This window comes from Myiozetetes cayanensis, unplaced genomic scaffold (genome assembly GCF_022539395.1).
Source record: "Myiozetetes cayanensis isolate MyiCay16 unplaced genomic scaffold, myiCay2020 scf4, whole genome shotgun sequence".
In the NCBI taxonomy this organism is placed as follows: Eukaryota; Metazoa; Chordata; class Aves; order Passeriformes; family Tyrannidae; genus Myiozetetes; species Myiozetetes cayanensis.
The window spans coordinates 33,847,884-33,985,997 of NW_026087631.1; the positions used below are offsets into that span (position 1 = coordinate 33,847,884).

At 39.0% G+C, this 138,114-nt stretch overlaps 1 protein-coding gene across 6 annotated transcripts; it reads left to right on the plus strand.

The window, feature by feature from the left end:
• Window positions 1–4,640: 4,640 nt before the first annotated feature.
• Window positions 4,641–119,375, plus strand: HAPLN1 (hyaluronan and proteoglycan link protein 1). Of its 6 annotated transcripts, XM_050329118.1 has the most exons (7): window positions 4,641–10,703; window positions 14,058–14,223; window positions 16,578–16,663; window positions 89,660–89,785; window positions 100,525–100,899; window positions 108,313–108,615; window positions 116,519–119,375. In XM_050329118.1, exons 4-7 carry the CDS (start codon window positions 89,686–89,688, stop codon window positions 116,806–116,808), a joined length of 1,068 nt encoding a protein of 355 aa, XP_050185075.1. In that variant the 5' UTR covers window positions 4,641–10,703; window positions 14,058–14,223; window positions 16,578–16,663; window positions 89,660–89,685; the 3' UTR covers window positions 116,809–119,375. The 6 variants fall into 6 exon arrangements, with proteins under 6 accessions (XP_050185075.1, XP_050185073.1, XP_050185078.1 ...); XM_050329116.1 differs by having other exon boundaries at window positions 4,641–14,223; XM_050329121.1 differs by having other exon boundaries at window positions 4,641–14,223; window positions 100,528–100,899.
• Window positions 119,376–138,114: the final 18,739 nt, after the last annotated feature.

Below are 138,114 nucleotides of genomic sequence, written 5' to 3' on the forward strand. Positions count from 1 at the left end.
ATCATCCTCTGAGTGCTTCTGCTGGTTCCAGTGGGTGGGTTGTTTTTCTTTTCCTCACTGTTCTCAACAGATAAAATTAAACTGTCTCAGTCTGAGAAAAATTATAAAATCTGCAGTAATGAATAATCAATCCTTTCAGACAGAAGCAGCTGCAGGGACATTCTAAAAACTTTCAAAAAATTGTCACTTGCCAACTGTGGTGACTTCTTGCTTTACACACAGAGGAACCAGCAAAGTATACCTGCTCTATTTTCACATGTAATCCCATGAGATGGGTTTTGTCAGAAGTAGATGATTATTTTTAGCTTTATTGTCAGAGCCAAAGACAAGGTTTCAATATTAGAAAGGAGAGGGTAGTTTTCACTGATGGCACTGTGCTAATTGCTGTCAAAATCGTGTTTTTGACAGACAGAAGTAGCTTCAGAAGGAAAATGAAACCATTTACCTATTGATTAATTGCTGCTAAGCCAGAAGGTTTACCTACTTTGGACAGCACCCTCCAGCCACTGTGAGGGCTTTGCAATGCAATATCGCAGAAATATTTGCTGTATACACATAAAGGAGAAAAAAATGCATAGAAGCTTCTATGAGAACACAGTGCATATTTTTGTGTTTGACAATAGCTTTTAATCTTTTTGATATCCCAGTAGCAATCTTCCAACACCCCAGAACATTGCTGTTTATCATGGCACTTTTAATGATCCTGTGCTAATTTTGTCTTCATGCTTTTCCCAAGTGACCTGAATTATATTTTTCAGGGCAAATCTTTAGAGCTATTGTATGAAATGCTTCCCTAAAGTCTTTATATACAATCATATGATATACTTCTTTACATTAATGAATTCTGTGCTTGTTAATGCACACGTTTCCTGGAGTTTTTTCATGCCAATTGTCCATCTGTGACTAATCATCCACTACAAACTAGAGATTAAAAAAACCCCCTGTCCTGATAAATTTCAAAAATAGCTGCAAAAGGACAAAATAAGTCAAGTGAAAGTAGGTAATTTCCTTTTCCTAAAGACTGAACACATGAAATAATTTGCATTTAATGTCATGTAGCTATCTTCCTATGCAATCACCTGGTTATACACTCCACCTCAGGCTCACACATTCTGTGACCACAGACAAGGTTACATTATAAAGGAAAAGAGGGTAGGGTTAGATGGGATATTGAGAAGGAATTCTTGGATGTGAGGGTGGTGAGGCCCTGGCACAGGTTGTCCAGAGAAACTGTGACTGTCCCATCCCTGGAAGTGTTCAAGGCCAGGTTGGATAGAGCTTAGAGGTTGCAGAGGTAGTGGAAGGTGTTCCTGGCCATCACAAGGGGGTGAAATTGGATGATCTTTAAGGTTATTTCCAACCCAAACCTGATTAGACAGCTACCTCTGGAAAAGGACTCCTTCTCTGCTGCGGGTTTTTCATTGGATCTGGCGTTAATAACCACCATTAGATTTTATAAACAAATCAGAAATATTCATACAAGTATTGATGACTTCCTGCATACTGAGTAAGATGATGTATAACCTTTCAAAGGAAATAATAATTGGCATTTCAAGACTTGATATCTTATACCTGGGCTGGTCAGGGCATAGCAGGGAACAGATCCGACAAAAGAGATAAATGGCCTGAAGGTCACAACAGAAATGCCTTGTATTTTAAGCCTATAAGTCTTTGGGTTTCTTCTCATTATCCAAGTGATTTTTTTATCCATATCTCTGAATAGAAACAAAGAAGAAATCCTTATGATTGTTTTACTGATTTGTTTCTCCAGGCATTTCCAAAGAGCATTTCACTGACTGTATTGAGCATCAACACAACAGAAAGTGACCAATGTTTTCTGGATTGCCATGTTCATTTTTGAGCTCCTTGGCTCCCTGGAGGTAATCAATCACTAACAGTGTCTCACTGCGATGTGCCTGAAATTCATGAGGATTCATCACCAAGGTGATATTGCTGCTGTGAAAACACCCTGGGAGATACCACATAAATGCATATTTTAAATTCCAAAGGGAATAAATGTGTGTGACACGCAGCTCAGGTGGCTAGAAGTTTAAAAGCTATTACTTTCCATCATTAGTAATCCCCAGGGCTAGAGCATTCAGCTATGAAGACTCTTTTGTACTTGCAGTGACACAAGGTCATCATAAAGAGATTATTTCCTGTGGTGCTTAGCTGGAGTATCTTTCACCAGATGAGTTCCATGGCTACAGTTACCCGTGTCTTTATCACCAGGAAAACAAACACAAAACAAACTAAATAATCCAGGCCCAAACTCCCAGGTCCATGCAGAACACTGAATGTCAAGAGGCTAAATTTCTCCAGAAGTTTCTGAATTTGCATTCTCCAAAAACCACTTGCAGATATTTGGTATAATGTATTTATCAGTCCATGTGAAATACTTCAGCAGATATAAAGAAATTGCCTATTATGTACCAACTTACTAGTTCATTTCACATTAGTCTGTGATTTATACCATGTAGCTTCAATGGGATGGCAGAACAAAAGGAATAAAATTATGAGATTCAAAAATTTAAATACATTTAAAATGTATTATGAGAGAGACTAAATTAATAGTAATTAAAAGATTACTTTAAAAATATCTTTGAGTCCCTACACAAAGAAAATTAAGAGATAAAGAAGTATAATTGTAGTCTCTCATTTTAAACTTGATTTCCATTTGTTTACGTTCTCTTCCAAAACCCAACATATGCACTCTTTATTCTCATGACAGCTAACAGCAAAAGGATTGGAAAGTTGATATTATTGTTGCTCATTGTTCAGGTAACTGCACTGTCTTGACAATTCAGAGTTTTCAGAATTTCAGCTTTTGTTTCCTGTAATAATATAGTAATAGTGAAAAGCAATGCTTTTGTTATCCTAGTGAAATCTGAAAATGTACAGCTGTAAAGCATAAAGAGAATACTGTTAATAACACCAATTATTAACTTGCCCATGTCAATGTGACCAACAGTGCTGTTTTTTTGAAATCTCACTTTTCCAGTATATTTGTCCTTTACAAACTTGTTTACCACAGAAAGTTGCCATGAACACAATAATTTCACCCCTAGTTTATTCCAGATTTTGGCATTTTTGTACACTTTTTTTTTAGCTCCTATACAGGCAGCATCATGTTAAATCCTACATCTACATCCTTACACTACATCATGTTAAATCCTGCTAAACTGTTAACATCAACTGTGGCCAAAAAAAAAAAAAAGCATTAGCAGAGGCCACTGATAAAATCTTAGGGGCTGTAAAATATGTGTGTATTCATATATGAAAATGTAAATTTATTGTGGAATATTTCCCTAAGGAATCTTTCTAATGGAATATTTCACTAAGGAAAAACCATTTGTCTTGCTATATTTGCGATCTGATGGAACACTAGAAAAAAAACCCTATCTCTGTTAGCAAAGAGTTTTAAACATTAGTGGATATTTTCTGTTTCTACCTTCGTTCTGCCCTGAGCTCCCATGTTATCTGTTTCTCTTTGGACAGAAAGGTAAAGTTTTCAGGCTAAAGGGATATAATATATCATTTCAAATGTCTATGGCCAAACCAGTGGATATGGATTGCAGTCTGTTTCCCACTGCAACACAAAAAGAAACACAAGATGCCATTATTTATAAGCACTTCAAATAGGCAATGCTGTATTCACAACATACATCCCCTGCAAGCAAATTTCAGGGTTGATGAATACCTTAGTCTTTTGGTCAGCAACAACACAGGAATAAATTCCACTCAACTCTTGTGCACAGGAGAATATCCTTAATTTTCGGATGCTCATTGGAGCACTCAAGATCCTTAGGAAGCAAACCTGCCCCTTATAAATATATTTAACTTTTTTTTCTCAAGGAAAAATATAGAGGAAAAGATCCCTTTCACTTATGTGGTGTCATTAAATAAAAACATACATGACTTATCTTCTACAAATTACTATATGCAAAACTTGCAATAGTAATTTTGAGTTATTAACTAAGATTATTACTAGGACTTGATAACAAAGCAAGAAGTATGACTCTAAAAAGTTGCTTGCAGGCATTAGTATTTTCCATTTTCCAGCCAATTATAACAAAAAAAAATTAATTACATTTTATTTTTTTTTCCTTTTTAATAAACAAACACCAGAAAGAACAGCAGGGAGGTTGGAATGACATGTTCTTTAAGGTCCCTTCCAATCCAAACCATTCTGTGATTCTATGATACTGTAAGAAACAAAGTTGCTGGGACTTCACCAGGCAATTAATTTCATTCTTCTACAGAAATAGAAGGAATAATTTTGCATTATGGGGCATTTCCCCTAGGTTTAGGAATCACCCTATTACTGCTGCTTGGGATCTAGTGTGGTTTCAAGCACAGTTACCTCAGTAGATCCAAATGTTAAGAGTCTTCACAGGATGTGAATCTTACACTGAGGTGCACCCTAGAGAAGCTGAGCAGAAAATTCTGTAAATCCATCTTGGAGGGGTAAAGTTTGAATTAAACATAATTATGCCCCTCTAGGCACAGAAGTATCACCTACAACTTCCTGAGGCAATAATTAATATTAAATTAATGTATAATGAAAATTAATTTGTATTAAGGAATAGCACATTAAGCAGGCATTAATATTACATTAATTTTAGATTTTAAAAATCAGATAATACAAAACTTAAGAATGTGACCTGTCCTTTATTTCTTTGCAGAGGTCTGTGCAACTTTAAACAAACAAAAAAGCACTTGAGGAAGAGGAATTATTATGCTCCAAAGAGGTCATAATTGACAATTCCAAGACAAAAGCCAAGAATCATGGATAGACACTGAAAGAATAGTAGTGTAGTTAATGATAAAAAGGATTTTTTCTAATTATTTTTTTGTAAAACTGTTTTCTGAAAATCATGGAAAATCAAGGTGATTTGAGGTACCTATTTTGACTTAATATCCTCCAACACCACTAAGGAATTTGCTGTATGGCAATGGGCAAAAGTATGATAAAAATCCAGCCCAGTATTATGGTAGTTTAATGGATTAATGATAGAGCTCAGCAATCACTTTTAGGAAAAAATTGTGGATTTATCCTCTGGAAGAATAAAATGTGGCTTAATGGAGTCGTGTGCGTCAGCTCATCAATAGCAGTGTAACGGAGCAGAGGATCCAGGATCCAACAACTGACCAATAAGGACCATGTAAAGAAGGATCAAGGAAACTGTAAATGCACTTAGCATCCTCAGTAATGCTTATGAAAGAAAAAAAAAAAAAAGGAAAAAGGAAAAAAAATAGAAAAGTAAAAAGGTAGCAAAAATATCTAAACAAGCAACAGCAGTTGTGAAGCAGCAAATAATACATCAATGAATTTGGATCACCTGGTGGTTCACACAATGTGCATTATGCCTCATCAAAGGCAGGAATTGCTCTCCCCAACAAAGCGACCTCGTAGCAGACCTGTGGGTTCTGTTACTTGTAGAGCACAGCCATTATTTTGGGAGCCAAGAGGGGCAAACAGTGCCCAGCCTGATGAATAAGCAAGGAGAACAAAAATTGTGTGAGAAGGGAGAAATTTTTTTAGCTCTGTGTGTGACTGTGTGTTGGGATCAGCCTTGCTACAAAAACATATGATTGGGAAAAATGATTGAATAGTCTGGAAAAGATTCAGATAATTGCAACATGGAAAGGACAGTTTTAATGGGCTTACTGTTAAATGATGTTTAAAAGAAGGCTTAAAAGAGCCTTGATGATGGTTTGTATACAAAACAAGTGAAAAATATATTTTTGAAAGAGAAGGACCCAGAAGCCTATTGTAGAAGGATATTCCATTGGTAAAAAAGGACAACAAACAAACACAAGAAAGGGACAGTGATTAATTTATAGTATTTAACTACTAGGAAGTATAAAAATGTTGAAAATATAGAAATGTTACCATTCTTTCACAAATACACGTATTCAGAATATTTCTGCAGACTTCTGAAATGCTGATTGGAGTGTAAATAATAAATGTGTGTCATTAAGAATGTCCAACCTGCTCTTAGCTCTGCAAAGACACACATGAGCCGTTTGGCAAGGTGATACCACAATATGAACTGGAGTAAGGGTTTCAAATGTGGGGTTTGTTACGTAGTTTTTGAAAAAAGGAAGCCAGAATTGTAAGCCCTTGTAAACAGCTGTTGGAAGTCTTTCATAGCCCTAAAATGAGTTAGAAGTTCCTCTGACCTTCCTGAGATTTGATCTTTGAAATATACATCATTTTAAAACCAGGGCATGGGACTTCTACTCACTCATAAATTATTCCAAAGTACTCTACTTAGGCTCTGTTTTACAGTTCCAAAATACCAAATCTATTTGAGTCAGACATAATTTGCCCTGTATGACTTCTGTTCTGAAGTTGAGGAGATTCTTACAGAAAGGTTTTTAGTGCAGTCAACCAAAAAGAAACATAATTGGCTTGTAAATAACCACTTTTTTTACGAACTATAGTGTGACGTGACCAGGTTGCCCCCCCATCACATGCAGCAGAATTTGAAGTACACGATGCACATGTCAGGTTTTAGCTGTAGCATCTCGCAGTTCACCTCATTTACTAGATTTTCAAGTGCAATTTTGTGTTCCTCTATTACAGCTGATAACTATAGTTCTTAATAAGAAAAAAAAAAAAACAAACAGAAGAAACTAAGAAATATAGAATTGAAAAATAAGAATATATGAGCTATATGAATGCTAGCATCGCTCAGCATCCACTGAAGTCAATAACACTTTCAGTGGGAGCAATCTGAGGCCAGCACTTAGTGCTTTCAAAAGCTTTCTTCTCAACTATATGTCTATTCCTGTCTTTCCTTTTTTTTTTTTTTTTTTTTTAATTAACCATATTTAACCATGTCCTACGCAGGTTGCTTTTTTTTTTTTTTTCCCTCTGAAAAGTCAATACAGTAAAGGTACAGAGAAAATTGCACTGCATACTAAAATGTATTTCATAGTGTTTACCTTAGCATGACAGCTAGGATTTTTAGGCTTAGCCAAAAAAAGAAAAGGCATGAGAGCAGTAGCCCTGTTTTTTACAACTATCAATAGTATGGAATAAACTCCATAAAAATACTTTTTAAGCTACTAGAAAATAACCTTAATATGTAACTTCTCCTACAAGAGACCATTCATTTAACTGAGATGTTTTGACATATTTTATGCAAATGGTGGGGTATTTTTCTCTATTTGTAATCAAATCTCATGTTCACAACAGACACGTAAGTAATCACAAAAAAATTGCAGGCTATTTTTTGAGGGGTATGAATGCAATAGTGTGTTCCTTTATTACGTGGGAATATCCTTCTTACCACTACCAGTTCCCAAACCCAAAAAACCACTCCAAAGCTCCCAACACATAAACAAAGCAGCTAAAATAATGTTAATTGAACTAACAGTCATAAAATTAACTACTTGGGGAAACAGATTGTGTGGATTCCACTCCCATACTCTAGTATGTCCAGTACATTTAAAAGCAGGACTCATCTGAGTATTTAAGAAGTTAAAAAATAAGAATGAATAAATCAACACTTTTTATTTAGTTTAAGTACCAGGACAAGACAAAGAAGCAATTTCCACTGCTGGTTGTTTCACTAAAAATTCTTTTCCTAGAAACTAAAACAATAACTTAATCAAACCAACATTTAAATAATTTTGAGGGGTTTCTCTTGGTGAATGAGAGAAAGAATACACAGCAAAAAAAAAAAAAAAAAATTACTGTGGGACATGCACGAAACCCCAACAAGGGTTTCTAGAAATTTAGAGTTTTCCTTGAAGTTAAGTCATAAAATGTGAAATCAATGAAGAATTGTTATGTACTGGTCATGTACTGAATTCACCAACTTGACAAAAGCTTCATTGCATCACAGAATACACGTGGGACCTCAGCTAAGACCAGGTACTCTACAATGTTTCCATTACCTTAGGAATATTTGGTTACAGGAAAAGACCATAGCACAACACACCTGAGATTGGCCTCCATCTAATTGGATCTGATTGGAGAGAGTAGAAAGTGAAAAGCAGCAAAACAACTGCACCAGTGAAAGCGATGTTGGCTGCCCATAGGGACAACTACAGCAGGATCCCATTAATGGAAATACTTTCAGAAATTACTTACTTTAAAAAAATTAGGTTTTCAGTTACCTTTCTGATAACACCTTTCTAATTCTGTAAAAAAAAAAAAAAAAACCAAACAAAAAAAAAAAAACCACAAAAAACAACACCAAACAAAAAACCCACAAAAACAAAAACAAACAAACAAAACCACCCCCACATTATTATCAAAATATGTATATATTTATTTATATGTATTTATTTATTCACCCTGCTTTTTCCAGGCACCAAACAGTAACATAATTCAAGGTACTTTGAGCTATTTCATAGCTTTAAATGGCTGAAATATGCTGAGTTTAGACGAACAGCGAACCGATTTTTCTGATGGTTGCAGCTCATGTGTTACTAAAACCACAGTTAATTCTGTTTTTTTATTTAGAAGGCTGTGTTTTGAGGCATTCTCTCACCATCTCCAGGGAGTTGGCCAGTCACACTATGGGAATACGAAGACATTCAGGTGCTAATTTATCACTCCTTCATGCTTCCAGAGAATGTTCCAGTTCTGAGCTACTTGACATCAAACCATTTATTCCATACCAGTCCTACCTCTGCCCCCTCTCTACTGCTGATTTCCAGCAGAAGAATCCCAATTGTTCCCCTAACACAGATAACTTCGTAACAGGTGAGCATCTCCTTGCAGTTCTACCCTTCATAGTTAAGAAAATGTTATGACTTGAATCAAAATACACTTTGGTGGATGTGGTGCAGTCTCTGGAGGCTGATGAGTTGGAAAGATCCATGGAAACGCTCATGGAAATGTCATTTATAGTTGTTCATATGCATGTAGTCCATGCACAGGGGTCCATGTGCAGCACCTCTCACCTGGAGGACTCCAGAAGCCAGGAGACATTTTAAGAGACAACTTTATTGCAGAATTTCATTGTTATACTGTAGCAGGAACTATGGGAGCCTATTAAACCTAAGGTGACTGAAGGCCCACACTAAGACCTTAAATCATCTTGTCCGGGAGCTGCTTTACGCTGATGATGCCACCCTCATTGCCCACACAGAAGGAGCTCTGCAGCATTTAATATCCTGCTTTGCAGAGGCTGCTGAGCTTTTTGGACTGGAAGTCAGCTTGAAGAAGACAGAAGTTTTATATCAGCCTACACCTCAGGAATTCTTCCATCATCCCCATATCACCATTGGTGAAACAGCTTAAATCAGTTCAGCCATTTAATTACCTGGGAAGCATCATCTCCTCAGACGGTAAGATTGATGCAGAAATAGACAACAGGTTAGCAAAGGCATACAGAGCTTTTGGTAAACTCCATAAAACAGTGTGGCAAAACAAACACCTGAAGAAAAGTACTAAGATCAGTGTTTAAAGAGCCATTGTACTGTCTACTCTTTTATATGGATCTGAATGATGGGTCATTTACTGGCACCACTTGTGTCTCTTAAAACGCTTTCATCAGCGCTGCCTCCGTACAATCCTAAACATCCACTGGACTGACTATGTGACCAACACGTCTGTCCTTGAACAGGCAGCAGTCACGAGCATTGAGGCCATGCTGCTGAGAACACAGCTGCGCTGGGCAGGGCACGTCTCCAGGATGCAGGACTACCGCCTCCCTAAGATCGTGCTCTATGGGGAACTTGCCACTGGCTGCCGCAAGAGAGGAGCCCCGAAGAGGAGATCCAAGGACTGCCTGAAACAATCCCTCAGCCTTGGCCATATTGATCACCACCATTGGTCTACCCTGGCCTCCAATCGGGAGGCCTGGAGACACACCATCTATAACGCTGCTGCTGCTTTTGAGAACACACGCAGGATCACTCTCGAGGAGAAAAGACAACACAGAAAGAATCGCGTCTCGTCTGTATCACCTGGGGAGTCTTTCTGCTGTGCCTTCTGCAACCGGACTTGTCTATCTCGCATTGACCTTTTTAGCCATCAGTGCGCTTGTAGCAAGTGTGGGAAGAGCCATTCTCAAATCTTCGTTCGCGGAGCCTAGCCATGACTGTAGCAGGAACACCTAGCCAGGATGTACTTTCCCCCAAAGCTCTCTTATGTGCCAAAATCCTCAGCTGTCAAAATCTAAAGTTTTTAATCTTAAACCTGGCACAATTTTATTATTTATGTGTTATTGACACAAACTTCTGCACCATCTCACACTTGGGAGCCTTAAGCGAAGTGGACTCAGTTTAGTCTAAAAATAAATTTATAAAATGAGTTAATAACAAAAAATATCTACAAAACAAAATCACATCATAAGTGATGGGGTAATACTATAGTAGTCAAAAAAAAGTAATCCATTTTCCAACTGCAACTGATCCTATGGAATCCAGATATCTGAATACCTTTTATGCCTAAACCTCAGTGCATTTTCTGTGGTCTTAATCATGAGTTCCAGAACATTTTTACTCTCAGGTAGCCACAATTCAACCTCAAACTCAAATCACATAATAGTGCCATGTAGTGGCACCCACTGGCCACTACATTAGAAACCAATTTCAAGTTTGCCACAGTCTGATAACACACATTTTCTCCTATTGTTTAGGCTCTTCCTCTTCTCTCTGTGTACTCCTTCACTCCCCCCCCACACCTTGTTCTCTCTTCTGCCAAAAAGTGAAAGAGGAAGGGGGGAGAATAGAAGGTAGGACTGTTTCATTTAATCATCACATGTCAGGAAAAGAAGCAACATCTTCTTCTTATGAAAAATATAGTTATTCTTTGATTACAGACTGAAATCTCATAACTTTTGTGCCATGAGGCATGAAACTCATCCTGTCAAAAGAATAGAACCTTTAGTGCAGTTACTAAATATTTATTTCAGTGGCAATGTTCTGTGAAGCTTCGGCAGCTCAGATTGAGTGCTACTCCCAGGCCTTTTCCTCTTTATTGATCACATTAACACTTTTAACACTCTGCCTCTGTAAATGGTCACCAGGGACCATCCATTCAATGCCTTTGCATTGAGCAGCATTATGTTTGCATGTGTATAAATCAGATAAACTGTCTTTATCCAGCTGGGGTCACAGAGTGTTCAGCTCCTTGAATGAACTCTCCAGGCAAAAGAAGGATTTTTTTTTTTCCTTTCCCAGATCAACTTTAAAATCTTCCTAGGGCCTGCTGAATCTCTTATTCCAGGCTCATCAAGAAATTAAAGAAAGGATGTAGATCACATCTCCTGGGGAAAGAAGTTGTGCTCAATACAGCTGCTTGCCAGGAAATACATCCTTCTTTTAAAGGAGGTAGATGAAATGCTTTCAACACAAAGAAATTTTATGAAGCAATGTCATTTCACAGGCACATGAGTAAGGACGAAAAAGTTTAAGGAAGATTGGAAAGATAGATTTCCTTAGTCTGCCTTAAAGTGTAAGTTTCTCATGGTCAGATTTAGTATGAGCTGTGCTGCACGAACCACAGCAAAGCCTCAACCCTGGTTCTCCCATGTGTATGACCTGTGTCCTGACCACCAGTGTGTAAACACTCAGAATAATTTTGAACAAATGCCACCAGTAATGTACTTGTCTGTCAAAAATGGACTTTTGAGACAAGTTGGACCTGATTGGATTTTTTTAACAAGAAAATTGGCAAGAGTCTGCACTGTGACATCCACATGGTTGCCTTGGATCACCTCAGGGCCCATGGGATTACACTGTGCCACAGATGATGCAATCACCCTAAAGATGCTAAAATGTGTGAAAAATTGAGGAACTGATTTTATTCCAAGCAAATTAAAATGAACAGAGGGTACTAACAAAAGAACTATTTCTGTATATTTACTAACTTATAGGCGTACCGTGGAGACTGTAAGGTGAAGGGTCCTATCTGGACCTCTCACCAGGGAATCTTTTGCGGCCAGGGAACAAATTATGAATAAAAATGTATTCCTCTGTGCCATGTGGATACACAGAGAGACTCTCCATGCCTGGCAATGTGAGGATGATGCAAGAGCCCCCTGTACGAGCCCAAGGGAGGTATGTTACAACCAGCCAAAAGATAACACCCACTTCCAAAGCAGAGAAATTACCTTTTAAGGCAACAAGCGGACAGTAAAATGAATATTCAACAACTGATATCAAAGGGTACAAAAAGCGCGGTTTTCAAACAGCAGTGTGCTCTTTGTTTGATTCAAAGGTGCACCCAGTGCTGGAAATGGGTACCCAGCACTGCAATAAAAATCTCTTACTATATTTCTTTGTCCTGCAGGTATTTTTGCCATCTTCAAAATTCCAGAGAAAAAGTAACTTATAACAAAATGAATGTTGGATAGTACAGTTTATTCTCACCACAGCATTACAACTTCTCTTTATGAAGGGAATAATTGCCACTTTAGGGACCAAAGAAGAGAGAATTGTTTTCTTGGGTGATAATCTTTTGCCTTTATTTTAGTGCTCATATATTGGGTTGAATGTAATAATTTTTGACACCTTATGTGATAAAATATGTTGTTGAGTATGATAGACCACTTTTTATTCATTCCTCTTGGCAAGCAATATTTAAATCTAAACAACAGGGACTTAAAGTTGTGAGAGAAATATGCATACAAAATAAATTTTAAAAGGTGTCACAAAGATAAGCAATAGTTTGAAACTCTGTAAAACATTAAATTAAGTGGTTTGTTTAGAAATCAGAATAGGATTTTGTGCTCAAAAGGCTGGCCTACAGATTGTAACAGGTTAAAGGCATGTTATAAAAACACATATTCCTATAACAGCCAACAACCAACTCAAACCATTTCTTTATTTCCCTATAAATGTAATTTCCCTATAAATGTAATATCAACTCTGCACAAATGTGCTGTTGCTTTCATGAAGACTAAATACTTCAGGAAATGCTTGGGATACTGCTCTCCAATATGTATGATCATGCCTGTCCCCTATCAAGATTGTTCTCCTTGAAACTTTCGAATCAGCTTCTTAATCATTTTAAAGACCATTCATATGGACTTATTTGGAACATTAAATGCCATTCAAATCACTTTCAGTCAGAAAAAAGGCCAGCTGCAGTTGGGCCTGTACAGAAGAGGACTACTAGAAGGATAATGGGAACGTGTAATTATTCTTGTGGGAATAACAAAAGTACACTTGAAGCCCAAAAACTAAAGGGAACACGATTAATCACTTGCAGAAAGTACATATAAACTGAGAACGGGATAAGGCTTTTGCTTTCCTTTTTAATCTGTCTTTATCTCAACCCAAAAGTTTTCTCACTTTTAACCCTGTAATTCTCTCCCCCATATGGGAGTGAGGGAGTGATTGAGTGTTAAATCACAACAATCTGGTGTTAAATCACAACAAACAGAAAAGTAAAGTAGAAATTTAGGTACAGATTTTTAAAAGCGCATTTGGGAGCAAGAAACCTACACTTCAGAAACATGGTTTGAAAAATTCATGTGCAGAAGTGACAGCAGTAAATACATTTTGCACCTTTAAATATAAACATAATACTGCTTGTAAGGTATTCACCATTAAATGTTGACATTTTAAGTTCCTGATAACTGTCTTTAGGATCATGAAGCAATTTTCTCTTTTCAATGACAAATTTTAGGGATTTTTCACTACCAAGACCATACGTAGGCTTTGGTTGTATCTTTGGATGTGCTGCTCTAATTCCTCAGTTTGAGAAGCTTTTCTCCCATTTCAGCCTTGTGCCTCATTTATGCACTCGGAATTATTCTGTTCAACAACTTTTGGAATCGGGAATATCCCAATATTAGATTGGGATTCTAATATTGGGAATTCTCTTCTTGCTCTGCTGTTTGTTTCCTCTCTCTCTCCTAGTGTTGCCTTGAAATTTTTAAGGCCTTCAGACTTTATCACTTCCTAGTTTTACATAGTGTGTGGTTTGAGGGTGTTTGTGGCAGAAAGTTCTTTGAAAGCATTGCAATTTTATTTTTTACTTTATTACCAATGAATTAATGAATGAAGTAATGAGGAATGTGACTTGGTGCCTTTATGTTATGCCTTGGAAAAGGCCATATCTTAATTTAACTTTTCTGTAGCACTAGCATACTGGTCTTTTGGAGATGAGCTGGAAGATGAGGAGGAGTTTGACCGGTGGATGGAGTCAGCATCTGACATCATGGACCAGACAGCCACGAATGTCCCTGCACCAGATGGATTGCTTGAGAGACTTTGATATGTCATTGTAACAAGGTCAAACCTATGGTTAGTTTGGGACCTCCATTTTATGTTCATGTTCTTATTCCGTTAGGTTGTAGGTTTTCTTCCATGGGAGAAAGGAGACAGCTTCTGATTGGGCAGCATACCGAGAGGGTAGCTGCCCTCACCAATCATATTGCCCTCGTTACTTAAAAGTTATATGACAAGCTATGTGCCTTCCCCTTTTTCTGTCAATCCCTGATACCCATCCAATCCCTTATCCAAGTTTTACATACTCCACCCCTTTTTCACCCCTATTCCTGAACTTTCCATATTTGCTCTATAAAAGCCCTCCATTTTGTGAAATAAAGTAGATCAGCTCATGCTGTGAACAGCTTCGGCTGGGATCAGCTTCGGCTGTTGTTCTGTTCCCCTAGTCTCTTGTCTTGTGTTTTGGGTGCAGTTGGCATTTACCCTCAGGGTGAGACTAATCGCTTTCCTACCAGGTATAGCAAGGAGGACTGCAACTCAGCCACAAGGACCCGCTGGTCTCGGCTTTCCCTGACTCCCTGCAAACTGTGTCACTGGTCCTCACAAGACCTGTATCAAGATTCCTCACATACAACCTCTGTGGGCTAAGCACGCCAGTTTACTTACATAGATGCTTTTCATTCCTTCCTTTAAATCCAATCAGGTATTTCTCTCACCCAGTTTTAGGTGTGTTTCCCAGCTGCTTCCTCTTGTTATTAATGCCAGGGAAGAGTCCCAGCCATGAACCATCACTATAGTGCTCAGAGCTAATCAAACACCAAACAAAAAAGGTATCGTGCAAAGGAGGAATTACTGTAACTTTCTATCTAGAGTTTTATCACAAACTTCTGTTCATCTGTGAACATCAGCAAAAATTTGAGAAGAAAGCAAGTGTTCATTTGCTACCACTTGCCATAAATCTCTGGCACCTGTAGGAGAGCATTCCTCTTCAAAGTTCATAAGACTCAACAAATTCACCTTCAAAAGCCAACTCTGCATTCCACTTTGGTGTAGAGTTTTCCAAAAATCCTGGGGAAAGGAAGTTTCCATAGACAGAAATGCAAAAGTGCAGGCCATGTCTATGTGGTGAGTCCTCAGGTCATTTTCAGGCACCTCATATCTTTGATAAAGAGCTTTCTTCATGCGGCAGGAACAATGATCTCTCTCCCATTAACTTGAAACCCAAAGCTGGTGGTGCCTAATGAGGCCATAATTAAGTAATTTAGTGAATACTTATGAACAAGGAGGCTAAATAGGAAAGTTACAAGCAAAAAGCAAACTGCTGCAAAACAATAAGCAGCTGAATTTCCTAATTTTTTAACTACTGGGGAGCTGTTCAACTTTTTCCACCTCCATCTGTTATCCTTCTTTCACCACCTCCAAGAGATCTTCTCTTTTTTTCTCCTTTTCTCTCATTCTATTAAGCAAAAATTGTTAATAAGATCCTATGCCATGCAATACACATCTTTTTTGTTGGGGTTTTTGTTGTGGGGTTTTTTGGTGGTTTTTGGGTTTTTGTTTTTGGTGGAGGTTTTTTATGTGGGTTTTTTTTTTTTTTTTTGCTAATGAATCTGAAGACTGGGTTCCTCTATTTTTTTCCCGTGGTATTTCAATCTTCATTTCCCACCTTCTTTGTTCTCAACTTTTCTCTCCATTGAGCTTGTTGCTTGTTCCCCCAAATTTTAAAGCTGTGAGCATCTGATTATAGTTTAGTGGGTTTGTCATGGGGAAATCCAAGAAAAATGGATCCATTAACTTCTTTCCCAAAAACAATTTGCATCTGCAGGGCTTTGGTTTTGGCACAGTAGGACCTATACCCTTGTTTTACATGCTGTAACTATGCACTCCCGATCTCCCATCCACAGTAGCCAGGGATGAACAGAAGCTGCCACTCTTTGTGCTGCTGATTAACTGGGATGGGCAAGAAAACAGAGATCTATCCATTTGCATAAAATGGAGGTGATAAATACAAACCAATGTAATTTAGGTTATTCTCAGAACTCCATTACATGGGGTAGGATTTATTTCCCTTTTCATTTAAAACAGCCTAATTTCTCTGTGAGAATCTTATCAGGATTATATTCCTGATTACAGATCTAGCTAAATTACACTCAAAATTTTGTAATGGCAAAAAAAAAAGGAATTCAATTAAGAAACCACGAGTAAAATCAAGAGTTTGTTATCAGGATCATAACAGCCTAATCAAAGAGCTGTTATTAGTCCAGATCTAATTATTATAGAAAATGAATGGGATAAAAAAATAAAATAAAATAAATAGTCATAAAAAAATAAATAACACTCAATAAAAACAATGCAGTTAAAATTTTATACACATTTCAAGATTCCACCTCTTTTCTCAGCTATTTGCTCATATTTTCACCGCTTCCCAGGATCCTGAAATGAGAGCTTTGGTCTGGCAAGGAGCACAGCAAATTGTCAAGCATCCCAGTCCTTCACTTGGAGCAGCTTGACAATGGTAAGAGTTTCTTCTTCCTTACTCTAGCATCTGGTTGGGGTTTTGTTTATGTGCTTTACACTTTGGTCTTTCTTCATTATTGTGTAAGCTGCACTACGTCCAAATTTACAATACACATGGGGACTTTCTCAAAATAAATAATTGCTCTTTGTTCACTTTTTAACCCAAAAAAAGCTGATTTTACCTGGTCTGCATTTATTTAACTGAGGAGTGAAGAGTTGTTTAAAGCCATAAGCTCTCCAGTGCTGCCTGTACCCATGAGTGCTCCTCTACTTCACATCCCCATTTCTTGAGAGATCTACAGTCATACCAGGGCTGTATTCCTCTATACCACATCACCATCTCAGTCAAAAATATTTCATTCTACAGAGAATAATGGCCTGTTATAGTTAGCTACATAAGCACTCTAGTTGTATTACACAAAGACTTTACAAAAGTAGAATAAATTAGGTATAGCCATCTGCTCTTTAAAAAAATTAGTGATGCAGCCACACCATGAAAAAACAAAGCTCTAGGCAGTTCAGGAAAGGTTCAGGGAAGATTAGCCTGAGAAGCCTCAGTCTTGAGGCCTTGCAGTGGATAGATCACTTCATTTTTCAAGGCTGCCAGTCTTGCACTGCCTCCAGTACTACATCATTTCCTCTGCAAAATGCATATACCATTCTGAAGCTGGTGAGTGTGTAGATAATGACAGCTTATCTCATAAATTCTACTATTTGTAATATATATCCTGAGAAATCTAACCTTTATTTTGAATAAGTCTAGTTCATTGCACTGCAAAGAATCACCTCTGCATTTTGACTGGAAGTGTAGAACAAGGGGTAAGACAAGGTCACAACCAGGAATTAATGAACTAGTCTGCCAGAGGTCAAGGAGAATTCAGACAATACTCTCAGGCACGTGATGGGATAGTTGGCATGTCCTGTGCAGGGTCAGGAGTTGGACTCAATGATCCTTGTGCATCCCCCTTCCAACTGTGGATGTTCTGTGATTCTATGGGACACAAATATACTGCAATCAGGAGTCTTTGTGAATTTGAGATTCCCTAGCAAAGCAAGAATCTTTCAGCAAATATGGCTGCAGGGCTTGCTTTTGGGTTTGGTTTGGTTTGGTTTGGTTTGGTTTGGTTTGGTTTGGTTTGGTTTGGTTTGGTTTGGTTTTACAGCAGCAGGTACTTTTGCACTAATGGGAAAAGAAAATCTGCTTATTCCAAGAATGAAGGATTAAACACAGTTTAAAGTGTGTTTAATGAAAGATTTCCTGTTGCTTTGAGCAAGATTAAACAAATTACCTAAAGCGAATTTTTTTTTCAGAATTTAAGATCTAAAACTAAAATCCTGAAGACACAGCTCATCTCTAATTATCTCAAAGAAACCTAATGTTGGCCAGATTGGATATCATTAAGATGCAACAAACACACACTCTTAATTAGACTACAGATCTTGATCATCTTCTTCAGTCTCACCTGTCATGAGGGGCAATGTGTCCTTCCAGGTGATGCAGGAGAAAACCCTCCTAATGAAGAGGACTTTCCCAGTAAACAAATGCTATCAGATTTGTCTGGAAGAGAGCATCATAATGATGAAATAAAATAGTGGATTTTGACCTTTCCAAAATTTTGCAGTCAATATTTTTATAAGTTCCACCATTTATGACTTTTCCTTTTGAAACCCCTTTTACTGCAAGCTGAACAAAAGGGTGAATAAAATATTATATAACCCAAAAAGAAAATGATATACCTTTTTCTATTCAGGAAAATATTAATATTTCAGGCTGAACTAATTTATTAATTTCTGTTACTTAATTCACCAAAAAGCTGGAAAAACACTGTTTTATTTTTCCAGTATTAAAATTGTATCAAGTTTTAAATACATTCATAAAACCTAAAAAACTTATTATTGCTTTTTGATGTTTTCTCAAGTAACAAACCACAAGTTCTACTAGTTCTATTCCACAAGTTCCTCTTGTTCCCATGTTTCACCTATATTTTTTGTTATCTCTGAAGTGATGTGATTATAAATAAATCTGATGTGCTAGTGAAGTTAAAGTCTTACCTAAAGTCTTACAAGCTCAGATGATTCCATTTATATTCATGAACCTGTGCATTAAGAGCAGCATTTACATGGTATTAATGCATCATCTACTGATGAAAAGAATGATAACACAGTATGGGCAACACAGTATTTTGGAAACATGCCTCCGTATCAGCAGTTAATGTTAGATCAGACAGATTTACATTAGCAGAAAGCTAGTATTCAAACAGTAACTAAGTTAACTATCAAGACCGTGGGTTATTGGCAATCCCCTTGTTGTGTGTTTACACTCAGTAGAGGCCTTCATGAGTAAAGTAGTTCATTAAAGATAGACTCCATCCTAAGTGGGAGGCTCCAGCATGGAGAGATGATGCCAGATGGATGTGGCTCATTACAGGAACTTGGTCCTGTGTCTAACAAGCTTGAATACATCCTGTCAGCTCTTGGGCACGCAAGCAGAGTGGAAGCAGGAATCCTAGCCAAGCACAGCAGGCTAATAAGGTATGTAATTGCCTTGTTTCTTTTCATTTGCTTTCCAAAATCTAGCAACTATGCTGTTGACTTTGCCCTTTAGTAGTTTAAAATTAATTTTGCTTTTCATTGGAACCTTGTGTTGTGTTCAGAGTGATCTCACTGAAGGCAAAGCATAGACCCTTGGCCAGTGGTGCCTCTCCCATGTTCTGGTACCCAGTGTCAAGGCATCGCTCTATCGAGCTGCAAGGGCCTGATACAAGGTGCTGCCCATGAGTCTTCAACAGTAGAGAGGAGAGGAAACCCCCTTTATGAAATGCTGTGGCCTGCAACAGACAAGGAAGCTAAGTTTTCGTGTTCAAATATCAGTTTATGGCAATCACCCAGTCATATTCCTGTGTTCTGAGAGCCACCTGTTCCACAGAATCACAGAATGGTTTGGATTGGAAGAGACCTCCAAGATCATCTAGACAGTGCTGGTTTTGGCTGGGATAGAGTTAACTTTCATCACAGTAGCTGGTGTGGGGCTGTGCTTTGGTTTTGTGCTGGAAACAGTGTTGATGGCACAAGGGATGTTTTCAGTTCTGCTCACACAGAGTCAGGGGCTGCTCTGCTCTTCACACTACCCCACCTGCAAGGAGGCTGTGGGTACACAGGGATTTGGGAAGGGGGACAGCTGACCACAGGGATACTCCATATGACTCCATGCTCAGCACACAGAGCTGGGGAGGAAGGAGGAAAGAGTGCTTGTCTTCCCAAGTCACCATTACACGTGACGGAGACCAACTTTCCTGGGATGGCTGAACACCTACCTCACTGTGGAAAGTGGGGAAGGGATTCCTTGCTTTGCTTGCTTGTACAAACAGCTTTTGCTTTATGTATCAAGATGTCCTTATCTCAACCCATAAGTTTTATCACTTTTACCTCTTTCTCTTCCATCCCACTGTGGGCAGCAAGCAAGAGGCTGCAGGGAGCTTGGCAGCCTTCTAGGGTTAAACCACGACATAGTTTCAACCTCGCTCCCATGGGCAGGGATGTTTCTTCTGAAGAACATCTGGTTAAGGAGAGAATGTGGTGGTGCATTCCCTCCCCCACTCTTGAGCTGCACTATGATCTCAGAACTGGAACTGCTCGTTAGGCTCAGCTTTGCTAAACAGCATCTGGGCTGAGCTCCTCTCCAACATATTAGAAACACTGTTCCCAGGAATTGGTGCTGCCTAATGAGCTCCTGTTTTTTAACAAACATCCTTGCAAAGTTATTTTTATTGCCTGAATAACAACCCAAGTGGAATAATATTTTTTGTTATTGAACTTTCAAAGACAGCCACTGACCTGAATGGGGGCCTGGATGGAAAATTATTATGATTAAAGCCCACTCTATTGTGACCCTGTAAACAGTGGTCAGAAATGAGACCTTTGAGCTCTCCTGTAAGCAGTGGCCTTTGATTAGCACCTCACTCTCTGAAAGTGGGGCCTCTCAGAGCCAGGGAACTCTCAAATTTGCTATACTTGGAGGACCTGCAAACAACAGTGACAGATCCTGGGCTGATACCCTAACTCCTAAAGGCTTAACCCTTCACCTGCTGAGAAGGTGCAGGGGCACCAGTGTGAGACCTTTACTGAATTCAAGGACAGTTTTTCACAGGTATATAGCTTGTATATACCTTTAGGTCTGTGATTATGCCATAGCAAATGTACAATGAATGTCACTCTGCTGGATCCTTAAGTACTTTAGATTTGCAAGTCAGGCCTGTAAGGAAGTTACTGTTGTGCTGTAGTAAATTCTGTATGAATCCTTTGTTAAATTCTTTAACTTAAGCTATAGATTAAATGCTCTTAAGTACTGTCAAACCTTAAGGCTAAACTGTTGTACAAGTCCTAGGCTCAGTTTAGCAAGAGGGGTCTCCTCTGAACCTTGTGATTCAACAGGAGTGTCTTATTCCTTTTTATCCTTGCTCTTTCTGCCCTTATCCTTTTCTCCCTCCCAACCTGTCCCCGACCCAGCCTCCACACAGATAATTTTTCAGTTGCTTTGGGGTTTAGATTGATTGATTTTAGGTTTCTGTTTGCTGTTTCTCTGTGTGTTTTAACTGCGTAGTAAGTAGTAGAATGAACCTTGCCAGTGAACTTTGTCGTGCTCTTGCTTTTATATTAAACCCACTTTTGCCAATATATTTGATTCTTTCAGAGACTTTATTTGGAACAACTGCTCTGCTCAGCACTGAAGGAGAGAACTGAGTCACTTGGGATTTCCCTCCAGGCAGAATAATAGACCTGTAGAATAGTTTGGGTTGGAAGGGACCTCAAAGATCATGTAATTCCCATGACATGTTGGAAGAACCCACGTGGTAACACTCAACAACTGAACCCTTTTTTGAAACATTTTTTTCTAATTCAATGTGCAATATCTAGCCTTCTCAGAAGCAGAGAGGTAAAGGGTGGGCGCTGCTAGGAATTAAATTTTAATGTTTTCTCTGGGAAGTAAAAGGACACCAAGCAAAACTACTTTGCCAGAAGATGGAAGGGTAGCAGAGCACACATGCACATCCAACATGGTTAGATCTTTTTCTTAACTATCAATAATAACTGTTTAAGTGCCAGTTATGTATCAGACTACATAGCTGCAACAAAAAACTAAGAGAAATTCTTCTGCATTCAAGCTTTACTCTAACCCCACAGCAATTGTTCTTCTTTGCACTTTTCATTGTACCAGCTACCATTTGCTAAACACACTCCAGCCCCTCCACTAAAACCAGGACCTTGTTAACACAGTCAGGACAGCAGATTCACCCTAATGTTGAAGTGGTTAATATGACAAGAAAAAAAAAAAATCTAATTTGGCTGACAGCCATTGAGCAAAGGAAGTAGAATTATTGCCATTTAAATTTCATATCCCACTGAAACAACTATTTAGGGCAGAAGCTGCTTCAGACATAGGGATTCTTAGAGTCTAGTTAAAGATAATTACGGGAAGAACTGAGAGCAAAACTAATTTCTGGAGACAGAGTGTATATTATTGTAGCCACTGCACTGATAAATATGAATCTGATAATCTTGTGATTAAAATGTGCTCAAGTGGACCCTGGTAAAATAGGCTACAATAGATTTAAAGGAAATTTAGATGTAGAAAAATGTAAAATGAAAAAGGCTTTTCACAAATAAATGCCCCATTAGAAGACAAAATGAATACATTGGCACCAGGAGCTTACATGAAATCACTTTGGCTGCTGTGTCCTGATTTCTACAAGTCTATTCTCCACATTTTTTCCTTATTCTCTTTATACTTTTTTTTTTCTTTTTTTCTTTTTTTCCCTGAGAGGAAAAAGAGAAACTCTGACACAACTTCAGCTAAGCTGTTTCAGAGTAATATTAAAGCTCTGACTTAGGCTGACAAATGACCTCCCCATAGGGATCTCTTTCTCTGCACAAAACTGGCCATTGAAAAATATTGTAATCAGACATGGTGGTGATTCTATTGGAATAAGCTTATTCATTCCTGTTGGCTGTCAAGCAAGTTTCTGCATGAACCATTCATCAAAAAATCAATGGGAGGCTTTTGAACATCATTTTTCTTGAAAATGTACAGAAATACCTAAGCTTCATAAATGTATTGATGTGTGTCCCTGTGTGTGGGGGTGAGTGAAATGAAACTGTGTCTGGACAATGAAAAATGATAAGAAGCTCCAAAGTTCCCTTAGATGAGATCCCAGTGCAGCAAGGAAATCCTCGGAAAAACTTTCCATCAAGGAGGGACAGGTCTGAGGAGATTTCCCAGAGCAATGAAATAAATGAGCAAAATTACTTCCTGAAGTGTGAAATGTAAGATAACTGTGGTGACAAAAAATGAATAAAAAATACTCTATGAGTTTCTAAAACTCAAATTCATCCAGAGAAAAGAGGAATGCTCATCATGTCCTAGTCTTACTGGATTCCCTGTTTGAGCAGCTGCTAAAGACCAGGGTCAAGAAAAGGGATATGTGATAGACTTCTGTTCTAATGTATTAGACTTATTAAATGTTTTATGTGTAAGATAATAAAGGGGAATTTGTGTAATTTAATTACATGTTAGCAAAGTCTAATTGTGCAGACAGCAATAAGCAAAAAAAAAAATGCATTCATAGTATGTATATATAGATACATCTACTCCATGAGACTCTCAGATATTCAAAAAGGCACCTGGAATCAAAAATTCCCATCATTTTCTTTAAGCTGTCGTCACTCTTCAGCTGCCCAGAGCTGACATTTCAAAGATCACAGGAATCTGCTCTGATTCCTACAGCTTGGTCCTGCAACTATGACAGGTTTTTAACCCCAGCCCACATAAGGACTTTGGCCACTGGGTTATTTTGACAATACTGATTGTTAATTATTGTTCAGGCTTACCAAAAAATCTCTTTGATAAAAGCAGATGGAAGTACATCAAACAAATACACTGAAATGGGCAGTGGTGCCATTTTAATGCCTATGCATTAAAAAATTGGTGATTTAACACAATCATGCACACTAGGTGTGCAAAGAAAGAAAGGAGATCTCATCACATTCCTTTCTAATGCTGTGTAGCAAAAGGCTCCCCATTTCCAGGCACTTGGCAGGGGGACAAAGTTTCACAGAAGACCTCACCTTGGGCCAGTTATGCATTTTGCCTGAATTTGAGGTTCTGACAGAGTTTCAAAGAGAGCAGTGGAGAGATATGCATCCCAGTATTCTCACCTTGCATGCTGAGTTCTTTTCCATCCGTGGATGATAAATGATCACAGACATTTCATTTGTTTTGCTGGCTGAGAACTGCGAAATGTGGTGTGTCAATAAGAGAGAGAACATTTCTGAAGTGACACAGATTCAGATCTGCTTAAGTCTTTGGAGAACTTAAAAAGTACTCTGATATCAGCAACTTTTTTATTTTCTAAGTTCTGACCGTAACATATGAATGTGGATTGGATGGACAGATGGAGAAAAAGACAGTTGTGATCCCTATACAAAATTATAAAAGGTCAAAATATCATAAAGATATGATGTTTGGAAGAAGGAGTGGCGAAACAATAAAACGAGTAGCATGGTCTATTTATAGTATGGGATGTCACAATAAAGCCATTTGTTTCAGCATGACTCTAATAAAAAGACAAGGAATCACACACATGAAAACTAAAAACAAAGTTAATGGAGGTTCAGGAAACATTTTTCAGGTGAGGAATCTTAATACTCCAGCCTGCATTCAGGAGCAAATTGTGAGACAAAAAGATAGGTGATAATTCAAGAAAGAGATGTCATGCTGTTATGTTGATTACTGGCTAGATTTATAATATAAACTTCACAAATTACAGTATATAGAGTGCAGAGGAGGAATAAATACTCTTTCTAAAAGTTAATCACCTTCTAACGTGGAAAAGCAACAAGGTGATTCTGCAGAGACCAAAAATGTAACCTACTAAAGTCTTTATTTATTTACTTATTTATTTATTTATTATTTTTAATTTTACTTTGTTTTTGGTGGAAGCATAAGCCTAATAAGAGGAAATTGCAGTATTCAAATCCATCTGAGACCACAAAAACACAGTATTAGCAGAGTAAATTACTCTCATGTTCAAGCTGCCAAAAGCAATTTGGTCTGTATATAGAAACAAAATCACAAGATTAAATCAATATGTTTTCCTCATGTCTGTGAAGAAAAGATAATTGATTAGAATAGCAGGTCACATCTATACTAATGTACCATTCAGTATCTGAAATCATCTCTTCATCTCTGAAATGAACACCAGCTCATAATATTCACTTACATACCTTTTAATTAGTTCGCTTTGTGGGTAGAGAATGGAAGGCTAACTCATTAACCTTCTTTGTCTTTCAAGGTGTTTTTTTTCTCTTAATGTTTATACCTATTTGTAGTTATTCACACAGGCTGCAGAGGTATCTATTAGCAAACCTGGTCAGCAGCAAGTTCTCATTCATTGCTTAATATATTCAGCAATCTATTCATCCTGATTCAAACCCATACTCCAGTTTTATCAGTAAATAGAAACTCCACAGATTATTTTTTCCTGTTTCTACATGTGAAGCAGTTTTTGCAAATGCTAAAACTGTTTTATAAGTTACCTTGTTGATGGCAGAAGATTAAGAACCTGATAAACAATAATACAAAACAATGATTTAAAACTGAGACATTCCACTTGTATCAAGCATTTCTCTTGACTTATGAGCAATGACTCCTTTTTAATGCTTTGTTAATGCCTTCCTAAAGCAGAAGCATCAATGTGCCAGGAAGAAAGGAGGAATAGATTTCCTGAATTATTGTGCAATTTTTCAAAGTCAGCATTACAGGACAAGATAAAGACAAAGAAACCTGAATTAGAGAAGATCAACAGAAAGCAATAATTCTATTATGCTCAGGAAGTTTAGTTTATTTTCCTTTAAGAAGACATAGAAAAATAAGACAACCTTATAGTATAAATTTCTCCAGAAATTTAAGACATCTTTGCAGATTGAAGATGACTAAAATTAGTTGTATCACGGGTGGGGGTGGGGGGAAAGAGAATCAGATTTTGTGTCATACTCTCCCCAGCCCCAGAAAGAAAACTGCACAGTCATCGAGAGGCAGCCACAGAGGACTGTGACTGCCTCCAGTTTTGGCAAGAAGCCAGGATAAGCAGAAGAGAACAATTCAGCATTTCAAAGGAAGCTTTAAGTGATAACAGGTTAAAACCTTTTCTGTCTAATCAGTTATTTAAATACTACTAATTACTGGTTTATTGCCTAGCTCAACACCTATAATTTGAGGGTCCTAAATCTTATAAAGTACAAAGGGTCATTTCATACTCAGATCAGTGACTTTTATGTGCTTGCAAGTTGCACAAATGGACTCCAAGGAAAGCTCACAAGTTTACAACTTCTATACCTTAAAAAGAGGCTAAACACTGAATATCTAAATTGCATGTTTATCAAATCACAGTTTCATACTTTAAGAAAGCTACAAGCAGGGGGAAACAGCCTGAAGGCAGGAATGCAGCAATTAAAGTATGTTGTAGAAATGTTAATTGGAAGTTCTTATGCAGGAGAGCAGAAGGAAACTACCTAAGTGAACTGCCATAAGGCCAAGGCAGTAATTCTGCATTAGTCTTTCTGCCTGCCTCTTTGACACCCATCTACACCTTGTGAATGATCCCATCTGCTGTACCTGTACATCTGCTCATGCACCTGAGCAAGTCTAGAATATGGGATCTCTTTGTTCTGAAAAAATAGCCCTTTTCTATTTATCCCAAAATAACCTTTGCTGACTGCTCATTCCATTGTCTAGCTTGCCACATGATGGTACAAGAAGTTGGACAAGTGCAGAAATTAAAGTCCTGGGGAAAAAAAAAAAAAAAAAGAGAAGAAATTCTTTATGTTGATTCTAATATTACCTCTGCAAAATAGAGCCTAAGAAATGAGGAAGCTGAACTGTCTTTAGGAGAGAATAAATACTTTTGTAATTTCATTCCAGTGTGGAGTAACAGCTAGAGACTGATAGTACCAGCACTAGAACCAATAACCACCTTTAATAAAGCAGCAGGAAGATTTGGATTGGGAACTGGGGGTGTATAAGAGCCCAGGGGCTGTTTGCAGGAACTCATCAGCCACCCTTACAAGACAGGTGAGGTTGTGGACCAAGGGAGACAGAAAGGTAAGACTAATAGTGATCTCTGTTGTTTTAATATCAACAACATTCTTCTATTTTTTGTCAAAGACTTTTCACAGAAAATTCAGAGATGCAAAGACTGGCATTTTCTGGAAGTAGCAAACATTTAAGGTATAATCCGTGATGACAAAGACCCGAGAACAAAAAGGTATCAAGAGCTTCCAGGATAAGATTCAAAGACAAACTCCTAAACATCTGGAGATCTTAATGCTCTCAGTGACTGTGTTATCATCACACAGGCTTAGGGTGGTGTAACCCCAAGGACTCTTGGAAGGATGCAAGAGTGAATCAGCCTTAAAGCCTGAGCCTCTCAAAAGGATGGGCCTAATACCCTGCAGTTTAGGCTCTGTATTTTATTGTTGCTGTGAGGAAATGTACCATTTTCCATCATCCCAGCGATATATGCAATCAAATATTAATGATTAAAATTGGTGTTCTGCACTATTCGTAGCAGGCAGCAATACCTACCACAATGCCAGTGGCAGTAAAAACAAACCACAAGGAAAACTAAATGTCTTATAATATTTTCAGGGCAAAAGTAAAATTCAGCCCATGTTAGATAGCAGAAAGTCCAGGAAAATCCAATGGGGTGTTACCCAGCAAGAGAGAGCTCAAATAAGAGCTGACAAGGATGCAACTCTTTAACTTGATGCTCTTCAAGAACCAGGAAAGAAATTCTATTCCACAACCAGTTCAGAAATAAAAAAAATTAATGCTAAGGCCAATGGAGAGAAAACCAAGCAGGATAGCACAGTGGCTCCAGGAGATGGGGATGTTAACAAATACAGCAGGACTTACTCCAAGTTGTTTTTACTAGACCGTCAGACTCTTATTCCAGCTGTGGATATGTAGTATGTGAAGATCACAGAGCCTTATGATGTAACTCATTTCCCACCTTTGGCTGATGAACTTTGATTTAATTGGCTGTATGTGAGTTATACCAAAGGACCTCTCTGTAGTAGCCTGTAGTGACTTTCCACTCTGCAATCACTGATGTGACCTTATCCTTAGTCACAAAGGAAATTCACATTCTGTAATGCCTCTTTGAACCAAAGTGTTAGGATTTAAAACTTTTGTCTCCTATAGGGAGAGTTAAAAAGGTAGAACTAAGTAATAACACTCCACTAGTACTTATTTATAAAGGTTATACTGTGTATCATTCCCTTGATTACTTCTAGATTCAAAAGCCTTGCTCAAAACCCTTGACAGAGGGTCTCTTTTCCTTGGGGGTAACACAGTGGCTCCTCTACTTGTGTTTTAGCTTTTTTTCTTTTTTCCCTATATCCATGTGGGAATCTCCACTCTCCTCTCACAGGTGCACATGCTTCCACTTGCGCTCTGGCTCTGCTTTCCACTTTATCATTCACCAACCTAATAAGCCAGAAAAACAGCTAAAAACTTTCCTCTTGAATATGAGCATGATTTCTTCATCAGTCTGATTATAGTGGGTAATTTTCCCTGCTCCCCCCATTTTTTTTTTCATTAATTAATTAATTAGTTTATTTATTTATTACTTATTAGCTCTGTGGAGCCCCTGGTGGTCTAGTGGTAAAGGCGCGACGCTATCACCGCGGAGACCCGGGTTCGATTCCCGGTCAGGGCCACTCCCGGGCAGGTGGGGCTCGTTAGCCCTTAAAAGCAACCTAAGGTCCTAAGGACCTCGCTGCCACCATCCAAGCTCGCTTGGCCCCGGCAGATGAACCTTAGGATTAAAGGGTGGGCTCAGTTCCGCGCACACTGTGTCTCACCTAAAAAATCCAATGCACAGGCTGGAAGGTGTAAAGACCTTCCCTGGATCTTCGCTCGCGAAGACTGGCCATTATATATTATTATTATTATTAGCTCTGAAGCTAAAGCATGTTAATAGGTGAAAGTACTTTCAAAGACAGAGTCAGAATTCAAAATTATATCCATAAAGAAGTTTTTCAAAATCTAGGAAGGAATTCAGCCTGGCAGAGGACCCTGAATTCACAAGTACTAAATGGGGGTTAAATAACCACCATGAGTCAAAGTGGCAGAAAAGGTCCTGGAGGTTGGCAGATCACCAATTTAAAATTATGTCATATGTTAACTCCGCATTGTTTTACAGAAGACACAGAAAACAGTTACTCTGCTCTACAGTCATTAACAAGCTCTCAGAGGGAATACTGGCTGTTGTATCATGCATTAAAGGAGAGGAAGACACATCTCAAAGCAGGAACCTGGCAGGGAAATACCTGTCTGGGGAGGCTTAAATAACTTCAGCTAATCTCAGTGCATAGGAATAGATTGTATGCCTCCTTGAACTCCTTCTCAGCCCTTTATAGACTTGAAATTACACACTGTAAATTTAGAAAAACTAAAGGTGGAGTGAAATGTCCTTACAAAACAGTGTTTTAGCCATGGCTCCACTGCTTCAGGATCAAGCCCTGGCAGCTGCATCTTGTGGTGTTGGGTTTTAATCTTTAAATCCTACATGGTTCCAGAGGTGGCAAACCAAGGGACTGCCTCCTTCTCCCTCACGCTTCACAGCTATAATTCATATCAGTGGAGATGCTTCAAAGTAAATTAAAAGTATCTACAGACTGTCTTCTACTCTAGTCAGAGAGCCCTGATGCCTTAATGCTTTATGTAAGATGCCAGTTTCCTCTGTTTTGCCATTCACTGGAGTGGGGTAGGTGCATGGTTCAAGTGAATTTGTTTTTCTTCCCTTCAGTGGGGACTGTGTGAGTTATTTGACTGCTATGAAGAGGCCTTCTATGACTACAGTGGCTGAAGTATGTATTTATTTGGTGTTGGGAGAATTCCGTTTGCCAGGTATGTATAGCTAAGTTCTTGAGGAGCACAGTTTATCACATAAAATCTGAATAAACACACATTAAAAGTGTGTTGGTGTTCTGCACTAATTGAATTTTGCTGCATATTCTTTAAGGAGACCCCTGAAATTGAAGTAGGTTTGGTCAGCCTTGGACAGTATGAGAACAAATTCATTACTGTTTAAGAGCTATAGATACAGTCTTTGATAACGAAGGCCATACAGGTTTTTCAAAAAAAGAAAAAGCCCAAACCACAAAGGAAAATTGACCTCACCTTAGAAAAATAATAAAAAAAGGCCAAAATCAGATTCAAACGGTTATTCCAGAAACATCATTGTTGCCAATTTATTTCCTTTTTACTTAAGCTGAAATAAGAGCCTGGCTATTCAGGTATCAACAAGAATGAGTGTTATTCCAGGCCATTATTGTCATCTTGATGCAGAAGACTCAATCATTCAGTCATAATGATAAATGCCCATTAGCTGTTGCAAAAATCACACCACATGTTATTCGGAAAAGTGTGTGACCTCCATATGCAGTTCAAATGAATTTATTCTGATCAGCTTTAATCAACTATCAAATTAATTCATAATGTTTAGAGTAGTATTACTGAGCTCCTGGAAACCAAGTTCACTGAACAATGTCACACAGTCATTGCCTTCTGAAGCATAACAAAAACTAAAGTGCTAGGAAATAATCTACAGTTATAACAGGGATGGAAGTTAACAACTTCCTCACCAAAAAAAAAAAAAAAAACCAAAAAAAAAACAACAAAAAAAAAACAAAACAAAACAAAACAACACCACAACAAATATGAAATTCAACGCCAGAGACCGTCTTGAAACAGTCTCTGTTTCAAGACTTGAAATTCAGTGCCAGAGACTGTCTGTTTTCTGCTTTATGTTCCTCCCAGCCTGCAGGGTGGACCATGGGAGAAACTTCATGTTTACATTCCCAGAGCAGGTAACACAGCCGAGCTAATCTGGCAGCAGAGGTTAGTGAAGGAGGATGCTTAGTCCTGACACAGTTCATTACAACCAGGGCAAGAAATGTCTAAGAAAGGCATGAACTTATGTAACAGATGATGCAAAACTTCTTTTCCATGTAAATTGGTCTGCTGAACTATAATTTCATTTAAATATTCAAGCTTAATTGTTCCATGTAGGAAGAGGAGCAAGTGGTGACACATTAGGAAACCATCCATAAATAATGTGCCAAAAGACATCCTTGGAGTAGTGTTACCTTTTTATATTTTCTGAATGTTACTATTCAAGAAACTGCTTAAGTATCTTGCCTATTTGTTCCAGGAAAGCAAAAATGAATTCTGTTTCATTGGATCTGGTGATCACACTCATTTTCTGGGTTTAGCCAGATTTTTTTTTTTTTTTTCCTTAGTGCAGCACAGTATTTTAGCCCTAATCCAGCCCATCACCTCACGGAGCTGACTCTTCCAAGGTTACATTTGAGGTTCCTCAGTGGCTGAGTAGTTTGTTAAAGTAGGACTGCCACATTGTGAATCACAGAGTAGGAAGTTTTATCTATAGCACGACATGGCCAGCAAGCCTCAGCTTTCCCCATAGACTGGAAACTCAGGAACACTGTCAAGATAAGACATTTTTTGTCACATTTACCCTTGCAGTATCAGTTCACGCTCAGATTTGAGCACAGGCAAAGGATGGGATTTTGCTAGAGTTTTTCCTCATTCTTCCTCTGCTTGATATTAAATTAAAATTAATGCACACAGTTACATGCCATTTGGAGATGAAATATTTTTCATCAACCCAAAAGGCAGGAAGTTTCTGGAAAGTGTCATAATTTTCCAAACCTGTCAATAGAGAGCACAGTACATCTGATATAAGACCTCACTTTGTGCATTTGTCACGCTGAAAACAGCAGCAGGTCCTCAGGGGACCTTCTTGGTATGTTCTAGTCCCCTTTGCCCAGGGATGAATTAGTGCATTTAAAGGAGAGCACAGAGGCTGCTTTCTGAGGTTGAGGCCTTACTTTGTTCTTGGCCACAGCTCAGCTCACAGAAAGCATCATTCACATGCACAGACACTCACAGGCACAGGCTTATGATTAATCCCTCCGCAGTGTGCTCATACCTCTGCAACAAAAATGGCCCCTTTGTGGAACCTGATGGACTCAAACAAGGCAACAGTATATTGAGGGTAGGGTTTTTTTCTGACTACTAGGTAAAAAGTTCAAATCAAGCCTCAAACTGAAAGATGACTCAAGTTTGGTGTTTGGACTTTCTGAAAATTTTCACCAAAAACAGTACGTGTGAGTACACATGTACAGGAAAAAGTGATTACTGGAGATGAGGAGGTAAAGAAGAACATCCAAAAATTCTTAAAGCGTTTGCATTTCTTTTCATAATAGCACATGAAATGTCACTTGAGCTCAGCATGTTCTTTACCTCCCCTTTGTCTTGTGGCAACATTCCCTTCAGCACTTCAGTTTTGTTTTCTCTAAGCTTAAAAATATACCAGCAGCAGTAATTGCCTAAAATTTGACGCGGATATCATACGGCATTGTGCAGATTTATATGGTGAAATGACAAATTAGGATTAAAAGCTCCAGGGCAGCCCTAAATCAGGGCTGCAGTATTTCTTCTCTGAACACCAGGCACAGAGTCCGGAGGAACTTCCCAGCCATTGCCAGTGCTAATCTACAGGACACTGCTCTTCCTACCCCTGGTCTGGGGCTGACCACAGTACATTTAAACTGCTGGTAGATTTCCTGGCCCCACCCCACACCTCTCCTTTCCCTGCCTCTGGATGGCAGTTGTTCTGCCCTGGATACAACAGGAGCGCTCCCTGGACATCCTAAATCCCCTCTCTGTGGAGCAAGGTTTGTTCCTTCTCATCCTGCAAGCCTGGACAATTAGCTCAAAAGTATCAGAGACATCCCAGTGGAACTCATATTATTGATGGAGGAATCAAAAGTAAGACAACTGTGATAGTTTTACGGTGTGGAACTCATTACTGATGAGTTCAGCATCCAAACCCTGTAGAGTTTGGAAATTTCAGTGTTTGTTCTTGACAGCTGAAAACATTTACTGCAGTGTGGCTGCCATGATTTGCACTCCTCCTACAAACAACTGTGGATTTATACACCTTTATACATCTTTAATCACAATGCTGAAGGGAAATGGATTATACAAGTATTTCAGTGAATATACACATCTTCACCAATCATTTCTCATATTGTGAACGCTGCTAAGATAATTATTGTTGTGACTAATAAGCTGCTAACCTAAGAACAGAGGTGCCAGTTCTAGAAAGAAGAACAAGATAATGACAGTGACAATTCACACTTTGCATATATTTATGAATATATAAATTGAGAGAAAGAGTAAGTCAGAAAAGAAGTGGAGAAGCAGAAAGGAGGCTAGAAACTGATGGCACTTAATGGTGTATGGAATGCCCTAAGAATCCTGAAACACTATTCTTTAGTGTTGCAAAGGAATGACTAAATGCATTAATAGTTCTTTTAGTGTCAGTATAAAGTCTGTAACTTCAGTGAAGCTGCAGCAGATGCTGAAAGAGATTTTTGAATTAGGAAATAAGGTGCTTTAGTCACAGAAAAAGTTATTGCTGAACATGAGTAATAAAGGCTTGTTCTGAGCCTCAATTTGTATCTCCTCTAAAAATAGCAGGTTGAATTTTATTTAGTTTCCCACAGAGCTCCTATAAATTCAGAGGAATGCCAGAGAGTGACATCAGTTTATTATTATCTGAGCACAAAGTAATTCTGTCAGTTCAGCCTGTGCTTTCTGAGACAGGTAGACACTGACTTGTAATAGGTTGGTAGAAGACTCAGATTCACTTCTCAGAATCCCATTTAGTACCTGACTATGACAGCTCCAGTTTAGGGAGAAGACTATAAGGATCACAGCCACATTTTGCTGTTCTTTCGCACAGACAAGTCCTATTGAATTCAGGGGAAGGTTAGTACCTGGAAAGACTGCAGATCTCAATTCTCTTTGACTAGTGTCTCATGAGCACTTGTAGTCAAACTAATCTCTGCTATAACGAGTTTATCCTTGCTCCCATGTGGATATCCCACTGATTTCTTCAGGACGCCTGTGTGTGAAAAGCTAGTATGACTTGGTCTAAAATAACTGTGAACGACTTCACTTCTCACACTTTTTATTCTGGGACTCTCTGAAGGTAAAACTGTGTGTGCTTCTCTTAGGTGGCGTTTCTGCACTGATGGTGCTGGATTGGATCCCATGGGCTTCTGTGCCACTTCTCTCCAGGTTCAGCTGAGATGAAATGACAACAAAAAGCTGGGATGCTGCTGTGTCTTTTTGACCCTACCATGCTGAACTTGTGCTTGTGTGCTATTCAGAGCTCTCAGAATGAAACACCGGCCTTGTGGTCATCAAGGACATTGTTTTACACGAACAGGCAGAGCTGACACTTGGCTATTCTAGAACCAGACCAGAAGATGAAAGAGGGGAAAAATCCCCATATTAGGATTTTTTTCACAATATTTGTTAAATACAGGTTAACCTTCTGTCTGGTATAAAAATCTGTAAAATTATATTTACACTATAAGTGTTTTATTAGAAGCCCTCAGGATCTTCCACTCATTTTAGTAATTTCTGGAGGACCATTATCCATAATTACTGGGATTCTAAAAACACCGAGAGGCACATGATAATGTCTACAAAAGCTACATGCTGTTTAGCTACCTCTAAGGGACTTCCAGTAGGCACTAAGATAAAACTTCAGAAGCCTGAAGACCTTTTGAGGGAGGTCACAGCCTTAAAGTGATGCTGAGGCTGAATCTCCCCAGAAGCACCAGTTGAAAATCAGAGGAGATCAAAGGTTGTAACTAAGTGACCAAGCATCTCAAGTTATCTACCTGAATTGTTTGTGATTACTCAACTCTTTCACTTTGCAAAGAGACTTTCATTTTTTATCTGACAAAGTTCTGGGTGCTTGGGCTTTGTCTCAATTAAAGATCAGTTCCTGAAAGTTTCATTGATTTATTATTTTCAGCAATTTTCTTTCTTTCAACTAGTAGATATGGAAAACATCATTCCACTATTATACACATTGAATTGACTGACAATTTATTCTCCCTACCTATCAAAATGCATTAAGGAAACATAAAAGAAAAATTCACCACCTCTTTATCTCTGTGCATCTGCAGAAAGTTGAAAGAAAATGATGAATGGCAAAACATGAGAGCAAAGGTTCCCAAAATGAAGGAAATGGTGTGATTAGGTTCTGTATTTTAAATTAGAAGTAACTATTCCAAATACCTAAGTAATCAGACATCCATTTATATCCTGGTTAAGATCTGAAGCTTTATTAATGGCAGTGGAATCACACACAAAATGCAGACTTCCTCCAAAAAACCAGGCTCATTCAAAGAAAAACTTAATGATAATATTTTCCACATTAAAGTCCTGGCTGTGGCTAAATCATCATGGTTAAACATACATATAAAAAGGATACTTTCTTTTAGTCTAAAAACTGAGCCATAAAAAAACCACCAGGCTGAATACTGATTATTCATATGAATCATTAGTCAAACAGAGGTGAGAACGAAAAAAATGTGAGTTACTATTTCTATTTATAATGTTCAAGCTTACGTGGCTTTTCAAAAGACCTTTTTGTCACACCCAGTTGCTCCATGTTGTTAGAAATAGAGAGGAAAACTAGATCAAAGGATAATCTCTGTTGCTAGTACTCACCTAGTAAACATCCAATCCCCTTTTCCTTTCAGTCATATCTTTTTTTATGCTAAGTAAATCTGTGGTGATTCCCGTGTTTTTACCATTTAGGTCATCACATGATTTCCACTGGAGGATGCACCAAAATGAAGACAAATATGAGATGAATATTCAGCAAATCTTGATGAGGCACTGAATATCCCCTAATTCACCGAAAAAAAAAAAAAGAGTTCTACATTTTATCACATTGTGAGACCACCCATAATTTATAAGTTCTATAATATACATTTTATGAGGCTATTTCATATTCAAGAGAAACATGTACTTCTTATGACAAGTTATACAGTGGGATCATTGCAGCAGTTAAGCTGTAGGAGAAGAGGATTAAAAATAACAGGCATGCTGCTAAGCAATGAATATGGTTTTTAACTTCAATCTTAGAGAGGTGTAGTATTTTTTCCTTGTAAACCTGCCTGAAGTTTGCAGAGCATGATTCATTCTCCACTTACCCACTTTTGCCATAGTTACTTTTTTTTTTTTTTAACCAATTATAAATCCCACATAGCTTATCCAGGAACTTGGGATAATGTAGAAAACAAATCCGCCCTATAAGGAAGACAGAAATAGTAGAAAAGTTGAGCTCACAATAACAACAAAACACCCATTCAGTGACAAGCCAGACCTCAACTGCATCTTCATTCACCCCTCTGACAGTGTGGATGTTTTTTTAAATAAAAAAGTGTGCACCACTGATGTCCTCAGCTGCAGTAAAAGTTTTCCTATTTAACAAAACACCTTTGGGTTCATGCTCAGTATGTGCCCTTAACAAAACCAGTCTCAAAATGACCCTTCCACAGTTCTCATCTTGAAAATGTTATTGTTTGCTACCCTCTGCTGGCTTTTTCTCCTTTGTCACATTAAACAGAAGCTGCTTATTTTCACTATGTTAGCTGTTTGTAGGGTGACTAATAAGGTTTATCAAATTATTCCATCTCCAGCAGCATGGACAGGAATTTTCATCCAGATCCTCAGGTTTTGGTGAAATTTCTAAAAGTCAAGAACTCTCGGGAATGTATCTATTAAACTTGCTCAGCTCTTCTCTGCAGTGCATATGCATTGAGTCTGATGCTTAAATATAGCAACTATGCCCATTTTTCTGACTTCTTGAGTAAAGCCACAAAAACCCTCCACATATTTCCCCATCATTTCCATGAGAGCTCCATATGCCCTTGATCTCCACATTCCTCTGAAATGCTTTTCTCATTCACGATTTGTATGGATCTTGGAGTGGGGGAAGGGAGGGGAAGCGGATATCTTATAGAAAATAGTGGACATCTGCTAGAAAATCTTATAGCAAACAGATCTTCCAATGCAAAACTGCAGGGGGAAAATATAGTTTGCAGTTGCAAATACATCATATTTGAAATCACAGGTAAAATCATTTCTCTGCAGTATGTGGCTGTTCTCAGAAAATTGTGTTCAGACCTGAGACTCTCATTGTTGAGAAGAGTTGTAAATTTGAGAGAGGTCAGTGCAAAGTCACTGATATGACTAAAGTGGGCTGGAGGCACTGACTTATGAAGGAAGATGAAAAGATCTAAATAAACATGGTCTGGCTGTGGAATGCTTAAAAGGCATCAAGATAACCATTAACAAATAGCTGATGGATATGAAAACTAAGCAGAGAAAAGAGATATCCCAAGTAGCACAAAGAAGAATAGCCAAAAATAATAAGATGAAAATTAAGAAAGGAAAAATTTAAGCCACGTATCTGGATAAACTCCTGGAGGTGGAATGCATCACTCCATGGAGCTCTCCCTCAGGTGTAATGGAAATCTTACGGGCTAAGACACATAAAGTTGGAGAGACAAAACTGGAGTGTCTGTACAATGGGTTTAACCCTGTCTTTACAGAGTGGGAGGCCAAAATATACAAATAGGTCTTTACCAACTCTAATATATCTGAATTACTGCTGAGATAACTCAGCTATTAATGCAATTCCATTGTGAATGAATCCTTCCTGTGACTTGCAGAAAAAGTGTAGAGTCTGTGAGCAGTGTGGCTTTAGATTAACAGAAGTTCTGTGTTCACTGCAGATGGACCTGCCATGGGACAGACACACAGTCCTGGCTTGTTTAGACCTCTGGAGACCCCAGAGATCATTAGTCTTCACACAACCCAACTGACTTGTTAGGGCCAACAGTCATGGACCAACTGTGGACAAATTGATGAAGATCTTAAATCTTCATGAGTAAAATCTTCAGGAGCAAAAGAGGATGTGCCTGGAAAAAATTGCATGTAAGATAACTAACTCTTACTGTGGCCATTGAGAAAACCTGACCTGGAAAGTTTCTACTCCTTCTCCTTCCATTTACTCCCATTAAAGAGAGAAATGTAAGCAGACCATTTTCTGCTTGAGGGACAGTCATAATTTTATGAAGGCTAAGCAGGAAAAAACCTTTCAGTTTTTGTGTTTTCAGCTGCAGTCACCAACATCTCTGGCTGCAACAGTTTTTATCCTTTTGGGAGGCTTCGTGTGCTCCAAGGATGCAACTATAACCTGATGTGATAGATAGGCTGATCTGACTGGAGTCCCCTGTCTGTGGAAGGGTGGGCAGTCCTCACAGCACTAAGATAAAGGTTATTTTATAAAATGATGCCTGCTCATTCAAACAGGCCAAATCTCAGACCTTAATTTAATTTTTAAATTGTTCCACACTAAAAGAATAGGAGAGTAAGGACAAAGACTTTTAAGGAGAGTTAATGTGTCTGATAAATAACATTTCTTATTGATATTCATAATAACCTTTCTCAATTTGCATTTTTTCTGAAATTGTTTCCCCAATTGTATTACATATATACAACATCAGTTTTGACCAATCAACTATAAAAAATTTCTAGTCTGAAACCCTGTACCTGAATTTTCAGATAGAGAATACTTTTTTTTGCCAAAATTCAACATTTTCTACTCCAGTTACTTTGGTTCACTTTAGCCCTTATCAATCCCCCTTTTTGCAACAAATCAAAGCTAATCTCTCCCTCAAATGCAGAGCTGCTGGAATAATACAGGCAGGATTAGAGACAAAGACATATACAGTCATAGAATCACAGAAAGTTTTGTATTGAAGAGATCCTTAAAGATCATCTAGTTCAATACTCCCTGCCATGGGCAGGAACACCTTCCACTAGACCAGGTTTCTCCAAGTCCCACCCAATCTGGCCTTGGAAACTTCCAAGTGACACATTGGACACAGCCATTGCCTGTGTCTCATCATCATCAAAAAATTCCTTCCTTATGTCCAACCTAAATCTCCCTATTTCAGTTTAAAACCATTACCCATTGTCCTGTCACTATAAGCCCTGCTAAAAAATTTATTTCCATCTTTCTTATAATCCCTTTTAGGCACTGGAAGGGGCTCTAAAGTTACCTCAAAGCCCTCTCTTCTCCAGGCTGAACAATCCCAATTATTGCAGCCTTTCCTCACAGCAGAGCTGCTCCATCTCTCTGATCATCTTGGTGCCTCCTCTGGATTCATTACAGCAGCTCCATGTCCTTCCTGTACTGGGTCCCCAGATGAGCTGGTGGCAGCTCTGCAGGTGGGGTCTCACCTGAGGGGATAGAGGGGCAGAATTTCCCCCTCCCTTGATCTTCTGCACTCACTGCTGTGGATAAGCCCAGGTTGGTTTTCTGGGCTGCAAGTGTGTAGTAATGGTTCTTGCCCAGGTTTTCATTTGCCAGTGTCCCCAGTCCTTCTCCCCAAGACTTTTTACATTGTTCCCCCAGCTTGTGCTGGTATTAGGAATTGCCCTGACCCAGGGGTAGGACCTTGCACTCAGGGTTTAACGGTACAGGAAGATGAAGTCCTGTTGGTCATTTGAATGGAAACAATGGACAAAGCATTTGTGATTTTGAGGCCATCAGACTCAAACACTCAGATTTATGCAGAAGCTTGACTCCCAGTGCTTTCAGTTGTGTTGTATCCTTAGAAAAGCCTGACGTCCGTGAACTGCCCAAGCTCAGCTGTGCAGCCTGTTTCAGAGTGAGAATCTGAGAATTAATCTCCCAAATCCCAACTCCCTGATGGAGCCACTGGGCTTCCCTGTCTTCAAAACAAAAGACCGTCTTGACATGAGTCTCAAAATGTTCCTTTTAGTTTCCTTGTTATGCACTACGACAGTCAAATTAAATTTTTAAATCAATTATGTGAGATGAATCATAGTCTCCTGGTTACAGACAGTGACCCTTTGTGCTGTGATCAGCTCAATGCCTACTCACTTTTTGATAGGGTATCTGTTTTGAAAGCAACATGCTTCAAACGCAGAATCACAGAACCGTAGAGGAGAGGGGAAGATGGCAATCTGCCAATTGGATTTAAAGAAAAAAAAAAAAAGAAAACCAACCCTTATCTGTTATATACTGAAGTCATTATCTGTTTCACAGCTATAAAAAGTATATTAAAATGTCCCAACGTGCTCATAGCAGGGTCATGATTTGTTGATGCCTGAGAGGCCAGCACAGAGCAGTCTGACAGGTGTTTAGGTCAGGGGGAAATATGACATCCATGATCCCACTCAGGAGCTGGTACCAGCTCTGGATGATTTGCCAAATGCAGATCTATTTGCAAGGTTTCGGTTTGACAGATAAATGGCTCATCCAAGATTTTTCAGTGCTAGGGCATCCAAGAGATTGCCCCATTTATGGTGCTTTCTGCAACCTAGAGGCATTTTAATCAGCTTTCCTGGCATTTTAACAAACTGAGTTTGCCTTGGGTTTCTCAGATACTGAGATCTGTACACATCCTCAAAGCAGAAACCGAGAAGAGGAAAGAAAAGAGAAAATGCAGAGTTCCACAAATTTCCCAGAACTTATGCACAATGAAACTCTCCCAGAGTAAAAGGCAGAATAAAAAGATAATGAGATTGTGCAAAGACCAACCAATTAATTAAAATCATATATGTTCAGTATAGATTAAGTTTTAAACTTTTAGTCCTGGTGCATATAAGTTCACAAAACCTATTCCCTCACAGGCTGGTCAGATTCCCAGTCATGTTTCTGTCACCTGACTCTTAAATCTCACACCCTGAATGCAAGGTGGAAAGCTTTGAAAAACATGAAGCACCACTTAGATTAGAAAGTACAATTCAACATTTAGTGGAAACCCACAACGAAGTATTTGAATATGCATATAGAGTATCTGTTGCTATGGTGCAATGTATGCGATAAATGAAGATTTCTTTCTGTTCCTAAAAGGAACCGGCCTGGTAATAAGAAAAAGATGACATTTGTAATGACACAGAGTCATTTGCCATTATGTTGGGGCATCGATCTCTTGCTGAAAGAGCAAATTATCAACTACAAAAGACAGCTTTGCTTTGATATTTGTTTAATTAAAAATTTCAAAGTAGAGATGAGGATTAGGCTTACTTCTTAAGCTTTCTGTGAAGAACAATCCAGAGAGGGCTTTTTTTCATCTCTGCTTTCATTTGGAGTTATTGGTAGATGACCGGTAAATAAATTCAAGTATCAGCTCCTAGGAAAAATTACATTGAGTCCAGTGTATTAAATATCAGTTACACAAGCAGAATTAGGAAAAAAAAGGAGAAAAAAAACTTCTCAGTTATGATACTGGTTTTTATTTTAGGGGCTTCTGACCCCTGTTCAGTACCATATGAACCCTCTGAGTCCCATCATCAAGAATTTTTATCTGTCTCACTGTCCCTCCACCCAGAACATCATGTCCCAGCTTGGATGTGAGAACAGCAACAGTGCCAAGGCCCTTTTCCCAGCCCAGGCATAGGACACCCACTGCTCCCTGTCCCACCTCAGCCCAGCTATTTCTTCCCAGAAGGCCCTCAGGTGAGTCAAGTGTGATTTACCCTCTACAGACCCCCACTGACAGCTCTAAGTGACCCTTCTCCATGTGCCCAGAAATATGTTCCACAGCTTTCCTGTGGACTGAGACAAGGTTGATCAGTGCAGTTTCACAGGTGCTCCTTACTGCATTTTTGGAGGACAGAGGCAACATGTGCTTCTGTATAGTCACTGGGGACCTCCTTGGATTTCTGTGACTTCCCAGAAGTTCCAGACATGTCTCCTTGCACAAATGCTGACCCACTCTCAGTGCCCTTGGCTGCAGCCCATCATGTCCCACTGGCCCAGGGTGAGGCTGTCTCAGCCACCCCAACTTAACCCTGGGCCAGTGCTGGTTATTTCTCTCCTTGACCCACCTGTCCAAGCACAGAGGCCTGGCTGGGTAGAACTGAGGCAAAGGCAGGGTCTGACACTGTCCTTGTGGATGGTCAGGTGCATCAAATCCATGTCTCTCCAGTTTGGAGACAGGTTGCCCAGGTTGTGGATACTCCAACCCTGCCACTGTTCTAACCCAGGCTGGGTAAGACCTTGAGCAACCAGGTCTAGTGGGAGATGTCCCTGCCCATGGCAGGTGGGTTCGGGACTAGATGATCTTTAAAGTCCCTTCTAACTTCTTAATATTCTATGATTCTATGATCTGTGATTTAATACTTCTGCCTTCTGTGCATGTTGTCATACCAAATCAATTAACATCTTAATCACAGCATCAATAACTTAGCTACAGAACAAATGAGACTGCAGCATGTTTATTTCTCCCTCAGAAACAGAGGTTAGTAATAATTAAATATTTCTCAATTAAGGAAACAGTGATTTTGAGATGGAGGTGTGTTAGCCTCATTATTAGAAATAGAGTAACAGTACAAACATACCCACTAAAACCATTAAATGGAGAAGATACAGATCTGAATAAATTCTGAGCAATTCTTATCTTCAGTGTACTGTATTTTGCGTCATTTGGCATGTTATTCCTTAACTACTGCCCTTGTATATTTATCACATGCTCACTGAGCTGCAGCTGTGGAGCAAAGATACCTGAGCCTGAGAGGAACTATGGAATTGGTGAGCACCAAAGGCACTACTTCACGTACCCCTGAAATAATTCTATTAACATCTTATTTCAGAACAGGTGATACTTGGCCTGGCTAGTGAGTCAAGACTATTTCTGAATTGAGTTCAGTGATATTCCTATAAAGCAACACCTGGGTTGCTGCAAGACAAGTTGAGCAATCAGCCAGTTCTGACCGAAATTTAAAGCCATGCTCATCAGCACATCTGGAGCAAGAATCTCTGATATGTTGGAGTTGGAAACTTTCACAGTTTAGAGAATATTGGCCTTTCTATTTATGTTGTGATTGAATAACGAGCAGGGGAATCTTGAAGAACAAATTCCGCTGTTACTACCACCACCACCACCACTACTACTACAACAACTACTACTACTACTAGCAATCATCACTTGTTACTTAGATTTTCTAAATATTTTTTCTAAATATTTTTTCCTGTAAAAGTTCAGACATATTGACTATTTACAATCTTTCCCCTTTTTTTCCTAATTCATGGATCAAGAGCAAGTTTTAGGTCTCCACTCAAGTGAGGTGACTTTTTCTAGTCAGTGGTATTTTGTGGCAGTTTATCTACTTCATATGTAGCTTTTTTTCATTGATTCATATTAAAAATATATTTTTTGTGACTTTGAAATAGTCCTGAAGTAGCTTTTCCACTTTCATTTCTTTTCCTCCACTGTAACACTTAAACCCTACTTATTTGCAATGTCCCCGTTATAAATTTAAAACAACACTTTTTAATGGCATAGAAGCTTAATTACTTCATTTTATGCCATTTGACTGACTTTTTTTTAATATAATTTTTTTAATGTTGTAAACACGTTCAAACTTAGGGGCTTGCCATACTTTTAATGTCATCCTTGCACGACAGATTCAAAGTAACTGAATCTGTTGCAACTGACAGCACGATACCACATTTGCCATGATGTGTCAGCACTACCTTATCTGCCTAAAAGAGCTTCTGATCTTTGGATTACAGCAGTTGCTTCTTACTATTGATACTACTGCCTTCCATGCACAGCCTACCATGTACAATCCAATAAACATTTATAAATACTAATTCTACTTTTCCCACAAAACTGCTTGGTTAAAACACAGAAAGGCACAACGAACTTGTCTGGAGGTGATCACTTAATGCCGATTTCTATAGTCATTTTGAAACATCAAAGAAACATTTTGCCCCCAGCACTTGCCATTTGTTCTGTAAACTGGTGTGTTCTTGTCCCTCCCTGACCTCCTCTCTGCCCCCAGGTCTTTTATCTGTTATCTTCATTAGGATCTCTTTGGTTTCTGACAGCACTGGCAAGAAAAGATACACTGCCACTGCTCTACGAGGTCCTTAAGGAGTATCAAGTACATTTCAAGGCACAAAGACAAACTGGGAAGTCTTCAGTGTGTTTTCACTTGGGAAACTGAGGTCATGGAGGAACTCCAGGGCACATCAGCCAGAAGTCTTACAGAAAGAAAGTATCCTAACTCCACAACAACAGGTCACTGAAAACCACCAGACTGAGACAAACAGCAGAAATAAACCTCTTCTCCCCCTCCACTCCATGAAGGTATGTGCAGGGAAAGGAATCTGTGTGAGATGAAGTGTTCGAGAAATGTAAACAGCACTGGATGTCTGCCTTTGGTTCCTCCTGCAGCGAAGATGGAGAAAGTCCAAAACTACAACCAGCTGAGGAGGATCAGTTCCCACGGGGTGTGCAGTTTCCATCTCTAATCCTTGGCAGTATCTACTGGGATGGTAAAGCTGCACAAATTCCAGGGAGAGAATAAAGTTCTCCCTGGCCAATGAAAAACACTCATGATTTTATGCAGTCATCCCCACCATAATGGGATGCTCCCGAATGATAAGAAGGAAAAAGTTCACACTTTTCCTCTCCGTATCAATCAACAATGACTTACAAATTTAGCTTTTGTCCTCAGTATGTGAGGACACAATTCTGCCACACGTGTTCTCTGTGAAATTATTGCTCACACAGAACCCCAGACTGAAATATTTAGTGCCTTTCAATGACCAGTTCTGGATAATATGGGTAGGAGTAGGTGATCTTAAAGGTCTTTTCCAACCTGAATGATTCTATGACTCTATCCTATGAATTTTCCAAGGAATTAACTGTGTGTAGAAACAGAGTGTGATGCATAAAGTCTAACCACAGAATAGTCTTTGTCCCTCAAGCACCTTGTCAATATTCATGGTAACCTGCTAACAATATGTTAAGTCATAGAAATATAATAAGTTATAATATAATATAATATATATAATAAGTTATAGAGTAAGAAATAGCCCCAAAACAACAACTCAGTAATTGGTACCATGGAAAACATCATGCACCATATAACTAAATACTGAAAGACTCAGGCCTGTTATAGCTGAGGATGGATAATCCTCACAAGCATTCTGAAAAGCAGTATAAATGGTTCTCATTATCTCTAGGTTTGACATCACTTTTTAACAGTGCAACAGCCTTATTAAGCTGAATCTCCCTTGGTTTTTTTCTGAGACATTCACCACTACAAAAACAGCAGGAGGGGAACTGTATTTTCTATAAGTCTGTGTACAGAGTTAACAGGAAACAAGAGACAGCAGAGAGATTTAGTATAAAGGAAGATGGTTCTTTCCTTTTCATGTGGACCACAGTGTCATCAGCCAAACATCAGATTATCCTGATTTCCCTGCTCCAGAGGAAATTAAGACATTTAGCAAGAAAAATCTCTTTTTTCATTTTAGGCAAATATCAGCTGCTTCAGTTTGCATTAATGTATTTTCTGTGTGCTTTATACAAGCTTCTTTTTAAAATCACCTTTCTTCTTAAAAAAAAAAAAAAAAGAAAAAGAGAAGACTGACCCATGAGCAGACACCATGTTGGAGAACTCCAGGGTGTTTTTCATCTTTTCATGTCACTGAGTATCCCTCAGTTCTCCTGCAAGAGAAGGAAAGAGCTCTCTGCATTGGTCCATCTTCTGGGGTTTTTATACTATGGCCACATTAAATAGTGCAAATTTTTTTTTCCTTTGTTTCAAGCTTTCTTCATAAGAAAAATCCTCTGACATCTCAAATAATGTGCTTCATTCTTGAATCTTTATTTAAGACACGATGACCTTAATATATAGATTTTCTCTCACTTTTATTTATGATAGGGCTATGAGAGTTAATACTTGTTCAAGCTTTAAGCGCTATTTTTATGTAATGAAAACAAGGGTATAAATAAAAATAAAACTAGCTGTCGTTTCTCACCTTAAAACAAACAAACAAAAAAAAGGATAGTCAAATACCAGGCTTGTGTACCTATAGAATACCTATATTCCCCGATATTCTGGAATTCCTAAAGCACAGGAATAAAAATCTATACATGTAATACATCTATACATGTAACAGTAACACTGAAATTTCAGTATTGTTCTATACATTTTTCCTAATATAACCCACTACTTTCTTTGCTTCTTTGACCACTGTGGCACACTAAGCAGATGTTCTCATTGAGCTTTCTCCAGTGAGGTTCAGGTCTTCCTCTAGAGTCATTACAGCTAATTTACAACCCATCAAGGTATATGAAAAATTCAGATGGTTCCTCCCAGTGTTAAGAGATCTTCCAGAAGCAATGCCTTTGGAATTCATCTGAGAACAGAACTGGCATTATCTGATATTTCAGTGCCACGTTGCCAGCAGCTGTTTAATATTTTCATATATGCCATTTGCCCTCACTAGAACATTAGGCTTACACTTTTCTGGTCTAATTACGTAGGCTCATATTTTGATTTTTTAATATTTCAAGGTCAGTCATTCTTCCATAGCATCTGTTCTATTACTACTAAACTGTCACTTCAGTACAATCCTACAGAGAGAAACTAAACCTGAGACATTTAAAGCACTGTAATTAATTTTGAAGTAATTTCAAAGAAAGAAACAAGTATTTAGTTTCTGGGAAATCTCAGATATACTGAAGTGTAGCTCTCAAGAAAAATATAGGAAACTATAGAATGAGCCACATGAGGTCATGTAGGGTTCTTCTAAATTAATGAAGGAAAAAGGGGGTACTTATGAAGTAAACAGTCATCTCCATGAGAATAATTGTCTCAGTTTACAGAGACACAATTGTTTGCTAAGGAGAGCGATACACCAGGAAAACCGAACTCCTCCCTCTAAGCAATTGCAACTCCGAAATTAAGAGGCTCCAGTGCAAAAGGTGTGGAAAAGAAAAATACCAGCTCTTTACTAAAGAATGTGTGTGTGTAGGTAGCACGGCAGAGGAAAACAAACACCAGTCCCGCTCCCAAACTCCCACCGAAACAGCCCAGCCCTTCCCGCCTCCCGGCGCAGCTCCGACCGCGGCCAACAGGGGGCGCTCTTGGGCTCTGTGGGGCCGGGCGGGGGCGCGGCCGGACGGGCCCCTCGGAGCGGGAGGGGAGGAGGCGGCGGTGATTCCTGCGGGGCACTCACGCTGTCCGAGGCCCAGGGTGATTCCTGCGGGGCACTCGCATGCCGAGGCCCAGGGTGAGTTCCTGCGGGGCACTCCCGCTGTCCGAGGCCCAGGGTGATTCCCGCGGGGCACTCACGCTGTCCGAGGCCCAGGGCGATTCCCGCGGGGCACTCACGCTGTCCGAGGCCCAGGGCGATTCCACGGGGCACTCCACGCTGTCCGAGGCCCAGGGTGATTCCTGCGGGGCACTCACGCTGTCCGAGGCCCAGGGTGATTCCCCCGGGGCACTCATGCTGTCCGAGGCCCAGGGTGATTCCCCCGGGGCACTCCTGCTGTCCGAGGCTCTGGCTGGAACTCCCCTTCCTCCTCAGCGGGTGTAACCTGCCACCGGCACGGAGAAGGAGGAGTTGGTGGGGGGTAGAACACCCTTTCCTCTCGAAAGTTCCTCTGCAGATTGGTACCGGCCTCTCCGTGAAATCCGAGGCGGGCCCGGGCCGTGGGCAGAACAGGGCGTGAGGGAACAGAGGCGAGCCGGGGCCGAAAGCAGCTGGGTGACTTGGCCAAAAGCAAGATGACCCTGCAGCTCTTTCTCTTCTCACATACCCTCCCTGAGTCCGGCACAAAAGTGAAGTTCCCTCCCCAGAGGAAGGAAAAAAATAAAAAACGAAAACAAAAGCTCACCTCCCCTCACAGTCTACTGAAGCCATTAGCTTGGAATGCGGGGCTTTTGTGTGTGTCCTCACTCTAGCTATCTCCTCCCGCAGGGCACGGCAGCCTCTCCAGCAGCCCCTCTGCTCTCACCTTCCTTTCACAGTGGTGAAGAGAAAAAAAATTTCCAAGCAGGGTTTTTTTTTTTTTTTGGTTTAGTTTTTTTTTTTTTTTTTTTAATTTCTTTAAAACAAGGAAACCTATGACAATAATAGAAGGCTTCCCAGAAATGGTCTTGGGAGAGCTGATGAGTATGTGTAACACCAAATCCAGAGTCTGGGAGATGGGAGATGACAGGCAGGCTCCTAGGAGAGCTCAGCAGGTTGGGATAGGATTTCTTGGCTGATAATTTGTCATATTTTGTTTAATGGGGAAAGAGGTCGAGGTTGGTGCTCAGGGAAAGTTGAAGAAGTGCATAATGTCCAGTTAAAAAATACGGCCTCAATTCACTGAGTTTCCACTCCCCACATCCCCTCAACAGTCCAGTGGCTGATTCTTTCAGGTTAAAACAATTCAGTTTCTTTATCTGATAGTGAGAGAAAAACTACTGGAGCTCTGTCCTTCTTGTATCCTTTAATGGATAATAATTAAACATAAATGATTAAACATATACCAGAAGAACATCAGCATTCAGATGTTTCACCCAAATACTGGGTGAGTCAGGCAAGTTTTCTCTCTCTCAGTAACAACCACTAAAACTGGAAAATGGAGTCAGATTCACACCTGACTCTGTGCTGTGTGCATGGGTGCAACTGGTTTTATCAATGCACTGTGGTTGTTCTGACACTGTGATGCTCCTCTTTTCCATGAAATACTTTAGCAGTTGGTGAGAACAGACATGTGACTTGTGTCTGCTGTGGTGAGAACACTTGTCTGAGAGGTGTGAAAACTTAATTATTTATTCAAAGCAGTAGGGCTTCATGGGAGAACTGAGAAGAATCTTCTCCCTCCTCTTCCCTCTCTCTCCAAAGCACATTACAAACATTCATCAGGGAAATGCGGGTTCACATCCTTCAGGGAATAAGAGAACTCCATCTGAGCAGTTCCTCTAACCCAGAATCACTTGGGTTATAAGTGACACCTCCACCTGATGACTTTAACCCACATTTCTTTCTTATTTTTGTAAGACGTGTTTGCACTCCATGAAGTTGTTTTGAGAAGATGGAGCTTTTTTCTCCAAGAAAAAAATGTGACAGATTATGTCTTCATTCACCATGACTCGTCTTTTGATCTCATACCCATATAAGAAGTGAAATTTAACCCTGCTGCTGCTCATTCTTCTTCCACCCTCTCCCGTTAAACTAGCAAAACTGCAGTTTTATTAAACTGCAGTTTTATTAATCACAAATAAAATCTGCTAAAATATCTGCTATAAAATTTACAATCAGAAATAATTTTTAAGGATAGAAAAAAAGACACTTTTTAAACTCCATGTTATCTATGTGAAGCAGATGAACAGAGAGCAAGCAGTGGTTATTCTGAGTTCAGCTGTGAAAGTATGGACCCAGAGTTTCTGCTATCCAAGTAATTACAAGGAAGAATTCTAGGAACTGCAGAGAAGATCATTGAAGACGTCTATGAAAAGCCTCAATGGATGCAAACATTAAACACCATTTTTTAACTACAATATACAATAAATACTCCTTCTGTTCAATTTGTACACAAAATGTTAGTAAAGTGGCAGCAGGGGAAGAGGGGAAAAAGACTGTATCTTCAGCACTGTATCAGTTATTTTCAAGGGAACTTATAATTTTCAAGCACAGAGAGAGATTAACCAGGAGAGTCACTGGGAAATATTAAGACTGGTGACCCAGAAGGACCCACATATATTTGATGTGAACATATGACCTGAGAGGGAGTAACCACTAAAGGGAACGAAAGAGAGAAGAGGAAATGGCAGGAAAATCTCTCTGACTGATAGTGAAGTGCATCATGTTGCTCATTAGTATTTCTCATCGTGCCCTCCAGGGTGAACCTTAGACAGCACCCAAACTTGGAAAAGCCTCAAACATTATTGTCTAAAGTTTGCTATCTGACATAAAGCAGGAGCTTAACTGCAGCTTTGAATTTCTGGAAGGAGTATCTCAGGCACTTGTATTGTTGTGAGAGGGAGATGATGTCCACCCACACAGATACCCCCCCCAGCAATGGGCGTGTAGCGCTATCTCAGAACACACTCCTGCGGATGTTGGAAGAAGTGTAATTACAGAGTTCCCTCCTAACCATTATTACCTCCACAACTGCACAGAAAACTTTCTGCTGGTTAACATGATCAGCTCAACTAACAATGAGTCCTCATAAGCTGCAGCTCAATGAGCTTCCCGCCACACTGCAGCGTGGCTGCACCTTCACATCCATCCACGAGTTCACAAAAGCAGCGCTTAATTTTACGCACCTCAGACTCTTGCTTCCTCTCGAATTTTTCACAATGCATTAGTTCCCTCAGAGTTCACTCTGCTGATGCCCCTCCAAAGAAAGCCATGGGACTGGAATAGAGCAGGCAATTCTGCTTAACAATAAGCATTTCTCACCATTCACCAAGTAAAGTCACCTTCAGACAGCTTATCTCTTGAGAAAATAGCACACCTGTTAGGAAGTCTGTATTGGCTTTCAGCTGTAGCACTCAGCCCTCTTTTGATCTTTCCTTTTTTAAATCAAGTCAGTCTTAATTTCTTGCCTATAGACCACAAGTTTCTCATATCACATAGTCGAGACCAGATAATTTCAGTAGGACGAACATTTTCTGATATACAGAGATATTAGATATAACGTTTTCTTAGCTGTCAATTTGCTAGATTTTTTTAAAGTGTTTGTAAGGCACACTTTGGAAGTTTTATTCAGACTGAGTTTGTCTTATTGTGTGAAAGCACTGAGTTCATTTTCTTGTGAAGTAAGAATGGTAGATCTCAGTTAAAAAAAAAAAAAAAGTGAATACCAATTTTTGCCTTGAAAGAGTGGCAACCAAATTTACATTTTATTTCCTTGGATACTTAAAACTGACAACAGCAGTTTGCCCAATACCTTAAAAAAACCAAACCAAACCAAACCAAAACAAAACAAAACCACACACAAAAAACCTCGGCATATGAATAGAGGACATTTTATTCAATAGTAGATGGTAAAGGAAAGTTCCAAATCAATACTGTAGGTTCAAAAATAAAACACAGGCTAAAAGTAGGCACCTAAATTCAAGACCAGATGCTCGAGATGCCAAATTCTACCTTCTCATACCACCCTGCTCAAGCCAGCACCCTCATTCTGATTTTCTGCTGCCTAATTTAAGTAGCCTGAGGGATCCCCCTTCGGATCACATCACAGAACTTTCCATTAAATCTATAAAGGGTGCATTTCACTTGTTGTCTATTCTCAGGTTTCTGCCTGGCAGCAGAAACAGCAACCTCTCTACTGTGAATCAGCATCAAATTGTGCACACATAGGTGCACTTTCCTGTATATGCAATGTTACAACTTTTTAAGCACACTGTACAAGAAGTTAAGTGGATTCAGAAGTACAGCTTTGTTTTTAATGAAGAAATAATTAGATAAATCTGCAGAACACTCAAACATTTTAGATTATGTGTGAAAAAGTACCAGGTTTTTTTGCTTCTTGGGATCTGATTTACCCATAAAATTCAATAATCCTGCTGCACCCAGAACCTCATAAACACCTCTTTTTTAAACAACATAATTTTCTGGTTCCCTTAAAATGGAAATTAATAAAGAACTTCCTTAGTAACCTAGGATTTTTTCTTTTTTTCATTAAGGCTCGTCCTTTGTAGTCCTTAATATTGGAAGGCTGCTACCAAGATCAGCAAGTATTCTGCCTAAGGGAGGCAGGAGAATTTTATTTTATTTTATTATTTTATTTTATTTTATTTTTATATTAGAAGAATGTGTAGAATATAAAATTCAACATGCAGAAACTTACTTCTTTCAAAATGAGTTTCTGTCCAGTGAATTGCACAGATGCCTTAATCTACATGGCTCAAAGTTTGCTGACATGAAAAAAAATAAAGTAATATTTAAAGTGTTCACTAAATACTTAAAATTCTAAGAGTTTACTGTAACTATGCAATTTTTTCACTGCTGGAAAGAAGGACCATTCTATTCACAAATTGCTTCAGTGATGTTTTCCTGTTGTAAAGGCAGCCACAGAAAATGTTGAGAAGACTGAAAAAATAATTGTTTCATCTCTGTTGGTATTATCCAATAATATCAAGCACAAAGAATTGGACAAAAATATATTATACATATGATATAATATTAGATTCCTGAAAAATAGTATATGACACAGCAAAGAGCTAAAAAAGTTTCTTTTAATGACTACGACATGTTTCACAGAACACTTCATTGGTGAGGACAGAAATACTGTCGGGTTTAAAAAAAGACATGCACACACATGCACACAGCAATTATTTTTAAAAGTACAAATGAAACAAAAATGCCTTTTAAGGTATTTAAGGGAGGTATTTAGGTATTTTTATTTGTGATGCTGTGAAAACTTTGATTATTCACTTCACTTCTTGACATAAGGTAGTAAAAGACCAACTTTTTGTTTTGTTTTGTTTTTGTTTGGTTGGTTGGTTTTTTGTGGTGTTTTTTCTAAATCTAAGCAGTTATTACGGCTTATCCTGACTGGTCAGCTAAGCTACTTATTTGCCTGCTGCTTGTGGTGAATGGTTAGTGGTGAAAGGAGAGAAGGCCCTGAAGATAGGAAACCCTTTTCAAATACCTCTTTATAGATCTGGGGAAGGGTCCCTGTGTTTAGAGTTCTGAACTTCTTTTTTGGTTTGAGTCCTCCACAAATGACAGAAAGCCCTCTATTCATTCTATCTTTTGACCAGCAAGTCTTCATTACATTTTTTTTAATTTTACCATTTCTCTTGTGTTTACCTCTACTTCCCTTCTTCTAGATTTTCTACAGACCATTAATGGATCTTTTAAATCAGATAAATGCTCATGTTGCTAAGACTATATTTGCATTTGTTGCAAAAGTATGAGGAAAGCTGGGCTAAACTGAAAGGCTTTTACTATGTAGGGCTCAACTTTAAATAATGTAGCACAGCTCTCAACTATAAAACTTCAGCATTCCAAAAACATTTGGTTCCCCTCATATGAATGGTTTCATAGATTATAACTCAGAATTTATGCAGGTGAAGTTAATTTCAACCCCAGTGAACAGGATTTTTTCTCCCATTTAAATTGTTTTTCTTAAATAACCATCCTCATTTAAAAAAAAAAAAGGAAAAATTCTTTGAATCTGGTCTCTTTAAGATTCTGTTCCTAACTACATTCAGAAGACATATTTCCATATGAAAAGGTAAATCATCATTTTCTTATTATATTGATTTTCCACTTAAAGTAACTGCAAAGATTTTCAGTCTTCCTAAAACGAAGGATCAAAGTCAACATATTTTTTATGATCTGATGAATATTTTCCACACTGAATCATTCAAGAAATGAAAAATAACATTCTATAGCATTTAAAATCACAGTGAGAATACACTCCAGTGTACAAGTGCTGCACTTCAAAATATTTAAAATTACTGAGTTCTTGGCAACCATAGCTTACATGTGTATATGTTTAATGCATTTGCACTGACAGAGATTCCACTTCAAAATACTCTACCAGATAGGAATCAAAAGATGGTATCATAAATGATTCGCTGCATCTTGTCGAAAGTTAGACAAGGTTTTTGTCCCTTGTGGCAGTTTTTCCAAAGAATAAGTAAACAGGAAATGAGAATAACTACATCCAGATTTCCCTCTTGCATTGGTAGGTACAGCTGCACTGATGAAGCCCAGCAAGGAGGACTGGCAAAATTATCTGTATGGACATCTACATCCTGAAATAATAAGTATTAATTCTCCCACTTTTAGAAAATACTGTGAAACCCACACATACAAGTAAAAAAAAAAATGCCTTCCTCAAAAAAGAAGCATTCTATTACAACAGAACAGAAGGACAGAAACCTTCCTGCAGAACACAGTTTAATAGACTCAAAAGACAAAGTGACTCCTTTCTTTGTAGAGAACCATGCAATCCATAACTTTCCAACAGCGGCACAAATAAGTTCCACAAGCTGCTGTGCATGACAGCGGACACGGAATTGCCAGAAAGGCTCAACAAGTCACTGCTACACCACTACCCCCAAAATGCCCCAAGTCAGTTCTTTAAAACAGAGATATTTGTGGCTCTTTTGTTCTCTTTCAACAGCTCATGTCAGTCTATCAGAACTGTTTGGAGGAAATATTCCTTGGTATCTAGGACACAAAAACATTAGTAGTTTTCAAGACAATAGTCAGAAGAAAAACCCCTTAAACTATACAAATGGCAAAACCTCTCAAATTTCTTTATCTCTCATAAAATATTTTTGAAATATTAACACCTTTCATTTTAGCCATGTCCCATAAGAAACCACAAAGTAGTGCTTAAATAAGGAGGTGATAGTGCTTTGCATGGTTATTAAAAGATATGCTAGCTATAATTGATGCTAGGGAGCTACAATCAAGATGATCCTTATTAAAATAAACTAATGAGATTTGACAGAATATGAATTTAAGCCTAAATACCAACAATGTCATGCTGTCAGCAAATGAAATATATTAACTGAAAACTGTTGCATTTGATTTAAGGCCCTATCATGCAAAATGAGAAAAGAGGTCACCCTGGACCTTCAGGGAATCTGTTCTTACAGAAATTTTAATTTTGTTCACAACCCCTGTGAAGTGAAAATAATTAATTGCCTTACTCAGAGATGTGAGAAGTGTACCAGTCACACACTGACAGCATTACAGTTCATATTACCTCATCTACCTACACGAAATATTCACGTAAAAGAGCAGTGATAATTGGGACTAGATAGTGTGCTCCTGTACTCATACTAGAAATCCTACTTCAGTGGAAATACCCATCTGAGCGAGTATTAATAATTTTCCCCAAATAAGCACTATACCATAGCCTTCTCTTGTTTCAGTCTGATGGAGAAGGAAGGGGTTTTTGTATTGTAAGTGTAATACAATAGCTCCTTACAGAGTATGGAAGCTGTAAAATAAGGTAGGGTGAGCCATACACTCTTTAAAAGACTCTCTGGATCAGTTACTGACAGCAACTTGTAAATGCAGAAGTCTGAGCCTTTTGAATGCAGTTTGGATGCCAGAAATATTCACCCATCCAAACCTTGTACTGCATCTGAAAACGCAGGCTATGACATGTGCAAACAAAAAGTGTGTGGCACAGTTTCAGTTGCACACATTTCTAGGCCACTTGGCCTCAGAGTGTGACCAAGAAGCCTGAAGGTTCTTCCTCTGGACACCAGCTGGTCTTTTGCCCTGGTGTCCAACATCTCATTGACAGCCAAGTTGTTCTGGCTACTGGCTCCTGCATGGACTCCATGGTCCAAGTTCCTCCAAAGTTAAAATTCTTAGAGGCACTCCTATTTTAACTTAAATACAACTTCCCACATTTCCCCATGCCTCAGAAAACACCACTTAGCAGCACAAAACAAATGCACTGCAAACTGGCAACCCCTGCAGCACCATTCTACTCCAGCACAGGTCTCAACACAAGTAGACACCAGTTACTCAAGGTCACTGGAATGGTCTCTACCTGCAAAACGGATGCTTTGTAATGCGCCATTGGGAAGCTGGGCTATCTCTTTTTTATGTTAGTACAACCAGCTGGTTGGAAGGTGCACTGAGGTTACACGGAGGACATTTTGAAGACTGGCAAAATCTTTTCTTCAGCCCTGTAATAGTGCTTGGGAGGACAAATAGGCAAGCAAAGAAACCTACTGCTAGTAGCTTGGACTGCCTGATGGTAATAGGAAGTGTCATCTGTTTGAATGGCTTGAGAGATGACAGCACAGTCAGGAACGGTGCCTCAGTTTAGCAGTGTTTTGCTGGTAATGATTCAAAACTCAATGAAATCGGCCGTAGTTTTCCATATGAGAAGGCCACTTCTCAGACTCACTTCTGGTTTTGAGAACACCACAATAGCCTGAAATCATGTCTTTCAGGAAAATACCAAAGATCAGTCATATTCCTTCTTATTGAAAAGTGTTATCTAGTCTGTGTGGAAGAGGACCTGGTATGATATATTCATCACACAGAGAGAAATCAGTGGCTTTCCAACAGTCAGAGTGGACATTCATTGACTGTTTCTGAGAGTCAATTGACACTGCAGTCATATGTATTATTTTAACAAATGAGAATGGTAAAAGAAAATCAAGTCATATACAGGAAATGATGGTTTTTCTTTCAGCTTAATGGCCATTCTTATGGTTTTTCTTGTTCTTAGAAAGTAGGCAGGAATTTTCCCTTCCCCCTGCCCACTGTGTGAAGGGGATGTTGAATGGGCAGATTTGCTGTGGCTCAGGCAATTGACTAACACAAAAGAAGTGGCTGATAGAACCACATTCCAAGTTCATGGCCCTCAAGATCTTGTCTGTGGGAAGGGGTGAAGAGTTCTTTTTTACTGTTTTGTTTTTTTTTTTTCCTCCTCTCCTGGGAAAGTGGGGGCGGAAGTTTGTTGTTGCCTGAGCTGGGATGGGATCCGGGTGGCAGGAGCTCGGAGGTGGTTTTGTTCTCGGCCTGTCTGCCAGCTAGGAGTTTTGCTTGGATTTTTATCAGTGAGAAACTGTTCGGGAGGCCTCTCCTACTCTGTTTTTTTTTTGTCAGCAGTTCTTGTGCATGTCAAAGGAGAGGGGAAGCCGTACCACATGACTCAGCCAGCAGAGCAGAGTGAGTTGTCATTGGGAAGGACCTTTTTTTTATTATTTTTTTTAATTTTGCCTCCTTTTCCCTTTTTTCTCCTGTGAGGACGAGGGAAGATCTCCATTTTCAGCTTCTCCAGCACACCGGAGGGCCCCCTATGTGGCAGCCACCAGTGATCCAACAGCACCCCCTACTGACTGTGGTTAGAATTGCACTAAAGGGTGCAAACTGAACTGTTTACCGTTTTTGTTTGTTTATTTGTTTGTTTTGAAGGGGATTATTTTGGGGTATAGGATTATTTTTTGGTTGTTTTATTTGCATTCTTTCATTTTTTCTGCCAATACACATATATCTTGCACTAAAGGGCTGTTATTCTTCCATTTTCCACATTTTTTCTCAATTGGAGCCTCTTTTGCTTAGGGGGAGGAGTTTGGGTCTTCCTCATAATACATCCTCAGCAAAAAACTTGTGTCTCGTTTAAACTGAGACAACCATCTGAAAAATTCAGCATTTAAGAAGACTGAAGGTGGTAGTTTGGCTTTAAAAGTATCTTATCCACTACTGAACTTGCAGTTCAAGGATTAGCTTCAGTATTTTCCTTATAATTTCCTAAGGCATATTTCCTGGGTTGGGTTGGGGTGTTTTTCTATCTAATGGAGTAAAACCTGCTTATTTCTGAGGTGTGCAGTGCAGGAATACTTGTGACACCAGTGAGATCTGCAGAAGGCATAGTGTAAGTGCAAAGTATTTTTATAACTTGCTGGTGGCAGAAAGATGCTTCTGCTTATTAATGACACCACAAAGTCTTGCCTCTTGTCTTACTAATTTTCCTTCCTCTTTGCTTCTTCATCCCACTCTACTTCTGTCCCACCAACTCATTTTCAGGGTCTAAATGGAAAACAGAAATATAATTAAGAGCAAAACTTACAGTGCTTACAGAAGATGGGAAAATTAAAAACAACCCACATTTGTTCTGGTGTGTGGAAGAGGCACAACTACTTGTGAGATACAGTATTAACAGCAAAAGGATTTTCAGAGAACCTTGGACGTGGCCCAAGTTGCTAATAAGTCAAATCAAATTTCATGGCAAGGATAACATAGATCAAAAGACAAAAATCAATGAATATTCTGGAGAGAAAAGTGTAAAGATTGTGTGATGAAGTGCTAAGTCAAAAGTGTATTTATGCAAAAATTATTCTCCTGATACAATCAGATGAAATGAAGACCACGCAAATTTCACAGAGCCAATACATCCATCTCCAGAGGAAGTGATGTGCTTTTTTTATTTATTTTTTCTTTTTTTTGGTGTTCCATTTCTTAAGTGGTAGAAATGAGAATATTGTAAAAAGGAAAAGATTATGTAGCCAGGAGTATGAAACAGCTATGACTGCCTCACTGAAACCTGACAACTAGTCTGAATAAAACAGCTTCATAGTGTAAAAAGCCCAACTTGTAAAAAGAAAGAGAAAACACTGTAGACTGAGAATCTATTAATAATCTCAACTGGAAAGCTGGCGTTCAGATGGCATAAAATAATTTCCTTTTTTTTCAGTCAGTTTGGAAAAGTAATGGGGGGGGTTAGATTACGTATATTTTTAGTGGATGTTCCTTGATTTTTCACTGTATTTGTATTTCTCTTCAGAGGGTTGTGGGTTTTTTTGTTTCAGTAAAAAATTTGCATCAGTGTGTAGGTGTTGTTTAGTTTGTATGTTTTGTTTTGGTTTGTTTTTTTAAGAGTGTATTCTACTGGCTTTTTCCTGTAGGTTTCTGTAGCTTGGTACCAGTGAGTCATCAGTATCCATCCTGATGAATTTTCCAAATGGAGGAAGTGCACAACTCACATTTTTTATCCCATTATTTGCTTTTACTTTACATCTTCTTCCTCACTGGGATCAAGTGTGCTTCGTTTCTGCTGCCAAGCTGATTCCTTCTCTTTTTCTGGATTCAGACTGAGCAACTCCCTGCAAATAAGTCATGGTGAGTGGCCACAAATAGAACTGAGGCAGTGTCTGAGGTGCCTTTGGGACCAGTGTCACTTAGCAGATCCATTACTGATCTGGAAGATACATGTAAGCAGAACGATAGTGAAATTTGAAGAAGATTCTTTGTGCAAGAAGAATGGACTATGCATTTCTCATAGGCCAGTAATCTTCTTGCAGAAAGATATCCCTGGCACTGTTTCCTAACACCTGATTTTTCAGTAAATCCTAAATGGACTACATTGCAACAGTGAGGAACTCTAATTTTTATATCAGTTGTGTATGTTTATGGTTTAAAACCCTTCTCTCACTCCAAAAAAAACCCCAGACAGGCACCAACTACTGAGATTTGAAAATTTCTAAGAAGGATTTTAGAATGGCATGACTTTTATGAGCTTTAAAAGCAAGTGAATCAGGAACTGAACAACCCAAAATTGAGCAAGTGATAAACCTGTTAAAAACAAAACCCTGAAAGTCTTCCTCTCCTGCTCTTTAGATTTATCAGGAAGACTGTGTTTTAGCTGCTCTTTTCCCAGTATCCTTATCCTCAAATCCTGGAAAATAGCCAATTTTAAGTGGCACCAGTGGGAATTTTCAAATTCCTTTCCACAGCAGTCCAATGCAACATGAATCACTACTTTCACTTTGCAGAAAATGCCACCTTTGCGTCCACATTAAAAAACAAAAATTCAAAGTCTTTCATACAATGATGCTGAATGTTCTTTTTTTTTTTTTTTCCTGGAGTTGTTGCCATGTTCTGAGGTGCCAGGAATAATAATCAGCAGGCCTATGAAGTTGCTCATCATGACAGTGCTCCCAGGTAAAAGCAAAACCTAATATCCGTTCATCTTATCTCACCTGGGTTTAAGCAAACAGCTTTCATTCTGCACCTTTTCATGGTCAGATACCAGGAGGGGAAAAAAATTAAAATCTAAACTATGCTTGGAAGAAAGGCAATAAACATCCTTGATCACTATTGTAGATATGGTTACTGAGTGCTTCCCAGGGATGATGGACGTGATGGAGCAGTGGTCTGCATGTGGAACAGCTCTTCAGATGGAGTTAAACTGTGCATCTCTCTAAAACCCTCCACAGGATTGATACAGACACATCACTATCAAGATATGCAGATTAGGCCTCCAAATCTGACAGAACCGTATGAAATCGCCTTTTTTTTTTTTTTCAACCTTTGTTGAGGGCCAGTCAGGCAAGTTCCTTTGAGATAGCACACTAGCGCACACTGTGCTAAGCAGAGCTTCTGGTTTTAACCCAAAATTCCTGCAGAATCATGTCTGTCTCATCAAAAAAACCTCACAATTAACATTTTACTTGTTTCTAACCTACATCTTTGCTCAACAAAATGACAACATCTCTCTAGGGCTTAATACATGGAAACACACCTATTACCCCAAAACAATGTTCATCTTGCTCAGCATCTCTCACAGCAATATTCAGAGCCTGAAGGATGACTGGAAAAGCTGAACTTTCCATTCATATATCCTCTTAGTATCCAGGAACCAGCAGCTCAACACTATTCTAGTAATTGGTCTTCAAACCACTATAAGGTGCCAGAATTAATCTTAAGATACACCAGAAGGTTTTATGATAAGACTCTTATGATGTTTCATCCTCTTAGTTTACCTGAGGCTGACATATGACTGGAAAAAAAAATACAATGAAAACCCAGATCTGTAAAAAATTACAATGAGAACCCAGAACTGTGAAACAAAAATACGATGAGAACCCACCCACACAAGTTCACTTTGTGGGATTTTTTTGTTTGTTTGTTTTTGTTTACTATGTAAAATAAACCAAAAATAGGGCCCCTAAACCAAAGATAGGGCTCCTAAAAGACTCCAGCCCCACAGCACAGGGCGTTGGTGTAGAAGAGCTGGGAGTCTCTCAGCTCAAACCAGTTACAAATAAAACAAATAAACAACCCGAAGGAGAGAGGGATGGGGAAATAAACACCTATTAAAAAACGACGGCCGCTAGAAAAACTCTGCTGCCTGTGCTGGGGGTGGGTCCAGCTTTTCCAGCAGCATCCCCGGATATCCCACCACGACGGGGAGGGATAGAGGAGGGAGAAGGGCCCAGACGAAGGGAACAGACTGGGCCACCGGTGTCCCCGATGTCCTCGGTGTCCTCTCAACGCTGTGCTTAGGTGCTAAGGTACCGAGGTACCACATTCCGCATTCCTCCCGCATCCCTCCCGCCGCATCCTCCCCGCCCGCGAGGCCCCACCGGCTCCTCCTGACGCCAGGGATGTGTTTTTTCTCGCCGTACCCCATCAAAGCCCCTCTGTTATTGAAATATGAGGCCGTTTCCTCCCCGGCGGGGAGGGAGCGGGACCGACGGGGAGGGCCGGGCATCGCCACCCCGAAGAAACGTCCCTTTGTGAAGGGCTGGAGGGGCCGGTGCCGCCCCATCCGACGGCTTCGGTGCACCCCCTGAGCTCTGGTCCCGGCTCCGACGGGTGTGAGCAAACCCCCACCGACCGTCGGGGTGCCCCAGCACGGAGGGATGCATCCCGGGAATGGGCACCCCGAGGATCCTCGGTCCCAAAAATCCTCCCCTGTGAACACCTGTACTTTGCATTGTTACACCGGGCAAATGCATTGCACGTCTTTTTTTTCTTTTTTTTTTTTTTTTCCTTTTATTAATAACCACAAACCCTGATATTTCTTTCTCTCAGGCAATCAATATTCTCTATTCCCCATTCTCCCGGGTTTTTATACAATTTTAAGAGAGGGTATAAAAATACTACACAAGTGCAATACAGAAGGAAATAATAGGTTAAACTTAATTGAAAGTGCTTGTTTTAATACGGAATATATCAGAGATGGGATTTTTGATGCTGTCCTGTGCAGGGCCATGATCCCTGTAGGTCCCTTCCAAGTTAGGATATTCCACAATTCCAGGCAGAGGCCTGTTTATTTGCTTGGGGCTTGTTTTATTTTTGTTTTATTTTTCCTTCCATTGGGATGTGCTGTGAAGTAGCGGCAGAGACACAGCAGTAGTGACCCCTGCTCGGTGACACTGCCGAAACTGACGTCCCTTCAAATGTGCCTTTGCACCAGGATGTGTCAAGCTCTGGCATTTCCTGATTGAGGAGGATTGATGGGCTGCAGCCTCTTTTTGATGGTACAGGCTGATAGTTTGACACCCACAATGATAAAAGTTTAGCAGGGTCCAGAATGAAAAATTATGTTGGAGAGTTGCCGTGGGTGTGACACAGTTACATTCTACTGTTTGGGGGGCTTGGGGGGAAGGATAAAATTAATCCACAAGACCAAGTTGCCCAGGCTACCTGTGTAGAGGTTAAGAATTCCACATACATTTCCTGCTGTTTGGAGATGAGGCATCAAGAACCTTATTTTTTTTCTAGTGGAGGAAAGTGACACGTGCTTTAAATAAATAACATTACTTGAGCCCAAATTTGCCAACCTGTAATATATCATTACAGTCTGACCTTTCCCATCTCCCTTCCCCCCCACCCCCGCCCTTTTCATTTCATCTGTTGTTGTTTGATTTGCGGTTTGGTTTTGGATCAGTTGCTTTTTTAAATAAGACACATCTATAGATACAACGTCATCACCTTTTATCCACAGTTGTAAGACGGGAGACTCAATCTTCATGTTTTTCCTTCTATGGCATTTAGGGGGTTAAAGCCACATGCTGCATGGGTTTTAAGCAGACTCCTTTGGGGTTGTGTGTCTCGTGATGGGAAATGGACCCCAACCCAGAAATTGTTGATCCTGGAGGAACACTTTGGCCTCAGGTGCTGCTCAGAAATTGCGTAAAGACTCGGGGACAGCAGTTGCCTGACATTAGGAACTAGTGATGCCAGTGTCCTGAGCAAGGTGTGCTCTGTATTTGAGGTGTAACAAGAGAAGCTGGGTTTGTTTCCTGGATTAATAATTCAACTGGAAGTTGGGGATAAAAGAAAAACAGAGGGTTATCCTGTTGGGTCCAGCTGTTTCCTCCCCACTGCACACCCCCTTCATGCATCACTTTCTCCCTGTCTGAAACCAAGTTTTCAACCTCAAAGTTAGTGGTGGGTGGAGGGGCTGTGAATAAGGAGCGGGGGCAGGGAATGAGCAGAGGCAAGTGGTCAGAAGTGTCATGTTTCTCAGGGTGTCACACACTCTAAATCCCTAAATTCAATGGTGCCTTCATGAGGAACACTACCAACTTCTTCCTTTTTTTTTTCAGTGTTATTTTTTTATGATTTCCTCCCCACCCTTTTTTTTTTTTTTTTTAGCTCCGTGTAGTTTTTAGCTCGGGACTTGTATGCATAGCGAGAAGCTTTTTTAGGTGTGGATCTGGGAGGGCTGGACCTAAGGGGCGAGGACAGGGACCTGGAGGGAGAGGACAGCGCGCTGGGGCGGGGGTGGGTGAGTGTGGGTGTGTGAGAGGGAAACGGCATGTGTGGGTTTATTTTTTCCTCCCATTCCTGGGGTCTGAAAGGAAGCACGTTGAGCTGTAATTAAGAGATCTTGGAGGCGTACTTAACTCATGACGTGTTGCTTTTCTTTTGCTCTCGGTGAGAAAGTGGCTCTCTCTTCCCTGAATCAGGTCCTCTGCCACCCAGAGCCACAAAGAGACACTCGGGACATAGACACACACACGCACACACTGACTTAAGGTGAGCTCCAGAAACTTTCTCTGCACTTCGCTGCCCTCCGTCCCAAACTGCTGGAGAGTTCTGAGAGCATCTCAACTCGGGAGCTCTGCGCAAGGTAAAAAAAAAAAAAAAAAAGAAAAAAAAATCAACAAAAAAAAACCCCTAACCAAACTTTTGGGAAAGTTTGTTACTCGTTTGCTTCTCTAAGTCAGATGGGGATCCAGTGAGCAGAGCCTGTGGCATCAGCTGCAGGGCTGCTCTGGAGGGATTTTTGAGCTATCTAATTTGGCAGCTGGGGCAGGGGGTGAGGATGAAAGACGGGTTGAAACTGGGTAACTTCAATGTCTGACTTTAAGCGCTCTGTATTAACATAGCAGGGATCAAATTGCAACTGCAGACTCCGTCTGAAAGACAGAAGTTGTGTTCTCCTGTTCTGTGACTTTCTCCTGCAGGATTACACATCTCACAAAGATTTGCTTTTTTTTTTTTTTTTGGGGGGGGGTGGTATTTCTCTATCCGTTCAGATGCTTTTAGAAGTTTAGAGGATGGTATACTGAACAAACATTTCAAAGACTGGAAGTAGGTCTGTACAAAGTACTGCCCATCCACTTTGAATAAGATTTTGATAAGATGTGATATGTTGCATACTGATGTCACATTTGGGTATTTACTGTTAGAGAAAGTCTGAATAACATTTGGCACAGGTTTCTGTATCATCTCCACTCACCAAGAAAGTTCGATGCTGCAGCATTTTATATGTGTAGCTGCATATTAGCTGATCCATGGCTGCAGTAATTGTATCATTTTACTGTGTGTGTGTTTGGGGTTTGGGGTCAAACATTTACTAAGTTGTCATTCTAAACGTTTTTCATGACAAAACTACTTGTGTGGTAGGTTTAGACAGAAAGGGCTGGAAAGCATTTGTATGTTTGAATCAAGGAGGTTTATTGCTATTTGTATATAATTAGTGAGGGTTTAATTACTGCTTGGATCTTCCAGGGCAGAAAGTGCTGCCATGTAAGTGGCTGTGTGATGTCATGTAAATGATATAACACCTCGAGGAGGCTCTGGGAACCTAACAATGTGTGCAAGAGAATCATGTGGGTTATTAACAGCAGTGAGTTTGTATTAATGCCTACCAAGTCTATTTTAGTGCCTAAATGTGGGAAGAAGCAATCTGGGAAGGGTCCTGTTTTGTTAGGGAAAGATTGCTAGAAGAATTTATGAAGTGGTAGCTGAGAACATATATGCAGTGAGGCTTTGTAACTATGGATACACACTTTCTCCATAAACAGAGTTTCTAGAGGCAGGTTATTTTCACACATGGAGAAATTTATCATAAACAGGAAAATTATCCTCAGCTCCCATGAAGAGGGAACCAGGAATCTGTAGCCTTGTGCTAAGGCACGTCATGCAGAATGCTAAATCCTTGTGCTGTACAGAGGCAGCTCTTGCTTCGTTGGATTTTCTTATAGCATAGCTAAGTCAAGTTTCTCTGGGTGAATTATCTGAGAATCTAACCCTTGTGTAGTTACCTGTATTACATTTAGTGTCAAGGGGAAAGGGAAGAATACAGAATGTAGAAAGGAACAGAAAGAAAGTGGGGGGAAAATATCGATTTGTGATACTTTTCAATGCAGCAGTTAGAGCAAAGTAGGGACAGAAATGTAGAGATAAGCTTTTTCAAGTTAAACAAAAATAAAAGTCAGTGTAATAATCAAGACATTGCCAGTCTGCACTGAAATTGTGCCTGTCTTCCTAATGAGAATCCTGAATCTATAGGCAGATTCCACTAAAAAAGACAAAAAAAGCTCTGTGTCATTATGAAGAAAAGTATTATTCACAGAAATGTCCTCTTCAGAGAATTACACTGACAGTGTAATTCACAGCAAAGCATCCTTTCACAACAAACATAGCAGGTTCAGTTTCCTCTCAGTTTCAGTGAGCTTGGTTAAAACAGCCTACTAAAAACAAACAAACAAAAACCCCCAACAAACAAACAAACAAAACCCTAAAGTTTTGAAGCAGGGGGAGAAGAGGTTTCAGAATAGGGTGGAGAGTTTTCAGTTGCGTGGTGGAATACACTTTAATTTTTAAAGTTTGTAATAATAATAAGAAGAGGTTTTGTACTGCAGGTCCCTAGCCTTTCTGATTTTATGCTGATTTGTGACTAACAATAATATTTTTGTCGACTATTGATCACAACCTGGAGGCAAAAGAACTATTATCAATACTTAATGAAGTTGTTCAACTTCCTTGCCCGTCAGTAAAAGTCTGGAAATAATATGGACCACCCTTTAAAAAGTGTTTTTAAGATCTTCAAGTAAAGAAAGACATTGCAATTGCTTATATTTAAATATATTAAAAGTTTTCCAATTCACTGCAAGGATTAAAGTGTGAGAACTGAAATTAGTGTTTTCTGCTTTTCATTTGCCTTTTCACTGAAGCAGTACTTAAGCTATCTTTGGAAGTTGAAGTATTTTGCATTTCTGTTTCATTGTAAACCTGACAGTGTATTTCATTGCTTAAAACTCTACGGAAATGAAAAGTTATTTTCTTATGACAAGCTGCTTCTGTTGGTTGTGAGGAAGTATTAGACATTCTGTCTGCTGTTAGTAACTGTAACATACAGTGCTGCACTTGAAAAGGGAGCTTGTAACTTGTAGGTAACAAAATGTTCTTTGGGGGGAAAAATAAAAAAAAGCTTGAATATACTTAGGATTTCAATCAATCGTGTTTAAGGAAGATTAGAGGAAACAGCTGGCTAAACAAATATTAGGTGTAATGTGGATGCGGTGGTATAAATTAATAATGCAGTTCTTTATCTTCTGTATGAATGGGAGGTTTTGTAGAGATAAGGCGATTTTACACGGTCACCGCATGCCACCTAGTGGATATTGCCGAGTCTTTTGGCAGATTTTTCTATTCACAACATCTGTAACTAATTCAGGTGCTATTTAACTGTAAGTGGTTAGTAAGTTTTATTCGGGTTTATCATTAAAACAAAATAATCTGTTTTTTTTGTTTTCTGATTTTTATTTTAATAGATTTTTAGGGGAGGTTATTTCTGCTTTTTAAGTGCCCATTAGACCTGACAAAAATCAGTTCATCTTTTATTTATAATTTGCCACTAATATCTGTTTCCAAAGACTTGTTAAATCACTCAGTGACAAATAGCTGTAACTTAACACTTGGTTTGATGTACTGAGCTGTTGCTGCAAAAGTGGAGGAATTTCTGTACAAATATTTTCTTAGCAGAAGTTTTGTTCAGCAGTCAGGATTTCAAAGCTCCTTCCAGAAGAACTCTTTTATTACTTAGGATGTGCTTTTGTTAACATCACTTTTGTTTTGTCCCTGAATATTCTGTCATGGCAAATATTTGTCATCTTTATCCATAGGCATGGATAAAGAAAATGTATTATTTCTGGTGGCTGATAAAAGTTCATAAACCCTCCCCATCTTTTTCCCCACCTGCCAGTTATCTCCACATGCTTCAGACATTGCACACACTTATAGCTTAGACTGCCCTCTCTCTTTATTAGGGAAAGGATTTTTTTTTTCCCCCACTGGATGGTTTATTCAGTGGCAGATGTTCAGGTGCTGTCATTTCTTATATCTCTAAAAAGGATCCCATTAAATTACAAAATTTTAAGCAGGCAAACATGTATCTGGACAGACTTTGTGATCAGATTTATGTTATGTGACCAGTTTACATGCTTCTACTTCCTAAGCTTTTTTAAAATGTCGCCATCACCACAGCTTCCGCTGCAGTCATCCCCTGGGTAGCCAAAGTAGGAGGTGAATCCATGATTCTGACCCCACATTTTTCAAGTAGGTGCCACAATGGCTACTGGAACAAAGAAATACTAAAATACATGGCAAAGTCAAGCTTCCTGTGCTTTACTTGCTCCTGATTTTCATCATTGAACAGTAAATCAAATGGCAACATCACGCTTAGCAGAATACTTAGTTTCTGTGTCCTGCTCATTCTCTTAGCTTTGAAAACATTTCTTTTTTTCTTTTAATTAGGACAACAGAATCTATGTCTTAAACAGTATTAATAGCTCTGAAAACAAACATTTAATATGTGCGTTAAGAAATCACATAGCAGTAACTTGCACTGATTCTCTGAAAACTTTTCTCAAGGCTTACACAAGACATTGACATAGGAGGTTGTTAACATGAGCACAAGGTAACAGCTAAAGTGAGAAGGAAATCTGCTTTTCCATTAGTCAGGCAAAGTTTATATGAGTCAAAGTCTAGGAGGGTGAAATACCATAGCATCAAATGGGTTAATTAACTGGATTCTCTGCTTCGTAGGTGACTTACCTGTCTTTTTAGCTCTGGTACTGTGAATCACAAGAGCTGCTAATGTAGAGACATGCAAACTGTGTTTATGAGAGTCTTTGCAAGGCTGCAGAGTCTCTCCCAGGACAAATCTTTCCGCTGGTGTCACTGGCACGCGGAGTCACTGCCACTTCCTAGTGCAGGGCACATAAGGGCAAAATCTGCATCCCTAATTGTCTGGCATAATAGAAGTAAAATCATGAGACCAGAAGAATGTCCCTAGATATATATAACTCTTGCTTCGAAAAATGTCATCTTGGCATTTGTCTGATAGCAGGAGACCATTATCTTGAGACAGCTTTCCATTAATAATATCTCCTAATTACCTTAAAATTCTTGCAGTCTAAAGGAATATATGGGCAACGGAGACAGGTTAGATTGGAAATGTGTTTGCCAGAAATCTAAGTGGTAGAAGACAAGCTACTCTAGTGTAGAAAGAAGGAAAAGTGAGAATCATGGAATGCTTTGGGTTGGAAGGGTCATCAAGGGTCATCAAGATCCACCCCCCCCACCCCCCACCCCCGCCATGGACTTACTTAGAGAAAGTTCAGATTTGGTTTGATCAGTTTTGGTCTGTGTGTTTGCAAGTAGATATATTAAGTTTTGGCAGTTTGGGGCACTTTTTTTATTTTTATTTTTTCTGCATATCATATGTTAATTTGCACTGCTTGTGTGATGATACCTGGTAACTCATCATCTAAATTGTATCAGTAAGTACTAGTGAATTATATCATGAGGTATACTTACATCTATTGTGATCAACATTTTTTTATGTCCAGAATTCCTTTCCTGCATTAATGCCTACACACACAGACAAGTGGCAGTCTCTGTGCATCTATGGGTGTCTATAAGTATTGCATTTTAATGTAAGTTCAGCTCTGATCAAATCCCACAATAAATCTCACTGCACTGTGAAATTCTGATCCAGGAAAACAATATATAGGCAACTTTACTAACACTAGTAATTCAGTGAGATCCATAGAAACTCAAACAGGCCTCAGTGAATAAAACTATTTGAATCCATAACATAACACATATCTCATCAAAAAGCAATGCATAAAGCTCCTAACCCGCAAATCTGTTTAGCTTTATAGATATAGATACCTCAGTGATATCAATAGAGCATTAAGTAAAACTGTGCACACTCACTAAGAGTAGAGAAATCAAGGCCTGCCCCTATGGAATCTCTGGACAGAAGTGGATGAATAATGTAGGAAAAAACCCCAACATTAATTGCTAACATAGCTTCCCAAACTCTCCAGTCAAAACTGAGTGACTACCCGTCTATTCATTAACATTTGGGAAGATACATTCTACAGTCCAAAATATTTATGTGGGTTTTGTTTTTTATTTTTCCATACACATATTTTTCAAGCAAAAAACAAAAATGAAACCCATGCCTGAGTCACATAAAAATAGGAAAAGCATCTTGAAAAATGTGAAAACATTGCAGTGTTGGGCCCAACCAAGGGATAGTATCATAGAAAAATAATATTGCAATAGGTATGGTGGTTCTTTTACTGAAATTGCAGTGATACACGTGGTACAACTATAATAGACTGTAACGGTGCCACCACTCTCTGATCACACTGCCTATGGTTTAAGGTAATTTTTTTAACACCCAAAATGCTCTGCATGCAGCAGTGAAGGTCTGCATTTTTAATTTCTTGAATAATCTGAAAGATTTACCTGCATGTTTTTATTTTGAAACTCTGTTTCCAGATTTCCAAATGTCTGAAGCAAAATGTGAAGTCGTAACTTGTTTCTTTAGTAGCTTTGATTATATAGACATAAAATGGGCGGGGCAAAGTGTGATTCAGCTTTTATTAGCAAATCATGCAGGCAGGCAGATATTTTTGTTTGGTTTTCTTGTTTTGTTCAGATGCTATCATATATATTCTTTGATTGGTTTCATTGGAACAGATTTTCACTGGTGCACTTTAAATACAGTTGGACTTAATGTTCTTAAAGGTACTTTCCAATCTGAATAATTCTAAGAAGTGTACTAATGTGGTGACTGTGCATTTGTCTGGTTGTGCATGTTGTGGTATACCTGGTCACCGGTATCACGTCATATTGCTCTAATGTACTTTGAGGATTTAATGGTCATCTCTGTGAGCCAAGAACCAAGGAGAGACAGTGTTGATCTATCAAAGGTTTTCTATATTTTGCCCAGCTGAAACAGTGAATGGAGAGGACAATAATTCAGCTGTTATTATAGGTGAAGTCAATGTAGCCAATGAATGGGTTATTGCTTCCAGTTTCCAGGCATTTCACTCTGTTTTGCCCCATGGGCAGGCTGAGAGAAGCAGCCTCCATATCTGGTTTCATCTGCATTTTAATGCAAGTTCAGCTCTGATCAAATCAGACAGTAAGAAAAACTTTCAAATCCAGTGGGCCATTACCCAGCAGGATGGGGGAATAATAGTGGCAACTTTAACGTCTTCATAAACAAGCCGGGGAGATATTGTCTTGATAAAACTAGTGTGACACATTTTCAAAACTGGTTAGGAAACAAATAGCTCACTGTGAAAACAGAAGCTCATTTCAAATGGGATTTTGCCAGGGCTAGTCAGCATTGGTACACTTCAAGATTTTCATTAGTAACTTGGATAAGTGAATAGAAAATATGCATAGGTTTTTAGAAAATGCAAAGTAGGAAGGAACTTTGAAGTCAAAATTGTTTTGCCTGACTAGAGAAAAACTGGGGAAAAAAAGTTTTAAAAAAACATAATGTGGTAAACTGAGGCAGAAATAAAACAACCTACAAAGATGTTTTGGCATCTAAACAAGCAGAAAAGGGTTTAACAAAATCTAGATAGGTTAATGGAGCCCCTGGTGGTCTAGTGGTTAAGGGCGCGACGCTGTCACTGCGGAGGCCTGGGTTCGATTCCCGGTCAGGGCCACTCCCGGGCAGGTGGGGCTCGTTAGCCCTTAAAGGCAACCCACCTACGTCCTAAGGACCTCGCTGCCACCGTCCAAGCTCGCTTGGCCCCGGCAGATGAACCTTAGGATTAAAGGGTGGGCTCAGTTCCGCGCACACTGTGTCTCACCTAAAAAATCCAATGTGCAGGCTGGAAGGTGTAAAGACCTTCCCTGGATCTTCGCTCGCAAAGACTGGCCATTATTATTATAAATAGGTTAATGAATGTCCACCGTTTGTGGGTCAAGATGGTAACACTTCCTTCTTGAATGTAAAGATTCAAATACGTGATCTCTGCAAGCACAGTTCAGTCCAATCTGATTTCAAAACTCATCTGGGTGCACAGAACTTGAGAATTATTTATTTTCAATCATATACTGCAAATCTGAAACAGAAACAGCATCCTTGCCTATGCGTATCACTGTTATGAGAGATAGTCGATAAAAACTTAATTCACTGTTTCTCAAGATATATCAAGCACCAAAAAATATGCAGAGAGTTATGAGATAACTTCACTTAAATAGAACTTAGCCAAGGAATAATGGATGTCTATCAGAAAATTAAACTACCACACTTATGGAAAAGTGTCAAGAGAAAGCACAGACATTTATTTCCAGACCAGGAGACACAGATCTTGTAAGGGTGGCCTATATTTGGTGCATCTAATGATTGATGGAGATTCTGTTGTTTTATCTGAGGAATGCTAGTTCAGGACTGCACCATTACTGAATTATTGCAATCTGTTTGTTTCCTGACATTGTACTGGGGAAATATACTTTACTTCTAGCTGATTATGTGTTTCATTAAAACTGTATTTATTTCTCTGACTTACAGTGTGTAAAACAATCATATCAGAGAATAACCCTCCTTCTGCAATGATATTCATTGGCCTTTTATTATTACTTCAGAAATTGCTATGGAACTATGATTTACAGGTTTTATGTTTGTTTTTTTTTTTAATATATATATATACTAGTACCAACTGTCCAGTTTATATTGAGTTTTACACATAAAAGTAAACCAAAATCGTATAGATAAAAGTGTAAAAATGGTGACTGCATGTTGGAGGGCAAGAACTCACCCTATAAACACCTAAAGAGAGGGAGGTAGGTGTCTCTAATGTGAAAGCTCACTATCTTTAAGTTCCTTTAATACCAAATAGCCAATTTAACGTATTTTTTATGTCAGGCTTGAATATTACCTAAACTGTCACCCAAAGTCATCAGAAATCCAGGATCTTGGTTCAATAAATTTTAGCTCTCTGTTTATGCCACCTGTGAGTAATGGCCATGGAGTCCCAATTTCTTTATTTCCCCTTCAGGGAAATTTATAGAAAGTCTTTGTGGTCTGGAGGAAAACAGAAGCAAGAAAAAGCCTCTTTTTTTCCAATTAAATGCTTTCAAATTCAGTTTAAATGTGCAAATAAATATGAGCAAAAGGAAAATTAAACACTCTGCTTGTCAACAGGTGGAACTTTTTGTTCCCGTGGTTTTAGGATGCATGTTGTCATTTTAGGAAATCATGACAAAGGCAACTCTGATTCTTTGTGGGTACATAAACTCCTTCCAGACTTTAGTAAGGACAATAGAGCACACAGGAAATACATGTGGGTTTACCTCAAGGAGAATTTGGTTCACACTCCTCTGTCATGGAAGCTTAAATATGGCAGGTGGCCTAGAAAGCATAACAGTCTACTCTTGTAATTCCCACAACATTTTCTGGGTTTGTTTTATTAGGTCATCAGTTTTGAAGTCATAATTTTAGATAACAGTCTTGACTCCCAGTAAGAAAAGTCTTTTGACCTTTGTGCTTGTAATGGAAAGCTTGAATATGCAAACTGCAGAGATAAGTTAAAGAGAATTAAGAATAAAAAAGAAGACATTACAGAATTTTACCAAACCTCCAGTCCAGCATCATTTTCTGTTGCCTTTTGAGGAAAAAGGAAGAGCAAAAATACTGGGTAAGAAACAGTGAGGTAAAACTAAATTGCACTAATTGCTTTTCCTCACACAAGAATAGAGAGGAGGAAGCTCCCTCCTTCTGTGAAGGGTAACTACTACTGTAAAATGTTGAACAGTCCTCCTAGAACTGTGTTTAGCTGAAGGAAGCAAAGAAAGACAGCATACAGAAAACATGAGGCTCATTTACACTGTGTTTCCCAATTGAGTCTTCAATTTCCTTTCATGCAGCCCTTAATTGCTCTTGGCTTTGACCTTTTAATGCAATTCTCCAGCACTAAACTGATCAACATCTCTAGATTGACTCAGGAAGCTGTGGCTTCATCATGGTTGATTCAGTGCTAGAAGAGCCTTTTGAAGTGCTATCTTTCATCTCAAAGTGACCTCAAATATGTCCATATCATGCATTGCTTGGACAGTGAGGAATGAGCCAACAGATTTGCCTACAATACTGACCTTTGCTTTCCTCTTTCTCAAATAAAATTACATTAGAAGATAGCCAAAGGTCCACAGGCACAAAAGAGACCATTAGGAATAAATTAGTGCTCACTGTATACTTATAATGTAGTTTATCATTTCACTTCTGCAGGAATTCTGGTGTAATTGCAAGTCAGGCAACTCTATTGAAAAGCTGAAGACCAGTACCCCACTGCTTATATCTCCCTGACACTCAAACTGATAACTTCTCAGTTCATAATGAAGTGCCCACAGAGGACTTCCAGGGAATCACTATTGTTGTCTTAGCTCCTTTCTGTTTCAAGGGGGGAGAACTGTGGTTACTGTATTAGCAGAGAATAGAGCACAATGTCAGTTTGAGGTTCAGGCATCTGAAAAAAAATAATAGTTATTATCTTTTTATGTATTACTTGCAATAGGGAAGAAAGCTTTGCTGAGCAGTTAGAACATTTTACTGTCAAGATATTTCATTGTGGATTATAATGAAAGAAGTCCGGAGAAACTAAATGGAGAGTCCATCTCTATCATTGACCATTGCTCAGTTGATCCAACGTCACTGTTTTTATGCAAACTCATAGTTCCAATAGGATTTCTGAGCTTGACTGAATCACAGCAAGCCAGTCACTGAGCCCAAAGTAACAATTACACTAGAAGCTGGAATAATTCCCAGCACTCCTGTTGATTTGGAGCTGCCATTGTCTCTAGTATTTCAAACAGTGGTTATTGCAAATACAGAAGAGATGTCTGTATGTTAAAGACTGCAAGAAAGTAAATGTGATTAAAATAAAATAATCTAGGCTGCCTGAGAGTACTGGGAATTCTAAAGGTTAAAAAAAAAAAAAAAGTTTCTGCCCCAGAAACTTTCCATCTCACTTCTAGAAAAAAAAATACAACAAATTACACAGAGAAGATTTGGAAACAACAACAAAACCTACAAAAAAAGCCTACAGCTTTTCGCTTATAAGTGACACATTTTAATGATTCAAAGTTAAAACTAAAAAAATAGATGTAGTAATAGAAATTATATATGGAAATGTATGCAACTTTTTTCAATGCAGTGGAACACCTGATAGTCACCTTGTTTAAATACACTGGATGTGAATGCCATGCATTTACTCTACAAAGATATAAATATCTACACAAGTAGAAGGCAAATAAAAATCTGGTCAATGTGCTTTGAGCAACAAGGTTATTGTTCTAGCTGAAGAAGACAAAAAAAACCAGTTCTGGCTCATGCTTTGTTGAAAATAGTCGTATAACTTTCCATTATTTACTTTTCCAAAGGTTAATATGGCAGCCTGAAAAATGTTAAATAATTACAGTGAAGGTTGTTGATGCTAATGTCTTCTGACTCATTTACTCAGAGGCCAATAATATTCATTTTGATTTCTTAACTTCATTTTCCTTTTAAAGTATCTATAGTTTCTCAAATTGTTAATTTATAATTTTGTAGATGTAATTGCAATGCTTTTAGATACCTTTATTCAGAGCAGATAAAATTATTCCATAGTTGGCCAACAACACCATCTAGCCTGTCAATGTGTCTTGTAGCACAACCCCTCTCCTTGGGTTGGATGGATTGCCACTGCTTGTAAAGTGGTGCTTGTGCTAAGGGAAGGGTTGAGTTACCAGAGCACATGATCTCCTCCACATGAAAGCATGGGAAAGTGGCTAATTCAAGATGAAAAAAAATTCAAGACAAAGCAAAACATGGAAAGCCACTGCATTGGAAACATACCTCACATCACCCATGTCAGCTCTTCATTCCCCTCTTATTCAGCCCAGTCAGTGCAGTCATACTTATCTCATAAGGAGCATTGGGCCAGGGCACCATTTTTCACACCATTAGTTGCACCCCCAAGTTAGTTTGGTATTAGTACACTATGCTCACATTTTAAACTACTTATTGCATAAAGAAGATACTAGGGATTTTAGATAATCTAGTGTATTCAAGGCTTTAGCAGGGGGAAGAGTCCATTTCTGACTTTGGAGTTTCCCTTGGAGAAAAACCTGCATGAAGTTGGACTTACAGCTGGAAAAGATGTTTTCAGAATCATGATGTCTGTCTGATCCCTGTTGTGGGCAGATATGATACACACCATGGTGATGATCTTTGTGGTCCTCTCCAATCCAAACCATCCCATGATTCTGTGATCTCTCTATGATTCTCTCTACCTGTTAACAGTAGTTCAGGGGAATCAGCTGAGTGGTTCTACCAAAGCTATTACCCAGGAAAGTGTTAATTGTGTTGTGTTTAAACAGCAATTGCTACACTTCTGACAAGATACTTTAACTTCTTTGAATCTAATAGGAGCTGTGGGCCTCCCTGAGAGGGAACACTGGAGATTCCTCCAGGGACCATGGAGGTTCTTTCCACAAGCTCATATTCAGCAGGTTTTCTTCAGAACCATGAAAATAATTTGTAGTTCTTGCAAATCACTTCTCATCCCTACATCTTAAATAGCATTACAGAGACAGCAACTAGCATGAAGCCATATGATACAAGTGGATGTGAATTTAGCATGATACATATATTTATATTTTTTTCATAGAAGTGTTCAGGAACACATTTATCACTTTCAAAGCAAGGAGAAATCTTATGCATTTTTCTTATACACATCCATTGTGCAGAGAATCCTGACTGCCAATATGTACAGATGGTGACAGACTCAGCTTGCAGTGCCTGTGCAGTGACTGTGTCCTGTACCCTGCTCAGAGGTATTGCACAGTCACCACAAGACTCAAGCAACAGACCAGCAAGGAACACTTTGCCGGAAAGCATTTTCAGGTCAGGATGTTTCCTCAGCTACCCTGCAATGCTGAAAAGGTTTCTCAGATTTATAGCATAACACTGCAGTAAGCTGTGGATGCGTCTTGTGGAATTAATAACTATGCTTCAGTGACTGAGAAGTACAGATGATGTTGTTTAACCTCTCCTCTTGCCTGCTAAAAATCAAATATTTGTCTTTGACAGTACCCACTACTCTGTTTTGCCAGAAAGTTGGGTCATTTTCCTTTCTTCTGATGGCCAGCAAAAGGAAAAGTGGGCCTGCACAGTTACTATTGTCTTTTTCTTTATCCTTGTAAAACATTGAAACCCAGAATTCTCAAATACTTTCATATGCTTCAGAAAGGTTTACCTTAGTTTTGTTGTGATTTGAGTTTTTTCCCTAGTTATTTCTTGTTTATAGGTTGTTGGTTTTTTGTTTTGTTTTTTTTTTCTTTCAATTTGGGGGGGTATTTTTTTGTGTTTTATTCTGGAATTTGGGGGGGATTTTTTTTTAATATTTTTTTGCTTTTGTTAATTTCTTTTTCATAGGGTGTTGGAGGGTATTTTTTCAGGTAGCAGCACTGTCCTAGGTATTCTGGAACATTTAGAGGATCTATTTCTAGATGTCCTAGAGAACACTAGATAGTTAGATTTTTATCGTTTTATATTCTTATCATATGAACACAAGAAAAGGGAATTTTGAAGCTGGAAGGGAACACACAAGTGGAAAGAGAGTAGAAAAAGTTTAAAACTTTTCATTGAGGAAATTGAATCTTCTGAAAGAAGGTAAAAAAATTCCATTTAAGATAAAATCACAATTGACAGAGAAAGTATAGGTGCTTAAAAGTTTGAAGTGAGCACAGAGAGGTTGGATACTGGACCATAGTCCTGGCAGTTTTTTCTTCCTGGGATTTACTGCTTGCTATGCCATGGCACAGCAGGGAGCTGCAGGATGTCCCTCCCTGAGCAGCAAGGGAGGCCTTCCACTGCAAACACATCCTTTATCCCCAGACTGAATAACAAGACAGAAAATAGTTTCTTACAAGATTTTATTGAAAGGTAAATAAATAGTGAATAAATGTTAGAAGTTATGAAGAATTATAAAGAAAGAAATCAGCTGAAGTCCAAATATCACTTTTGAATTCAGAGCACACAAGGAAAGTCTGTGTTGTAGTCAAGGTGCTGCTATTTATAGCTTATACATCCAGAGTTTACACTAGAAATGAGTTTATAATGGAAAGTATGTTGGATTATGAGTCTGCCAGTACCTTTTTTCCAACAAAATCTAATTTGAGACATTTAAACAGAGGTGTTTGGAGCAGACGACTAGTGTAGAAAGCATTTTTTTTTCTTGTTTTCTCATGACCAATTTGAAATCCTTCAGAAAATATGTGTGCCAGCCCTTTTATAGTAATAATGAAGGAGATTTCTTGGCTTTTAAATAGCATCTGACTTTAGAGCCTTTGATGTCCCAGTTGCAAAATAGAGGTCACTCACTATCTCACACAGTAACTGTGAGGAACTGCTCACAGCCACTGCACTCTGGTTTTGATTTTCTCCTTTTGCTCTCACTCTGTTCTCAAGGGATGTGATCTATTGCAACCACTCAGGTCATACCTAGAACTGAATTCTCAACCAGATGCTCAGCCAAAAATTGTTCCACCCAGTTCCTCGTCCCCATTCTTGGAGAGAAAAAGAACAACAAAACTTGTTTTGTTGCTGCAATTGTTGTCCCCTTCCCATGGAAGAGAAGGTATCACATTCCTTTAATTGGTTTTCCCTGCAGCACATCTGAGACACTGTGACTCCCTGAGACTAAAATGCCTCTGGTATCTAACGGCAGGAATTGTGTTCCTCTTGACACCGACAAAGATCAAAGATAAATGCCTCAAGTTAGTCTAGAAGTAAAAGGCAAATGGTCCTCAGTCTACATTTGTATAAAGCAGATCCACGACTATACCTCAAAAGATGTGAAGTGTAAATTTCAGATTAAAACAGCAGGGTTCAAAGGCATTAGTTCTGTGTAGTGTAATCTTTTAGTGGCATGTTGAAGGTGCAAAATTTATCTTCATTAAATGCAGGGTTTGTATGAATGTTTTTATGTCTGTGTCAGATTTAATTAGAGCACTGACCTGATTTTTTAGGAAGAGACTTCTACTGTCTACAGGCTTTCCAGGGAGACTAGGTTATTAAAGATCTCATCTATTATATTTATTCTTCTCAGATTATTTCATTTTGATGCTCAAGAAACTGCTTTTTAAACAGAATATATTCTTCAAATTGAGTAAAAGAAAAGTGTATTTTCTAAGATTGTTATCATGTGACAGCCAATGAAAATCTATTTTTTAATGTGCTTATGTCAATGACATTTTCTTTACTACTTTTTGCTATATTAGCAGCTATGGCCCCTAAAATGAGAAACTTCTCCCCTTGGATGTGTGTTTCCTGTGAGAATGTTAAAATAGCTGTTCTACATGAATAACCCAATTTAGAAACAGATTAACCACCACACAAGTATGAAGGAGGGGTGGGCATGGAGGTTGCATATGGGACCTGCTCAAGCCCATCCTGTGACATTCCATTCCCAGAGAACAGAAAGTTAATATTTTGCGAATAAGTATTCACTTTCTGCCTGGAGTCCACAGTAACTGTGCAAGCAGACACTCTTTTTTTCAGAGCAGATAATAACGTGTCTTGAGGATTCAAGAGAAAAGAGAGACAAATTGTTTTATTGAAGGTTTCACATTCAGTAATTTCTCTCCTTGTCTCGAGTAGGCACCTACTCAAGAGGATGACAAAATTCCTGCAAGCTGAGTAATCTTACCAGCTTTTGCTGGTGCAGTCATGTCAACCAAAAACACATCTTGCTTTGTCAGAGCATGTTCAACAGCCAAAGTTCGAATAATGGTCATCCACACACATGTGTGTATATATATATATATATACACACACATACACATATGTATATAAATATGTGTGTATATATACACAAATAGCAATGTGTGTGTGCAGTGGTGCACATTAGAAGGGTTTCAGCTTTTTTCCTGTTGTAGCTCAGGTAGAGCATCTGCTCCCCAGTTCACAGTAGAAGCATACACTGCAGCAGCAGGTACCCCATCATGGCCAAAATAGGTGCAAGTTGCTGGGCTGGTTCAAGCAAACCAGGTTGGCAGGTTTTTCTCCAAGGCAGCCATGGGAGAGCAGGACTTAGGGTCTGTAGTTACTCCACAGGTCATTGATACCATGGCACAAGTGCAAAAAAATTGCGCTTTTTATAATAAGAGCTCACTTTGCTCACCAACTGTTCTCAATTATGCTTTGGGAGGCTTTTTTCCCCCCTCTTACAGCTATGCCTACACTAGGACTGACCTGTCAGTATTGGTCTACCTATCTAGCTAAATCAACAAACCTTCTCTAGTGTAGATTAAACTTAATTAGGGATTAGCACAGCTCCCAGTCTCTTGTTTGGCAGCCCTCAGGCTGAGAGGCAGAGCTCTGCTAGGGTTAGTTTATGGAGGCCTCCACTGGATAGATTTGGTCATTTGGGACTCTTTTTCTTTTAACTCCTGATATCTGACTCCCTAAAAACCCTGCCCTGGCAAAACAGCCTGGAGAACAGCATTTATGGTGCAAACCTTGACATTTGGATGTAAGTGGATCTGTGCATTTGGCCTCTGAGAAAGAAATGAAACTGAGCTGACCCCACAAGACTTAAACTCCTGGTAAGTGAAAGATCCTAGAGTAGTGTCCTATGCCCTGTATGCTCTGCATTTTATAGAGCTCAGGAAATTTCTACATGTCACCAAGGTGAGAGCTGGCTTAAGTAGAAGTCAGTAACTCAGTTTATTTGATAATTTATGGTCCTAGTCAAAATCCTAACTTCTAAAAGAGTAAGGAAATGTTAAACCTTGTTGATGCACAGATCTCTCATGGTCTGACAAGTACTTGGGGTAGGTGATGCTGCATATGTTTTAGAAAAATTACAGCTATTCCATAGTTCAGTCTGTGGAACATCTGAGAAGAAATAAGCAGAAATATCAGCTTTCCAGGGCATTCCTTACTAGATCTTCCTGTTCTCTCCTCTTCCCTGTGGGATAGTGAAGGCTTAGCAGCAACAACCCCTGCCATTAGCACACCAAAGGGAAAACCAATCCTTTTTCCATTATCAGCACTTTGGGGATGGGAGTGTCCCCTCAGACAGTTTTGGAGATGCCTTGTTTCCACTGCTTTTCAGTCCTTCAATCCATGCCACAGTTTTAACACCCCTATTTGCAGTCAGTGGAGCTTGTTATGGAAATTTTCCAGTTGCCTCTGGCGCATGTATTTGGTGTGAACATATTAGCGAAGCTTTAGTGACCGAAAAAAAAAGATCTTGTGAAAGGCCAAGCTGTATCAAGGCAAAAGTCAGCCTTGCCTTTTGTCAAATGATCATCTGCACTAATTGCTCAGGAAAAGAATATATCTTTAAAAATAAAAAATAAAAATGGGCAGGAAGAGTGTAAAACTATCTTGTGTTTCCAGTACCTTTGGAAGAGAACCCTGTCTGAGATATAGGACAGTTCCCACCATCCTCCACAGTGTGGTAATCCTTGTTTTAGCAGCACAGCTTCACCTCATGGGTGAGAGTGTGTATTAGAGAACACTGCCTAGAGTGTGTTCAAAAGTGCTATTGAAATAATGTCTGTGGGGTTGAAACACCCTGCATAATCCTGAGGACATGAAAGCACCAAAAAACCCCCTGCATTTATTCTGGATGACTGTAGAATTGCTGATCCCTGTAATTAACTTGGTTGAGTGGAACACTAAAAAAACTAAGTGAATCCTATTAATTTAATTGGCATCTTTGAAACCCCATTGATTTTAAGCCTACCAGTGTTGTGGGTATTCTTGTTGTTGACTAAGCAAGGATATGGCCTTGTCTGGCTTAAACCAAATCCATACAATTTCCTTGTTAACTGAGTTTTCCAGTTCAGAGATTGCCAAGAAACCTTTTTTTTTTTTTTGCTGAAATCTGCACAGGTTTACCTGAAGGACAGACCATAAGCCAGAAGATAGTGCTGGCAGTGAAAAATAAACCTCAGAACAGTTCAATTAACAATTACATCAATATTTTTAAAATTATCTTCTGTTTCATATCATATACCTATGAACTAAAACCAATCCTTACACTTTGGTTCTCTCAGGCTCTGTATAATTGTGTACTAAACTCAACTCTTTCCTGTCTGTGGCTTTCCATACATTCTTTTTCTTAATGTATGTTTATATGTTATTTTTCTGAAGCAGAATGTAAGTATTTCCTAGATAAAGAACTTCAGTCACATCTTCCTACATCTGAATATATCTGAACCTAAAATACAACATGCTTTTGTTAATGTACTTGGTGCACTAAACTGCACAACTAAACTGCACGCTCTACAAGCTCCTTTGCTTACATGGTCTAAGAGAGTTTTATTAACCATGATATGCTGCATCATGATTTTTATCAAGCAGTTGCGAATTATTCAGTTGATCTTAATTCTCTGGTTTGCGTTTTCTGAAATTTCCTCAAGTCCTTGTGCTTTTTCATTACAAGGGTGTTAAACCACAGCACTGTATTTGGAGGAGCTCCTGCACTCTTTTTCATGTCTTGTCTTTAATTTACAAGTATGTGTTGAAATTATCTTTATTTTCACAACTTAACATCTCAAATTACTCTCAGTGGTCCAGAGTGGGGATGGAACTGCCATTTTCCTTGCTTTCTACCACACCTCTGAAATGTGAGGGCTGGCTTCTTCCCATTTTGCACATCACCACTGCAGCAGAGAGAAACCTTCTGTATGACTAAGCATTTCAAGAGACAGGCCATTAAGTCAGCCACATGTGTCTCTATTTCATTTGCAGATATTTAATGATCTGTGTCAGGCAGAACAGCGTTGCTATTAGAGCATGGAGTTCATTTAGGAAATTACTGGAGTCACATACCGTCAGAATATTAAAAGCTGCTTTGAGGTGTCTCTTGCAAGAAGTCCAAGTGATGAGAAAGGTGCTTTGCTACCAGTGCTGAGTGTTACTGGGAGCATGTTGGTAGGTGTATCTGGATCAATAGGAAGCCCCATTCCATTATATTGGATCATATCATTAATAGCAGGAACCAGGAGAGTCTGGACCTGTCACAACAGAGAAGGAAAAAATTCTGCTTGAGATGAGAATCGATTAACGTACTTATATTAAGGCTTTTGCCAAAAATTAGGTATCCAAGAACAAACAAAAGGGATCCCCTCTGTCATAATCTAGTCCTCTCCTATCCACATTCTTCTTCATCCCAGGCAGTTTTTCAGAGAGCAAGCAAGTTATGATTTAAAACTAGCTGTGTTTCTTTCCTCCATGCTAAAATGTGATTTAAAGTACCTGTGTTTTTTTCCTTCATACTAAAATGTCTTCATGGAGGCTGTGACATTTTTCTACAGCTTAAAATCATGTAATTTCCAGTCTGAACTTATTTATGGCCCCACTAGTTCAGTTCCCAAGTCTTAGCTGAAATGTTCTTTTCCTCCTCTGGCATTTACTCTCTGTTATATTTATAGAGAGCAACTATATCCCTCCTCAGCTCTGTATTGCCAGACTAAGCAAGACAAGCTCTTTTGGTCTCTTTTTGTAAAATGGGTTTTTCTTTTCTCTGATAGCCCAAAAAACCCTTGGATGTATCATGTTCTGAGCTACTCCCTTCTGATCCCAGGGCACAGAATGCCTAAAGATGTTGCCAGTGTCACTGAGTGAAAAAAGAGATTGCAAGGTGATGGAGATATGCGGTAGTCAGCCCAGCTCTTCATTGGTCCCTGGCAGCCCTATTGCCAAAATTTCCATTTTCTCTCGTAGCCTTTCTGGAGACCATCAAGCCACCCTTCCACTAATTCCACGATTCCCTTCCTTAAACTCATCAGGTGATGCTCCGAGGCAAAATTTTGAGGTTTAGCACAACTATGCCATCCACATTTTTTAAAAATCTTTGCCTCCTTATAATAATCTCTTCCTTCTTTATCCTAAATAATAATTTCCCATTTGGCCTCTTCCTGTTGAATTCAATAAATGTCTTTTTCCTGGTTCTGCTGCTGTTAGATTCCTTAGTTCAAAGTGCAGCACTGCAATCACTGTAAGTCAATATCTACAACTGGTAGATATACAGAGTCTGGACCTTTGAATGTAGACAAATTTTTGGCATCTTTTTACATCTGACCGACCAAGGGTATCATGCAAGTTTCTGTTATCATTCTGCAAACCAGAAAACAATACTTTATTTTTTTTAATAAATGATCGAATGCATTTTTGAACTCAAAATAAAAAGTGATTTTCAGACCATAGTTTGTTGTATTCTCGCTATTGTTGATTGTTTTGTAAATCAAAGCCAAAACAAACAAAAAGTGAATGCATAATAACAAGGTGACACCGTTTAGTTTCATTAAAGTTTGCAAGGATAGCCTTTATATTTTTTATAACCCCCACAATCTTAAAAAAGTTCAGTTGGTTCTCAATAGAATTCAACTAACAAGATGTTAATTAAACAATTATGTGGCTCATCTGTTTTTTTAGTGTCCTCAGGGTTAAGATACTGCAATGAAAAGATATTTAAGAAGAACAGGAGGAAACGTGGTACAAATTGATATCTACCTGCTTATCTGTGTGTATAGATATGGTCAGGGGATATCACAGGGAGCTTCAGAATATGAAAATGTGTGGTGTTTTTTAGCGATGGCCTTATGAAGAAGTCCCCATCTGATCTAGACACCGACATATCTCATTATAGCAATGCGGCAGGTCCTTTCAACTGTAAATATACTCATTTCCACAGTACCCTTTGAGCAACAGAAAATACGGTCACGGTGTCACTGATAGTGAGCTTAGAAATAGAAAACCAACCCTCCCCAACACTTCCACATTCCCTTCAAGGTCCCACACAAAGGGTAGAGGGGGCAGAGTTGAACCCATGCCCCACAAAACCTGAACTAATGGCATGACCTCTAGACCTTCCCTTCCTTTAGAATAACTGATCTCAGTAGAAAGTATGTTTTGCCATTGATTGCAGATAAATTCAGTTAAAATATTGCTGAAAGAATTGTGCTTTTACAAGTGATCTCCATATGGCTTTGATCTGGCTACACCTGTAGCCAATTCTTTGTGACCCAATATCCAAAGAAAACTTATGTGTCATTGCAGTAAGAAGCAGATGTTTGATGAAAACAGTGCTGTTGTAAAATTAAAGTGTTTACCTTCTTAGAGACAATGATTCAACAGAGGCTTGTACTGCAAACATGAAGCAGCAATTTAAAAAATATGCAGAGCATTATATCTCTGCTATTATTTCTTTAGGAAACTGGCTTGTTAAAACTCATTCTCAATGAGATTGAAAGTGCAGACGGGGCAATTCTCAGATGACAAAAAAAAAAAAGGGTAGTACAGGACTAGGTTCTCGTGGCTGGCTGGGCAAGGAATCCTGTTTTATTCTTTGCACCGGATCCATGACTAAAATGTTATACTGCCAGTAATTCCTTACAGCAGGCTGGCACCAGCTCCTGCTCAAGAAGTGTATCTTTTCTCTCTAAGAATGGCAGTCTTGAAGGATGTGAAAGCACTGTAAATGTTTTTAATTTTAATTTTTATATTGCTGGTACCGTCAGCTTAGCTGGGGAAAAGGAATGGGAACTCCATCAAATTTAATGTGGGACGGTCAGAATGGAGATGTTGCACCTCCCCCTGATAAAACAAATATCATCTGGCCTATTTCCATAGCTTACATTATTATCATTTCATGGACTGTTTCCTAACATTACCATTCCTATATCTTTAACAATATTTACTAAGCGAAATAAAAACAGGGAAAAAAAAGAAGATACACTAAACAAGTTAAAAGAACAGATTTTAAGAACCTGCCTAATTATATAAGCCATATGATATTTATTTTTTCAATTATCTAAAGAATACAGACGTCCACCTTTCATTTACATTGGTAAGGGGATAGAAGACTAGAAATTTAAGATGTTTGTCTCTGTAGAAATCCAAGGATCGAAAAAAGAATGGATAGAACTGGAAGCATCAATAAGGGTGAAGGTCAGAGAAATGGAAAAAAATCCTGGCAGAACTTTCCCAAAATGAGTGGCCTTGCAGAAGTTATGTAGGGCATTGGGAAACATAGCTCCCACCAAGAAAGCATCTTGAAGAAGAGGCTTAAGTATTAGAAATGGCCCCAGAAAGCAACAAGGGCTTTATGAAAAGCCAGTTTTGTAAATATGACCAAAAGGCAAGAAAAATGAAAGAGGGAGATCAAGTTATATAGTTCATTATTTAAAAAACTAGACGAAAGCCAAAAAATCAAAACCAAAACCAACCAAACAAGCAAACAAACAAAACTCCAACAAAACTAAAAAAGAAAACTACTCCAAGCACTGTGTAATCAGTACTCCTTCAGAGATAGACCTTAAAGCACACTTTCTGTACTCCTGTTTGTATCCAACCTAGATTACCAAATTTTCTAGCCTCTAGTCCTAAAGCCAGACCACATGACCTTGGCTATACCCTATGAATAAAGTCAAAAGTACTGTTACCCCCCTGTATCTGGAATACATTTCATATCTAATGGAAGGTAGACACTTCAAAAACCATAAAGACATTTTCTTTCTCTCTACAAGCAATTTATCAGCATTCTTCCCAGGGAATTAATAGTCTGCAGGGGATTTCAGATGCCTTTGAATGGTCATGCTGCTTTTGCACTGAGCTGTTCTGCCCTGGGTTAGAGAACTACTCTGACAACCTGCTCTCCAGACAGCAGCCGTCTGGCAGTTTGGATGGCCCCAAGTCTCACACAGCCTCACAAATTTCCAAATTACCTTAACTAATGAAGTGTCATGGGAGGAGCCCTTGGAAAGCTAGCTCTAAGTCATTCTAATAGAGAATGTAAACATTATCATTCTCATGCTACCTATTGTTCTTTCTTCTTGTTGAGGCATCAGCAAAATTTCCTATGTGGGAACTCTTCAGCTTGGGGACCAGCCTGCTGGATCTGTCTTTCCTTGATTCCATCAGTCTGGGGGACTCTTTCACCAAGAAAAACTTGTTTTCTTAGCAAAATGAGTGAAAACCAGAATCCAGAGTAGATTGTGTAAGGGCAGTCATGACAAGAAGTGGATTTTCTTTTGATTTTGTGGACCAAAGTCTCAAGTCTGTAGCTGGAACTGAGTATTTTACTTTTGTCTTTGGAGAACGGGAGATCTTTGAAGGAGATAGGAGTAGTTATTCAAAGACAAATATTAATAGACAAAAGGTATCCCGGGTCAGTTAAACACACGCCTACCTTCCTTCCACTGACCACATTGGTGAGATATAAACTGACCTTAACAATAGTTTGAACTCCTGAGTGAAAAGTAAAAGTTTCACTTACAGACACAATAACTTAAGAGTCCATAATCTGCAGCCAAATTCCATTCTTATGGTTTGACTCAGCTGCCTCAAAACCCAGGTTTATCCTTGTATATAAAGTATGATCTTTAGGAGACTTGGGACAGATCAGAAATCTGTTTGATCAGCTAGATTGAAGTATTTTTCTCCAAATTCCCAGTTTTAGGAAAGACTTTTGAAGAGAGTGAGTACTGCCTAGACTGGTCCTCCTCCTATTCTGTTATCTACCATCAGTGCCTAAAGGTGAGAGACCCTTCATTACTGCAGCTAGCACCATCTCCCTGACAATACACATATTTTGTTTCATCAGTATCAGTTTCTCTCTGCTTAACAGAAGTTCCTAGATGGATCAGAGCTCCACAGAGAGTGGGCCTCTAAAGGTTTATATTCTACAGTAGGTTTGTGCATGGATGTGAATATCCCACAAATTTGTGTACTGTTTCAACCTGAAATTATCAAAACTGATTTTATTGATTCTGTTGCCTGATTTAGATATCATTGGTCCCTGCTTATACTGGCTTCATGAATTAGGGAAAATTTATTCCATGACAGTGTCAGCAGGTGGAACATAGGAAGTGATGGTTGTACCACAATATGCTCTTGTGCCATTGTGAGTTCAGGCAGTGAGAAGTGAAAAGGCCTTTCTTCTAAGAGGAACAAGCATCAGATATTAATATAAGAGAACACAAAAAAGGCTTTTAACTACTGCCAGAGAGAGAACTTTGAGTTAGGTGTACCTTGTCTTCACACAGTGGATTCTCTCATATTCTGTAGCCAGACAGTAGTTGCAGAAGTATATAAGAAATATCTTATTTTATTAAGAACAGACATTGGTATGTAATGCTGTTTTTCAGTATTCTGCCTTTTAAAGAAATGCCTGTCCCTTTTGCAGTTGAATTACCTCAAGGCATTCTGTTAATTTTTGGAATATTATGTTAAATAATATTTAACATAAGCACAAACATTGGTGTTTTACAACCTTTTAGATTTGCCAGTAGTAGATGAATTATGACTGGGTAAGTGTGACAAAATGGTGGTTAATGTCAACATTTCAAATTGTATCTGAGAATGGAGAGTTCTTGAGAATTTAAACACTGAATGTACAGTGACCTTGAACACTTCCCTGAGCCTTGAACTAACCCTTTAAAAACCACTTCTCAGCTTCTTTGTGTCCTTGTCCAGAGGTATAGGAGATTCATAAACTGCAGTAATTGAAACTAGTGTGAATTTCTTGAGTATGACTAATCATTACCATTTCTTACTAAAAAAAAAAAAAATCACTTACTTCCAGCCAAGGTTTTATTAATTTTAATATGGAAACATCCACACCTATCATGTCTCCCCTGAGGCCTTCCCAGCCTGCTGCAGAAATGGAATCTGACATCTATCGCTTTGGCTAGAGCTGAGGATATGAACTCCTCTGGCTAATTGCTTTTTGGATAACCCACAAAACAGCAGAGGTCAGAGTCTTGGCCTGGTGAAGTGTCTCTGGCTTGATGCCGCGGCTCCCATTGTGGGGAATCCCAGGAGGAGAGTGGTACAAGGTTGTAACTCACGTCAGATACAACCATTTTCTCAGCTGCTGTTGCACTTGGCATAATCTATATCTATTAACAAATCTAAAGTACCACCATCTTGGGTATATCCCTCCAAAAAGCTACAGAATCAAATGTGTCAATCTGTAACCATAAAGTTGATTTTGTCCGTGTCTGTGGCATATGATGTATAAAACTGTCCAGCTGAATCTAGGGTATTTGAGGAAAAGGAAAAACAGATCTTCATGTCATCACTGACCTGCCTCTCATCCTGCCTTTGTGATGCTGTCACATAAACTCTGTAGAGTAATAGGGTATTTGCCCAAAGGTACAGGTAAATATCACTGAAAGGTGTATCCTGCCCCCCTCAGTGCATCCCACTCAACCTGAAACTATTTGTTCTGACAACCACCACCTGATGGTGCTATATGGAGGAATTTCCCCCATTAGGGAGACTTTAACAAGGAAGGGAGGCATGTGTGGATTTCTCCATCCATGTAACCAGAAGGTAAATCTTACTCCTCAACAGAGCCTCCTTCCCTGTGCACTCAAAGCTTGGTGGAGATGGGGATGCTGTCCTCAAGGAAGCTCATGTAATGTAATGTGACTTATTTCTTTTCACTACTACCACAGAAAAGAGCAGGTTGTGGTGAGAGGTAGAAGCCAAGAGTTAATGAACAGTTAAGGGTCTCCCAGGGCAGGTCTGCAGAGCACCTGGGGGCTTTGCCCCTACTCACTGGTCCCAGGAGAAAAAGAATTAGATAGATAAATTAGATAGATAGTAGTCAACAGCAAAAAAAAAATAGACTCCAAACCCAAAGTGTTTTTCATTCTTGAAGGAAATACATGGTGTGGCTGGTCTGGAGTTTGTGAGGGACTGAGCAGTGTGTCTTTATGCTGACGTGTCCTACCCTCTCAGTCAGTCAGGCCAGCAGTCCCCTAGTGCAGGAGGAACACCCAGCTGCCCTTGTGTGACCCTCCAGACAGCCCATACTTGGTCTGATGTGCTCTAGAGGGAGCCACACGTGTCCTTGCTCTCCAGAATGGAGGTCACCAGCCTCCCAAGCTTTCCAGGAAAGAGGGAGTGGCCTTAGTTTACTGAGCGTGGACCACCTGGAAAACAGTGTTCAGACAGCACTTGTGCTACCTCCAGACACTCTACAGTAACGATTAGGGGATGCTAAGTTGGCTTTGATCTCCCTCCCAAACCAGCTTTGAAGAAATGGAAGGGCAGGTAAGTAACATGCATGTTCTAATATGAAAAAATGGCGATGACATTTCTGCATTGCAGACTGTAGTAGGGGTTGATTCAGATTACAGTATTTAGATCTAGACTTGAAACAATTCACTGCTTGTGTCTATCTGGGGATAGGGACTGTTTGTGAAACTCATACCTTGAACCAGGTTTTGGCTGAGTACACTGCAAATTTTATGTGTTTCTAGATCTAATAGAGAAAATGGGAGGGAAAAATAATCTCTGCATTAGAAAGTATATTAATAAGGCTGCCATTATCTGATGACTAGGGGGGGGAACCCCTAATCTCTTGAAAGGCAAAGTTGGGAAATAGCTCTCTTTTATTCCAAGAAATAAATAAAGAAGTAATAAAATGTATAGCTATAAAACACACAGCAGTCCAAACCCTCTACATAAAACCAACCTCTTGTATTTTATACCTCCTTTTCTATTTCAGGTCTTCATTTACCTAATTACTTCTCAGAGGCTGGCAGAGATTTTCCCTGCAGCGCTGAGCTCTGTTGACTGCAGAGCCCCTACCTGGCACTCTAAGTTAGTGCGTCAGCATTCTAGGTAGAAATGAATGAGAAATCAATCAGGGTAGCTGCAGTGTCAGCATATACAACTCTAACCTACTTTGTGCATGGTTTCAAACATTTCATTGTGTAATTTAGGCATCTTTTAAGATGGTAAGTGGATCTGAAATAAAATGGATCTTCCTAGTCAGCCTAATATGTGTTTTGTCATCTTTACTTCTTAGCTCAAGCAACCTTGGCACCCTGACTGTTAAGTTAAATTGCAGCCTTGATTGAAATGCCAAATCCTACAAGAAGGTTGTTTTAATCTTGAAAATCTATCACCAGCAGATTGCATCAGGCAGTGGATATAGATACAGTAATACAGCTTTGATTAATTTAATTGTATGTTCAGATGAGGTCTCAAGTATGTCTCGAAAAGCAAAAGTACACCAGAACCTGTTTTGAAACACAAATACTGCTCAGATATGGTCTTGCAAGGAGTTTGGTTTAGGAATATTTGTCTGTGCATTTTCATTTTTTCATGCTGTATTTCTGCACAGGCAGAGTTAAATATGGATTGCCAGTTTCATTTAATTAAAGTCCACAATAAAAAGGTCCAACCTTCATGCCTAGAAAATTAGCAGATTTTCTAACTTTCTCAGGTGAGTGGGTTAAACACGTTACAAACCCTCACAAGATCACTGCTCTAACAAGTTGTGCAGTGCAACACTGTAAAGGTTTCCAAAAATTCACAAGCCTCTCCTTATGTGATGCCCTTACAGTGAAGAAGATTCTTTTGGCTATAAAGATGAAGAGTCTACTTTTACTGGTGCTGCTTTCTGTCTGCTGGGCTGAACCTCACCCTGACAACTCCAGTCTGGAGCATGAAAGAATTGTTCACATTCAAGGTAAGGAAATACACAAGAAAATACCAATATCTTTATGTTGTTGAGGGAGACAGAATAATGTGCTTAATGATCTGTAATTTATTATTTTTTTATGCTGCCACACTGTTTTTAAGTATTATTATTGCTGGTGACCAAACCTTTTCTGGTTCTGTTTTATTATTATTACTCCTAAGGAAAGTAAAAAAATGAAAGCTGCACTGTTTAATAGCACTTAGTCACAACCTTGCAAATATTAGTGAGTAAAGTACAGCATGATTTAAGACAAAGGGGAAAAGCATGCATCCTAAAGTGATAAGCAACTGCAGTGGGTTGAAATACTTCAGTTTATTGTGAAATAGATCTGATTTTAAGAGATCTGCCATACATAGTTCTTCACAGTACAGAAATTTATTGCTGTGCATTATTTAAAAAGGCTCAGCACATTTAAGATCATAATTTCACAATTTAAACCAGGAAAAAAAAAAAGTAACTTACCCCAAGAGAAATGTACCTTTCCTCATACCTTTAATTCACACTAAATATTATACTAGCCTCCTGCATGATCCTGTTTGGTTCATGTTTGAATCTCAGAGCTTATAGCTGTGGCAGGATTTGAGTCTGCAGCACAATGCAGCTGTTTTTTAAAGTCCCAGCTTCAGTCATTGAGAGTCATCATCTATAAGAAAAAACAAGGGGTTTATGCAGTTAGGACAGGCAGAATGAACAGGGATTTATTTTCCTGCTTTCACTACTATGTTTCTTGGGACTGGTTTAAATAAATTCTGCAAAATTAGGAAATGCAGAATTTTTGTTCCCCCTACTCCCTCTCTCTTTAAAGTTTGATTCTTTGTCTCAACAGCTGGCAAATTTTGTTATTTGAGTGTTTGTGTAAACATGAATTACCAAGGTAGAGCAGGTTACTGGGGAAGGCTGAGCATTTAAAAGTTCACAGGAGAGTCACAGAAGTTAAAGCTACCTCGCCCTTATTAAAACAGGCACTGGGATTGTCAAGGTCAAACATGGAATAACAAGGATCTGCCTTGCCTCTGAGCAAACTCTCAGGATGAAGGTCAAGTGAATGTGTTAGATGAAAATGAACCCATACTACTGTTGGGAAACGAGGAACATTTGATCCCCAGAGCAAATTTCAAATTAGACATCAATCTCTAATAAACATATATTTTGCCTTTTCTTGCATAATGCAGCTTCTTGTCTCTGAACTTCATCTCTTTTGGAGGGTTACTTAGTGGACTAGTCAGCAGTTCGGTGCAATTCACAAGTCATACATGCACATATTAGCAACTCTTCGGCATGTGTACAGTGCAAGTTCCAAATAGTTCAAAACTGACAGAAGTTTCAAGATGGACCTTTTTCCCTGTCCATGGAAACTAACCTGTACCTCAAGAGTTTATTCCTACAAGGAAAGCTGGATAAAGCCTTAAATTTGGGCTCTACCATGAGCTTTGTACATCATCTGGTTCAGACTCTGAAATACACAGACCACAAATCAGAGAGAATAAAGCTGCTTGAGACTTGGTATTTTCACATGTAATTTTTGTTATTCCTCTCTGCATTGTGGAATTCCATCAGGGCTGGGATTCCTCCCTCCCCAAAGCTGCATAAAAATAGTGTTCTACACCAGGAAATGGGCTGGAGATCAGGGAACACTGTGGAACACATGTTGTAGCTTCATACAAAAGGTATTTTTTATCATATTAAGAAGTCTGGTATCCCTTTCCTCATCTGAAATCCAAGAGATGTGTAGCTAATCTTCTCCTGGATTGCATGCCTGGGAATGTCTTGGAATTACAAAAGGTGTGGGTGAATGTTGTGTAGCTAATTACTTATATAGAAATGAAAGAGATTTCCTGAGGCAGTGAAAGAAACTATCCTATATTCCCCCTTCTTTACATCATGTAATCTCCTGCAGGCTGAGTTTAATTTTTAAAAAAGATTGGTTTCAGATCTCCTGACTGCAAAACAGTTTTGCACCCTGCTTTTCCGGTATGAAAAACACGCTCCTAATTCTCTATGTTTATTGTATGGCCTTATGCTTCTCCTGCTGTTGTTCTTTAGCTTCAAATAACATTTTGTCTTTTTTGATGTTCATTTTAAAATGTTAATAACACCATATCCTTACAACTATCATTTGAGTATATTTTTTCAAATTCTTCTCTAAGTGTATAACCTCCAGATTACAATTATAATTTGATCTTGTAACCTGATAATGCTAGCAGTTCATCTCTACACGGGTTCGTATTCAAATTCATATTCCTTGAGTCCAACCAGCCAGGATTTTATTCCAGATAAAATCTTTGGCTGCCTTTAGTATTTTTGTTTTCCAGATAACAATGCTTTGTTCTTCAGACTTTGGATCAAAATAACATTCCTCCCACCTGTGCTGCAGTGCTGGTTAATAATCTGTTGTGATAGACAGTATTTAGCAGTCAGTGTCCCTCATTGTCACTTGCAGTTAACAAGTAGAAGCTTTATATCAACAAGTCTTCATACTGGGCCTTAAAAATCTAGATTATGCATTCAGTATTAAATGTTATCATACTTTTTCCAGCCTTCTCTCTTAAGACTTTCTAAATATCCATTCTCCTCCCTTCAGTGTTACTTAATATACCACGTGAAAATTTAATTAATTCGATAGTCACAAGTACTTTATGAGGTAAAATTAGTGGAAATATTAAAGACTCAGACATTACACAGGAGACAGTTCACTGGCCTTTTTCATGTATTTTCTATTTTCACCCTGAGCTGCAGGCAATGGATATATCATATTTCCCTGGACTTATAAATTTATTTTTATTATATAGCTGATATTAAGCTAGTCTGACAGTCTTTGGTAAATATCTACTGCATTTTATCTCTCTTTCTAGTACTTTGTGTCTGCTCTTCAACAATTTTCCTTCATTGTTCTGAGGTCCTGTTTGCTGTTAAGGTCAAACTAATTAAATTGTTAATGGTTGAATTACTTCCCTTACACATATTTTTCTGCCATGTAGAAATACATGGTAGTGTCTTAAAGGGACAGATGAGGTCATATCTGTACTACCAGGTCTACTTGCCCCAATTTGCTGTCCCTCCATTAGTGTTAAAACCTCCTGCCATCTCTCTCAAACTCAGCATTTGTTGAGTCATGTCAGAACAAACAGTATTTCATAGACTGTGTTGTTTCTACCTCCCAACTTTTCACAGTATTCCTTTCAGTTCATTTCCTCTGGCCCAGTTGCTTTGTTTCTGTCTTTTTCTTCTTTGGTTTTATTCCAATACCAAGAACAAAGTTGGTAAAAATATCTTAAGGTGCATTTTATCTCTCCTGTGACTATTTTCTTTGCTGAAGCCAGTGGTGTATTTCATGGTTTTGGTCAGGCTGCTTGACCATATTCCCTTCCTCTGGTAGTTTGTCTGCATTAAAAAAATCATTCTAGTTTAACTTCTTTGGATAAAAAAGACAGAGCATTGAATTTAAAGATGTGTTGTCCCCATCATCCCAGAAAAACTCTGTGTACCTTAGGGGGACACCGGTTCCACTCTTTAGAAAAAGTCACAATTATAAATGAAGAAATCATTTGGTGAATGAAAAAACGAGATTAAAGTATTCCCTAGCCACTTAAATGCCCACGACAAGAAAACACTGCTCTAAGCATATCAGTGCAATTAGAGAATTGTATTTTCCTCTGAAGACAAGATTTTTGAAGGACTCTGTGACCCTTGAGAGAAGACAACTCTTCTCAGTCCTCACTTTGTGTATCTCCCTAAACTGTTCATGGTGCCACTTGCTGACCAATTACTCAAAGAGGCAGCGTACCCTTCAGAGATGAGAGCATTCCTTCTGTATGTAGCTGCTCTGCAACATAAGCAAAGTTGACCAAGACACTGCAGTAATTGCTAAGTTAATTACCTGAGGGGAGCCAGAGCCATTAGAAATTACTCCATTTTTTCAGGTTTTAGAAATGCAACAAGAAAAGGCAGAGATGAGAACACAAAGTTTGGTTTGTGAAGGATCAACATTTAAAATTTTAGCTTTCTCTGGATATGAGACATTTGTACTATGCATCATTTCTTTACCTTTGAGATACAAGAATGCACCCCTTTGCCTCTCGAGACCTCTGCAAACACCAAAAAAATGTGTCCACATGGAATGGACAGAAAACTTTCTAATACTGCCCTATTGAACCAAACAAACCCAAAACACACACACAGACAAAAAAGTAAATCAATTAATCAGTAAAAAAGGAAAGGAAATAATTGATCAACTTGTTCTGCATTATAATGAGCCCACTTCCCTTTCTATAAAACAGGCCAACACCAACAGAGAGAAAGAAGCTTCACAGACTTGCTGGACTAGCCAAAAGAAAAAATAGAAGAGATTAAATGCACTATTGATCTGACCTCTTACACTAATTCTTATCTTCCCAAGTTTTATGCTTTTCCCCTTTCCTTTAGATTTCCTTCTTTTGGCCCAGCTTTCTGCATTTTTCTTTTTTTTCAATGATTTTACATGTTAATTCTTTCCATTTTCTTGCCTTTATCTTTTCCACTTATAATTTTTTCATAGTTTTTTTGCCATTTAGGACAGTTTAGGTAGTGCTATGATCCATTGTGCTTTCTCTTCTTGTAACTGAGATGCTCCTTTGACATCTGCACATCATGTTTTGCTCTACTGATCGTGGTCTGTTGCACCAGCAGGTGATAGAAATGACAGCAAAGATCAGCCTCACCTCCTGTTGTCTTAGTGCTTTTATTAAAGGCATTCAGGCTTGCATGTCCAGGATCAGACCTTAAGCTATAGGTGTCTAGGTATTTGGGTTGTAAAAAATTATTACAGCAGCAAAGCTATTTACAGGAAGCATAAGTTTAAATTATTAATTTGCCTTTACTTGTTTCATCAGTCTAATTCCATTTTATATATATATATATGTATATATACACATATACATGTATATATATAGATGTGTATAATTTAAAGGTAATTAAAGAACTGGAAAAGCTCCTCAGCGTTTTTGTGTAATATTTTGGTTTTGTCAGTCTTAATGCCACTCATGAAGATTTACTCCTGTGCAAAGACATTATCATGATTTCTGTTCTGTTCTTCTCTATAAGCCCTGATTTTTTATCTGTACCAAAGCAAAACATACTTAAAATTTATTTGAGGCAATAATTTAGAGGAGCTGAAGTTTGTTATTTCCCTGATGGTTTTATGTGCTCTTAGGTCTCCCAGAAACATAAACTTGAGTTAATATGTCCTCTTTAACAATTCCCCCAAAGATGTTACTCAAGTTGAGTAGGTAGAATCTGCTAAAAATGTTTTATCTCAGTCTTGTAATATCTTTGTTATAAAGACAGATTTCTTCTCTGCCATTTATAAAACAGGTATTTTTAGCTGTACAATTATTTGGAAACTGAAGTTTTTAACTAAGATTTATCTAGTATCTCTCTTAGCAATTAAACTTAAAAGGAATGTGTAGGGAGTATTCGGTCCAGTCAGTTTAGAGGTAGGAACATGGGATTTGTAGCCTGGTATTTTTTTTCTTATGACACAATCAAAATGACATTAACCCTTGAGCCAAAAAAGAATAACTTTTACTAGTTTTACAGATGAAAGTTTTTACATTTTTTTCCAAAAAAACAGTAAAACAGTAGTTAATTGAAACACAGATAGAAAAAATGTGAGAGAAGTATGTGGAAAAAAGTGTGTGTGTAATTCTTCATCATGTTCTTCCCTCAGGATTCTCTGACTAATAGATCCATATACAACTATATCAATAATGCACTTCTTCAGATATTATAGCAAGTGGGAATTATTGTTATCATATAAATTATTTATGACTGTTACGTAAGGATGTTAGGATATTTTAGCATGAGAGTTATGCTCAAGATCCTTGTAACACCACAGGAAAGCAAGAGACAACTCTGTGTTTATTTAAAGTAGAACGGCAAACAGTATTATCAACCTAAGGGCTTGCTATCAGTGGGAACCTTTAGGCAATGCATGACTTTATCTGACAAAACACATCTATGATGTGACCTTATGGTTTTTTTCACTGTAAAAATGCATGTCTTGTTCTCCACTATCACTTTGGAAGTTATTCCATTAAAATGTGGGAATAATCAACTTTTGTAGCCAGGTCAGCATACGCTTGTGTACATTACTCATGGATAAAGTAGATAAAGTTGTTTGCCAAGGGTTGCGGTGTGACCTATTCCCTCTGCCCCACACTGTGTTCTTGGCCTTACAAACCTGGCTTGCCATCCTTCTTGAGTACAGGAGCCAGTTAAGAGAGAAAAATTAAAAGGGAAAAAAGAAGAAAACCTCACAGTAAAAAAAAACAAAACCAAAAAAAACCCTAAACCAACCCAAAAAAACAACAACAAAAAAACCCGGCATAACCCAAAAGTCACTACTGAAAATACAAAAAAATTAATATCTTTAAATGTGTCAGCACTAAACTTTGGAACTAAACCAATAAGCCAAGGAAACAGAGAGGGGGAGGATAGAATAGGTGGACAATTTGCTGTGGCAGAGTCTGTGGCATTACTTAAGGCTACAAGATACCCTTTCACCTGCAGTATATACCTGCTTGATTTGGCACCGCTGAGATACAGAAAAACAACTTTTTAAGTAAATTTTTATCTGTGGCACACAGTCTTTCTCTGGGAAAGCAGCTCCCAGAGTTGTGTGTTATCCCGCACAGCTGGACATCTTCTACATCTTGTACAGGCTTTGTTTTAGTTGGCTTGGCTGTATCTGCATTATTCTGCCTTTGTCATCCATCTAATTGCACACAGCCCATTAGAATCCAGAGTAGGGAAGCAGGAGTGGAAAAAATATGGGAAATTAGTCACCAGTGGTGCATAGTTCTGTGCTAACAGCTTAGCTGTTGCCTGTCTTGCAACGCAAAATATGCCCGCAAGGCTGAAAGCCCCACCTGGGAAACCTTTCTCATCCTGCTTCTGCCCTTGGAGTTGAGACCAGAGCCAATCACTAGGCTGTTGCCATCTCTATTCCCGAGAGAAGAAACAGCTGGAAGTTGCTCAAGACCGTTTGTCCATCCTCTGAGGCTCTGGAGTGGCCATGCCAGTGATCTGCCTTGTCTCCAGCAAGAATCCAAGCCATCCTGTTGCAGATAGCTCCTTAAAGATGGTTAAAACCTCTTTAATTTGGGGATTTCAGAGCTTACAGTTGTTTGACCATTCACCCTACAAGTTATCTGATGCTACTTCTGGGGAAAAAGAATTATTATCTTCCTCAAGTGACATGCTGGACTCTGTGACAACACTCATGTGTCCCATGCCTTTCCTTCTTGCTGTCATTGTTTAGATATTCCTGCCATTTAGAGACAAAGATAATTTTATTCATGAGGGGGAGACTTGTCAGAAACACCATGAGGAAATCTGTCAGGGAGCTACTCTGACAACTCTTCAGAAGAGTGTTAACTCCATCTTCATGACCAGATCACAATAGATCAGTTGTCATTATATTAAAGATCCCAGAAAGCAGGAGTCATTACTCATTTGAGCTGACTTTCACAGCAGTAAGCCAGAGAGCTGTATCCAGAGTGCTAAACATATTGTACACTAAGGGATTCTGGTTTACTTTGTCTTTGTTTTGTTGTGATTTGGTGTTTTGTGGGGTTTTTTTTGTTTTTTTTTTTTTAATTCATCAACTCCAGGAAGACTGAGACCATTTATTTTGCCACGCTCCCAAAAATGTGCAGTTAGGTGAATTTGGCCCTGCTTCTGGCTGGCTACTGGACAATAAAGACCTCTTGGCCTCTTGCCAAACCCCAGTCATCTCATTTTTAATCCTGAATCCCTGCTGCCTGCGTATCGTCTAGCCCAAATAAAAACTATGCATCATTCCCAGTCTGATACCTTCTTTTCCTCGAAAGCCAGAGATTTTTCCTCCCACCCTAGATCTGGAAGCAGCAGTGGTATAATTTTCTTCCAGAAAGGCACATCATCTCTTTTTCTGTAAAAAAGAACTGGCTATTAGAACATTCAAGGACATGGACATATTTCAAGCGTTGCATCTCCCTTGTAGTCTCCAGGGACTTGGGAGATGATCTGAGATGAGAAAAGCCGGGTTTTCCTCTCTTTCCTAGGTTGTCATCAGGTAATGGCTGCTGCAAAGGTTCAGAAGAGCTGGGAAGCAGCCAGGAGGGAGGAACACCACCCCATTATGATGCTGACACTGGAGTCAGAGGTGACAGTGCTCTGGGCAAGTCTCCAGGCCTTGCTGGCACAGGAGAGCTGTTGTTAGAAAGACAGACCATTAGCAGCCTGAGTCAGACTCTCCTAATACAACTTGACTATTCCAGTGTGAAAGTCCCAACATAGCTGAGCTCTTATTCAGATTTCTCGGTAATAACCACCCCAAAACATAACATTTCTCCTCCCAAGTTGTACAGGAGTCTGTGGAGCGTCTTTGTCCCCAGAGGAAACAGAAAAACTTGCAGACAAACTGTGCTGGCTGTATTCGCTTTCCTGCTTCTCCTCCTCCTATGGAAACTGTTGGTAACACTTTCTATGGTGCCTTGCCTCACATCACCTCTCTCCTTGGATGCTCTCCTCTGAAAGGGGGAAGATGGGTTACTGGAGCAGTCCTAAGCCTCTGGGAAGAAGGGCAGTGGGAAAGAACACCATTTATATGTGGCTGCAGGGCATCTGCTCTGCAGCAATGATTTTTTACTAGGCAGGAAGGCCACTCATCCTGATAAAACACTTTTCAGTGCTCCAGCTTGTTAATTCTTGAGGAAGCTGGGGCCTTGTCCTGCACAGGCAATAGCAATGCTCCTGACACAGCACCTCTTGATAAAGAGCTATACCTTTGGGACACCTGCTTTTCCTTAAGCAGATTTGGACAAAGAAAGATTGTCTTTGCAATTATCACTCCTGAATGTGTTTGCATAACTACAAAAAGCTACGTTACCCTATGGTCTCTTCTGCTACTTGGTACGGTTAGTGTGGACAAGGAGTGAAATCCAGTTGAGGCTGCAGTATAGGCAAATATATCATTCATCTGCAGACCTGTCAACAAGGCTCAGAAGCCTGGGACTGTCTGGAGATACTTATGAGCTACAAATCTGAAAATCTCCCTTCACTCCCTGCAGCTGTGAACACACCACAGACTCCTGCAGTGCTGTGGACAGGCATCATCACCTAAACCTCATCACCTAAACCTTGTCTGTCAGCCCATCTCCATCCCAGTCCTCCCCTCCTTCAGTCATCCACATCTCTCTAGCTGATTATATTTTTCCATGCTTTTCTGTGATTTTGTCTGGCCAATCCATATTCATCCCCAGGGATGCCAGCAGAAAACTGCTGCTGGACTTCAGCGGCCTCTGCTTTTGGGAGCTTATCCCAAATGGTTTTTGCTGAATTTAGAGAGAGCTGGACCGAACCTCAGAGCCTGGAATCACATTTCTAAGCAGTTACAGTGACTTGCTGAATGCACATGGGGACTTGCAAAGTCTTTCTTCGCAACCTGTTACGCAGACTGATGTTTCCCCAGTGAGCTGGTGGTACATTGCTGGTTTCAATCGATGTCTCAGTGGCCAAGGACAGCTGCACCAACAGAATCACTGAGCTTGCTGAATCAATTTTGCAAACTTTGCATGAGTTGAGAGGTAAGAGATACCAAAAGATGTGTCCCACTTTTGGACACATCTGCTGACTGCCACATGAGATGTGCATTTCCCAGAGTTTTCCCTGTAAAACCCACAGAGACTCAGAGTTGGGAGCGAGCACCTTCTCCAGCTGATTGTCATAAGTTTAATAATTTCACAGAGCAACAGCTGCTGTAGTGACCTAGCAGAGAGAAGGAAAGCAGGAAGTCTGGGGTGAGGAAAAGAGGAGCCAGACAGTTAAATACAGGTTTGAGTGAAAAGTGAGATCAAAATATCAGAGATTAAATAGTGACAAGTATGAAAAAACACATGAGGAAAAACAAGGCTGAGATGATGAAAAAAATGGGCAGGAGAGGATCAGATTTTACATTTGAAAATAAACTGGACTTCCTTATTCTGCTCAGAAGAGGAACTCATACTCAAAAGTTAGAATAAAATGCAAATAGAAAATGTCTAAAATATCTATTTTAGAATTATGCTGACACTTTTCATATAAATAGTGTTGTTTGGTACTGTAATGGTTTTTCTGATTTGTGAGTGTGATTCACTGCATCCCAGACTGTGAGGAGCTTTGTATGCTGTTGCTTGGATAAGCTGAGCCCATGGAGAAAAATTAAATAATGAAAAAAAAAACACCAGCATTGGGACACAGCTCTTGAACAACTCACAGGAAAACACGGAATGTTTGTGTGGAGTCTTTTATGGATGACGACATTCATCCGTCAGTTATACAATTCTGTAAATATATTTACACAACTCCATCTTCCTGACTGTGGGGTATATAGGAGAGAGATATATATATACTCACTATATACACACACACACACACACATATATATATATATATATATATATATATGAGAGAGATATATATACATACATACAGCCTCTGCCTGAATGGGGTGGGCACAGACATACTTGCAGCTAAGTAAATAATTATTTACAACTGGTTTACCCACCATTCTACTGCATAGGTTGAAAATGACTGCAGACCTAATGACACTGCAGACCTAATGTATAAAGTAGCTGATGGTTTTTATGGCATTGATTCCAGCCATTTTGTAAAAGGAAAACTAATTCTTTGGGTGTGTGTTTTCCTTTGTTCTTCTTCTTGAATCCCAGCAGAAAACGGACCCCGTCTACTTGTCGTAGCAGAACAAGCCAAAATCTTCTCTCACCGGGGTGGCAACATCACACTGCCATGTAAATTCTACCACGAACACACATCAACAGCTGGCTCAGGAACCCACAAAATCCGGGTCAAGTGGACCAAACTCACCTACGATTACCTCAAGGAACTGGATGTTTTCGTGGCCATGGGGCACCACAGGAAGAGCTATGGGAGTTACCAGGGGAGGGTGTTCCTGAGGGAGAGCAGCGAGAATGACGCCTCCCTCGTAATCACAAACATAATGCTGGAGGACTACGGGAGGTACAAGTGTGAGGTGATTGAGGGACTGGAGGATGACACAGCAGTGGTGACTCTGAACTTGGAAGGTAGGTACTGCCTGAATTATACTCTAAGTCAGATTTAGGTAGTGTTAAATACCTGATTTTTTTTTTTTTTTCTCCTTGTATTGCTAATATTGTATTATCAGTGATAACAGCAAGCTGAGGAGCAGAATTCATTGTGCTCTGGGGAATCTTGGCCTGACAGCCCATGACAACAATCATAAATTAGAAGAACATTAGGCTTGCTGTAACTTATGCAAGCCTACAGCATATTCAGCTACCAGTGAGACCTGGTGTAAGAGTAGCCAAAAAAGAATGAGCAAACACAGTATGAAGAACTTCACATTTTTTTAATTTGCTCCTGTCATTTTGTAGAAGTAACTGGGTCTTTTTACCTAGGCAAAATTACATTAAATTTTCCCCTAATGGTAATTTTATAAAACTTCAGGACATTTTAGATTATGAAGCAAATACAAATCTTTCTTGCAAAGATGAAAAAGTAGTTACCCAGAGACAATGCTTTTGGTTTTTTCCATCCTTATAATGGTGTAAAATAGATCTGTGTTGTCTGTCAAGACGCTTCCTACATGTCGTCTCTAGTTATTTCCCTCAGCAATATTCTTGAAAACTGTAGAGCACAAAGCATTTGAAAAATTAGAGAAATAGGTTCAAAGAGGACCAAAAATTCAGCTTGCCTTCCTTCTTGTGAAATTCAGATAAATTCTATGAGTTTCAATGTATGTAAATGAGTGTTTGACCTTTTTTTTCCCCCAAAGCACTGCACTGAACACAGGAGTAAACTAAACGTTTCGTGAATATTACTTATACTTACCAGCAAGTGTGTGCCAGAGGGATCCTTATACAAAAGGAAAGGAAAGCTTGGTACAAATGCAAATGTACACACAAGAAATCTGTATCTGAAAGGCAATATTTGATTGATTCTAGAGTAAGAAAGCAATGAGGAATCTTTTCTATACTGCATAGAGTAAGGCCACTGAAAAAAAAAAAAAAAGGAGATTTTCTACCCTTTTTACTGTTACTGTTTTGTAATACAGCACCAGCCCATTGGATACAAGGTCAGGGTCCCTCCTCCAAAATATGAAATTCATAAGGATAGGAGGAATCATATTTCTTCAGCCAAGTATGTCCCAATCTGTGCTCAAAGGAAAATTTATGTATTTTGACTAGTGTCTGGCTAACATAAGATTTAAAAGATTTTTGTCAGACATGGGAAAGATGTGAGACATTCCTTTCTGACATTATGGAATGATGTTTCATAAACTGTCAGGAACATCTCCTTTGCAAATCCTCATGGTAAAACTTAACCTTTCAAGTGAGGTAAGAGCAGGGACAGTGTCAGTCCTGCTTATGTCAACTAAATCCAGTGATTCTGGGTCTATGATACACTTCAATTTCCTAATAAAATTATTAGAATTAAAATGTACTAATATTACAATGGAGATATATATAGCTGAAGGGATATATCCCTTTGTTTGCAAGGGACTGTGCTTATTTTTTTAACTTATCTGGACCTTTACATAGTGATGGTATCAAATGCATTAACTTAATGTATTTGAGCAAAACAGAGCAGATCAAAGGAGGGGGCAAATCAGTATTTGAACAAAAATTAAAACATATATCAGCCCATTCCAGCATTCTACGTGTCTGCTGTAAATAAGCAGGTTAATCTCACAGTGGGAAGGATTTGCATCAATAGCCTGATGTCCTGAGATGGTGGCCTTAAGGATGTTAATTGGCAGCAAGACAAAGCCATTTACATACAGGAATGCCCACTAACAGTGCAGAGCATGGCTCTCATGTGAGGTCCCTGAACAAGCAGCATTGCTTTGGCTTGGTGGAAGCATGGTCGTGTATCAATATGGAGATTGTTGACCTCAACCTCAATAGACCTTTTTTCTTCTCCCACTGTGATGGTGCTTTATTCTTACTAGACTGGAAGGCCTTCTGGGATTGTCATTAAATTAACTGTTCATAATAACTAGGTACATTTAGCTTTGAAATTAGATTTAGTCTGTGTTTGTTACATTTTTGTGGTATGTTTTCTTCACTGTTATTTAATGCAGAATTTAATGCACACTAGTGAGGCAGTGCTGCCTACCAGCAAAAGCTCAGAACTAGAATTCACTGCAGTTTTACACAACCACCAGCTTTAAGAACAATTCAGTCAGGTCAGGATTATCATCTTGTTTATAGCCTGAAGTACAAGGACTGATCAAGGTTTTGCTGGGCCCAAGAGCTGGAAGTGTCAGGTAGTACAGAAAGCAGAACATTTTCTGTATTGACCTCCTCACCAAAACCATTTTCTCTCTGAAGTGGTCTTACTCTTCTCCTGCATATAAAAAAAATGTATCATGAGTTTTACACTCTCTGTTAAATATTCTGAAAGTCAAAAACTTCACAAATTAAAAGGTCTCCATGGGCAGGCAGATAATCCTGTCAAGAGTCATAAGCAAAGAAAGAATTCTCAGCTTACATTAAATTTCCTTTATGGTGGTGTTTTACTGTTCTACACTAAATTTTCTTAATGTTAATGCTTTACTAGTTTATTTTCTTGTGAATGCTTGGCACTGTAATGAATCTCACTGCATCAGAGTGGTGTGTTTGGCTTCCCAGGCACGTGAGGGCTCCAGCACTGGCCCTCAGGTGTATTACTCAGGCATAGGTTGAGTGTATTATTCCTTCATGAGATCCGTGGGAGAGGTGAAAAAGAAAGTGGTACAGTGCTAAACTGCCAAAGACAAATTTTTATTCTATTAGAAGTTTTTTAATAGTTTCTGTCTTTAGAGAGAAGTGATTACTGAACACATCAACTTTGCAATACAGGCTGTAAAATAATTACTTTTGACATCCAACACTAACAGAAATATGAAGATCTAGATAAAGCTATTAAAAACCTCTGGTCTTCAGCTGGCTATAAGCAAAGGGGAATTCAAAGCTGAAACCAATATGAAACCAACTCCATGCTCTCAAGAGCAGGAAAAATCAGATTTAGCCTAATGCTGTATGTCATATTTCTTTCTTCTGTGTATTGCTGTTACATTCATACACAAAAAACATCCTCTCTGGGATAATCTGTTCTACTCTGTTGAAAAACTGGTTTTATGGGACACACTTTGTTGATCCCTCGAACAGAGCAAAAAGTCTTGTAAAAGCCAACAGGGGGTTGTCAAGAGTAAGTCATGACAGACCAAAGTAATTCCTTCCGTGACAGGGTAACAAGTCCTAGCAGACACATCTGTGTTTGCACGTGCTGTGGGAAACGGTCCTTGAAAGATGTAGGAGAAATAAAATTTAAAAAAATTATCAGGAAATGATGACCCAAAAGGAAAATGCTGAAAAAATTAGGGCTAATATTAGCCCAAGAAGAGCAAGGGAAGAAAACAGTCCTCAAATTTTGATAAAGGCTGTAGAAACATAAGTGAATAATACACCTTAGGCCAGACAAGTCTAATTCCTATGTTTTTATATGTCAGAAATAAGCAACCCCACTGACAGCATGGTTATGGGATGCTGCGGGCTGCAGGGACACTATTTCAACCCTCAGTTTTGTTTTTAGGGAGGATTGATACCTGCTGACAGCTGGCAGCCCACCCTGTATCTGAGTAATCAGACATCTGACAGTCCTGACAGGCAAGAAAATGGAGGCAGAGTTTCTGTGAGAGACTTAACAGGTTTTACAGAATTTTAGAAATCCAGCATGGAAACATTTTGCCATCGAGTGCATGATCCTGCCAGCATAAAACTGTACCCTACAGTATAGTATATAGCAAACCCTACTGTTACCTCTTGTTTACACTGGCTACAAGAAAACTTACTTTTCTGTTCAGGCTAGAACTCAAGGAAACCCATTTCTTTACCCTGGCTCTGGAAGAACCTTCCCACCCCACCCCCCTCCCCCAATATGGGTCAACAGAAATTTGTGTTATTTTGTCCTGCATGTCAATACTTTTAAAACTGCCAATTGTGTGTGGTGCTGGCTTAATAGACACCTATAAATTGTTACAGGAGTTGAACTTTCTAAGGTTATTTTCTCACCTTGCTGTCTTGTGTAAATGTTATAGCTCCTTGCACCAACAATATGTCTGAAGCAACTGAGTAATTGCACCAAATTTTAGGGGTTACCTGCTTACAAGACTTTGACTTACAGAGAACATGCAAACATATTACTCAAAAACCACAGTAACTAGAGCAAAGTTGTGGATTTGTGCACTTGAATGTAAGGCATTCATGGAAATACAGGCATTCCTATGGGGAGGATAACCTGTACACTCAGTTCTTATGTTCTGATTTGGTTGAAATCCTAATTTCCACTACAGTATTCTGGACTACAGTTACTTCGCCATAGGCGCCTCCAGCAAGCCTCATCCACCCCTCCTTTTTCACTAACAGATTTATTCTCCTTTGAGTTGATATGTCTCAAGTTCTTCCTCTCTCTTTTTGGAGCCAAAGAGGTCTTTCCCTAGAGGTAGGACCCATTCCAGAGCACCAGGGGTTTGGGAGAGAAGCTTATATTGTAGATTAGCATCCCCATGCAGGCTCCACGTGTCGCTCAGCTGCTTCCTCAGGGCAGGGAGAGGAATCACAAAGGTCAGGTTAAGGCTCCTCAGCTCCCTCTTCCCAAGAACTAACCAGATTTCAACCTTCTGGGGCTGGAAGTTTTTATCTTCCTCCATTTTTTAAACTGAGTTTGTTAGCATTTGGACATGGGTGTTTTGTCTAGTGGCAGAACACAGGGCTGGAGTCAGGAGTTTAGATTCAGTCTGTACTTTTGGCAACAGTAACAAGCCGTGGAACAGCTTTTGTCCGCTCAGTAACAGGTGGTATGGATTATCCCTTGACGGGTTTGCAAGATCCAAGACTGAACAAGGCGCTCTGTAGTTAACTAAAGTTCAGCACTGATAAAATGTAAGGAAGGAAAGATGAACAGTAAGATCTAACTATGAATTTCAGCTAAGTTTGATAGCGGAATGAAGGGGAAAAAAATTAACAAAAAGGCAAGATCATGCAAAGCTGCACAAAACACACACACAGTCAATTTTCCTCTGCAGAATCGCCCATGGCCACCCCTGACCGCAGGGTGAAATTAATGCTAATCAGTTGCAGGCTTGTACTGCAGATGAACTCGAACAAAAAATGGGTTTCTATGCAGTCTACTCAAATATAACCCAAAGCTAATATTACAGTTTAGTGCATATTTATGTTATGAAAACATCATGTCCCAAACTGTCAAACCCAGATTTGTAACACATTTACATATATACTTAACCCCTTTTAAAGAGTGGTTTGGGAAACCTTAAGGAATCAAATATGTTTAAATAGTTTTAAATTAATTCTTGCTCAGTTTTTAGAGATATGCAAGCTTATATCTTGATTAAAAATTACTCACCTCTGCTTATTTTAGGGGGTTTTTTTACATGTATATGCAAATCAGACACATGTACTGTACAAGGAATTGGTTGTCTGGGGAAATGTGGTTCTGGAAAAATAATAAGTATTGGAGTTCTAATAAAATAATAAAGCTTTGATTCCTATGACATTTGCTAAATTTTTATTATAGCCAGTGATATTTATATCCACTAGCACTTGGGAAGAGTGAATAAATTTTTTTATAGAGATGAAGGAAAAACAGAGATCCAGAAAAATATGAAACATCTTCAGCTTCTTGTTTATGAAGCTACAGTTTACACACATGCTGTGTTACATTACATTCATGCTTTATGGCTCAGAACAGCCCATAAGTGAAACACCTTTTAACAAAGGATTTACGAAAGGAAGGAGGTGAAGCAGACTCTCTAGCTAATTGCTGCAGGAGAGCAAAATATTGTTTATTATTACCCTGCCAAGTTTACATTTGCATGCTTTATTTTCTTGGACCAAGTTCCTGAGGTTTAGTAATAACAAAGATTTTTATCAAAAATAACACTTCTTGGACGATAGAGGGGCGAGGGAGAGAAGGGAAAGAAAGAGGACTTTAAGATACTGGTGGAATAGACACAGAGATGGGTTTGAATGTTTGAAAAGGAGAGTGATTTCATCCCATGGTGACAGTCCTGCATGACCACAGTGTAATTTCTCTGTTCTAGTTCTCACTGCCCCAAGGACAAGGAAATTGTCATAGGCAGGAGGATTCATCAGCAGGGAGAAAGTAAAAATAAAGATTGATGTTTATACCAGTGCAAAGTTTTTGGCTCGTGTGTTGCCTTGTCATCAGTCCCTCTGCTTCCTACAACACTCAGTTCCATATAGAGGTTTGAAGATAAGCAATTCATAGCTGGGTCTTCTCTTGACACCATTTTATTTTAGTGTATTCAGAGACTGGGCTAAAGCCAACTGTAAAATTTAGATCTGGATTAAGCTTCTAAACCCTGCAAAGGATTAGGGTGGTCTTATCCAAACCTTCATTTCAAGTCTCTCTCTTTTATCAAAACCACTTGGGGAGGTGGTTCCTCAGTGTTTCCTGAAACATCTTTCCAAGAAGTAATGTTTAACGTCAGATCTTTTCTATAAAACAACTAGAAAATATAATGTAGAAAAATCTGTCAGATAAGAGCAATGTCTGAGATTAGGTGTTACTTCTGAAGCAATTCTGAATCATTTTCCATGTTCTCTTGGATGTCCTCTGTTGTGAGAAGATCTCTCTGCTGTACCTGTCTGAAATGGTTCAGCATGAATGAGCATCAGAAAGGGCTTTGGGATGGCCTGTGGCTGGTCCTCCAAGGTGGAAGGAAGCATTTGGCAGGTCCACAAGCAAACAAAATGCAACTGTCTTGAAATTCTGAGGAAGTATTCACAAGGGCACATGTAAAGAACAGAACAGAGTTCTCTTTTATGTCAATCAAAACATTTCATTTTAATGTCTATGAGTAAAAAGAAATAATTCATAGAAAGAGTTCAAAAATTTCTTTTTTATTTTTTTGAAATGACTGCTAGGAAATCCCCAAATCCCATTAAAAAAAGATAAATTCAAATTAAAATAATAATAATAAAAAAGTAGAATGAGGCTAGGGTTTAATTTATTTATTGTTAAATGAGAATTTTGTCTTGCAAGGGATGAAGTTCTCTTTTCTGACAAAAAAAAAAGAAATGGAGTTGCAAAATTCTATCCTGCTCTGCTCCTCTTTAAGCACTGTGGGTGCACAAGGGTGAGATTACTGTATGACAGCAAAGCTGGGGATGGGAACAGTGTCCAGACCTGGCATGGTTCCCATTGGGAAAGGGATGGGGCTGCTGGGAGATGAGTCGGCTAGGTAAGGCAGCATCCCTATTCCCTTCCCAAACCCAGCTCTGATGTGCTGCTGACAGAGTGTTTTCCCCTAGCAATAACACTACAGTCCTGACACGCATCATGGAGTTTAACCTTTATTTCTCTTTCTGGTGGCTGTAGAACCTGTTTCCTCTTTTGGTGCCTAGTGATGCTCCCTCCTTCCCCCACTACAGGTGTGGTGTTCCCTTACTCCCCACGCCTGGGGCGGTACAACCTGAACTTCCACGAGGCTCAGCGGGCGTGCATGGAGCAGGACTCCGTCGTCGCCTCCTTTGACCAGCTCTACGATGCCTGGAGGTCGGGGCTGGACTGGTGCAATGCTGGCTGGCTCAGCGATGGATCTGTGCAGTACCCTATCACCAAGCCCCGGGAGCCCTGTGGAGGGAAGAACACAGTGCCCGGGGTCAGGAATTACGGGTTCTGGGACAAAGAAAAAAGCCGATACGACGTTTTCTGCTTCACTTCCAACTTCAACGGTAAGAACTTTCTTCACCCCCACCTCACAAATGACTCTTTCTGTGCTTAGGCAAGAAACTCTGCTGGCAGAGAGTGGTATTTGATTTGAAAGAGCTTATGTTGGGCTTGGAAGCTGTTGAATTTACGGGGACACATGTGCAGAGTAATGTCGTCTTTGCCCCGTGCTCACATAGGTCATTTTTACAACTCAAGACTTGTATTGGCAGGAGTGCCTAATATTTCCACTTTCACCCCATTAAAATTTATATGTACCCTTTCAATGTTAATATGTGTCCAGTTTAATTCAGTTAAAGTTATGAAGGAACCTGCGTTAATTAATTTAGTTTTCCTGTTGAGTTCAATTACACTTCAACTCACATTGCTTCAATATATCCCCAAAACAAAATTCATCACTTCCTCTGTACTGCAGTGTCAGGCAGCTCCTGCTCATGTACCAGGTCTAATATGACTAATACTTAATTATCAGAAAATCTTTTTCTAGCTTTATTCCTTAATAACTTAGATTCTTAATCTTAGCACGCTGCCAAAACCCCATTCACTTTTGCTCTGAGGTTGTACTGCTGTAAACCTTATTTTAACAACTGCAAGCTTTTTTTTCTGTTAGTAGTTGTTACTTTATGTATAAAATCAAATTAAATGGCTTGCTCTCAGCTTGCTATCATTTCAGGTTTTATCTAGTGGTTGGAAAGGACTTAGCGTTGCTGTGAATGAGAGCAAGGCTGCAAGTGCACATGTGCACAAGGAGTCTACAATCCTCTACAGCATCCTACTTGTGGATAATTCCTACACAACTTTGCACATGTTTGGCTTGCAGCCCACCCAGACCATGGGATATGCCCTTTTTTTGTTTATGTACAGATTGCTTATTCACAGTGAAGCAGTTTTGTCTACAGCACAGCAAAAAATAAATATAAGCCTTGCTTTCAGAAGATATACTCTAGTGCTAAGTGTGCTCCACTCTTTCTCAAAAAAAAAAAAATATTCCTCAAACCAACAATATTAAATTAGTCTGCTGCATCATTTCATGAGATACTGGCTCATTTTTTTCTTCATTTATCCAAGGTGAAATCCTAAAGGAACTCATCTCCTATATGCAGATTTAACCCTGTACTATAGAAATAGCATTAAGGAATAAAATAATCAGGGAAAAATAATTAAAATATGCTGGCTGCACTATTTATAATGTTCGTGACTACTGCTCACTAGTCACCACTCTTTTACACAGTAGAGGATGGACAGTGTCTCTTAAGGAAAGAGAAATATAATTTCTGGGGGGAAAAAAAAGAAAAAGAAGTATTGACATAAATATTGTCTGTGCAGTGCCACAGCAAAGAGAGAGAAAGAGGGAGAAAGAGGAATGAGGTGAGGATAAGGTATACAGGAAGGAGAACAATCAAAGACAAGACATGTATTTCAACCTTGATAAGTTTGTTAGACTGATGTGCAAGACAGAGCACTACAGAGCAATATAGCTGTCTCCCTTTGTCTCTCACTCTTTCTCTGCCTCTCTCTCTTTATATATATATATAGATATAGATACATTTAAATATATATATATATGTGTGGGTATGTGTGTGTGTGTTCCCCACAACTCAGCGCCATGTCAGTCTCTCAAGAAATCAGCAGAAAATCTGGACTTCTGCTTCTCTCGGTATCCATTTCCTTAACTCACGAGATCACACTGTGCTCACACATCCCTGCTGTGCTCGCCACTATTCATGTCCTAAGCTCACCTCAGTACCTAAAATTAACCCAACCCCTCTCCCAAAAATGCCAGCTCCCTGTTTTCAGCTCAGGACTTTGAATAGCTTAAACATATGTTTAATGGCATATGTTGACTTTCTCAGTGTAAAGGGAAAAGTTTTATAATAACCCATTTTGCCACCGGGCTGGAATTGCCAGTTTCCAAAAATAATGGCTACAGGCAAAAAACCCTATTTCTGCAATAGACAATATTGGTTCTCACAGCTCAGGAACAGCTAAGGAAAATGAGAAGTAGTCAGGAGACCCTGCATTCCCAGCAGTAGCAGTGACTGCTGAAGTGTCCTGATTGTATGAAACAGAGGAGCCTTCAGCTTTATGTAAGGGAGCTGGGAAAATCCCAAGGGCCTCAGGATCAGGGAAGCGTAAGGTGAGCTCGAAAAAAGTGTCAGTTGTAGGAGTTTCTATTAAAAAAAACCAGTCGAGTGAGGTTTAGAATTCCGTTAACTAGGTTCTTTTAGGGAAAGAAATCCCCCCAAAAATTACAGTTTCAGGGATCATTAAAAAAAAAACGAAAAAGAAAAAAAAGGGTTCCATTATAAATAATTCAGCAGTCAAACCAAAAAACTCTTTGTCTGAAATACATGCAAACATATTTTTTACCTGAAGAAGAAATGTAAAAAAGAAGACATATATTTAACCATTAAGGTAAAAAAATGAAACTGTAGTCATCAATGCAGTGAATTCAAATCCAAGCTCAGCGTTTTCACTCTGGAGCTGTTGGATTCCCTCTTTGATGAGCTGGATGCACAAAAACATACTGGTTAAAATGTTTCACCATAATGAAAAATTCTACTTGCATTTCTGCTACCTGCACAGGGAATTTGTTTGAGCAAAACATGTTTACAATGCAATATAAAATAATCTTTTTATTTTATGAAATTACCCTCTACAGTGTCTTTTCTTAGACTAGGCAAATGCAATACTTGTACATTTTGTTCTGCCTGTATAACTGATTTATACTCAAATTTTTCTGTTGTTTCATAGAAGATCTGTCCATGTCCTGTGCCCAAAACAAGGAAAATGTTTCATGCCCTTTAAATCTAGTAGTACTAGCAAATTACCAGTTTTTAAGAATATATAGAGATGTGTTTCACCAAACAATGAAAAGAATAATATTTAGCCTAATGTTATCTATGAAATCCATCAAAATATTGTAAAATAACATGATTTTTTTTCTACCTGCACTGAACAGCAACATTTCTCCATCTGTTTTAACATACCTTGTTTTGATAAAGGCTATTGAAAATTAATATACACAAGTGGGAAGTATCTAACTTAACTGTGAAAATTCCAAAACTGGAATTCTAAAATTCCAAGTTGAAATTTCCTGGTGCCTGAGGACTAAGCTCTGCTCCCTCATAGCTAATTCCTCCTTCTCTTGTCCTTCATAGTGGGAGCCACTATAGTCCATGTTGTCCTTAGGAAAGCTGAAGGTTCCTGACAACCTGCCATAGTCCAAAGTTTTGCCAGGACTGCAGACAACCATAATTTATTTTCCTGCCTTATCCCAAGGAATGGGGGTGTTCCCCTTCCATTCAATTTGGAGGAATAAATGCAGATGAATCCTTTTGTTACAGTCTTCTCCACAGAGCCTAAAAAGCATAGGAAAAGTAATATATAATGGAAGAGCTGAGTGGTTATTCTTTGTTTAGTTTCAAAGGGCTTCTGAAGGAGAACATCTGTTTTTTTTGAAACAGAAACCATGTGAATATTTCACACTGAAAAGTGCTAAATGAGCTAAATGAAAACATATTTATCAGCTCCTCTCTAATTAAGCACTTTCAAAGAAAAAAACCCATAAGGTACAAGTAGAGCTTGCATCACACTTTCTGCTCATTAACATGCATTTTGTTATATACTTTGAAGCCAGAACCATGGTGCATAATTGATCTTCCATCAGCTCTAGGAGAACCAAGTAAAAATCTCATGTTGACAAAGAATACAAAGAATTTAGGGGTCATGTTAAAAGCACCTGTTTTTACAGTAATGCATGGTAAATTCCTCTGTCATTTAAATGGGAGAAAAGTGTGGGAAGTCCTATCTGGATAATGCTTATTTGACCATTGCAGAGTATTTTATTGCTGGGAACATGTAGCCTTTGTTTAAAAAAAGAAACACAAACCCAAAATAAAATTACATACCTTTTATTAGAAGTGGGTGCTTCTAAGTTGGTACTGGAGTATTTAAAAAAAAATATTCCCAGATATTTAATTCAAAATCAGCTGTCTGAGATGAACACTGGATATCAAAATACTTATCAGGTCTTAACCCTGTGTCTTTTTTTCATAAAAAAAACCCCTGACTGATAAACTTCTCAATTTAGAGCTGAGCTTGGAGAAATCTCCAAGGATGGATCATCCCTCAAACTCCCAGTCAAAAGAGTGTGGGGTATTTAGGTCAGTTACTGGAGTTTTCCTGTTTAAGCTGTTCTGCTACATGCAAAAAGCTTAATATAGCTATTCTAAGGGGTTTGATTAGGTTTGCATAAACCCTCTGCCCCATAATTTGGTTGTGAGAAGAAAAAAACAAGCAATGCTATCCTCTGTCAGAGTGACCCAAATGCCAGGTATTAATGAGAGAGAGACAGTTAATTCCTCCCTCTCCCTCCACATCAATTAATAAATACTAAGATTGAACAGCTAGGAGTCCTTCTCACCCGTTATCAGGGGGAAACTGCAAACCTGTATGGAGTTTATTAAAGGAGTATTATGTAATCTGGATACACATTGTACCCCTGTAGAGTTTGCTATTAAATTTCTCTTGTTTAATGAAGGGGCAGAGTATTAGGGTTTTTATTACTGATGTCATATGTCAAAAGCCTGACCTCACTGCAAATCCCTAGAAAATTACATTCCATGGACATATGGTTTGAAGAGGAGCTAATAAGCTAGGTGAAGTCTAGACCCCTGTTCCCCTAAGTCTGAAATCCTATTTGCTTAGCAGAAACCTCTTGATAGCATATCAATAAGAGTTTTCCACTTAAAATTCTCTTTACCTCATAAATTCTCTCAACTTGCTGTGATGGAGTTGGGAAAGTGTTTTACAAAGGGATAGATTATCTGTTCTCAATAGTTTTCTGTAGAAATATTGTAGATTGTCTCTGACAGCAATGAAATTTTTTAAAAGTTTCTCTTCTACCAAAGCTACAATGTAAATACCTTTCGTTAAATTGTTCTTGTCTTGTGTACAATTTCCAACCTTTAGAAACAGTTAATTCAATTATATTGTCATCTAACCTGACTTTCCTGTACTTAGAAAAAACAAACAAACAAAAAAAACTGTGTGTTTTTCACAGGAATCTGAATCTTACACTACTCTTAGCTTGCTCACCACTTTTTTTGTCACTGAGAGAATGATCTCAAACTGAGCAGAGTTCTGTGCATTTGCCTATTTTTTACGAGGCAGAAAAAGGATATTGTTCTGGAATACATTCTTAATTAAGAAGTAAAGAGTGTGCTCTGGAATTAGAATATCCCCACATGAATAAAGTCCTTTTTTTCATCCAACATGCCTCTTCAGGAACAGAGTGAAAAGTGGTGAGTTCATGTGAAAATTATTATACCTTCAAAAAAACTCACTATTCCTCTGCAATCCACTTTGTGTCAAATCAGTGATGATAAATAACTCCAGGTATAATGAATTAAATGCTTACAATGAATGTTTATTACCTTGATAAATGAAATCAATATTATTGCTGCTTATGGATTAGTAGGGGAGACTTTTTGAACTTTATTTGCTGGCATATATTTTAATTATCTCGAGACAGAGGCACATTTTTCTTAGTAGCACTATCAGTTCAGTGTTGTGTTACAGTGAGCATGTACCCTTTGGTGCCTAAAGAGAAACAGAGCTGCAGAACTGCTGATGTAGTCTTTCAACAGGCATGATTTTGCTCTAGCATGGGCTCAAATTCTCCTTCAGAGAAGCTGTTCAATACCTTGGCCTTTTTACAAAAAAAAAAAAAACCAAAAAAAAACCCACCAAAAAAAGAAAACAGAACAGAACAAAACAAAACAAAAAAAAACCAAAACAAAAAAAAACCCACAGCCCCCCCCCCCAAAAAAAACCCACCAAAAAGCAAGAAACAAAATAAAATAAATTGTTTTTAATCAGAAACAAGGTCACCACCTTGTTAGAGAGCAGATGATGTGTTGCTTTCAGCCACCCACCCTCACATGCTATCAAAGGCTAGATCTTGCTGTCAAGAGGAAAACTCACAAGTATTTTTGCTATTTCAAGCTAATACTGAGATCATAACATAGACTGCTTTGGGTATTTCTGATTTCCCTCCCTGACAGTAAAGTACAGCTGTAGGAGATCTGCTCTGCCTGAAAGCTACAGGGTTCCTCAGATGCTTCACTGCTCTGTCATCGTCATCATGTTAGAAATGCATCCAGGACCATAAAGTTAAATGCAGAGCAGGGTCCCTCAGCCAAATCTCGCCATCCTTCTTCCCTGATATTTTTCTTTCTGTTTTTTATACCTCTGAGGGTGAAAATCACAGAATCAGAGAATGGTTTGGGTCAGAAGGGATCTTAAATCTCACCTGGTTCCAAATTCTCCACCATGGGCAGGGCCAATTCCTACTAGACCAGGTTGCTCAGAGCCCCACCTAATGCAGTTTTGAACACTTCCAGGGATGAACAGTTCAGTTACCATTGGGCATAAGTACAGATGCGGGATCCCATCAGTATGGGGGATGCCATACGGTATGGGGATGCCATACTTTGATACCAGCAGAAATAAACATAACCTGCATTTTTTTTTCATTCAAATAGTCTGTTTTCTGTACCTAGGTTAGTTTTTTCACTTTTTCCTTTTTTTACTCCTGATATTTATCAACTCACCATAAAAAAATCACAACATTTTTAACAGCGCAGCATCCAAACAGCACAGTCCAAAATCAAGCACTGTTTGACATGATTCTTCAGTGGAACATCTCCACTTCTCCTCAAAAGTCACTGTGCATTATCAACATCACTGTACTCATAGAATTGTTGCCTAAAATCAACTCTTAAAGAGACCTCTAAGATTCAGTTTGTGAGTTTTAGAAGTCAGGCATTCTGTATTTCATCATACTGGGCGCACTGGCAATCATTTTGCCAAATTCATATGTCTCAGCTACAGCTGATATGTCAGCATTACATGATTATTCATTTTGGTTCCCTGCATTCCTGTTACATACTCATGACTTTTCCCAATACTTCTTAGCATATATACACTTGTTGGGTCTCTGAGGGGCTTCATCGAGGGTCTCTGGTGGCCGTGGCTGTCTAGAGCCCCCAAAATTCTAAGTTTGGGGGCCAACATTAAGTTCTTAGACCAATTCTTAAGTTCTAAGAGTAAATTGACTCTTAAGTTCTAAGACAGACTTCTTCTGTAAGATAGTACTCTTGGTTATAGAGCAACTTGGTGTTGCTTGGTTGCTTTGGTTCCCTTCTTCATTGTTTCTTTACTTTTCTTGGCTGGTTTCTTTAAATCACTTGTCTCAGCTATACATAATTTTCCATAGTACATTCTTTTGCAAACAACATTAGTTCTTGTGACATCTCTAAATCCAGATATAAGAATCATTGCCTCATTGACTCATTAAGACTCATTGAGATCACCAAGCCCAACCTTCACACCGCCAACACCTCTGATAATGCCTTAAGAATCTTAAGATTTGTAGCTTGTAGATTTTTAATATAGCTGTATTATAGATTCAAACACTTTAAAATAGCAGTTAGCAGCTACTAAAACCCTTTTCTCAAGTTTTGTGCCAAATTCTTGAAATTCTTCAAGTTTTTGTTTAACATTCTTTTCAAGGAAAAAGATTTTAACGAGTACATCTTGTCTGGGACAGACATGTACCTAGAAAGATATAATAAGGTATCGTTGTAGTTAAAGCAACCTATAAGGCCTGGAAAACTTGGAGAAGATCCAAAGAAGGCTGAAGATGATGATGGTGGAGAAGGAAGGGGTCTTGAGATCTCCGGCTTAATTCTGGGGAGGGACAGACCTGAGGGAGGTTCTGGGGGCAGACAATTTTCAGGGTGGAGGTATCCATTAGATATGATAACTGATTAGTGCTACAAAATTGTAGGAGCCCTATGCTGTATCGTGGCATCACCTCTTTCCCTTCTTTCCCCCTGCCAGGCCGTTTTTACTACCTGATCCACCCGATCAAGCTGACGTACGACGAGGCTGTGCAGGCGTGCCTGAAGGACGGGGCCCAGATCGCCAAGGTGGGGCAGATTTTCGCCGCCTGGAAGCTGCTGGGGTATGACCGGTGCGACGCGGGGTGGCTGGCAGATGGCAGCGTGCGCTACCCCATCTCCCGGCCCCGCAAGCGCTGCAGCCCCAGCGAGGCCGCCGTGCGCTTCGTCGGCTTCCCTGACAAGAAGCACAAGCTGTACGGGGTCTACTGCTTCAGGGCCTACAACTGAAAGATATAAAAACCCCTAGAGCACGGAAAAGTCTTTAAAAAAGTCATCAGGAACGTGTTTGAAAGATTTTATTTTTTTTTGTATGAACTCATGCAAGTTTGCCAAAACTGTGATAAACCTCTTTTACTTATTGTGAAGAGTTGTTTTCATAAACTCAACCCATTAATCTGTTTGTTTTTTCAGTTTGTTTAGTTTTTGGTTTTGGTTTGTTTTTTTTTTTTAATGTTAGTGTTTTTGTAAAAATATCATTCCATAGCTATTTTAAATTAATATAATTTAATGGAAGCTCTAGGTAAGGAACTTTTAGATTCAAATTCTTTATGGCTACATCATCCCAACAAATTTTTTTCTTTTTTTTTTTTGTGAATGGGGCATGCAATAGAGCTTGAACAATTGCTAGGGCACAATTATGGAGTGTAAGGCTACTCAAAGCAGAAGCTTTTAAAAGCACAGATTTTACATATTTGTACTAGTTTGAGAAACACTGCAAATTGATTATATCAGGAATTTTAACGTAAGATAATCTTTTTGTTAAAGGGGATCAGTGAGGTTTCGCAGAGAAACCTCACAAAAATATATGTTAGCAAATAACTGTTTTCACTGGTTCACATGGGAACAAAAGAGAGTTTAACAAAAGCAGCTAAAACAGTCCACCAAAATAGGACTAGTTTTACAATTTAAAATCTTGCCTTTCTAAAAATAAGCTTGTGATCCCATGTATAGGAAGAAGCACAATTAGTTCTCCTGAACGTTTCAATTGTGGTTTCGTTGTGTATAAATAAATGAGTGAATAATTACTAATGAGAAAACCCTGTTTTCTTCTTAACTTCGATTAAAGATGCCTGAGAAGTGTTGTATTACCTTTGAGTAGCTTTACTGAGCTATTTTTAAACTCTTAAAGGCCATTTGCTAAGCAGCATAATAGCATCTACTCAGGGCAGTTGTATAAATGAACTGCTGGACAGAGAAATTGTAAACTTTAGCAGCTTGATTTTACATTAACCTTTGAAATGTTATTGTCTTAATGGAAGAACATTAAAATATTTAATATTTCTCAGTTATTTACACATCACAGGAAATAAAAATTAGAAAAATATTTTCGATTATGAAGTCTTAAACCAACACTATTAAATAAAATCTGAAACCAGACATCAAGTTTTAGAAGAGAAACACTTCATTTCCTCACATCTTATTTCTATCTAAAGAGTACATCTGTTTTTTAAACTATCAATGAAAAATAAAAATAGTATTGCTAGCCCTGAATTATTTAGTTAGTCCTCCTTAGAGTTAACAAAAAATAGAACTATTGAAATGCTTCTTTTCACTAAATCTGCAGTGGTCTAGGAGGAAGATGTTTACCTATATCTACCAGTGTCAAAGATAAACATTCACTGAGCATGGTGCCTAGGATTTTCAGAGCTGCCTAAAGCACTAGGTCCTCCCTAAATAACAGTTTGAGGGAATTTGGATTTCTAATGCAAACCTGTTTTGGGATGCAGCAATTCTTGGTGCTCATCTTCAGATACCTTAATGCAACCAGTTTTTCAGAGAGCAGGTGCTCAACGCTTTCTGAAAATTTACTCCACTTATGGTGTCTCAAGCTGGATATCCAAAAAAAAAGAAAAAAAAAGAAAAAAAAACCAACAAAACAAAACAAAAAAGAGGCCACTGACTGAAAGTATCTTGGTCTTGGGTAATCTCTTAAGCAGTTTTTGATGTTCTCTATCCAGTGTTGCTTCTACCACTTAAAAATGGAGAACTCTTTTTCCTACTCTATGCTTGCTGACTATGAAGATTTCAGAGGACCAACATTTGTATTTACGCAAAGTTTTGTAGCTTCCCATTGTTTTCATATTTAAATGAGAATATAGTGGTATTTATCCAAGTAGGACAAAACCTGTATACTATCATGAATGGTTTGGTGTAGTTATTTTCCCATGGACGTGAGCAAATAAATCTCTTTCCCAGAGTAGTTGTGGTCCTGTTTTAAAATTCTGTGAACAAACCAGGAGCAACATATGGAAAGGGGCCATAGGGTAAGAGACAATTTATTGGAGTTCCTTCCCATCGAGCTCAGAGGCAAATTTCCATCCTTCTGAGGACATTTGCATCCTCTGTGGACATTTCCTCACATTGTACAGATGGAGCAATCTCAGTGCCAACCCCCCACTTTTTGTAATCCACTAGGAATTGGATTTCCTTGAAACATTCTCCCTTATCTATAAATAGAGACTTACTGTAGGTTAAGCCCCCCAAACCATGTAATCTTTTTTTGAACAGCCTTTTTTTAAATCAGTGTCCATTTCACACGTTTTGTCAGGCCTTTCAGAACCTTTTCTGAACTGTTTGAAGTAACCAGTGGAAATGGAAAGAGAAATGTCAAATATACAACCAGGATAATGAAGGGGGTTTCAAGAGTGGACCATGGCCACAAGGAATACATGTTATTCCCCCATCCAACCTTCAGAGAATTGGAAAAAAGACAGACTATTCCATAGTTCTTTTCTGAAGCTTGGACAGGGCAGTTATGGGATGGGAAAAGCTGTAGAGAATGTCCCAGTAGTTACCCCAGCTAGATCCAGACCTCCTGTAGAGAGGGGAGCCTTCTGCAGCTGGCTCTATCCTCCCTAAACTCCTGCTAGGTCTGGAGGAGGCTGCATGGCTGTCTTATTGCACAGAGGTGAAGAGACTTTCATGAAATTTATTTGTTTCCTTATTTTTTTTACCTCTCCAAGGAAATCCCTTGCTGGGTTTTTCACGCAGACACATCTTGTCTTCTTTTTTTTTTTTTTTTTTTTTTTTTTTTTTTTTAAGCAGGAATGGGGATTATATTTTGCCTGCATTAAAAAAAAAAACCATAAAATGAAATGTATACACCCAACCCCCTTAGTGGGGCTGGCTGAAGTGCCCTCACTGCTAGACCAAAGGCACTGCGGGAAAGGCAACTTCAGCCTTTCCACCAACTCTGCAATGCTCTGGAGATGGCCGGTCAGGTCCTAAAATCACAGCAATCTCAGGCTTGCTCTAGCTTAATGCTTCCTGTGTCCACACCTTCCCAGGGCTGCCGCTGTGACAGCCCCGTGTGTAGCATCCCCCTCAAAACTTACCCTTGCTTTGTGCACCCCCCCAAAAAAAACCAGGCCGGTTGCTGAGCAGGCTCTGCACCACCCAGGTGATCTACCTCCAGCTTGGCAGCACAAGGGTTTAGGTCTGCAGAGAGGCGCTGAGCTGGTGTGTGCGTGGTCACAGAAACGGCCAATTTTATTTCATTTAATGCCTGTAAAGGCTGCGTCGGAAGATGTTGCTTGTAGGAATCACGTGTCCATGTACGAAGTCATAGCTTGTGAACTCACATCACGTTGCTTAGGAGGTGCTCAGTAGTTCTAAATTGGGACCAGACCGGGCTAGGTTTAGGTCTGTGTGTTAATATACAGCATTACATATCGCTACAACACATACAGATAATTGGGTAATCTGATGAAAATATGTTTGTATAAAGAAAAAAATAAGCATGAAAAAATAATTAGTAATGTAAACAGGTATAAAAACAATAAAAATGTGTATGATTACCTGAGAAGTGGGCACACATAGACAAAAAAAGACACGAATTATATTTATATTTTACAGCTACTGACTCCATTTCCTTTTGTAATGTCAAATGTCAGGAATTTTTTCTTCTTTTGGACTAAGCTAGCTAGGTGCTTGAATAAAAACCTCAAAAAGCAGCTTAAGAACTGGGTAAAAGTCTGTGCTATTTTATGTTAATAAGAGAGTATCGTTAGTATCATGTTCTCTGTCGTTATCTTCTATTTCTCAATGTATCAGAATTTTAATGCCCATGAATTAACAACAATTAAACCACGTTATTCTTTTCAGTGTGACGATTTCTCCTTATTGACTGACTGTTGCAGAACATACAAAAAGGAAATTAATAGATCAAAGTATGAAAATACTTACCTTACCATAGTAATGATTACAAGACTATGGGGGATGGGGGAAAGACTACTCTGTGAATATGATTTACAGAGAAAATAAAGAGATATGTATTCCAAATCCTTTGTTTTATGCTTCTTTGAAGCATTTTTAAAGTACAAATACAAGTACCAATTTCTTCGTGTTCTCTGCCATCTTTTAAAATAAAATAAAGCATAAGTAAGGAGGGTATTTTTTTCATTATTATTTTTATTTTTACAGCTGATGTTACACTGCATATGCATCACTAGAAATTGGATGTAGAATAGTGTTTCATGTATGGTAAGATTTATTAAATTATTTTATAACCTTCCAGACTCAGAAATGGAAACCCAACAAAAAATCACTCTTTGTAATGTGAAGCAAGAAAGATTTCCAGTGTCAAGCAAAGAATTAATTATTCAAAGCACTGGGCCAACTTTTGGGCTTCTGCAATCACACTATTTCTGCATTTTTTTATTGATCTGTGCCAGAAAGTTAACCCAGAAAGTTATCTGCACTGCACCACTTCACTGGGAAATACTAATATTCCAGAAGGCTTCCATGTATTGGTCACACTTAAAAACAGGGGAAAAAGCTTTGGAAAATTTGTCACTCAGAGTAAGTATGTTATCATTATAATGTGTTATCATTAATACATGGTTGAGAAGACCAATCTTTATTTTCTAGCAATTTAGTTAAAACAATTCTCAAAACTATTACAATTTTCAATTCACAACACTACTAAAACTGCCTCAGGTAGAAACAGTCACTCAATCATTACAATTTTAATTAATAGTATCAGCTTCCATTCAATGACATCTCACTATTCAAAACAGAGTGACTCTCGTCATACCTGGAAGTGGCTGGATTTACAGCTTGATGTAACTACCTCAAAGCCAGAAATGTGTAGATTTTCACCTAAATACTTAGCAAATTAAATAGTATTTGCCATCTTCTTTAACCATTCACTCATTTAATCAAGAATGATACCAGCAGCTTTCTGTTAAAAAAAAATTTGTTCTTCTTGTAAGTGTTAAGGTGATTCTTTCACATTTTCTAGCCATTTTCTCCCTTTTTCAATTATAAAAGATGAACAAATATGCTACGGAGCAGTAACATTCCAATTCCAGGTGATGTGCTACATAAAAAAGACAAGATTTCCCTTGGTTTCAAATTAAAAATGATAACAACCCCCCCCAAATTAACAAAAGCCACCTCAAAACCAAACCAACAACTGCCCCTGCACACAAACAGTATTAGTTTCAAGAGAAAGGCAAGATGAACTAATGAAAAGTGATTACTGCTGAAAATTAATAACAACTACTGTCAAATAATTAATCCTCTTCCCATGCCAGGAATAGGGATGGCCTCTTTAAAACAGGGATGTCCTGTAAAGTTCTTTAAGAAGAACAAGAAAAGGCAATACATCAACTCTTGATCTTTCAGGGTTTGTTATATTTTGCCTAATAATCACCAAGCCACAGGTCTAAAAATATAATTTAAAAAAAAAAAAACCAAAACCAAAACAAACAACAGATTTATAATAAACCAAGGGTTTGGAAGGGATTGCTGCTGCTTCTTTGCTAAGCCTCAATCCAAAACTGGAAATTCTTGTTAAAAGTCTGTTGAGTTTTTTTCCCTTTTTTTTTTTTTTTTTAAACCTGAGAATGTCTCAATGTCTCAATCCATAAAACCACAACAGGGTAAAACCGATCTATTCCTTCAATATTGTACCAGAGGCAAACAATTGTTTTTTCTAATAATAACAGCCTTAACAGAGGCCTCAGCTAATGCATTATGCACTGGCATATTTTCTAGTGTGTCCAGTGGGTATTTAATGGATTCAGTTTTTTTATTTTTTTAAAATGACAGCAAACAAACCCAAAATGGCATGTCTTGATACAGTTTGAATAAGAAAAATCTAGGGTTTATCCTTTACTTTAAAGATGCATTGTAAGGCATTTCAGCTCCTTCCTTCCTACTCTGGTGTTCACTGTGCTTACATGCGTGATGCTGTTGGCTTAATTTCATCCTGATTTCTTTAATAGATAGAAGACAATCAAGTTTCTTGTTTTCTTTTATTTAGGGAAATCAGATTTAAAAATTTTTACTTCCAGCAAAAACACAAGGTAGACAAATTGAGAATTCCTCTATCACCAGAACTGGCTTTTGAATCCATATCTACCCTTTACCATTAATTAAAAAAAAAAAAAATCAGCATAAATTTATATTCTGTGTTACCAAGCATGACCCATAAGTGACTATTCCATTTCCTGACTTTCAAGGATTTTTTTTATGTTTTACTTCTTTGCTAGTGTTTATTTTCACCCGAAACAAGAAAACCAGACGTCAGAAAAACATACCACACGAAAACCAGAGGGAAAGGATGACAGGAAGAACCCAGCAACTCTTCTGTCATGTTGACTTTCATTTATATGTTATTTATGGTCTCTAGTGGAAAAAATACTTAAACTGATCACTTGACTCTGCTTAGCTCTTCCTTGAACTTAAACATCTGCTAGTCAAGTGTTTTAAAATTTGTGAATATTACAAAAAGAAGAGTGATTTATTTATTTAGATGACAGTTTAAATGCTGTGCACATAGGCTAAGGTCAGCTACATATGTAAATTAAGAAAAACACTATTAATTGAAGGTTATGAAGTGTATCTTCTGATCACCTCCACTTCTTGCCTTCTGACTTGTTTTATTTGGTAATTTTGGTGGGTGTGATTTGGGTTCCCTTTCGAGGAAACTAAACTTGAAGTTCAGGGTGAGGTGGAAATCAAATGCATCCCATCCAGGAGGAGAATATAGGGGTCTGAACTACTGCTAAAGCCTTCAGACACCTTTGAACCACATCTATAGGGTGGATTTATGTTTTGGAGTCCAAACTAAAGTCCAACCTGATGAAAAAAAGCCCTATAACAGGATTGAGAGTGGCTTTAGGCTCCTCAGAGAGTCCCAACCCAAACTGCAACACCAAACTGCAATCACACTGTTTTCATCAAGTCATTATTACATCCTAATCAGCTCCAAAAGAACCAGGCCATCTGTTTTCTGTTCATCTATTACAGGAAGTCAACAATACATTTCTTTGTTTGGTGATCAATGCAGCACAGCATTATCAGCATGCACCGAGCCTTGCTTTTGGGCAAAGCCACTTAAAATAACATTTTTTGCTGTTACTGGCTGCAATCAGGTATAGCTGAGCTGTACTGCATCATCTTGCCTCAGGGGAGTTTTTTTGGGATATTTAGTTCTGGAAAAATACAGTACTCAGCACAAAACTAACATCTCGGGTATTTTTAACCCTTCTTCTCATTTCTCTGCATCTACATTCTATAGTAATATCTTCAACTTTATTACACCAAGAGGTGACATCCTAATGTGCAAACATATCCTGAAAGAAACACTATGAAAAAGAGCTATGAAAAAGGCTTTCAATTCCCACAGCTTCTCCAAACATCACATTTTCTCAAGGATAGTTATCATAAAAGGAGTGCATCAAGGATTGCACTAGGAAAAACTATCTTTCCCATTGTTTTAAAACATGACCTTCAAGGCTAAATACTTCCAGGAAAATTGGTATCTACATTCACAAATCTCAAAAAAATAGCGTAAGTCTCTGTCTTCTCTTGAAAAACAAAAACGATTTGTACTTAAATCCTAAACAAAACAAAAAAGAAATGCTCTACCAAAAAAAGAACACTCATAGCACTTCTTTACAATAATTCTTAATCTCAACTAACATTACTTACAGAGGTAGCCATCCTCCCAATGCATTATACAAGACTAAATTTTCTGCATTGATCCCGAAAATATATTATTTTGATAATTTTGAGCCAAGCCTATGACAAAGTCTTTAAAAAGGCTTTGCCTGGGTCTGTGTAAGCTGCAGTTACAATGCAGTAATCAGTCATGCAAGGTTACCTGCATATGAAATTCAGTCAGGCTGTTGGGGGGAAATTTTTATTTCTACAAACCAGTAGATTTAAAAAATATATATTTTATTTTATTTGGATTTATTATTACACATATGGTAGAGCAAGAAACACATCAATTATCAAATGCTGAAAAGCTCTTAGCTTCATTAACAAAAAAATTAGGTAAACTATGCAACATAAACCTATGTGTTAGGTTTGGATACAGATAAATGATGGTTTAACTTAAAATACAACTAAAGCAAATGGAGTTGCAGCAAGCAGTGAGAATGAAGCATTTCCTCATCCTAATTTTTTTCAAAACCTCATGGCCATAGGAGAATAAATTTTAAAAAACCTTGTCTGAGAGAGAGACAACAAGCCATTCAGCTCAGCCGAAAGCTCCATCACCTGATTTGGTGCTAAGAGGTAATTTAATTTTTCTGGTTTGTTTTGGGTTTGTTTTTTTGTTTTTTTTCTAAATATACTCTGCCAGGAAAAAGGGAGCAAAGAGTCAGAGGCACAGTCACTCTGCACTGAGGGGGCAAGGGTAGAGATGGATGGGCACATTCATGCATGCACATATTGCTAGTGCTGGAGCTCTCTGCCCAACTATTGTACTTGGACAAAAGGCCTTGCTAAAACATTTCCAAGGGAACATTTTTCCAGTGGGACGAGGCGGCCATGGCCAATCAGCAATTCATATCTACTCTCGCATAGCTTTTTAAACTTCATTTCCATTACAAATTAGGTAATAATTTCAGTCCAACTTTGACACAGAAGTCCATCTAAGCCACATCCTAAAACATAAGTACTTTCATAAAAGTCTTTGCCTAAATAATGTTTAGCAGACTAAAAATCTGAGCAGCACTGCAGAATATTTCTGTCATGGTAGGGACCAAAAGTCCACATCAATAAATCCTCCACATCTCCCAAGTGCAAACTAATGGTTTACTAATGGGAAGTCTTTAGTAAAAACCTACTGCAATGATTTGTCTTAAAGCTGTAACATTTGCTCTGGTGTTTAAAGATTTTCCCTGCCCATTTGGTAAATGCCTATTTATACACATTAAAAATGCAAAGCAGTGTGTATGTTTAATTGTTTCTTTCTCTGAAGCTGATCTAACTTACCAAGGGAAACAAAAGAAACTCAGGTGCAAGGACTCTGAAGTATCTCTGCCCCACCAAACTATTCCTGCACAAATTACTCACACTTTTAAACATTAATGAGATCAAGGAAATGGCCACCCAGATTGGAAAAAATCAGCAGATGAACCTGAGAGACATTGTGAGAGTCACATTTCACTGCCCAGTTGTTCAGCAATAGCCCCAGAGCCACACTTTTCTCTCCAGTCACTCCTATCAGAGGCTCCTTTGGGTTCTGGTTGGATTATTGATTTTTTTGGGCCAGAAAAGGAAGTATCCAAGGTGTTAAGTCCTCAAAAGAATAATTTTAATGAACTACATAAAAAACAAAACAACAACAACAACAACAACAACAACAACAAACACAAAAAACAAACAAAAAGCCAAACAAACAAAAACAAAACAAAACAAAAAACCAAACCAAAACAAAACAAAAAAACAACAAACAAACAAACAAAAAAAACCAAAAAAAACCACCAGCAGCTGTTCCAGTCTGGCATTGCATTTCAGTCTGTTTCCAGGAGCCACGGTTAGGGATGTTGTTTCATGTGTTGTTTCCTGATAGTGCAGCCTCAGACTGCACAGAGAAGCTGAACGGAGACCTTCAAACAAAACAAAAGATGCTGTCTCTTTTCGGGATAACATTATGAACATCCCAGTGCTGTTGGAGCTCACGGAGAGCACAGATAGGGAGAGATGCTTTAGGGCTCGCTGACAGCCGCTAATTGGCTAATTACGTAGAGCAATTAGGGGCTGACTGGTGGCAGATATGCTGAACTGCGGTTCACTAACAGGGTGAGCAAACAAGATAGCTGCGAAGTGGTACTTTCCTGCAGGTTAGAAGGAACAGGGAATTTGGAGAGAGGCTATCGTAGCCCAATCCTCCCCAGTCATCCAAAACTGACTGGGTGGAGAAGGAGAATTGGGAGAAATGTCTCAGACTGCTGGAAATCAACATCTCTCATCTCATAAAGCTGTGGCCTTTGTTAGACCTTTTTGTACAGTTTTTCTTTAATTGTATAAAGCACTAAAATTCTTGGTATTGTATTAAATATATAAAATAATATTTTAAATCCAATTCACCTCTGGCCTGCACATACAGTGTTTTTGGCCAAACTCTTCAGTGATCTGTCTATCTTATAGAATCACCATCAAAATAGTGACCTCAGTTGTAATGATGATGACAGGGTGAGAAAAGATGCCTTTATTGCTTTACTCCTTAGTAATTCTTTTACTTCTCAGGAGGCCCACTGGTAAGTCCCGTGAGGACATCACACTCATGGTAATACAGTGAAATGTAAGTTTTCTTGCACAACAAAGACAAAGTTTACTGTTTTTAAAGGATTCCTTTGCTCACTTTCAGGTTAAAATGCACTGGCTTTGTGTTCTCACTTTCAAGTTGGGAGAAAATAATTTTAAGTAGGTAGCTAAGCAATCAGCTGCCTTCATTTATAAATGAAACTGGAAAGGCCCTATAGGACACCTCTACTTTTTTGCAAAAGTCAGTCTTTTCTTGATTTTCTGTGTTTGTGACAGTGTGAGTGAGGCACTAGAAAAGGAGAATGAAGTGGAGTCTCAAGGGTTACCTGCAGCAGGAGGGCAGGTACAACCTGGGCCTGTGACACTGGGCAGGTACCTGATCCAAAGAGATGAAATAATACCAATGCTGGTCCACCAGTGTGGAGTTTAAGTAGGGTAAATCCAGGGCAGGGAGGACAGCAGTGAGTGTTTGCCAACCTCAGCTCTGTTTTTACAAAGCAGCAAAGTCTCTAATGGCACTTGGGGATGGGTCACAGGATAATTACAAGTTTTAACCTAAACCAGCATGGGGGAAAGCAGGTACAGGTCTAAATTCAGTGTTCAGCTCAGCACCATTACCCAGGTACCCAATCTAGACCTATTCCTGGTTTTTCCCTTTGCTGGATTAGGAGTGGACAGCACTGCCAAGAGCTGGTCCATCTGCAGCAAGTCCAAACCTTTAATCCTCTTACAAAAGACCTCTTTATTTTTAAAACAAGTGCTTTTCCTATGATCCCTTATACATCCCCTTTGTGTCTGTGATGCTATGCATTTTTTTCCCCCTCAGATAAGGTGTCCTTTCACTATTCTGCTTTTCAGTGAGGAGGTAGAAAAGGACAGCAGGCTTATTTAATGTGCTCTCCCGAGGCAGTAAAGCATTTCCTCCTCTCCTTTTCCAGTGGCTGGTGAGTAACAGAGACAGTTTGTGAAGATGTAGTCAAAAAACTTCAGGGTTTTCTGTAGGGCCGTTTGTTTGACTCAAAACCCACCATGTATGCCAAGCCCATGACATCGAGCTCAGAGCCAACAGTTTAATGGAAATTGTTTCAAGTTTTTCTTTCCTGCCACAGGCTTTCTGAAGAACTCTCAGAATTTTCCCTTCAGGTTAAGCTAAAGCTGTTCTGTACAAATATTTATGTAAGGGTGTGAAGGGGGAATCACCTTCCGCACTCCACCCAACAGAAATGCTGGAAAAAATGATGCATTTTTGGTAGTCCATTTCAAACATGTGGACAAGGGCAGTCTTTGACTGTGTTTTACTTACTTTCTGGCTGGCATCCACTGCAGTCTTTGCCAAAATCAAAAAATACAGAAAATATTATATTTTTTAGAAGCAAAGGGAGAAAACATTTTCTGTGATCCTTTAATTCCCCCCACCCCCCAAGTTTCAATGTACAAGCTCTCTGTAAAAGTATGTCTTCTGCTCAGGAAGTCAGATCTAGACATGAGGAAAACACTAGCCCAATCAATCAAAGAGAAAAGACCTCCAATAACGTTTCCACACTGGAAAAATAAAATAGTCTGATTCTGTAATGTGCTACAGGGATTCCCTTTTGCCTGTTTCTTGCTTATTTCTCAGAAGAACACAGGGAATGAGAACTTATCATTAGCAGCCACTGGGCTAAGTATCTTTTCTAGTAGTGGAGGAGAAACCAAAGGCCAGTTTTGCACATTTTTTCACTTGAGGTCTGGGGAGTTCAGGATCCTGACATTTCTGTCTCCATGCTTAACTCTTAAACCTGTTTTACCCTTTGCTTTCTTTAATTTTAAAACATGACATGGGGATGATTTCATCTGGCACTTATTCTGACACCCAAGCAGAGGAGCTGCTCTGGTCTCTCCTACCAGACCTGTCCAACATTTATCACCCACAGGGAGAGGGAGAGACACATGCATTGAAGCTAATGAGTAGAAGAATGAATGAAAACTGAGCTAGGATGTGTCATTTAATCCCCACATACTTCATTTATTGGCTTAATTTCCTTTTGAACTCACATAGCTAAAACTCGATGCCAGTTCATACTCATAATGAGTATAGATCAGTATTTAAGAACTCACTTCGGTCGTATTTGAAACTTCTGTTAAGTTTATATTGAATTAGTGACTGACTTCCAGTGTAGAAAGTAGTTATAATGAAAACTTGGCAGTACGAAACTACAGTTTCAAAGCAAAATTTCAGAAAAGAGGCCATTCATTCTTCCCTAAATCATCCATAAAAACAAACATTATGTAAAAAAAATATTCTAGTATTGTTTCAATCAGGTTGAGACCCATCAGTTTGATGGAATTTGTCATTTGTGTAAGTTCTCCATCAGTTTGAATTAATTTCCTAGCCTTCAAATCAAGACCAGATTACTTCTTAACAAACAGCACTTCACAAATAACTGGGATAGAACTGGAAGTCACTAGGTGAAATTTACAGTTTTGTGGAGTCCAAATTCTACAAGGATGATAATGGAAACTGTCCATTCTGGATGGAAGAGAGCCCCCTGGCCTTAATGTCCTTCAAGAAGGAATTCTGACCAGCTCTGGGGCTTTCTAGTCCTGTCAGGTATCCACAAGGACCAAGGGAAAAATACAGTGGAAATCTGTCAGGATTGGGCAAGAAGACAGGGCCTCACTGACAAGTAAGAGGTCTGCAGGGTAAATTGACCACATTAGAACAGACAGTGTAACTTCATTACTGTCCTAAAAGTTCCAAAATAAAAGCCTAATTCACCCAAGCTGGATCCATGTTGTCATTCCTAGTAGGGTCAGTTTGGGAATAGGTAATGACATTTCTTTTTCTACCTGCCTCAGGTGTCCTGCTGTACAGAGAAAACGTGAGCTGGCACAGTCAGAAAGGACAGAAGAAAAAAAAGAGGCCATGTTAGGATGGAGATGAAGGCTCACAGGTCAGTTTATTTCACTAAAAATAAAACAAAATAAAATAAAACAAAACCCCCCAAACCAATCAAAAAAACACAAAACAAACAACCCCCCGCTAGAAATAAAGAGGCTATCCCCGTTTCCAGGAATAATTAAACTTTTCAAACTCCAAATTTCTCACTCCCCTCCTTCCCATTTTGGGAATTTGTCATAAGGGGGAGAAAGGATTCCCGTAACTTCTCCAGTCCATTAAGAAGTACATGTTTACTACAAACTCATTTGTTTGACGGCATATCCAGATTTGTTATGGTGATTCTTGAATGACCTTGGAAGGACTGGGAAGTGAGTGTACACATTTTTATCTCCCCTGGCTGCAGAGGATGTTCCTCATTTCCCTGCTAGAGCATGCTCATGCACAGGTTTGTGCTCCAACCTGCACCGGGGGGCTGGGGGCGGAGGAGGAGGGGTTGAGCAATCTCCAGGCCTTTTCCAAGTAAAAGAGGAAAGAGGAAAGGAACAACAAAAGGGTGCATTTCGCAACATGGGGAGCACAGCTGAGGAACCCTCACAGCTGGTTTTACAGTGACTATTTGTCACTGATTTGTTCTTATGTCTGATTTAATCATTTTAGCTCAAATTAGAAACAAACACAGCCAATATTTCCATGTGGTTATTCGAGGGCATATTTTTCCTGCACGATGGGCATAATTATGTGTAGAAATACCCTTGTGGAGCAGCACAGCCTCATGTAGGAGGGCTGGTCCTGAAGAGAGATAGGGCTCATAGGCTGTGATGGAGCATCCTGCTAATGAAGTAAATCCCAAATGAGTTGAGCTCCCACAAAGTGCTGTGTCTTTGTCTCTGAGGGCCCACCACCCCACAATCACTCAGAGATCTTGCACAACCTCATGTTATGCAGTACAGACAGGCTTTGGCATCACTGTTGACTTGCAGTTACCTGGCTGGACTCTCTCTTTTTTCAGTGAATTAAACACAAAACTTAAAAACTAAACAATCCAGTGTACTTGTCAGCAGTTTTTACATCAACATCCCTAAAGGCAAATTCAACTTGGTAAAGTAGAGTTTCCTGGTCCACAATCTTTGGTTCCTTTGTGAATGAACAGGGGTGTTTCCTGGTGTCTGGTTGGTTTGGATTTACCTTACACAGAGCACTGTGACCTCTAAATATTTTTATTTAGACATAGAGTGTGACACACATCACTGTCAGATATCTGACATGGAGTGTGAGGAGCCTTGAGCACAAACGACAGCAAAGCATGTCACTGTGTGGGACAGCCACATATGTACCAAGGTCTCATCTGAACCCCAAATGATTCACTACATTGCGTGTGTGATTCAGTTTTTGTTGGCACCTTGTCATGGTTTTGCTTTGGGTCAATTTGTTTTCATACTCTCCATACAATTACTATTAGTTGAGAGAAGGTTTATGTAGACAAAAGAGACAGGATTTGGGGAAAATAGTATGAATATTTATTACTAGTAAAATAAAAACTATTAAAGAATTACATTTATAACAATTTTCCTTAAGTAAAAAAAAAAAATAGAACTATTGAAATGCTTCTTTTCACTAAATCTGCAGTGGTCTAGGAGGAAGATGTTTCCAGGTCTCCTCAATAACTCTGCAGCACTCTTGTCGCAGCTGGAACTCCATCTCTCTCTCTCATTCTGTGTCGGCCTCCAGGGCTGGGCCTACCCCCCATCCTGGGTTAAGACCAGAGGCTGGGGGATTACCCAGGTTCTGAAGGTTTTTCCTTCCATAGGCTTGCAAGGGGGCACTTGCTTACTATGGATTTTCTTCTATGGAGTTACAGGGGATAATGGCTTATAAGTCCACCCCTGTCCCCTATGGAAGTCCCTTCCTATGGGAGAACAGTCCTTGATTGACTTTTCGGCATGGGTCTAGTATGGATCCTTCACTTGGATCCCCACAACTCACCTGAGCCATTCTTGCTCCAGCGTGAGGTTCTCTCAGGATCACAAATCTCCAGTACTAGCAGCATGGATTTCTCACTGAGATCCCAAGCTTATCCGAGCCGTCCTCACTCTGGCATCAGCATCATCCCCTTCAAGGGTCACAAAGTCTTCAACAGGACTTCAGGTCTCTCATGAAATCTTGGCTTCTTCATGCATCAACTTACTCCAGTGTAGGCTCTTCCACGAGCAGCACGGAGGTCTCCTCACCCCAACAAACTTTCACAGGTAGCAGGTTTTATTTTTCAGTCTTTTCCCTGCTGAAGGGAGAGAGTGAAAGGGGGGAGAAAAAAACCCCTTTTGCATTGTTCTTCTTTCTCCTGCAGCTACCAGCTTTGACCTTGAATACTCTGTTATCTCTTTGCTGGAATTCTTCTGCCGCAGTTTCTGTCCAAGTAGTTCGTCTTTTAAAGTTTTTTTTTCCTTCATTCTTTTGCAAGAGAGAAGGGGGGCTTCAGTGCTACACCTGCCCCCAGCCCAGGGCTGGGGGAGGAGAGGGCTGCCGCCTCTTTCCTACGTGTCTGCTGCCTCTAATTTTAACTGCGACACAAGTCTTCTCTTCCGTTTTCTTAAATATTTAATTAGCAAAGGTGTTACTGAAAGTTTTAATTGGCTTCTTGTCCAGAAATTCACCTGGACAAAACCATTCTCAGCCCCAGGGGCTGACCGACTGGGCAAAACCACAACACACATGCATTTGGCTGAATAATGTTTCGGCTCAGTAGATCATTTGATGAAAATAGGGCAGTGCAAGTCATCTCAGGGATTGTAACAAAGAGAATGAAAGGGAAAGCCAAGGAATCTTTCACTTTTTGCATCTTTGGGTTAAAAACTACTGAGCTCTTGATTCTGAAGTAACAGTTGCTTCAATGTCACCTGCAAAAAATGCAGTAGCATTTAGAAATCGGGCATCTGTCCAAGGAAAGTAGCAAAGACCACCCATTTGTAAAAGAAAACTTGAAGCCCTGGAAATTCAGCAGATTCCCACTTCTCATACCATCAAATCAAGTGCCTTCAGGTGTCTTATCTTGTATCAAGTGATCAAAGAACAAAATAAGGTAAAGAAACCGATGTTCTCCTTCTGATCAGCACAGCATCAAGAGTTTGGGACATAGAGCCAAACCACTGTCCTGGGGAAGGGTGGAATCTCTTTTTAAATGTTTGAATGCTTTGTGCTCTGTTAACAGCACTGCTGACCTGGCCTACAAAGACATTGTAATAAATTTACTCAAGAAAACAAAATTCAAGATCTTTGAAGCAGAAGTGGTATTTGTTTTGAGCAAATCTCATGTCGGTCACACTTCCAGGTTTCACTGCTCTTTTTTGGATGTGTCTGACTGGTCCAGCCAGTGAACTGACCTGCAGCAGAGAGAACAAGGGACACAAGCTGTCAAGTTCCTGCCACATCTCCTAAGTTTGCCTTGATTATGTAAAACAAGATGGTTTATTGTCTAAGTCCTTTAAATTCTTTAGAAGTCACAACTCAGAGTCAAGGTCGCTGCTTTAATTACAAATATCTACAAGGTTTAATGGTGTGTGGCCAAGGACTTTCTGAAAACCACAGAGTCCCAGGTTTCTTTGGTATTTTATGGCCATAAATTTGGAAGGACTCCAGGTCCTGTCCTAGTCATCTCCCTCACCTCACCCTGAGGAAGACACGGGGATGCAGAAAGACTCTTCACTAAGTCCCCCAGCATCACATACCTTTTACTGAAAGGGTATTTCCCCTGTCCTGACTTGAAATACTGCATTCAAAACTCAACAAAAAGACCTCTTTAGGAAGCTGAGAGATGTCTGCAACACAGCACACACTCCAGTGCTGCCACAGCAATGATTTCCTCCCCTGCCAAAAATATCAGGCTCCATTGCTCAAATGCCAGATATTTCCAAGTTAGGTCACACTGTCGTGCTTCAATCTGCACAAACATAATGGAAAAAATAACAAGGGAAAATCTACAAAAAATACAGAGCAAACATCCCCCCAAAACACATCACACAGAATTAATACTTCCTGCTGTGAAATTTCAAACACTGTCAATTTCGCTCGAGTTTTGAACAGTCTGAAGAAAGCTTCAGGGAGATGACAAGCAATAAATTTCATTGGGAGCCACCCAATGAGCACTTCACTTCAGATTGATTTTTTTTTTGTGACTGCCTGCCACTCTATCAGCAAATCTTCCCTTTTTCCATGAGGTACCTCCTGGGCTGCAGAAGAATGGTTAGTGCAGGCAGTTTGGACATTTTTTACTAGATTTCAGCACTTTATTAAGCACAAAATGCTGTGTCATCTTACACACCTCATTTCTGCACCTTCTGTGTGTGTCACATGTGAAATGCACATAATTTTGCCCTGCTTCATCTGGCTTGTTATCAGATGTGTAATAATCTATAGCCACTATCCTCTGCTAACAAATATGGGGACAAGAAGGAAAGGTGGTAGGCATAATTATCCACTAGGAAACTTGGAAACTGATTTTTCACACTTGAGTGTGAAAGAGAAGTCTCTGGAGGGCCCTTTGGATCTCAGATTTCAGAAGGAAGATCAAGGGCCGTTCAGAAACCAGAAGAAACTAATAAATCAGACAGAAGAGGGCTTTGGGCCCACAGAGGGGAGAAAAGAGAGATCACTAAACCCTTCATCTTAAGTGTTGACTTAGCCTCATTGACTGGACACTTCAAGATAAACTACCTGGCATCTTTTGAAGAGACAGTCCTGCTACTTACTACTTTTTGCCAAGAAATGAGCAAGTTTTGTCTGCATCTCAGTTGGAGTTCACAGCTGTGGTCACACAAGTCATGGAAGAGTCTTATCCAAATTCTTGTCTGTTAGTTTAGCACTTTGTACAACGTCTGAGGGTACCCTTTGCTGCTGAGCTCCCAGCTCCACTACCACACAGTATTGCCAGGCAGTAATCAGGAGTATCGTCCATTTAATCCTCTGCTTGTCCAATCCCCTGACTCACCAGTGCATTTCAGATTGTGTTTTCTCTACTGCTGCATGGGACTGGAAAACAGTCGTGGCTCACAACACCTCTGCTGTGGTCACAGCACAATGCTGAGATCTGCTCATCAGGGTCTGGGGAAACTCTACTGACCTCCCAGGGCACTTGGGTTTTCCCCACATTTCCCACTCTTTGTCTGACCACTTTTGAGTGGAGATTATGAGGATTGTTGAAATGACTCATGATTTTATTGCTTTTGCTAAAACACCAAAAAAGTCACTTCTAACAGCAGACCCAGTGTTAAGTGAAGTATCCTGATTCACCTTCCACAGAAATGCTTTGTTCTACACAAGCACTGCTTTTGATATTTTTTTGGAGACGTGTTTTTAGAATAAGTAAAAACCCATGTGAAAGTTGCAGAGGTCTGTATCACTGACAGAAGAAACTATATAGATGCCATTGTTGACAATTTTTGTTCTAAGCTACCTTCATGCCACTTTATTTGGATAAAATATTGAACTATTTCTAAATTAGGGTTTGTTTCTCACTTGTCCAGTTTGCTGCCATACTAATGAAAAAGTCAATATTGAGGTTTAAACAAATGCTGGGGCAAGGATGGGGCATAGATGTCCTAAAAAGAAGACATGAAGAGAACAGCAAAGCAAAAATGTGTCCTCCAAACAAAAGGATATCATAGAAATATGAATAACTAAAGTCAAGAAAAATAATTGAAGCATAACTCTGGAGAAGAGGAAGAAGAGAAAGCAATTGCTTTGTTTCTAATATTGGACAATTATTTGGTACTGATTAATAGTAGGTTGCATCCAATGGGGTTTCAATCAAGGGGTTTCCAAGCCCAAGTGTGGTTTCAATCATGTGACCAGACAGCTCACCAAATCAATAAGTGATTTTAGTTTTGCTTTTTTAGTTTAGTTTTTTTAGCAGACTCCTTTAATTTCTTCAGCATGAGACGGAAAAAAACAAAGCACAATCAAGCCGTTATTCACACTGAGAGTCAGATTTGCTGAGTGATAGAGTTCCAAGTTGATCCTCAAGCTGATCCCGTCCCACCTGGGCACAAACACAAACACACAGAAGTCAGAGCACTGGCCAGCTCTCAACAACTTATGAAAAGGCTATTTCTCTCTTAACCCAGCAATGGTCCGTCACTCTGTGGCTGTGCTCATTCTGAGGCCAGATTCTAGTTGGGACCACAGGAGAAAACAGCCCTCCCCTGGTTGGCTTTGCTGTCGGTACCTGAGCCTGTGGCCGCCGTGTTGCCGTTCCGCTGCCAATGGCTCTGTGGAAAGTTTCATTTCATGAGGGAAGAAGCTCATCCCCAGCTCCCTCAGAAGCAGCACCACTGGCCCTCAGGGGACCAGCTTTTCCAGGATGAGGACTAAAACCAGTATTTGATTGAGGAATAACTGGTAAATCCTGCAGCGTGCCATGAGCAAGTAGATGGAGCGTTAACTCTGAGGTGATGTTGGAACAACCTTTGAGCATTGGTTGTGTATGGGTTGTTTCACTGCTTTATGACTACTTGACTCAGCTCCATTTAAGGTGTCACTGAATTAACTAAAATTAGTGAATTACTGAAATAGCTAAAAATTAAAAAGATAATTTCCATGTTACTCAAACATCCCAAAATCTTGGGTGATCGTGGAAGAAGGCAATTGAGAGAATATAAGTCTACAAATGTAGACCTTTCAAAAAAGATCACTTAGTTATAAACCAAATAGAAATGTCCTTCTGCTTCCATTGATCCACCCTGGACTCTACCACTGCCCTTTCACACTGACAGCTTTATTCCACTCCACACAGTGCACAATTCCCAGGCGCCTCTGTCATCACACTCTGGCCATGAATTATTTATTTGGTTAAAAGGCTAACATTACTTGGCAGATAAAGACCTCTGCAGGGCACTGAGGCAAGAGACATTACTGCCTGGACCTTTCATGTGACATCATAACTTAGGAATAAACTTTGTAATGCATGGGCACAGAGTCCTGTAGCAAAGAAAACAGACCCCAGCTCCTCTCAGTGATGTCCAGTAACAGGACAGGAAGCAATTGGCAGAAACTTACCTGAGCACAAGAATGCACTATTTTATTGTCAAACACCAGGTGTACAGAAAGCCTATAAAGTCTGCACACATGGACGTACCCAAAACCCCATGTCAGTTTGCTCTGCCTTTGAGCAGGGAGGTTTGCACTGGATGATCTCCAGAGGTGCCTTCCATCCTCAGCTGTTCTGTGATTCCAATAAAATGAAGGTGTAACAGTGCCACGCTTCCAACAAGACATCACATAAGTACAAATTCCTCTGCTTTTCTTTCTTTCATTGCATATTCCTCTTCAAGTAATTAAACCACATTATCTACAAGGCAACACCTCCTTCTTCCCCCAGAAACCAACTAACTGCAAAAAGTCGTGACAGTTTAAGGCTTTAACTATTCCAGTCATCATTTGCTACATAATTCATGACCATATGGTATATATCTCTCTGTTGATGATTTGAGCAACAAAGTATATGAATTTAAAGTTACGGGTTCTGTGTTCCAGGCATAAATTAATAATTTAAAATCATTACTCAGCAATAAAAGCAGCCCGACTGCAGGTGAAACCGTAGTGGGCACTGTGCAACTGTAGTGATTTTAACAGAAATAAAAGACACCGCTGATAGATATAACAAGACACAATTGTCCCCCTACCCCAAAAAATCTCCAAAGATTAAATAATAAAAGGATTGTAAATATGATCTATAGAATTCTGCATAATTTGGGGAAAGTTTGAGGCTCATACTTTAAAGCTCAAACTTTAACTAATAAAACCACTGAATTTTACATCTAGGAAAAAGAAAACTTATCACAAACGATGTACAAACCCAAAATTTTGCTGCTCTAGTCATTACATAATGTGGCATGAGAACTGAAAATATTAATGAAAAGAGAAGATGAACAGTCAAAAATGAGTCAGGCAGCTCTGTGTGTACACAGAGTGATTTATCTGAAGGAACTAGTGCGGATTTGGGTTAATTCAAATTTCCCCACATCAGTACTACATTTGCAGCAAGAGCTGGAATTTCTACAGCAACTTCTACCAACAATCCCCAATGTCTGAAAACACAATTTTAAGTAGTTTCACCTGCAAATGGCAGTCTTCCCTCTTCACAGGAAAGTAAG

Bases quoted from the DNA above. Each gene is read 5' to 3' on its own strand.
- HAPLN1 (XM_050329116.1), top strand. From the start codon at position 89,686: ATGAAGAGTCTACTTTTACTGGTGCTGCTTTCTGTCTGCTGGGCTGAA. The intron at 89,786-100,524 runs GTAAGGAAATAC...CTTGAATCCCAG, and splicing joins AAGAATTGTTCACATTCAAG to CAGAAAACGGACCCCGTCTA. The intron at 100,900-108,312 runs GTAGGTACTGCC...CCCCCACTACAG, and splicing joins GGTGACTCTGAACTTGGAAG to GTGTGGTGTTCCCTTACTCC.